Source organism: Amblyomma maculatum, chromosome 11 (genome assembly GCF_055883805.1).
Source record: "Amblyomma maculatum isolate TAMU_Amacu chromosome 11, ASM5588380v1, whole genome shotgun sequence".
Lineage (NCBI taxonomy): Eukaryota > Metazoa > Arthropoda > Arachnida > Ixodida > Ixodidae > Amblyomma > Amblyomma maculatum.
Genome location: NC_139354.1, coordinates 52,921,608 through 53,065,786, shown reverse-complemented (window position 1 = coordinate 53,065,786; position 144,179 = coordinate 52,921,608). Strand labels below are relative to the sequence as shown.

The 144,179-nt window shown below is 44.3% G+C and overlaps 3 protein-coding genes and 1 pseudogene across 4 annotated transcripts; all 4 read right to left on the bottom strand.

Annotated features, from left to right (window-relative positions):
• Positions 1 to 45,319: 45,319 nt before the first annotated feature.
• LOC146173814 (uncharacterized) lies at positions 45,320 to 49,296 on the bottom strand (annotated as a pseudogene).
• An 8,533-nt stretch (positions 49,297 to 57,829) lies between these two features.
• Positions 57,830 to 79,715, bottom strand: LOC146173813 (uncharacterized). Of its 2 annotated transcripts, none has more exons than XM_084583435.1 (8): positions 79,573 to 79,715; positions 71,271 to 71,283; positions 69,699 to 70,010; positions 68,225 to 68,575; positions 64,492 to 64,517; positions 62,770 to 62,893; positions 61,300 to 61,420; positions 57,830 to 57,929 (listed from the first exon to the last, which is right to left on the bottom strand). In XM_084583435.1, the coding sequence occupies exons 1-8, from the start codon at positions 79,633 to 79,635 to the stop codon at positions 57,896 to 57,898; spliced, it is 1,044 nt and encodes a 347-aa protein (XP_084439561.1). In that variant the 5' UTR covers positions 79,636 to 79,715; the 3' UTR covers positions 57,830 to 57,895. The 2 variants fall into 2 exon arrangements, with proteins under 2 accessions (XP_084439561.1, XP_084439560.1); XM_084583434.1 differs by having other exon boundaries at positions 62,770 to 62,912; positions 64,493 to 64,517.
• A 2,650-nt stretch (positions 79,716 to 82,365) lies between these two features.
• Positions 82,366 to 103,091, bottom strand: LOC146173812 (uncharacterized). Its single transcript, XM_084585277.1, has 13 exons — positions 103,072 to 103,091; positions 99,798 to 99,901; positions 98,859 to 99,140; positions 98,025 to 98,309; positions 96,578 to 96,871; positions 95,542 to 95,826; positions 94,345 to 94,647; positions 92,323 to 92,583; positions 89,777 to 90,061; positions 89,518 to 89,653; positions 85,223 to 85,442; positions 83,460 to 83,821; positions 82,366 to 82,858 (listed from the first exon to the last, which is right to left on the bottom strand). Exons 1-13 carry the CDS (start codon positions 103,089 to 103,091, stop codon positions 82,366 to 82,368), a joined length of 3,330 nt encoding a protein of 1,109 aa, XP_084441403.1.
• A 7,175-nt stretch (positions 103,092 to 110,266) lies between these two features.
• Positions 110,267 to 138,772, bottom strand: LOC146173811 (uncharacterized). Its single transcript, XM_084585276.1, has 12 exons — positions 138,686 to 138,772; positions 133,757 to 133,817; positions 132,850 to 133,137; positions 131,008 to 131,289; positions 127,525 to 127,809; positions 125,411 to 125,710; positions 124,303 to 124,572; positions 123,611 to 123,913; positions 118,942 to 119,205; positions 114,120 to 114,404; positions 113,143 to 113,260; positions 110,267 to 110,668 (listed from the first exon to the last, which is right to left on the bottom strand). The coding sequence occupies exons 1-12, from the start codon at positions 138,770 to 138,772 to the stop codon at positions 110,542 to 110,544; spliced, it is 2,670 nt and encodes an 889-aa protein (XP_084441402.1). The 3' UTR covers positions 110,267 to 110,541.
• Between the last annotated feature and the right edge of the window lie 5,407 nt (positions 138,773 to 144,179).

Sequence of the window (144,179 nt, the reverse complement as noted above, 5' to 3'; positions counted from 1 at the left end):
ACGTGTCGGGAAACGAAAAGCTCCCGATTTTTGTGACTGGGAAATCAAAGAGCCCGAGATGCTTCAAGGGGATAAAAACATTGCCCGTGTGGTATGAAAACAACTCGAAAGCTTGGATTACGCAGCATCTTTTCGCTGCCATGTACGCAAGCTGGACCGGAAATTCAAGGCCCAAAATCGCAAGGTGTTACTCTTTGTGGACAATTGCGGTGCACATGGCCACATTGATGACCTGGAATCCATTAAGTTGGAATTCCTGCCACCAAACACAACAAGCGTCCTTCAACCCATGGACCAGGGTGGGATTAAAAATTTGAAGGTGCTATACAGAGCACGCTTGCCGAGCCGCATGGTTCTGTGCATTGACGCCAGCAAGCAGTATGCTGTAACTCTGCTGTCGGCAATCAGCATGCTTGCCGACGCCTGGAAGGCAGTGACTGCAGCCACACTCCGAAACTGCTTTTGGCATGCTGGATTTGTTGGAGTTGGTGAAGCGGATGCCGTGGCCCGGGATCTCCCGTCCGACTTGCTTCCCACAAATGGCGAACATGTGCTGCAAGACTTGCGCAGTGGCGGCAGGGTGATCCCAGATGCAGTCAGTCACCTTTGAGAACTTTTCAAATGCCAACTGTGCAGCACTCACATGCGCGGAGCTGGACGATGACGAGATAATTCGTCAGGGGTTTGCTGTCCTGCCTGACGACGAATCTTAGTCGGAGGACGACACACCGCCTGTTTCGCTGCCATCGCACGCGGACCTTGTGAATGCGGTGAAGATGCTTGCAGCTGCCTACAGTGACAGCACGACCTTTCCGAGATTCAAGCCAATCTGTTTGCTCGCAAACGGAGCAGCGTCCAGCAGCGTATTCACGATTTTTTTCCAGCTGATTGTGGGGCCTGAATAAGTGCATAGGACAAGCCAGTGCATAGAAATAAAGTTTTTTTTTTCTGATTTTGTTTTTTCGGACTCCTGTTTATTCGGATTTTTCGGCGGTCCCTGTGAGGTTCGAATAATCGGTCGGCGATTGTAGTTCAATGGTGTGAAATGCTCGTTAGCTCAGAGGCATTTAGCCGCGCACCAGTTAACTCGGTCAACTCCCGATGGCTATCACAACTTCCAGCTTTGAGCCTCACGATACTCTGTGGTTCGGAGGCACACACTCCTTGCCGTAACCGACGGCGTGGCCGGAGACTGCAGGAGAGTTGGAGAAACCGAAACCGAACAATAGCTGCATCAGGAGCTTGAGAATGACAATGATGATAGTGAATGAGCAAGAAGTGGCTAGGTGGCGCTAGCCACCACTCGATGCATGAGTTTGGGCTGCTGGACAATCCAGCATCTACTGAAAGCTGCAAGGACGACGGGATGGTTTGTTCTGCCGCTGCAACACCACGTGCATGTAGCTGTGCTACGCCTACGCTACAGTGACCCTACGCTGCTTCATTCTTTGTGTTGTGGGCGCACGTTGCGTTCGTCAACTGTGCTTGTGTGTTGGGCCGTCGCCGTCCTTCTTCATAGTGATGGCGACCACCACCCTAGCGAAACGACCACAGCAGTCAGCAAGAAAGGAAGGAAGGAAGGTAAAGATATTGAAGGAGCTGAACGGCTGAACGAAGGCGATTCTCGGCAAGAAGTAATGAAAAAGAATGGCGTCAAAAAGAGCATGTTAAGCGACTACGTGAAAAAGAAAGAAAATATTTTCGAAGCGTTTGACAGCGGCAAATTCACCGGGAAGAGAAAAAGGCTAAGGACGGCTTCGCACCCAAAACTGGAAGCACTGCTACGGTGGATTACAGATATGCATAATGGACAGCTTCCTTTGAGTGGCCCGCTGATCTGTCAGCAAGCTGACAGGTACGCACAGAAAAGGAACATTGAATCTTTCAGTGCGTCTGAAGGATGGCTCGCCCGCTTCAAAGAAAGGCACAGATTGGTCTTTAGAAACGTGTGTGGGGAGAAGACAGCGGTGGATGAACGCCGCATTGCTGACTGGAAGACAGCCGAGCTTCTCCATACCTGGCTCGTTATGAACCTGCCGATGTCTTCAATGCGAACGAATCGGCACTGTTTTTAAAAGCCTGGCCGGACAAAACAATCACCTTTAAGGGTGACCCGTGCATTGGAGGGAAGAGGAGCAAGGAAAGGGTCACTGTGCTTCTCGCTTCAAATATGTTGGGCACGGAGCGCTTGCCACTACTTGTCATCGGGAAGGCAAAAAACCCAAGGTGTTTTAAGAACATTCCCCGTTTGCCCGTGGAGTATCGAGCCAATAGAAAAGCCTGGAGGACCTCGGATGTTTTCCAAGCTAGTCTGCGGCAGCTCGATCGCCGCTTCTCTGCTAACAAGCGCAAGGCTTTACTTGTAGTGGACAACTGCAGCTCGCACATCGAGCTCGTATTCCTGCCTCCGAACACGACGGCTGCTCTGCAACCGCTGAATCAGGGCATAATTCAGCATGTAAGATGCAGATACAGGAAGCATGTGCTAGAACGGATGCTGCTGTGCAAGGAAACAGGGCGAGAATACGACCTAAACCTCCTCAGTGCAATTCACATTTTAGTGCATGTTTGGAACGACATGCGTCGGCCGAGGTCATAGCAAACTCCTTCAGGCACAGCGGGTTTGTCCGCTGTGATGACTATGACGTTCCTCTAGAGGTGACTGCAGAGGATACCGCAGAGCCCACTGAACATATGGACCACGAAGAAGTGGATGACAGGCGCTTTGAATTTCTCCTATCTAGTGGTGTCCAGCTTGCCGACTATGTTGCAATAGACGATAATGCTGCTGTTGCTGGCCTGCTGACTGACGACGACATATTATCGGAAGTACTCTACGGGGACGAAAATCATTCCGATGAAGACTATCGCGACCCGCCGTCACACCGTGTAGGAGGCCGCGGAGGCCCTCGCTGTACTAGAAGAATTTTGTGTGAAGTCTCGCGACAGTGAGCTTGTGCACCACCACCTGATGGGGTTGAAGAAAATCGTTCTCGTGCAAATTCCGGTGACTAGGCAAACAAAAATAACGCACTTTTATGCCCCGTACATTTTTCTTGTTGTTTTCATGGTCCATTCGATAATCCGGAATTCGGTTAACTCGGACATTTTTTCCGGTCTCTTGAGATCCGGATTAACGAGCTTTTACTGTATAACAACTTCACAATATTCATTCTTCCTCCGCACAATAGTCGACTGGAACCTGCTGAAAAACAACACCTTTTTCTGCATCAATATTACCAACGTTTCTTTCTAGCTTAGAAAAAGGCAATTTTGGTATTATTTTCTACTTCGCTTCTTCACTGTAACCTTGTGCCTGGTAATTTTAGCTTTTTGGGGTTTAGAAGTCTTAGCACATATTTATTTGTTGTTCAGATGAGCCCAGCTGTGCCTCACATATTATTCTACTTTTACTGTACAACCACTGCTCAGTGTATTTGTTTCTACACGCACTTTTGTTTTGCTATAAGCCACGCTTGTACCACCCTGCTAAAATCGCCGCTTGGTGACTGCAGTATTTGTAAGCATAAAAAAAAAATAAATTATCGTGCTGATTACTTCGACTACAGTATAGATCAGTGCAGACCTCCTTGTCTACATTGACCATTGTATCCATATGTGCGGTGAACAGTGGCGGCGCGAGGAGGGTGCAGAGGGAGGGGGGGGGGCGAAATTAAGGATTGTGTAAAGACGCGAAAAGACTCGCATTGGTGCCACTGAGACACTGACTGGCAAGTGTGATCTCAGAACGAACTGTTCTTTTGTGAGGATTGCTCGAATAGTTTACTCCAGAGACTCCACGCCATTTTAATGTTGGACCGGGCCTGTGTGCATGCGTGTACACTGCCTGGAAACACCAGCATTAATTCGACTCCCATCGGAATCTCTGCGTTGGAGTGCGTTCAGCCATCGGCGGTCGTGCTGCCCCATCCCCTCTTTTTGTGTACGTGCAGTTCACTCTCCTTTCCTTAGCGCGGACCGCTGGCAGTATCGCTCCGCCAGACTTTTGTCTCGTTCATTTATCTCCTGTGCTTTCTCCCTCCTCGATCCAGTCACACGTACCGTCTTTGCCAAAAGTAATTAGGCTGCATGGTTTGCTTCTCGCTAGTATTCTAAAGCCAACACAGATACCCAGAGGATCACAGTTTGTCAAGAAGTGAGGACAGGAAATCACTTTTACTTTGTTCAGATTTACAGCTTGACAAGTGTATGAATTTTCTGCTACCCGAATGCGAAGCGGGACACGCAGCCTGGTTACTTTTGGCAAAGACCGTATGTCTGCCTCACACTTTCCAACCCTGAAAAGCACGAAATGCCTGTTGCTCAGTGGAATGGCAAGTCTGATAACTACGCGCTGACCGGAAAAAAAAATGAGAAGGGAAGTAGGACACCATTAGTAAGGCCAGGTGCTTTAAAAGGGGAATTGAGAGTGAATGTACCCAAGGGTGCTCATGTAGTGCATTATGAGGTTCTTACCTATTTTCTCTGAAAAGGGCAAAGTAACTGTTACAATGACAAACGGGACGGAAAGCGTTAAAAAAATGAGCTTTTCTCTGTGAACTCCCATTATGCGATCTCGCTTACAACCACCGTCCTCTCGGTACTAACAATGCAGCCGAACATGCCAAGTCCGTTAGCTGCAGAAGAATTCCTGTTGCAACATTTCAGAGGCGCCTTCATTGCGTAGTTGGTGAGGCCCCTTTGTTCTTATGATCTCATACTGGGCAATCACCTGTCCTAAGCCGCTTACTCAGTGAAATTCCTTGCAACTTACACATGCTAGCGTTTCTGCCTTTTTTGGAAATATGGGCTGTTTTTATGTGATATTTTGCTGAATTATCAGTCTTGGTGCACGATCGCTGTGTCCTAGTGTTAAAAAAAATTGACATTGGCTTAGCTCTGCTATGTCTGGATATACATAGCGTAAAGCATGCGCAGTAGCCCACGGCACAATTGTCGTAAACACGGCTCCGGCTAAAGCATCTGAGAGGAGCGCACGCCGGCGGCGGGGAAGAGCGCGCACCGGCTGTGGCAAGGAGGCGACGCACCTGCGCCTCTCGTGACGTCATGCGGCTCTCGCGCATGCCCATAGCTGGCGGCGCACACTCACGCTAAACTCGGCTTTGACCCGCATAGTGTAGTTCTACGGTACAAAAATGCCACTGCATGGTTGGGTGCAGAGCGAACTTCACTTAAAGCAGACCATGAGGACAGAGGATGGTAGAAAGGAAGTTGCGATTCTAACATTTTCCTGTCCGCGGGAAAAGTAGGGGTTTTTGAGTGGTATCAAAAATTATTTTTTTTTACAAGACTTTATTTAGAGGAGGAAATTCTGTTCACAATGGTATTTGTCACAATTAACATCTTTATTGCATACTAGATGATGAAAAAAATTTACAGTAAAAAATTGCAGTTAAAATAAAAAATTTCATAAAGACAGCAAAAATTTTTCGCACACACACACACACAAAAAATGAGATATACGTTTTTTTAGAACAGGGACCGAGGTAACATTGCTGCAAATTGCAGTTTTGTAAGTACAGTTTAAATCAAGTTAGGAAAAAGAACATTACACCATATGACTATCATGCCACTGCGCAAAACAGTTCCTTGTTGCTGTGAAACAGAGGCTTGCTGCACATGTCTCACAGAAAACATTTGTTTTTTGTTTTGCCTTTCTTTCTTCATAGCACAATTTGCAGTTCTTGTACTTCACTTTTTTTGGAGCTTGTGCTGCAGCCCCTGAGGCTCCGTAAACCCCGCTGCGCGCCCCTCCTCCGCAGTGGGCCCAAACCCAGTTTCGAACATCGCAGCCTGCAAAGGTGGTTCTGTTTGTCTTGCAAAGGTACTTCCTTTGAGCCTCACCTGAAGTGCTCCCTTAGAGCCTCAGCTGCAGCAGTCCTAAAAAAAATTGTTTTTTTTTTTTTTTTGGTTGTTCGAAACTAAGCTCCCGAAGGAGCACAGCAGGGTTAGCAGAGCCTCTTCCAAACGCACACCCCTGAAAGAGCCGGGCGCCGGGCCAGGGGACGCTTGTACCCATTTTTACCGGTGGGTGTCCGGCGGCGGGTTTCGAACTGACCACCTCCCGCAGCCGAGACGGGCGCCCAAACCACTCGGCGGAAACAGAGGGCGAACATTGGGGTCTCCAGGTTGTGGCTCACCAAATCCAAGCAGTTGCTCGGCCAATTTTAAAATTTTTTTTTCATCTCTTCTGGTGCGACAGCTCGCTAAATTCCGTCTTTTTCACTGTTGGAAGGTTTTTCGAAGATATGCATCCACGCATATTTGTTCGTGTTCAGGCATATGTCCTTGATCATCTCCGTGGTGAAGAATAGCAAAAAGCAATGACTCTGGAGTAGCGCCGTGCGGGGCTGCGGCGCGCAATGCCGAAGTCGACCCCTGGCAGCCCCCTAGGGAAAACAGAACTCTCTGCGCAAGCGGGCAGTGCCGCTTACGACACTTGGAAATTATAAGCACGGCCGCAACACGGCGATAAAATGAAACCGAAAGCGAAATTGAAGAAAGGGTTGTTTTATTACCCACTGGATGCCGCCACTTGTCAAGGAGCGCTTTGAAAGTGGGAAAATTGAATCTTGAAACCATCGATAAGGGGTATCGATTGGAATAGGCGTGGACAGGAAAGTGTTAAAACGCGGGAATAGAAGGGGGGGGGGGGGTGCGCTGCGCTGCACCTCTGCCCTAGCGACGCCACTGGCCGTGAGATTGCTTGCCTTGTCTCTAAGCGTCCACATCTGTTTTCCGCCTGCGCTTGACAGTGGACTATAAGTTCAGGAAGCGCCTTCGGCTTAGAGCTGTAGACTACAGCAATTTTCTTTCGCTCCATTTAGCCCTGTTTTATCTCCCAACATTTCAAAGAGAGTAGCATTTATGCAAAAGAAAACACAGACCATTCCCGAGACTGAATCTCAAGCTCCAGCATATGGGACGAGTATTCAATGTGCATTGCCACTGCTGTACAAAACTCATCCTGAGCTTGTCTTGCCACTCGCAGGTTGATGCAGAGGAGCCGCTGCGTGCCAACAAGAGGCTTCCCGAAGGCCTGTTCATCCGCCAATCCTGCATCAAGGGGGCCCAGTATGGCGTGTTCACTTTTAAACCACTCCCCAAGAGGATCTACTCCAGCCCCTATGAGGGCCTCAAGGTGTAAGACAACGGAGCGGGAAATGGTTGCATCTGGCAGGTGCGTCTACGCAACCCGGCAGACAAAATGACGCGAAAGGCTTTTTGCCACAGCAGACTTTGTTGGTCTTTGGACTGATAATGATGAGGACATTTCGTGTAAAAAAAAAATTTGTGCAGTTATTTGGGACAAGTGCTGCAGACAGACTCCTGAGAACCAGGCAACGTATTATGGAACTCGAGAAATTTCTTTCATTACAGAAGCATTATTGGTATGTTTGGCCCTTTTATAAGACTTCACACGCACACACACACGCAGACACGCGCGCGCACACACACACACACACACACACACACACACACACACACACACACACACACACACACACACACACACACACACACACACACACACACACACAGACACACACACACACACACACACACACAATAGCAATTTTATGACTGCGTTTCTGGACACCTACGCGTTTGCCTGCAAACAGCCAGACTTCAGGTCACCGAACTTGTAGTTAGATGTTTCTTTGGTGGTGGCCATTAGGGGAGACATGCAATGGAATTTTCCTTTTAGTGACGTCACTCCCCTTCATACAATTAGAAGCTTTATTACCTACGACACATTTTTCGACTTAGAACGATATATATATATATATATATATATATATATATATATATATATATGTGTGTATGTATATATATACACACACACAAACACACTCGAACCCGGATATATCGAACCCGGTTATTTCGAATTTTGGTCATATCGAACTCACGGAATATTCCTTTGAAAATCCTATGTAAATGTATAGGAGAGCTGCGTCGTATATCGAACTCAGTTTCACCGGTCATTCGATATATTGAACTCCGCTCCACGCATTGGACGGTGCACCTCCCCCAAAGACGATCGCATCACCTTGGCCGCTTGCCGCGTGACGTTTTCAAGCCACGCACAAAAGGAATGAGAGGATACAGCTCGGCGATGGCTGGTCTAGGGCAGCGCCGCGCCCTTCTCCCAAAGGCGCACGCGTCTGCGGTGATCACTGCTGTGCTAGCAGGTGACGTTTGCAAGTCGTGTGTGAAGGAACGAGAGGGAACCAATGCAGCTGTAGTGTTCGGGAGAGGGAAAAAATGCGGTAGAGCGAAGTGCAAGGGCGTGCCCACTCTGCTGAGCTTTATCTCTCCCCTTCCTCTCTCTTTCCTGGTCTCGTTCGCAGCAGCATGCACTACGCATGCGCGTAGCAGACGCTTCTTCAGTATGATTTGTGTACTAAAGCCCCTTGATGTTTTGAAAGTAGCGACACTCTCCTCCTTCGCGGCGCATTCCTCCTCGTTTCTCCTCGCCCGCCAGCCGCCCGCGCTGCACACGGCACTCTTTTTCACCCAAGCGCCCGCCGGCCAGCCGCGCCTTTGAACGCTGGCGTGCTTTTTAAGCACCGTTTACAGCTTCGGTAGTGAAAGTAATTCTCATAAACGGTTACCCAAGCGATTAGAATGCTGAGAAAAAATTCAGTGGATTTTTTTCTTTTTTTAAGGCACTTAATTTCTAAATATTTCCCAGAAGAAAACATTCTTCTGCGGGTGTCATTTACGAAAACCGTCTCTGAAAGGAGATGTGATGTTTTGCGGCGTGTAATCAACTAAGTAGTGCTCCGGGCATAAGTTAATGCGTATTAAGCTTATCAGTGCAAGACATCTAACGGTTTGCTAGTGTTTATGGCGGCGTACAATAAATTAGTTGTAAGTGCTGCGCAAGACGATGTGTTTAGTTTCCTGATGTGAAAGCAGGTGCATGCAGTGAGATGTGCGGCGCAGAAGTGATGGACTTAAAAAAACTTACAAAACTGACAGTTCAAAACACAACACAAAAAGCAAGCACAATTGTACAAAAGCAATATCACGCTATGAATGAATCGGTTTTAGTGCGGCTGAAAAATGACCAACACGGTACCAAGCATGAACTGCTTACGATTTCCAGACATGTAATGAAGCCGATGCTACGTGGTGCAAGGGCCAGCACATTATTTGGAGCCGAAACTCTCCAGGAAAAGGAAATTCAACGCACGGAACGCAGTTTTCTTTAACGTTTAGTGTCTCACTTTCACCCTTTGTCGACGTTCTGAAGTTTTTTTTTCTTGGTGCACTTTACCATTGAGCCCCTTCAGTTTTATGTTACAGTAAATTGAAAGCGGATTGAAATAAAAAAAAAGTCTTTTTTGTTGTGAACAAAATTTATTTAGACATGAAAAGCGAAATCCTCACGTTAGATATTAACTACACAGTGGTTGTAAAATTTTAAAATTTATCCCAGGCAGTGGCTTGCTGCTTATGAAAGATATTTGTTTTAAAAGTATCACATAAAGGTCCTTTGCTTCGCAAGCAATGAAGCGTCTACACATCATTTAATGCTTGAAACAGCAACGCGCATGCCAATGCTTTTACTGGCACATTTGGAACTCTCAATAGAAGATATTTTAGCCGCTTCACATTTCACTAAAATTTCCATGCGCAGTTTGCCGAATATTTTAACAATGTCTTCAAGTAAGTTATGGCAAGAAGGAAAGCATGTCTGCGAAGTTAGGCTTTGGGTAATGGCTTTTTGCACCTCCGACTCATGTACAGAATTTCGGATTAGCTTTTCCTTATTAGTGCGGAAGTAGTTCTCTGCTATTTTTATCACTTCAATCACCCCTTGCGATGGAGTGGTCAAAGACTGCTGGTGCTTTTAAAAGTTTTTGAGCTCTATCAGCGTCGTAGAGCTGTCTCATTCAATCAGAGAATTATAGCAATTCTCACACTGTACTCGCTTCACAAGTTTTGAAGCAACGTAGCCTGCTAGGTACGTTAATGACTGCTCTATTTCAGGGCTCAGCTCAAGAATATCATCGGGCGCTTGAATAGCATCTGTGTCGCTTCTTGCTTCACTTGTGTCGCGTAAATGTAATAGTAAATAACCTTCCTCCTCGGAGTAGCTTCCTGATTTGCTCCGAGGAGGAAGGTTATTTAAGCTTCCTGATTTGCTACCCCGCCGGGGTGGCGCAGTGGTTACGGCGCTCGACTACTGTTCCCAAGGATGCGGGATCGAATCCCGACCTCGGCGGCCGCTTTTCGATGGAGGCGAAAAGCAAAAGCGCCCGTGTGCTGTGCGATGTCAGTGCACGTTAAAGAACCCCAGGTGGTCGAAATTTCCGGAGTCCTCCACTACGGCGTCTCTCATAGCCTGAGTTGCTTTGGGACGTTAAACCCCACAAACCAACCAACCAACCATCCTGATTTGCTAGGCTTCAAAAATTGACCTAGTGTTGCGTTCCTTAAGCTACATTTAAACACATATAGTCTCGGGATGGGGTTTTTGGCGCGTAATGTAGAGAAAGAAAGACAAGACGTAAAGAAAGACAACGGGCCGATGGCGGGATGGCGCCATCGGCCCGTTGTTTTTTTTTCCGCTTTACTTTTTTTTCTTTCTCATTCAAATCATTACAAGACTGATTCAGCTCAATGTAAACTACTATAAAATTACAAACAAAACATCCCCATGCGTCCACCTTGGAATCGTAGACTGCTCCCTCCTTTCGTTGTACCTAATTAAGGTGATTATACAATACCCGAACGTAGTTCACTGTCTACTTCAGCTCATATCTCGTGATTCCAGATTAAGGAACACTCCTTCCGTAAATTTACTAAAAGAATATTTCTGCATGGATTACACCTCGTCTAGTAAACCTGGGAAAAGCGGGAAAGTGAGAGAGGTGCCTTACCTCGCACACAACGCTGCTTCTTGTCGGCACGAAGTTTTTTCTCCCGAAATAATGAAGCCATTGCTTCGTCTTCAAGCGATCCCGCTTTCCTTGAGGTACCATGAAAACTGCATAGCCATCCTCAGGCCGGTTTGAACAGTTATATGCGCAACACTGTGGCATTTGGCGAGCGCGCCGCAAAGGAAAAACAACGTGCGCAAGGTCTCCTTTGCTTGAGTGGGTGAAAAATGGCGCGCGAAGAACGAAAAGCTTCACAAAGAATGCAAAAAGCGCGCGTGTAACCATGGCGACCCCGGGGACAGCCAGAGTGACCAATTAGCGTGAAGCGGAACGCGCCGCGCGTCTGCGCGCGGCGTCGCACAGAGGTGCCCGTCGCGCGGAGATCTGAATCCGAGTAGGTGGCGAGGAGGTGAGGAGAGGAGGTGATGCGGCGGCGGCAAAGTACAAAGCGTGGCGGTACTTTCTCTTTATCGAGGGACTTTATTGTGTACGCTCTGAGCGCGCCGGCTGGCGTGCGATGAGCGTCTCGTGTCGTCGTGCTGAATGCGCGTAAGCTACGGTGGCCGCGGACGCTAAAAAGCGACAGATTCTTTCTTTTTTCTTTCTATGAAACATCGAAAGCACGCGGTCGGCTGCGGTCATGCCACCGGCTTTTAGCATTGTTCGCTCCAAATGGCATTTGCAGTTATCACGCTTGCCAATGATTTTGTAGCAGTGGGCTACGCCTGCTCCACCCCAAGCGCGACACAATAAATCGAACCAGGCTTGTGGAATGAAGTCATCACGCGGGCACTCTGCCAAGTTCGCTCCCTGCCACCGCAGGATCTATGAAAACTGTAGTTAAAAGATAAACACGTGCTGGCATTATCGCTGCGCAGCATCTTAGCGCGCTGCCAATAAATGAGCTTGGATGCGACGGTCGAAACGAAGGAACGCGCCACCGCACGTTTTTTTTTTTTTTTTTCAAATTCTCGGAGGGAAAAATGGGGAGTGGGTTCATTATGCCAGTGGGTTGACTACGCGACAAATACTAACATTTTTCACGATCGCAAGTGGCATCTCAAGCCGATTTCTGTATATCGAATTATTGATATATCAAACTTTTTCACGATCCTCTTCGAGTTCAGTATATCAGGGTTTGACTGTATATTCAGACCCCGTTAATCATTGCCTTCAGATGAGACGCAAAGGATCCTTTTAGTGACTCTTCATTCTCTTCTCCCTGTACAGACCAGTATCACGTGATGTACGGTAATTGCAGCATCAATATATATTTCCATTCAGTGGATCGACTAACTGTGTGTCAGATCACTGGGTCAAAGGCTTTGCCGTAACGAAATATTTGTCTTGAAAATCGCAGCCCATGATTCTACACAATGGCGTATTATGAGGCACGTTTTAGATCAGCTTCACAGCGTGCTGCTAAAGGCACTGCACTTTTACGCCGTATAGAGTTACACGCTTATTGTGTATAGAGTTACGAATACAATACGGATTGAACCGCATTTGTCAAACATTATTTGTGTCATATTCCTTTCCTTTTCAGCATTCTTATTGCATTTCTTGGCCTAGAGCATGTCTCGTAATTTTGCTGTTTAAAATATGAAATATATAAAATGTTATATATACAATATGTACCAGGTTTCTTCCGGGGCTGTCTGCAGGTTCGGAAGGACGACAAAGTGTTCTTGGTGGACAGCCGCACGGTGGACAAGTCGCACTGCGTAAACTTCACGGCCATTCCGCAGGAACAGAACCTGGTGGCCTACAGGCGCCACGGCAATATCTACTACCGGACCTGCAAGGCTGTGGGTGCCGGTGAGGAGCTCCTCTCGTGTTACGGCACTGCATTCGCCCGAGAGTGGGGGCTGCTCGGAAAGCCACGAGATTCAGTGCCGCGTACGGAAGGTAAGAGAACCATTAGTCTAAAAGTGTTTTGTGTGACCCGATTTTCTACGAAGGTGACAATTTCGGTTTTAATGAGAATCAGTGTTATGCTTTAATATTGAGTGCTATGGAACGAGGTATTCCACTGTCCTTAAAGGGTGGCAAGAGGAATCTTTTCGAGGAACTTCTCCTCCAATACGCAATACGCCAGGTGGGGGGAAAGGTTGTCTCCGGAAACTGGTGTATACACGGACGCATTTTATGGGAATTGAATTACACATAGGCGGGTGCTCAAACTAGAGTGACTTTAGCTCAAACAACTGAGCCACCTCTACGATTATGATATACAGTCAAACGCGGATATATCGAACTCGAAGGGGATCGCGGAATAGTTTGATATATCGATAATTCGATATACAGAAATCGGCTTGGGACGGCACTTACGGTGCAAAAAAACGATACTGTATTTGTCGCGTATTCAACTCACTCGCATAATGAACCCACCCTCCACTTTTGCACTCGTGAATTTGCAAAAAAAAAAGCGTTAAGGCCAGCTCGCTAACATGCAAGCGATTAAGTGATCTAAGTGACGAGCGGCAGCGACAGAGCAAAAAATTTCCAACTTGTTGGAACTGCGACCCCCCTCTGCCTACCAGCCATCGCGGCAGAAATCGCCAGTTATCGCTTGCATGTCGCACTTCGTTTCGGTCGTCTCATCCACAGCTCATTTCTTGGCAGCGTGCCAAGATGCTGCGCAGCGATAACGTCAGGGCGCGTTTATCTTTTTACAGCTTCTCCAGTGGCGGGAGCGAACTTGGCAGAGTGCCCGTGATGGCTTGATTGCACAAGTCTGGTTCGATTTATCACGCCGCGCTTGGGGCGGGCGTAATCTACTGCTACAAAATCATCGCTGTTTGAAGCGAACAATGCTAAAAGCCGGTGTCATGATCACAGCTGCCCGCGTGCTTTCGTTGATTCATACATGCAAGGATAAACGACTCCCGCAAAAAAAAAAAGCTTCATAACGCCATATCTGTCGCTACGCTGCGCGTACAGCACAACGATAAGAACAAACGATCGCAGCTCATGATCGCAGCTGACCGCGTGCTTTCGTTGATTCATACATGCAAGGATAAACGACTCCCGCAAAAAAAAGAAAAAAAAAAAGAACGCTTCATAACGCCATATCATACGCTACGCTGCACGTACAGCACAACGATAAGAACAAACGATCGCAGCTCATGATCGCAGCTGACCGCTTGCTTTCGTTGATTCATACATGCAAGGATAAACGACTCCCGCAAAAAAAAAAAAAAAACGCTTCATAACGCCATATCATACGCTACGCTGCGCGTACAGCACAACGATAAGAACAAACGATCGCAGCTCATGATCGCAGCTGACCGCGTGCTTTCGTTGATTCATACATGCAAGGATAAACGACTCCCGCAAAAAAAAAGCTTCATAACGTCATATCTTACGCTACGCCGCGCGTACAGCACAACAATAAGAACAAACGACTCTGGCAAAAAAAAAAAAAAAAGGTCCGCCGCTTGTTAACTTCCGCAGGCGCTATAGCCACGTTAGCCGCCTCCGCGCGCAGAGGGTTCGCAACGCACGCTGGAGAAAGCGTCCGACGTTCTGTCTGAAAACGGGCTGAGCTGGCTTGGCGCATGCGTAGCGCGTGCGTAGCCCGTGCTATTGCCAACGAAGGCCGGGAAAGAAGATGGAGAGAAATAGCTCGGCAAAAGAATTGGCACACCCTTGCGCTTCGCTCTATCGCGTTTTCCCCCTCTTGTTCCCACTGGTTCTCCCTGGTTCATTCACGCACATAACTTGCAAACGTCACATGCTGGCGCGCGGGAAACGATAACTGCAGATGCGCGCGCCTTTGGAAAATGGGTGCGGCGCTGCCCTAGCCGAACTGTCTTCTCTCAATCCTTCCGCGCGTGGCTTGAAAACGTAACGCGGCAAACGGCAGAGGGTGATGCGATCGTCTTTGGGGAAGGCATACTTTCCAGTGCGTGGTGCGGTGTTCGATATATCGAACGACCGGTGAAATAGAGTTCGATATATGACGCGGCTTTCCTATACTTTTACATGGGATTTTCAAGGGGATATTTCGTGAGTTCAATATAACCAAAATTCGATATATCCGGGTTCGACTGTAGGTGTTGCGAAGGAAGGCTTATGTTCTGACCGTGGGGGCAGCGCCTTGCATTCCGGAGGCTGCTGAGGTGTGCTTCTATATGTACGTGAACATCGTGCCATGTACTGACAACTGCCGAATTGGGGTTCACATGCGTTACAACGTACATGTCCCTTCATTCCGACTAGCGAATACATTGGGATCTCATATTTCGGTTTTGTTGCTTAGAAACGCTGCTACTCTTAACTCAATCCAAAAACAGTGAAACCAGGAGTTTCAATATAAATCATTGCCAGCAAAAAAAAAATGGCGCTCATTTTCCGTTGAAATCAGTGGTGTACTTTAAGCCATTTTTATAAAGAACACTGCAATAGCTAGGTTTACAGGAAACTAAGAATATAGCTTTTTTATTACCAGTATTGTGTTGCGCAATTGCTATAAATGCTCTCGCACTCTGTGCTCATGCAATCCTTTTTCAAAATTTACACAAAATATGCGCGCATAAAACGCAAGCGAACAAAAAGAAAAGATAATAGATGACAAGAAATAATACACATACTGCTGCAGCTGAGGAACGCTAACTAAGGAAATTAGACACCCCGAGCAAAGCAACAGGTAGCAAAGGGAAAATTGTGGGGAGTCGAGAGAGTCGTCTTTCAAGTAGGGACATGACGGCTAGTGCGACCACATTTATGACCTTTTTCTGCTGCGGGTCCTCGTTCGTGTACATGCACTTTGGTACTCACTTCATCACCACTCTCATTTGGGCTTCTCATACTATATCCCTCACACATGCTTATTAACAATAATTTGTAAGGTACAACACACACATTATGTTGAAGACCACCTGATATGGATGACTATAAAGCCCCGCTTAATTCAAGCTACATGAATGTGCCTACTTGCCCCAGGGGCAGCTTGCCTTACTCGTGATCCAAGGGTTCTGGTAGGTTTGATTCCTATCTTACCCTCCCACCTTCAAAAAACCAGGGGCCGAATCTATGAAACAGTTCGCTTTGGAACGCGTTCGCTTTCTCTCGCCGCCTCGCTCCATTGGCTGTGTGTCGCCACCGCTGGCGGTGACGTCATTTCACGAAGGCGGGACCACGGATTTCGTTGACACACGAGACATGTCAGTCAAATGAAATCGAACGAGTTCGGTCGCTGTGTGTGGAACTCGGTAAGTGGCGTTTGCTTCAGCGTGAGAATCATGCCGTACGTGCCCTCCGTCGCCCCGCTGTTGTTCGCAGTCGTCAGTGAATGTGATCGGCGGCATCGGCGGTCGCGTGCACATGACCATCCTTTCGACATACCTGACTATGCCTTCCGAAGGCACTTCAGACTGTCGAAGGGGCTTGTACGCTGGCTATTCGAAGAGCTAAAACCCCACCTTGGCCCTACAAGGAAAAGCGCGCTCACAACAGAGCGGAAAGTACTCTGCTCGCTGCAGTTCTTCGCTACCGGAGGCTTCCAGGCGGCAGTAGGCAGCGAGGCAACTATACAGCTCCCGCGGTCGTCGGTGAGCCGGTTGATTTTGGCCGTCGCTTAAGCAATTGTGTGTGTCGGCACGGAGAAAAACTGGGTGTCGTTTCCTTCGACTCCCGAGAAGGCCTGCACCAAGGGAGAGTTTTTGGAACGTAGTCGCATCCCCGGCATCATCGGATTCGTCGATGGAATGATGATCGCCATCAGTGCGCCCAAGAATCTGAGCCCCGGCAAGACGCAGGCGTTTATGACAATTCTATATCTATTTTTATAAGCTCTGAGTAATAAATTCGCAGTATTGTAGCCAAATACATTAATTTAGAGCTTAAAAACATACCGAAGTTAGCATATGGCCCCGTAAAAATACAAGCAACTGAGATGGGACAGCCCAGCAAAGCCGACTGGCTGTTTTCTGCTCCCTCGTCATCCCCCGGCGTTCATCCCACCCATCTCCCCCTGATGTCTACGTCAAATTGATGTCATGGCAAAGTGAACTCTTTCGTGGGATTCGGCCCCAGAGTTCAGCAGCTCCTGTTAAATTGACCATGCCATGTGCTCTTGTGACGTCACACAGTCTTCTATCGGTAAGTGCACGCCATCTGATCTGAAAAAGCCTTTGTGAAATGTGGATTTAATAGTTGATTCGAACATCTAGCGCTGGCAGTAATTCGGGCACAGCGGGATCGGAATACCAGCCGCAGGGCACAGCTTCAGCGCGAGAGAGATGGGCGCCGGAGACCAGTGATGGTGATGGCGATGCCGCAGCGTTGTTTCTTCTTCGTCTTCTTTACATTTCCCCCGCGTGAAGAAGTCGGCATCCTGGCGACTCACGGAGAAGAGACAACCAGAGGGCTGTAATACGGCTTGAGGCGGCTAACGTGGACAACCTCATGGCCGCGGCGGCGGTGGTCGGAAGAAAGGGTGACTGGCTCGATGATGTAGTTAAGGGGATGTGCGTTCCAAGACGCGATAAGGTCCGTGGTATTTAGTTTTTAGTTTGCTGGTAACAGGAACGCATAGCCAAACGAAGCTGTCGGCCAGGAACGTCGGAGCAGGGGTATCGCTATCATGCTGATCTTTGCGATAGCCTTGAGTGTTAGAGGTAAACGTGCGAGCTAGCTGACGGCATTCCTCGGCCTTCTGTACAATATCGGACAAAGCACTGTACTCAGAGGCATCTGGATGGTATGGCAAAATTGTGTCCAGGGTACAAGATGGTTCACGGCCGTATAAGAGAAAGAAGGGCGAAAAACCAGTTGTTGCTTGGGTGGCAGTGTTGTACGTGAAGGTTACGAATGGCAGTACCTGGTCCCAGTTGGAGCTCCCAGATTCAGATGTAACACATTGCGAGCATGTCCCCAAGTGTACGGTTGAAACGCTCCGTGAGGCCGTTGATCAGTGGGTGGTATGCAGTTGTAGCCCGATGTATCGATTTGCAAGACGACAGGAGCTCTTAGACTACTTCGGAAAGAAAGACACGACCTCTATCAATGAGCAGCTCGCGAGGGGCGCCGTGTTGAAGTATGAAGTGGTGCAGAAGAAAATGGGCTACCTTTCGGGCTGTCGCCGTGGGAAGTGCAGCAGTCTCCGCATAACGGGTCAGGTGGTTGACGGCGGCGATGACCCATCGATTACCGGCGGCGCTGCATGGTAGCGGACCATAAAGGTCTATTCCCACGCGATCAAACGGGCGAGCTGAACACGTTAAAGGCTGGAGAGGGCCAGCGGGGTGATGGCGATGCCGCAGCGTTGTTTCTTATTCGTCTTCTTTACATTGCCTGTATCACCTATGTATAGCAGCCAAAGGTGTTTATTGCGTGAATGCTTAACGTGATGCGTGCTGGCTAACAATAGATTGTGCTGACATGCATCTGTATGTGAGTCATGCGACAAGTGTGACGTCATCGTTCCTCCTACAGATTTGGCTGCAATAAACCGACAGGTCTCTCGCTCTGGACTTGCCCACGGACCAGGCTGCACGTCGATGCGTCCCTGATGGCGTTTGCGCTCTGTTCGGATGCCACTACGACATTAACCTTCAGTTGATATCTTTCTAGCATTCTTGATGTTTGGACCTTTTTTCTTGTTTAACACGTGATTCTTGATGACTAATAATATAATAACTTGGCCCTGGCCATACACATCAAGCAATGTCTGCAAGCGAATGGTCCATGTCATTTACCATCTACCAACTTACAGAGCTATGCACGCGAATTTTCGCGTCTTAAAAGAGACATGCGATATGTACTGCGCTCGATCAGGTGGCGACACCGGCTGAGCAGAATTAGCATCGCGGCAGGAGTCATGTGCAGGAGTAACATAAGCCGCAGCATGTATTGTAGCAGCACCATTGGCATCTGCTGGTGGCTGGACGCATATGGTGACCTTCGCTGAACGAACTACTTTTCACTCCTGGCAGTGCTGTCCATGTTTGTCTTGAAACTATAAGCCCATTTTGAGGACCTACGTGTGCTTAAGCATTCATGTTGATACACCACAGTGACATAAAAAGAAATAGTGATTCTACTGAAACTTTGTCGATTTGATGACTGGTTATTACATCGCATTTTTTGACCATTCTTTTCCAGCCTGTTTATACAAATTATCTGCTCTTTCTGCCCTCAGAGGATGGAAACTGGGAGTCGAGCCCGCAGCCAGTTATCTTTCCTTGCGACACATGCGGCGACCTCTTCTCCACGCTAGATTTCTTGGAGAAGCACAGGCGGCACAAGCATCACCAGAGGATGCACAGAAGGCACCACATCGCCCACTGCCCCTACTCCAGCGACAGAAAGTAATACAAAAATCTACGCTCCACTTCGTTTAAATATTTGTATGTAGGTAACACAGCTTGACTCCGCAGCAAATAAGTGCTGATGCATACGGTAGAGGTCTTCTGATTATTATCTCTGCAGGAACAAAGGCAAAGTGTGCAATGAATGCAGGAAGGAGTCGCAGCACAAAAAAAATGTCGATATTCTTTTCCGCCTTCCTCCCGTATGAATAAGTGACAGTGACAGCTGAATCCGCTGACGCATGCATTTAAAATTTCTTATGTCTGCTGCTAATGCAAGCCAGCATGCTCACAGTGTACCCACTCTTCCTTTCATCCCACTGCCACACAGAGGCGATATAACCAGGCACGAGCGGACCCACACGAGAGAGCTGCCCTTTGTGTGCCACGTCTGTGGGAAGAACTTCAGAGAGCGGTCGCATGTCACTAGACACCTGGTGGTCCACTGGCAGGGTTCCTTCACACGTGTGTCCTCATTGTGCAAAGGGGTTCTCCCATAGGGGCAACCTCAACAAGCACATGGTGACGCACACAAGGGAAAGACCCCACGTCTGCTCGCTGTGCGGGAAGAGCTTCATGCTACGCAGCCATACCCTGAATCACCGAGAGGGACGTGCACGGTGGCCAGTACACGCTGCACTGCCCACGCTGCAGGAAGGGCTTGTGGAGCATGGTGCACCTGAGAAAGCACGCACGCTCATGCCGCGGACCTGCTGGAAAAGATCAACTGCGGTGCAGGAAGGAGTGAAGTAAGCGCAGCTGCAGTATAGACCAACACAGATCTGTGACGGAAGCACGATGCGATGGCGCTTCTGTCGCCAGGCTGGACTGACTGGGAGTGAAAACTAGGGTTAGCACCGATAGGAGTACATGGAAGCGAGAGATTTCATTGCAGTTTTCTCATTTCACAGAGGGCCTATATGTCGTTATTCGGCACAGAGGAACCATGAACGTCCCAGAGCAGATGGTGAAAGTATGTAATATCATTACCAAGATGAAGTATTTTTCAAAACACCGGGAAACGTATGGGGGTGCGAGTTGGGAAGGCGGCTCACAAAAACATTGTGAACATAACTTACAGCAACATTTCACAGAGCACCAGACGTGGTGGCCAGTCGTTAAACGTTGGCCAGCTGTTTGAGAAGTGTGTGACACAGTAGGCTGCGTCAAAGCGAAGGCAATCTACTTTTAAAACCCCTCGTATAGAATATGAGCTCGAAATGCATTGAGGTAGCGCGGCCCATACAAAATATATGTAAAGCACGTTTCGCAAAGAAGCTGACTTTCCGCCTTTGAAAGCAGTCGTTTGTTAAGAGCTGGTGCATTATTTTAAGACCATGAATATATTTATGCAACAACATTTCGTGCCCGACGTTTTTGTAAAGCATAATTATCAATAAATACGTGCGGCATGTTTCTGCAGACGAACTCCCACGTCTAGGAGACGAGTTGCCCAAGCGACTTTTTTTTTTCTTTTGATAAATGTCTTGTACCACGCTCCAACATCATGCTGCATGGTGGAAGTAAAAAAAAAGAACATTCCAAGTGCTGGCAACGCGCATGAGCCGTGTAAGGCAGTATAATAATGCCGTCGAGACACTGTTCATTTTGTAAATTGAAAGTAATAAAACTTAAAATAACAGGCACGACGTCATTCCGTGCTGAAAACCGACCGTGGCTAAGTACAGGCAGTAATTAATAAAATGAATATATATGTAGTTGCGTCGTGATACAGGCATCTGGTGAGCAAGTCGTAAGGAAACATTTGAGAGGCTTTATATTCGACGTCCGTGCACGCGCTGCATGGTATGCACCGTGCAGAAAGGAAAAGAAGATGAAACCGCACAGAAAGCGCAGAATGATATAAGAGAATCATAGCGATACCACGGGTAAAAAGAAAATAAACAAAAAATAATTAACTAGCATATATACCCATTGATGACCTTGCACGCACCCACCTGATTCAATATAATTGTATGCCTCCAGGGACTTGTATACCTGGGCGGTCTGCAGTGAGCGAGAAAAAAATCACACTACAATCTTGCCCACTGGTGGCAGGGCGCCGGCATCAGTCTAGATGACTTCCCAATACGTTTCAGGCATAGCAAATGGGTCCGGGTGCTCAATGCCATCAGTGTAGAGCTTTTCATTGTAGCGCTGTTCATCTGGTTCCGAGTTTTTCACATAGTCTGACATTGCTGCAGTGCACACTACATCCCCTTGCAAGTACTGCAAGTCTGACGAATTAGGGTACTGTTCACAGCACGATAAACTGACCGCACACAGTTGCAGACGACCATGCACCACCGGCGTCGTCGCTAGCAGACGCTCCGGAGCTGGAGGTGGCTGCGGTGAGTATCGCCAGTTGTGCTGTCGTCTGCTGCAATGCTCGACTCGTTCGGTGACCATATTGTTGTATGGCATTTGACAACTGTTTTTTAAATGTTAATTCCGTGTAGGATGTATCACTTGAGTGACAGTATTATCAAACCCAATGCGGCAGCATATCAGACTGTAAACAAAACTTCGCGATTCGTTACATGAGCCTTTTTGGCGTGTCTGGATTCACAACATAGACTATTTGGGGAGTCTTAAAAGTACACTGGTTCCCGCAACGACACAGCACACTTTGTCACACATTTCTTCAAAGCGCTGCCTAACGTTTAACAACCTGTCACCACTTCTGGTGCTCTGCGAAACGAGAAAAATGTTGCTGTAAATTGTGTTCACATGTGTTTCTAAGGGTCGCCCTCCCAACTCGCACCCCCATACGTTTCGCGGGGCTTTACAAATACTTCGCCTCGGTGATGAGATTTCATACTTTTGAGATCTGTTCTAGGATGTTCACGGTTACTCTATGCTGAATAACGACATCATAGGTGCCCAGTGAAATGAGAAAACTGCTTTGAAATATTTGGTTCCATGTATTCCTATGGACGCTAACCCTATTTTTCACCTCCAGTCGGCTGCGCCGCCGCGAGCGGCCCTTTTGTTTTAAACACGGTGTTGGTCTATAGGCACCCATGCATGAGGGAGGGAGGCAGTCAACTCATGTGAAAGAAATGGAAGGAAATAATGAATGCCAAAGCGACGACAACTTTTGTTTAGCAATAGGACAGAATATTGAATCAAAATACATAGAGAATGCTGATGGTTTAATAATACACCCATGTGGCCTTTAAATACCTCTAAAGGGCCCACATAGGCTCAAGTGTCGTTATTTTTCAAGAAACATCTTAATAGGATTATATTCGGATAAGCTGGACAAGAGAATGCGATGAATTTTATACACAGAAAGTGTATATAAACTTAAATATATAGAAAGAAACAGATATAAAGAGTTACTGCACCAGAAAAAAGAAACAGCCATCGCCTGAGGTGCATTGACCTACATTGGGCTAAGTTGCATTTTAAAAAGATTGCAATGAAAAATGCTTACAAATCGTTATCCAGTGTCAAAGCTCAGACGACTCTTGACAGGTAAAAATCTTCCTCCCGATGTGGTTGAATTTAGGACCTTGAAAATGCCTTGGCTTCCGGCGGTGGTCCCACTTATTGTTGCTATCTTTAATTAACAGCAAGCTTATAATTGTCTATTCTCTCTGTCGTAGCTTGCAATGGCTTGAAATGCGGGTTCTGTTGGCATTGTTTGCTTAAACGCTCGTCTCTACAAGTGCCAAAAAGTTGGGCAATTTAGGGGCATTATTATTTTGTCAACCATTTTATTCACTTTTTTTTATTCCATGCTTGATTACAACGCATCTCTCCTATAGTGTTGTTGTATTTGCATTGGTTCTCCTGCCCTCTCTGACATGATTGCAGAAAATGCTGCTGTTTGCACTAGGCATGTAACTGATTAGATCTTCACCATGTGCTTTCGGTTGTGGTATTTCACAACTTAGCTGACTAGCGACAAGTTTGGAGTTTCACTGATATTGTTATTTTTAATGTTGTTAGTAACGTTACAATATATGGTTTGTCTGGATCTGATTCGTGGGCGAGTTGTGAACAATTTCTAACGTGTACTTATATGCATTTATTTCGCGTTTTCAACCCGCTCTGTATTTTTCCTGGAACTAAAAGTATCAATAAATACCATGCTTTTTGACCGACGTAGCATGGTTCTGCTGGTTGTGGGCACAGCGCGCGCGCTTAGAAACACGACTCTACAGATGGCTGGCTGAGAACGAAAATTGTTCATAAATGAGACATTGGGGCACGCATGAGTTTGCCCTTTGGCATGTGCCGGGGGGGGGGAGGAGGGGGTTGCTATAGGTTCTGTCAGCTGCACGAGCTATAGAGCTTTCTGATTTCTTTCTTACTAAAGCCTATCGCAACAGTAATAACAAGCACTACGATATGAACTGCGAAAAAGAAAATGTAAGTTTCAGGTTTTCTGCAGTCTATGTAGCTTCTGCGTCATCGTTAGATGGTCTGCTCTAGTAGACTTGACAAGGCAAATGATGAGAGCTTTCTTTCTGTGCTGATTATCGAGCAGAATTGTGCTATCGGGCATTGTGCACCTTGTGGTCTCTGTTGTATCACAACCACTGCGTACCACCCAAAAGTCTGCAACGGCTGTCGCGCCCATGTTGTGGCGGTTCGGGATCGAAGCTACGAGGAGCAATGCTTTCCGTGCGCTGCCAGAGTCCTCGAGGAAGAGACTCAGTAGACGACCTTCGTCGACTGCCGGAGCAAAAGTAACATAACTCTGTAGTCTGAATAAGAATGAAGGGCGCTTAGCCCGTTTAGAGAGAGGAAAAAAGACAATAAAGGTAAATGTACAAAAGCTCAAAAGCACTGCTGCCGTAGCCTCTTCCTCAACGTTCGTCGAGGCTTAGCTGGCTCGAGTGAATGTGATGACGTCCCCCTGCTTGAGGCTAGTTTCTTGCTCCTTCAAGAGCATTTCTTCAGACCTGTTTGAAAGCAAGTAAGGATCGTCCCTTGGCAGGCTGTCCGAAACGGCTGCTTCTGTGACATACGACCCGAATGGATCCTCGATAAGGACGCGAGACAGACGCTGTCTTGCATAAACTGGCAGATTCAAGCATATTCGCTTGTATAAATCTAGTGATGACATACATATGATGCACAATATCCACTGTTATGGTGTTTTCCCCAGGAACCTTACAACTCTTTCAGTTAACTCTCAGTTCAGTTCCATCATGTAAGGTTTCGGAAGTGCAAAGTTTTTATAAAAAAAAGACGTGCGGGCCCCTGCAACTCGACGCAACAGGTTATGACTGCTGGCGCTTGTAACAAATGATCAAGTTTTGAGCTTCAAAAGCTCTCTTATTTTTTTTCATTCGTTTCATCAGCAGTTTTCTCAAGCTCCCTTAAATGCCATTCCATGACTCATCCCATTTTGCAGCCCTATCTCCTCGCAAGAACGGCTCAGCTCAGGCCTTCTGCTGCTCTGACCCAGAAGACTCGTCTCTTCGCTCGCATTATGTGCGATACTCGGGTGGTTCTCATCTTTGGCAGTGCGCACGAAGCGTATTCGTCTGCGAGTTCGGTGACCATTTGCACTGTCTTTACTTTCGACAGATCCAAAATCCAGACCCCGCAGGGGCACCTGTTAAAGCAGGTGTTTGTGTGTACTCTGCGACACCACGGACCCCAGCACCCATGCTTAGCCGTGCGTGGCATGTCTGGGGAAAAGGGGATCCTGGTGGTTGAGCCGATGCCAAGTGCTTGGACCTTTAAGGCCCCTCGGCGGAGGTAACACACCACTTCGACCCGCGCTTCCCATAGACTGCACCTCCGGCTTGACCCGACCGGGGGAAACCGGCAGTCGCCTTTTCGAGTTCTCGGACACCTTGCACTTGTTCGGAAGGTAGTGCTGAGATTAGTGCAGCATGGCTGGCATAGTGTGCGTTCCATCCAGCGCAGAGCAGACGACGCTCTACGGTCATGTTAACGGCATGAGAAAAAGATGTCCGCCTGCTTTTTGGACCCGACAGGTCAGCCATGACCGATGAAAATGGGTACATTTACGAAGCAATAGGTAAGTAATGCTGCATGATGGCATTAAGCATGTGGCTGGCGAATTTATTGATTGGAAAGGCAGAGAGGTTGGCCTGCTACTCTGCACTAGGGAAGGGGAACATTCATTAGAAGATAATCATGATAGGGGACGATATGGGGAGAAGACATACAAATAGACACATATGAATGACAACTTGCATGACAAGTGCGAGTCTAGCCCCGTCTTTTGTTAGCCGCGGCCACAAGTAGCCGTGGGTGCTTTAGAACCGAGTTTTTCTTCTTTGGCATCGTGCAATGCTGTGCAAATAATTTAAGTAACCGTCTTTGCCTCTGCAGACGGTCAGCGTGTGTCGGTGCGGTTCGAGGCCCCTCGGCAAGCCTTGCCCCCTCCTACCCCTCCGGTATCATCACTGCCGCTGGTTCCCGCTAACGTCGATGATGCAGCTGGCGATACAGGCAGTGCAGACGATGCAGACTTTTATGCCATCCCTGATCTGAAAGAGGCACCCGCTTCTGTAGACAAAGCAGCAGAGCTCTGGGGTGCCCGGAAGACAAAATTTTTTATTTCAAAATATTCTGAAATAAAAGATTTATGGGGCAAAACAAGCACTCCGGTACGTTGTCTTTGTCTCTGAAGTGTTGTGCGTCATATCATGACATATTTTATGTATATAAAGGGTTTTTTTTTACTGCAGCACACTAATACGAACAGGTATTATTTACTTGAACATACATTCACACCTTGGCTGCCATGCATTTGAAGCAAACTGAATGGGCTTAAATGTGATGTAATATTCAGTATGCGTGCACACTGCGAGGGATTCATTGGAACATTACTGTAACTGTAAACCACAGAGACAATATATTTATATATACATATATAGAATCCCTGGCAGTGTGCACTTATACTGAATATTACATCAGATTTAAGCCCATACACTTTGTTTCAAATGCATGGCAGCTAAGGTGTGAATGCATGCTCTAGTAAATAATACCTGTGTGTATTACAGTGTACTATATACATATAAATATATTGTCTGTGGTTTATAGTTCCACTAATGTTTCAAAGAATCCCTTGCAGTGTGCACTTGTACTGAATATTACAGATTTAAGCCCAGACACTTTGCTTCAAATGTGTGGCAGCGAAAGTGTGAATGCATGTTTAGTAAATAATACCTATTTGTATTAGTGTGCTGTAAGAAAAAAAAACTGCAACGGCTGCATGCAAGGTATTTCAGGTGCTCTTACGGAAAAAAATGTATATGACACAGTAATGTTGCTATTGTCTATTTTGTTAAGCACAAGAAAGCTGCAGTGGCAGAAGCTGGCAGAACTCAAATACTGAGTTCTAATGCTCACTAGCGCCATTTCAAGTCGAGAACAAATGGAAGTCTGTTGACTGACTGTATAAAAAGACAGAAAAACAACGGCTCTTCCGAGTGCCATCGGGCAACCTGCGAGCATGAAGGGTAAGTTGCTGTTTCTGGAGCTGTGCAGTGGTACTGATCAATTGTGTATCACACGGAGAACTCTCTGCAGTCCCAGATAAGGAACGTAGCGTCAACCCGAGGTTGCTCCTCAAACCCGGGAGAGTAATTCTGCCCAGTGGAAGTGCAGAGTAAGTTAAAATTACACATTTGCTACAAAACAACTGATGTGGCCCCTTTATGTGCATGTTTTATAGGACAAGCACTACAGAAGCAGCTATCGAAAAAGAAAACATGCCAGTGCCAGTAGAGAATGATGCCACACCAAAGCGAAAACGGCGCAGCAAGTCACAACTCGCACCCCTTTTGGATGCTCTACAACAACTTCAGTAAAAAAAGGACAATCGAGAAGAATCAAGAAAGGAAGAATTGAAAGCGAGGGAGAAGTGGGAACAAGCCAAACAGGAGAGGCACATTGATTGGATGGAGCAGTTTGACCGCCTCATGAATATCCTTGAAAAACAGGGAAACAAATAAAACTTTTATAAGCACAGCAGGTTGCATTTATTTTCGGTGAAACCACGGCTTCTGTGTGGAGCACTACAGTGTGCATTCACAGGGCCAAGGTATGCTTCTAACACTGCTCTTTGGCGATGAATTCTCGCAGGCTCTGGCTGTAACCTGGAGCACTGCTGTCAAAATTACCTTCACTGTCGTCACCCATATCTTCCTCTTGTGGCAAAGATGTCAAGTTGTGCAGAAAGTCCCGTTCATCATTACACAGGTCGTGCAGCACGCACATACCCATAACTATGTAGCAGCACTGCGGAACACTGCATCAACAAGGTACAGCTGCCTGATGCGCTGTTTGAGCAGTTCAAAAGTGTTTTCAATCGCCACTCTTTGCTGACTGTGTCGCTTGTTAAAGTTCTTTTTCCAAGCAGGAAAAGTGCTTTCGTTATCCCTGAACGGGGTCATGAACCATGGTATTAAGGGGTACGCACTGCCCCCAAGCATGTAATTGTCCTCGCAATCCAAAGCTCCACGTGTGAAGAATGGGCTCTCATCACGCAAGCGTCGTGCACCGATCAGGGAAATCTGATGGATAAGTTTAGGAACTTCCTCTTGTCATCGCATATTCTTTGCAGAATGATTGACGGCCACTTCTTTCTGTTGAAGTAGGACTGTGCCGATTCATTTGGGGTCAGTATCTGTACAGGCAACCCGTCTATGCATCCGATAGCATTCCTTGTGCCCTTGCCACTGCCCTTTGCGAGGAAACCAGCCTTGATACAAGTCATTTCTGCGTTACTAGGCCAGCATATGACTCCTCCGCAAATCGCATGCAGAAAGTAGATTGCTCGAGTCACGCAAGCTTGCATCGATGATTCAGTGACATCGAACTTGTCTCCAATAGCGTACAGAGATCTGCGAGCAGATATACACTAGTGCAATTAAGCACTTCTTTTCAGCAGATATCTGACAACGCCCTTGAACCATTTTTGGATGGAAGGCTGAAGCTTTGAATCTGCTACTCAGCCAGTCAAATGTCTCCCTAGACAGTCTGAACAATCTCTTAAATTCGTACTCGTGGTACCTCCTTACCACATTCTCATATCCAGGAATACGATTGGCATTTTCATGCATCAACGCACAGGTGATCCCCTGGCAAAAATTCCAATATGGATTTCTGAGTCCAATAGAGAACATTTCTATGGGTTCTATGGGATTTCTATTTGGATTTATTTGGTCTTATTTGACTTTGTATAGTGCTATTATGAATATGAATTGGTCTAATTGACAATAGGTATTGGTCTGATACATGATATATTTGTCATATTGGTTAACTACACCAATGGTTGCTGGTCGTATTTGTGTAACACAAATATACAAATTGTACGTGGGTAAGCAGTACAGCCATGCATATTGATTTGGCATGTACAAATGTATTGCTATACGAAATGGATCGTACATCATGTTTTTGTTTTTTCGTGGCTGCTTTGTGCACGAGATTGCCACTTTTATCAGCGTTCGAAAGGTCCAGCTCCGCTTACCGCAAGCTGATCTAGTTACAACACCAGTTGGCTGCCGCTATGAGACATTGCAAGCAACACGGATGCGAGAAATCTTATGTTTTGCAGTGATAATTTTATCCCACGGGCATATGTACGAGACTCAGCTGCTGTTTGCTAGCGCAGCAAACGATGCACGTTTCGATGTTCGGCTACACCACTCGTAGCAAAGTGGTGCGAAAACAAGTATTTGTAAATAATGATAATAGCAGCAATTTTAAATATATCACCTATTACTGGCCATATAATTATTGCATGTTTTGCGCTGTATAGCTCTATGCATGGCTCTATGTTTTCCGCACAGTGAGCGCCATCGTTGTCGTGCCTACGGCTTTAGCCTCCAGAAGCCAAAAATAGCCGTTCCGAAGTCTAGACTAGATGGCTAGCGAGTGACAACATGGCGGTGACAGCGGCAAGTTCGGTTCGTGCAAACACGTGTTTGCAAATGCTCTGTGCGGCTAGAATCCTGCGCCAATTTGTTACCATAATTTAAACGTAGCCGTCATTGTGAATGGTGTTTCGGCATTTCATCTGATGGGACTCAATGGTGTCACAACTGGCAAGACTCAAGAATGTGAAGCGACTTCTACCAGGCCTACGACATGCTACTCAACTTGCCATGCAACTCTTCGTTAAGTATAAAACGTTTCTCTTCTATTGTGGTCATCCTGCCCTTTGTGAGTGTTCTACGGTTGCGTTGGAGTTCAACTAATTTTTGAGAGCTTATTTAAGGCACTGGCAAAGACCAACAATGACGGAAACGGGCCCGATGGCTGCCAGCACAGTCTGGCAGCGATGGCCGCTGCTGATCTCATTCAAGCGAACCGTTCAAGTGAGGTGATAACTTTTGCTCACCGTAGACTGTCAAAATACGTTTGGATTTACTTGCGGCCCGCAAAAAACCAACTTCATTATCAGATTGTTCTATCTCGGAACCGCCGCTGTATATGCCGGTGATGCGACTCCACTGTGATGACATGAAGCGCTAGTAGTTAGGTTTAAAACTAGGCTGCGAGTCCAAAAATGTGTGAACAGGCAAAGACCGGTGGCTGAGTATTTCGGTCCATACCTCGGGACTAGGTTTATCCATGATGTGATTATGTGAGATGCTGCCCCCCGCTGAAGTCAGACACAGTGCTTTTTGTTTTTAAACTTGCGTTAAGCTTGTCTTTACAAAGGGTGGCTGTAGTTCGAGACTACTTAGCAGTGTAGTCATTCACGAAAAAATATCACCGTGCTAAGAGGAAGGTTACTTTCACCAGCAGTTTTGCTAGAGGTAGACTGTGCAGTACTCGTGATACTGTACCATTAATGCAGTACATTTTTTGATCACTTGGCTTGGCTTGATGCTGCATGGCAGAATCATTTTTACGAATACTGCTGTGTTAGAACACTGCAGCACATTTGAAAAGAATCCAGAAGTTCTTGCACATTTTTTCATGCTTTGCATTTAATGTGCAGTCAGGGCAACTTGCGATGATGAGAGCTTTGTTGCTTTTGTTATGTCATCTTTAACTATGTGCACTCTAGCTTTGGGAAAGCTCTTATATCAGTCATTAATTTGATAAATGGGTGTTATGGAAGATTTGGGGACAAATCATGGCAGCAGCCGTTCAAGGTATCAGAATGTGTTTTTAATTCGCTTATCGCTGCCGGCTTTGATCTGCTTTGTGTAATCTATGCCTTGGACTCCATCATGGCTCCTATGACAACTCGTAAAATCCTCGCATTAAGAGGTCACTATCAACTTGCTTGTGGACTACTGGTGACAGCGTGCACTCATGCTAGTCTTCCAGTAATCTGCATCACAATTTTGAGGGCATGCACTGTGCAGATGTGGAATTTTGGTGCTTCATTCCATGCACTTCAATCCATGTGGGACTTTTCTCAGAAACAGCATATGTAATCGTTGTGACTGCTGCGGTATCATCAAGCTGCCTACTTTACTGCATGGTTACTGACTGCACTACCTTTGCACTGTCAACCCTACCATGAGTAGGCTGGCTTTCAGGGCGCATTCATTTTTGGGGGTCTTGTTACTATAACTACTGCAGGTTGGTGTGTCTCAAGCAGCATCCCAGGTAATATGAAAGGGCGTGTCGCAAAGCAGCCAGGCCTCGCTCGCACATTTTACGTTCAACCTCACTGGTTACACCAGTAGTTATGAGGTGTTTCTCTAAGACCATGCACTCACACTGCTCCTAGGACCGGCTTTTTAATTTTTGAATGAATGAAACATAGGGGGTGTATGTGGTCTTTCATGCAATGTGCATGTGCTCTCTCAGTATGTAAGGGCCTACAACCTTTCACTCTTTCCATTTGGAAGCACCATTCAGGGAAAATGTTTGTTAGAGACCACATGCTTGTACAACACTTGACCTGTCCCTGTGTGGATTCCTGCCATATGTGTTGTTCTTGATTGGCTGCTTTCAAAACTGTTCATCATTAAAGTACAGCAGTGTAATGTTGCATGTCTTCCTGAACAAGGCTTTTTTTTTCCATGCAGCTAACTTCATGAATCATCTGATCTGGAGCTGAAGCACACCTGCAGCAGTACCCAGTGCTCAAGACTAAAGCACAGCCATGCAATTTGCAGAATGTATGTAAGCATGGAAAATAAAGTATGGTTTATGGTTTGTTTGAAATCTGCCCTCATTTTTGTTTTGTTGTGTGGTCCAAGGCAGCCGCTGCAATGTAATTCCCATAGAACCAATGCACTTGTAGACCAATAGCCTAATGGTATCAATATCCCAACAGCACCAATACCTCAATAGAACCCATTGGACAAATATGCATATTGTATGGGACAAATAGGCCTATTGGTGGGAATAACCCAATAAGTTACTGGTTTTTCTATTGAAATTTTTGCTAGGGTCAAGATGCACACGACGTCCAGTTCTTCCTCTGAGTCACTGAAACCAAAGTCATCGTCACTTTCAGGGTCCAACAGCTTCATTGCAGCTTCGTTGGGTGCCATTGCGCGGTCATGTAGCGGCAGAACACTTAATGGGCGCGCCGACTCGCCGAGCTAGGCGGCTGCTAGGCCTGCACTTGCGTCCTCGTTTTTCCTGTCGCCGGTGCGCGCTAGTGTCCGGGCTGTATCTGCACGAGCTGAACTGGTCCTACATGCCACATGACCGCTTGGCACGGCTGCAGCACTTTTCAGAACTAGTGCAGCCAGTGCAAGCCAAATCGAAGAGAGCTTTCGATAACTATGCAAATTCGGAATACAGGCCCAGGCCTCATAACTGCCCTTAATTCTAATCTCCGGTTGTAAATATGGCGCTCAGTTCCTTTCGCGCACCCCCAGTTCCAAGCCCCATCTTCGTCCATGTAGTTCCGCTGGTTCCGCTTTGTTTCGCTAGCAGATGCATGCGCGAATCTGTAACAAGCTCTGTGCTGTAAGGCGAGACGCCTCTGTAGTTACTGATCCTGGAAGTTCCTAGCTGCGGCACAATCAGCACTGTTTCCAACTTTGCCTTTTCCTATGCAGTGGCCTTCGGTGATTTCTATGCTTGCGTAACAGTGGTTGCCACTTTTCCAGAGTTATCGATGAATGAGACTTTTTACTCAGCAACCGTGCACACTGAACAGCAGAGTTACAGGACACACTTCTTAAATTTGACAACACCGGTAACAAGTTTTTCGTTTTCTCCGCGGCCTCTTTCGAAGTGTCTTCTTTCTCTACAGCGTCCGGCGCTTCTGTTATGCACAGTGTCACGGCTTCCTGCTATTGGAGTTTCATATCAAAGGCATCACGGCAAAACTATTTGAGGTTGTCTAAGTACTCCATATTGTCACTTCCCATTTCTGCTTTCTCTGAGCAGATCAAAACCTTCTCGGCACCTTTCATTTCTGGATTCTTCTGTGAGGTCGTTCTTGCTGTTATTATCAAGCAGTTCCTCTTTGGCAGTCTCGCAGTGATTCACCAGGCCGAGAGTCTTCATTTGGATGGTTGCGCGAACCTCCTCCTGAATCAGTCCCTAACTGATATATCCCTTTGCCGAACAGTACGCCAACCGCTCCTCGGTGACATGCTGGCATCTCTGGGTCTAATAACGGGACGTCAGGCACTGATGGGAACGCTGGGACAAGATCGACTTGCTTCCGCTGCAGTGTGTGCGAAACATCAGAATTAACACAACTTGTGAGAAGCAAGCAGCCCGTTTAGGTTGAGGAGAAAACGCTTCCGATGCACGGGTAGGGCCTTGTACAGTTCAGCGAAGCTTCGTATCGATAGCTTGTAGATAGATGCGAGGCCGTGGACCAGACTTCGTTACAAAGGAAATTCGAAAGTTGGTCTGCTCCGATAAGCAGCGATATCACTGCCGCCATTCAAGCTTGGGAAAGACTGGGCATCAGAAATAAACTTCTTTTCGTCTTTTAATTGCTTAATCAACACGTGCACACTGTGAACTTCACCTAGTGCGCCACAAATAAACGGAACTTTGATGGCCGGGATTGTATGCTTGATATTGTCGAAAGAACCTTTAAATTTATGCACACCAAATTGAACTTCCATGTCAGTAAGACCATAGTTCTGAAACATTTCATAGTGAAATCTACTGTATTTACGGGTCGCAGCCCTAGTTTCTTTTACGTCTGTTCTGTTCTGTTCTAATGAAGGTTCTTTAGCTGCCGTTATCAATGACACCAGTAATGTACAAAGACTGGCTGCCTGTTAGCAACCATGTCCGAAATGTTAGCAGTACTTGCGTATCCTTGTGACTATAATCATTGCATTGTTTCTCACTGTGCACACCCTGACACCGTTCGCAGGGATGGGCTTTAGGCACGCGTGGTTGGCAGGGTTGCAGATGGATGTCAATGCCTGCATTCGCACTTCAAACAGCGCACACTGTTTAGCAGCGCACACTCCTCTTTATGTATTTTATCCTTCAGGATACAGAGCATATTACAGAAGGGAACGGCAATTCACAGCAATCATCGTCGTCATCAGCCGGACTATACCCGCTGTATTGCGAAGGCCTCTCCCATATTCCTCCAATTAACCCAGTCCTGTGCTAGCTGCATCTACTTGACCCCTGCTAACTTCTTAACCTCATCCGCCTACCCGACTTTCAGCCGCCCCTTGCTATGCTTTGCTTCTCTTGGTATCCAGTTCGTTACCCTTTTCAACTATCGGTTCACAGCAATAAAGCACATAAAAAACATGAGAGAACCAAGTACTGATCCTTCAGGAACTTGAGAAAAGTGGAATGGAAGAATTAGCATCTATAATGCTCACATATTCAACACGAGAAGAAAAGCTATAATTCTATTAAAAAAAAACCCTTCAAACTCAATGTTCCGCGCACTTAGTTTTTGTAACAGCAGGGAGTTATTAACTTTATTGTATGCTTTAGCAAATTCAAAAAATGTGCGGTCCGATGAAAAAGGCAAATAAAAATAGAAGTGTATGCCATACGTGAAGGAAAGTAGTTGAATGTCACGAGAGAAAAACTTCCAGAAGCCATGCTCTTAGCCGAAGAGTGTGCTGAAGTTTCATTTCTGTGCTATCCTTACACCCTATCGCCCGTTAATAATACTAATTAACAATGCGCCGCTAGTTAGTGCGCACACTCTAGGATATCCTTAGAGTGACGGACAGTTTCATTCTGCGTTACATTCACTGGTCCAATTGAATGGTGCATCTTTATGCAGCAGACACGTGAGTGGGTATGCGATATCTGCAAAACTTTGTATAAAGCATCGAAAGTACAAGCATAGCCCCCAAAACCTCTGCAGCTTTTTTACTGATCGGGGCACAGTAAAACTTTTGAGAGCTTCAATTTTCTTGGGATCTGGTCAACACCTTCTTTATCAACTAAGTGTCCGAGGAATATTGTTTCAAGATCCCTAAAATGACATTTCTTTTAATTGAGTGCAAGACCAGCTCATTCAATGCAATCAAGATCCAGACAGCTGTTATGCTCACTAAATGTTTTGCCCAACATAACGTCGTCCAAATACTATAAACAAATTTGCTATTATAGTCGATGCAGGATTGTACTCTTTCTTTATGACTGTATTTAAGCGACGGTAGTCAACACAAAACCTCCATGTGCAATCTTCTTTCTAGCAAGGATAACGGGAGCTGCCCAAGGACTAGAAGATTCTCGAATAATGCCGCGCTTTAACATCTCTTGCACTTGCTCATATATTACCTTACATTCAGTTACTGAGACTTGATAGGGTTTCCGACGCATCGGAGGTGCGGATCCAATGTGGATCGTGTGATGAATACGACTGGTAGGCGCTGATGTTGAGTCGTTCTTGGCAAAGTCGAGCACTGTCACGTGCTTCAGTAGTAGTTGTGAAAATAGACTTATCAATTATAGCATTAACTTGTGTCTCCATACCTGGTTGCACGTGCTGCTCAATGATATAGCTGTTTATTGCCGCGACGGAGCTTGACACGCCTTCCTCGAAACGGGCGAATTTTAGGCCCCGAGGCAACACAGCTGGCTCTTCAGCGTGGTTGACTGTCCATAGCTCGGTGCGGCTTCTGGTCACGGGAACGACGCAACGAGGCATGGGAATACTCTTCTTAGAGCAGGTAAGTGCCCTACACTGTAAAAACAAAAACGCCTTTTTGGGCATTTGTCTGATTCAAAACACCTTTACACCCTGAGTCTAGGGTGTTCGTGCCATTGGAAATCACCTCTTGCATGCCAAAGGGGTGCTTTGATTGGAGAATATGCCTTAGGGTGTTACGGGCAAGCAATATCACCTAACATGCTGGTGGTATATGGCTGCGTAACTTCGTAGCCTTTTATACACAAGCGGCGCTGCTAATATAACCCAACACCTAAATAAAGCACCAAAAGTAACGCTAAAATTAAAATTACACACGAGTGCTTTCTAAAAATGAAACAGAAACTGAAACAAAATTTCACCGCCAGGAGGCCGCCGGTAGCTACGAACGCTCTTTTCAAATTTCACAATATGGCCGTTAGCATTGTGGGGTGCGTTTCGACCACGTTTCGGCGAATGCTGAATGTGCTTCTTCGATTGTGTACCCTCGTGAAATGTGTTGCATTTCCCATGCATATGTGTTACAGAAGTGTGTACGCTTGTGAAGTGCCTTCTACATGTGGTGTTTAACGCAAACGGGCATTTATCGTGTCGGCAAGTGTCCGGGCTTCTTTTTGCTTTGCTCAGGCCGAAGGACTGCTGCACCGCTTTATGTTTAAGATGTTTGAAAGAAGAAGGCATGGACGATTTTTTTTTTCTGCGTGACTAAGAGGTATATGCGCCTACTACATTGCACTCGCGCTGAAATCGTACTGGTTGGTTCGGTGCCGGTGATACGAAGGCGGACAGCGTACTTTGCGGCTGACGCAATCGTCTGTAAAGGTAAGCCTATTCTCACGCATATTGCGCTTTGTGGGAACAGTGTCCTACCGGATTGCTGCATTCTGTGTCTTTTTGTGCCGGAACGCTCCAGAATGTGCTGAAATGAAAACGTGAGACATGTGCTTGTTTTCACCTGGCTGCCAAAATGACATCGCACATGTGGTAGATGTCGCGGCGAGTTACGCAGATTTCGCGCAAGAACATCAGTCTCAACTTTCTTGAACAGAAATAATGTATGTGCTACGTTTCCTTGCATTTTGTACGCGCAGGAGGTTTACGAAACGATTTTCGTTTCTTGACAGTTTGATACTTGCGCTCAGTTCGCAACGACTCGGTTTTGTTCTACCGTTTTCGTTCGTGCGGCAAGGTCATGTTGGCGTACTACCTTAATCTCCTAGCACTCTCGACTCCCCCCTCCTCCCTTATCTCTTACACTTCGCGCTCGCTCTCCTGAAACCTCTTTCATGCTTCGTCGTCTTTCACTCGGAGCGCTGCGGCCCCCCCCCCCCCCCCTTTTTTTTTTTTTATTTACTGGAAGCATAGGCGCGCACCGTCCTGCTGCTCGGGGAGCGTCCTCCCGCAGCCCTTCTGTTTACACTTTTTGTTCTAGGAAGCTATGTTCGTTCTCGGCGGCCGTTCAGCGCGGCACGCCTCTGCGCTCGTGCTCTCGGCATCGAAGTGCGCTGGTCGGCCGGCCTGGTTGCATAATAGTTTATTCCAAACTGCGTAAACTATATGCCGCTATCATCAGCCTATGTTAACTTCCCCGCGTCTGGATTTGCCTTTATTAATCACAACGGGAGCATTTTTCATTTTACGGCGACTATATTTTGCGGTTGCATGGAGTGTGAATTTGCATTTTTATTATGCTGCTTTTGTTATGGCGTTTACTTTCGCTCTCGAAGAATCATTTAGGTACGTATTTTATTTTCAGCAAGACTTCAATTAAGGCACTTGTAGACGTGCTAAGTGAGCTGATGTGGTTCAAACCATCCAGTTTTCATTATGTTTGTGGTCACATTTCAACATAACTGTTTGACCGCATTACTTGATTTTTGTAGTGTCTTTAGACTAGAATAAATGGATATTCGATACTGATGCCTCAGCATTCAAGTAGAGGTCGACAGCTTGAATTCCGTGGCCAAATATTGTACCGGATGTTGCTATTACAGAGTTGTATTCTGACCAGATGTTTACTTTTTATTGTCTTTTGCTTAAATGTACATATGAAGCGGTTATCATAGCCTTAGTCGCATATGTTTACCTTCTTTGCTCATCACAGTGCGCATATTGCAGGCAAATTTGTGACTCATTGTTATTAAAAAATTTGCAATGTATGTGTTGAAAGCAGTTTACTGATTTAAAGGGCCCAGAAAGCAATTTGACTTTCATATGCTAACGATGCATGTCTGTAGATTGTCTCTAAGAATTGAAGCCTACTTTTTAAAGCTGAGCGGGGACCATTAGTTTAGAGATATATTACATATTTTATTGCCATTCAGCCGTGTGCCATGTTGAGGGAAGGAGGATCATAATTTTTGCTTAGTTATTTTTTATATTAGACTTTCCTTAATATTGCTTGCAGTTTGGCGATGAGTGGCAAAATACTGATGGTTTTTGAGTTTTCTAACCTTAGTAAATTTTTGTATTTGCTTTTTGCTAATGCCAGTTTTTTTTTTCAGATATATGTACAAAGGCATCAATTGCCTTAGCTTTTGTACAATGATTTTTAATATTCAGTTACTTGAAACATTGAGTAAAATGAATTCTTTATGGCTACCATTCACATAAACTTGCAGTTCTTGCATGACTTCAACATGCTGATCAAGAAGGACGGCAAAGAGGCAGTTGAAATCGGCCTTAACAAGACACCTGTCTTGGTTTTGAAGGACACCATTCGTGCAAGAAAAAAGGACATTGCCCGGGTGCTCGAAGTATGTTCTGAGGGAATGCGTGAAAGGAAAAAGAAGCGTAAGTATTCAGCTGTTTCCTTCTGTTTGCTGCATGTGCTATCTAATTGGCAGTTTTTCGCTAAATGCCTACATTTTTGCCATTTTGCATTGCCTTATAGATATACTAAAAACATGGCTGAGCATCAGAAAGAATAATAAAACAATAACTAGCCTGTGCATTTCTTCATATGTAACAATTTTCGCATTAGCTAAATTTAAATTACCTATTGTTCTTCTCCATTGTAATGGTGCAGTCCTTTCGAATCTGTTCAACTAGTAGCAGAGAATTAGGTGATACCTGATTCAAATCTTCACAAGCTTTGCTAATTTTTGCTGTCAGATGTTTGACTTTCAGTTTGCGTGCCTCTACATGTTTTCAATTTTGTTTATTCGCCTCCCTAAATTAGACAATAAATTATCGCCTCAAAACTCGGCTGTCTCTTTTTACCTGCAAGGAGGTACACCATTGTTGTGTTGCTTATTTCTATTGTAGATGTACAGACAGTATGCATTCTGCAACTCTAGGCAAACATTGGGAACCAGCCGGGAGCTCTGGATCTTGTTTGTATCATTTGTAAGTTTTCTCTTTGTCATTTGAATATTCAGGAAGCCTACTTGAAACTGACATTATTAGCGAATTTTCTTTGTTTCTAAAATGATTTACAGTCTAACTTGTAATATGTATTAGTGATTCATAATCCAAATAGAAATACTACACAAGTTTTCATCACAACTGTGAATTCTTTGCTGTGAAAGGATTATTTGCACTGTAAGTACAATCAAAAGCACTTTTAAGAGACGTCGTATTGCATACAAGAGTCACCTGATGAAGCACTGGTAATGTCAAGATTGGTGCAGTGTGCCATTTGACTAAGCACTCTGCTGGAGTGCACCAGCAGTGCTTCATCAGATGGCTCTTGCAGGCAGCTTGGTGGGGTTTAGCATTTGCTGGAAAGGGGTCTCTCAACCTGCTCATGCATGCTAGTACCTAACATGTTTCTAATGTCTGGAATATATAATCTGAGACTGCTTCAAAAGAAATATTTGCCACATTGTCTTATCCTACAGGCTTCTGAAGGTGGGTAATGCAGTTTAATAGTTGTTTTAAAAAAAAATGCTGTAATTTGCTAGCCAAGTTTGAAATGATGTAATAATTTTAATTCTTCTGATATTAGGTTTACCACATTGGTTGGGAGAAAATACTGCTGTGTTTCAAGGTTCATGCTGTATAAATATAATGCCTTCTACTACAGATGCTAACATTTCATGCATTAACCATGTGGCACTGTCATAGACATTCTCATTTATAGTAAACATTCTCAATAAATCCAAATTGTTATTTTTGCATTTCAAGTTAGTCAACATATTTTTAGTATTCGAACCTTTAGTATTTCAAAGTGCTCAGACTGCCTGCCGCTATAACGATTACAACTTCTTGAACACTTGAGCTTCCTGCCGCCTCTTGAGGCTCACCACTGATGTTCTGGATGTCTATGCATACAATGTGCTATGCGTGGAAAATGTTTTAACATGCCATGCTTCAGTGTTGACATTTTTTAGAGCTTCTGCTGTTTGGTTGTTTGGTAATGCTCTGCTGTTGCACATGTAATTGTCGCTTAACTCAAAGCTCCAGTGTACACTTTCAATGAATAATGTGTGATGAAGTTTCAGAACTGCCACATAGAGCAGCGAGAACACTTTATCCTTGTTAATAAACCTTAAATGTAAACACTTCAGGAAGCATTGCGATGACCTAGGGCTTGGCTGGTTCATACTTAGCACAAGAAGACGAAGACGTGCAAAAGTTCAGAAATGCATTATGTGTTATGTGTAATGTATTAAATGCACTTTTTTTTTTTTTTTTAGTGCCTCATTACTAAGTATGCTCTTTCCATGTTTTTTTTGTTTGGTTCTGCAGTATCTACTTGGCCAGTGCAGGGTATGCTGTAGGCCTTGTGTGAAGCCTTCAATTGAGCCAGCTGTTAATATTTTAGTAGTAAACACCGTGCTCCAGTGCTGTTTATTGTTTATTTACATTTTTAACTATCATAATAAGCATTCCAGTTCATGTGAAATGAAAAGTTCGTGGGGCAGCATTGAAGTTCTCTAACCCAGGTGCTTTTGATGAGTGTAGCCATTTTTGTTTGATAAAATAACTTGCATAATCTAAAATTACCATGCAACAGCATGCTGCATGAATAAAGATGGGTTGGCCTTATGTGCTCTCATTTATGACTTGATCAGTCTGCTGGCTTTGTGCCTCCTGAACCAACCATAACAGTATACTCTGCATTGTTAATTGTGAGATAACCACCAGTGGTTTCCGATAGGGCCCTTTTCCAGCACACTGCTGTACACTAAAGGAGCATTGGCGTATTCTAAATATAGAGTAGATAATATGTATAATTTGCTTTTTGCCAGGTGCAGTGCATATTTATACAGCTGCTCTGTTATGCACTTCTTTCACAATTTTATCAAGGAACAGGAAGAAAAGCCTGCCACGCCGTGCGTCGGATATACTGGGAGCAGCATCAAAGAAGCTGAAGAGCATTTCCCCTTCATTCAGCAGCGAAAGCTTCTTCGAGTCATCGACTCTACCTAGGGTATTGTTCCAATAATGGGTCGATTTTGGCTGTTCAATCTGACATATGACAAGGGGTCCGACAATTTGTGCTGCTTTATAGAGCTCCTCTTTTTGGGCGTCTGCATGTCGAAGCCAAGATGCGCTGCACGACGCTTTATTTCATCGCTTAAGGCCGAATTTTATGCAAGCGCACGCGTTGACACTGACAAAGCATAGGATTAATATTGTGTACTGCGATTATTGTTGCATACGACTAAACGTTTTGTTGTTTTTTCAGAAATGTCACCATGCTGTTGTGTTCATTGTTCGGTTCTGTTTTTTAAAAAAAAATTGTATACTTTGTTGTCTGCATTTGTTGGAACTGTTTTGCTTCTTTCATTTTTTTAGGTATTTACATACATACCATGTATGTTTTTGCCCGTCTGCTAGGCTCTCGGTGGAGAGTGGCAGTATTGTTAAATAAATGAGGTTCCATAGCACGCATCAATGAAGAAACAGAACACAAGTGCCCCCCTGCCCCCCCTCCCTCCACCAGCACCCGAGCACCCGCTAGCCCGAACCCTGACCCTTCTATGCCGAATAAAAGACTTCCAGTTTCCTTCTGTGTGGCATTTTTTTGTAACATGCTCTGTGAATTTGAAAAAAAAAACAATCATACTGGCATGGGCCATTCGAGATGTCAAAATAATGGCATGCAGCATCTCTTTACATGCTCATTTGGTATTACAGGTGGTTAAAAGGAATACCAATAAGCTTGATTGCAAATGTGCACATAGGAAAAGCATTAAGGAACGTGTAGTGCCAAAAGTAATTCCTAATTAGGGAATGCATATATGGACGTTATCCGCACTGATTTTTATAAAGGGGTGTAAGGGTGCAATGCCACTGCTTCCACCCTGCAATAGGGTGTAAAGGTGATGAAAACACCCCAGTGCATTGGCCCCATAGAAGGGTGTTATGACCAACCGAAGCACCATCTTAGAGGGTGTACTGGCACTCTGAAGCCACTTTTTTTCAAGGGTGCATGGGTGTTAGTTATAGACATGCGAAAACACCTAATAAGGTGTTTTTGTTTTTACAGTGTAGGTTCTACTACAGCTTCAAACGTTTCACACTTACTGCGAATAGAGAAAATCCGTGGAAATGCTGAAGGTAAAGATGGCGCAATTTTGTCTTCCACCACAAATGCTTCAAAATCAGATGTCCAGTCATCCACTAGAACCAAAAGGAGGGAAGAACTCAGAGTAATATCTCCCGTTCGGCAGTCGTTGCTCCACATTCGTGCAGAAAATCAATGCCAAGAATCATATGCGTTGACAGAGGCAGCACTGAAATTCCGTTCTAAATTTTAAGCCACCAAAAACGTCTGAAGCACACACCAAGTGGAATCAAAGGTTCGCGTCACTGACACCACGGAACAACACTGCACAATATCCACCAAACATTACTTTCCTGCCTAGACGGTTCTTAAACCTCACATGAATAACAGATACCATAGATCCTGTGTCTACAAAAACCATTGTTCTCACATTATTAAAATTTGCCGACAATTATGTTACTTCCTAACGTTAAATTTGAGTGCAGCTCATCAGCTGTTTTACCTTTTCGATAGACTGAGGCAAAAATTTCGAGCAAGACACGTAAGTACAATTACAGATAACTTTTTTTTTTAATTTTCACGTATTCCTTAAAGAACGGTCCACTAACGGCTTGGCTGTCATGAAAGAAGCTTTGTGATAGGAGAAATGAAGAGAGCAATTAAGTTATTTGTAAGTTGCGGGAGGCAGCGCGCGGGCCCATATGAACGTTGCGCGACGAACAGATAGCGACTGACTGATGCCGCTGCTGACGCCGCTAGCGAATAAAGAGAACATGACTGCGTTTCGGCTTGAGATGCAAGCACCGTGTTTCGCTGATAGCGAGCCGGCACTTCGGCAACCGGAGAACACCCTCCGCCACGCAGGATGAGGGGGGGGGGGTATACTCGGCGGCGAACTGGGGTGCGGGAGCGGGCGCAGCAATCAGATTACACGCGCGGTCGCCGCCAAGGAGGAAGAGAATGGCTCGGGTGGCTGAAAGGGGGGCGGAGCTGGTTAGGACGCGAAAGGCTGGAACGGGCGCCTAAGATCTGCGCTCTAAAAATTGGCAGTAGCTTAGCTCTGCTATGCCTGGCTATATGTAGCGTAAGGCTGCGTAATACGCTTGGCTCAGCTCTTGGTTTTGCTTGCTAAGCTTAGCTTTTCTGGCTATACTTTTGAGTTATATTTCGCTTGTCTGATGCCATATCTGTGTTTGTCCCCGTAATTTAGAGATACAGTATTGGAATGATACTTTATAAAACTTCTTTATTCTTGGTCTCATTGCCTCGTTGTTCCTCTACAGCCATTAATACAGTTCGATGATATGAGTAGCCACACGCGGCTGTCTCTATGGCTGTTACAAGAAGTTTAGAATTTACAGTTAGTCTGATATACAAGGTCTATGGTAGTTCCCCATGGGGTTGTCTGTACAGTTGGAGAATTTGCTAAATCCAGGTTAAACAAGTCCTTGAGGGGTACATCAAGAGAATCATAGGTGCAGTCACCCGCGACTATGCAAGTTCACTGTCCACATGGCTTGGTATGGCAGCAGCAACTATACATGCACAGTGTCAAACCGTATTGCGCAGTAGCACGTAAACACGGCTCCGGCCATAGACGAGCGTCATGTTTGTAAACAAAGGTGGCGCTGCGATCGGCAGCGACATGTGTAGGCAAAAACGCAGTGTGCCGTGCGAATATTCTAAAGCGTAATTGGTTCGCTTGTGCGTAGAAATGGTTTGGTTTATACTTGGACAGTAGTTCAGCACTTTTGGAGTCGATTACTGCTGGATTTATCCGGTGAAGAGCTGCATTAAGTAGCTTCCTTCGCCGTCGCCTCAACAGCGCGCGGCTACAATGGGAGGCTATAGCGACTGATTAAATGAAAATGAGAGAGCGTAATGTATAACAAAAACTAAGTCAACACTATTCAACTCCCGGGTCTATTGGTAGCGCATGAAAGGAGGACAACAATATGAATGACTGGAAGTGTGTTTTTCATATGACTGCTCTTTTGACGGGCTTTCCGGTGCTCCAAGCAACCTTCACTCTATAGAACAATATTACCGGCAACTATAAAGAACAAGAAATCATATTTCTAGCTCACTGTACCTGGAACTTAAGTGACGAATTTCATGGAATAAAAGAATAACTTTTCATCCTGGTCGATTAAAAAAAGACGTTTACGTCTGTTCCATCATATAGACGCGTCAGTCATTCACAGGTTACTATATATAGAAGGCTTTTAAGAAAGCTCTCAATTTGTTCTCTTGCTTATAGAAGAGGTGCATGAGCGCAAATGCAACATTCTCCACGATCGCTGAGAATTTAGTGATCTGCTGCTCTTATTTTAATATATTTGGAGCATTTTTATTCAAATGTGCGTCATGCTGCTTATTTTGTGCCCCTCATAGCCGAACCCACTTTGGAACATTAAACTCCATATACCGTATATACAATAAATATCCTGCTCGATATAGGAGCTAGATTGTGCGTGGAATTCGTTCGTCAGGTTGTGACCTTTAAAAGAAAATTTAATAATCTGAGCAATAACGCTGCGTGACTTGCTTTATACGACCGGGGATAAGAGTCACTCGTTGAAACTCACGAAAGTAAAAACAGAGAAAAGCAACTTCACAATTCCGGACCTGCTTAGGCAATATCGCGCTGGAGTGACCACTCAAGGTAACTGCAGTTACCTTTGCAAGGCAGCTTTGTATTCTTTTCTGTACGACGTACAGCAGGTAGAGGGGATGTCGCAGTGCAGCATTGCTGCCTTCGATTAAGATCATATCTCACATGGCATATCGAGTCAAAACTTTTATGATTTGATAGTATATAAAAGAAAACGTGCACGAGCTGCAGGCATTTGATATTGCACTCTTCATCGTGCGGCGGAAAAGCAACCACAAAAAGTAAGAGTTGCAAACTATCTGATCAAGTTTTAGTGCAGAAGTGCAGCGCACATTAGCAGCGAAAGCACAATCCTTCGCCGAAGGGTCTTTTTGTCGCGCTGAACGCCGCTGCCCTCCGCTATCATCTTTATCCGACCGCAAGAAACATGTTAAAACAAGCACCATTTCCTTTTTTGTGCCCCATGGCGCAACCAACCGCACCACAGCTTGCAGGAATATCAGGAATTATTGTGGAAAACACAGTCCAATGCAGATGGCTCGGGCTTTTGCTTACACTCCGAAAGACACTGCTGTCGCCAGCGCCGCCGCATCTCCACTGAAGTCACGGCCTCTGTACATATCGGCGGCGGCGGTGGCGAGGAAGCGACGCACCTGCGCCTCGTGACGTCACGCGGCTCTCGCGTATGCGCATAATGGACTTCGCACACACACGCGAAACTCGGCTGTGACCCGTGTAGTGTAGCTTTACGCTACAATCAACACTTTCAATTTGTTCTTTAACATAAACATGAGTAGAGGTATGGACGTCGTCGACTAGCCGGCGGCCTCACCTCCATCTGCCACGGCTCCTAGTTTCCCGGAGGGGGAGGGGAAGAATGACGTCGAGGGGAAGGTGATCGCCGCTGGCGCTGGCGTGACGGTGCCACACTGCGATCAGATGCAGGTGATCAACTCCGCAAATACGTCGAAGGGTACGTGTCCCAAGAGGACATAGTCAGGGATCGCTGCTGTTCGATGTGCGGTCGTCCGTGAATTGCCGCTGGAGGTCCGTAGTCTTGAGCAGTCGAGAAACGGCGACGGCAATATCTAGCAATATGCCCTGCAATGCCACACCTATAACACAAAGGCGGAGTGCGCCAGCGATCGACATGAGGGTCCTGGGTGACAAAGTCGCGACGTTGGTTGTAGCCAGGCTCTCGCTGACGAACCAAGTTTCGAGGGTAGGCGGGTCTCCTTCCCCTCGGCTCCGATTGTATGAAGTGCCGCTAGGTTGGGCCCACAGAGTCGACAGAGCGGTGACATATGCTTGCGGTGCACGACTGTGCCACTGATGTTCTTCACGGCAGGCGGTATCCTTGGATCTGGACAATTCCTCGCGCACAATCTCTCGTATCATATCAGCCAAAGAAAGTGGAGAACAGGCTTCAACACTGGCTACAGAAGTGACATTGGCCAGTCTTCCGAATATAGGGGTGATTCGACGCAGCTTGAGAGCTTCAGTTGTTCTGCAATGTTTTATAACTTCGGCGGCGGTGCTCAGGCTCTCTTTGCTAATCAGAAAGTTATAAACATCTTCCGCAATTCCTTTTAGGAGATGGCCGACTTTGTCTTCCTGATGCATACTGCCTAGTAAAAAAATCAGTGGGCCTAATTGGGACGACCAGTCAGATCCATTGGTTCTGCCAATTCCAAATGATTTGTCCAATGGGTACTGTCCAACCCAACTGGTTTCTTCACTCCCATTTGGGAAGCCCAATGGGTTTCTTCAATCTCAATTGGGATGCCCAGTTGGTTTCTTCACTCCCAGTTGGGACGCCCAGTTGGTTTCGTGACTCCAAACTGGGAATGAAGAAACCAATTGGGTGTCCCAAATGGAAGTGAAAAAACCAACGGGGCATCCCAAATGAGATTGAATAAACCCATTGGGTTAATTGGGAAGCCCAATGGGTTTCTTTAATCCAACTTGGGATGCCCTCACTCCCAACTGGAATGCCCAATTGAAACCAATTGGGCTTTCAACTGGGCTTTCCATTGGTTCTAAGAAAACATTCCCAACTGGAAAAGTCAAGTCAGTGATATCCTTGACTGAGATGTGCACATATATACATACCTCTATTAAGAGACAAGGTCTTGTAAAAAGTATATGCCGCGTAATTTTATTAATTGATTTTATCGTTTCCATTGCAAATGCAGGCTTAAATAAAAGGGTAACTCTGAATAATAGAGATGTGTCACTTGTCCCAGCAGCACTGTTTAACGAATGAAGTACATAAGAAGTATTCTGTGGATATATATATTGAATCTGTGTTAGTTCCGTGCGTGTGATGCATGCTTGTCTCATGATTTCTGTAAAAACTTGTAATTTCATTCCACATCTATAAAAGTCAGCTCCATATGTAACTTCTCGACAGAAAACATTGAATGCATCTCCATTTTTTTTCAGCTATGTGAGTTCAAATCATTTGGGCCCAATGGGTATGCCATTTGAGTTCAATTGGTGAACCATTTGGTCTTTATGGGTGACCCATTATTTGCAATTGGAAGCACCAATTCATTGAAATGGTCAGGCCCAATGAGGGGCGAAAACACAATTGGCTTTTGGCCCATTCTTTTCAGTTGGGAAATTTCCAATTGGACTCATTGAATATTTTTGACTGGGTGGGATTTACTAGCTTGCATAGCTTTAAGATAGGTTCGATGTATGCAGTGCAAGTTTCTCCTGGTATGATTGCGCCCGGCGAAGCAATGTCTGCTCAGCACGCTTCTTCTTTGCAGCTTTATCCCCCAAATTTTTCTTGATCTCGCTTGTAAAGGTAGCCCATGTACTTAGTGAATCCTCGTGATTCTCGAATAGTTGAAAGCAGTGGCGGCAAGGAGGAATACCACGTTTGCCAGTTTAGTAGCAGCGTTCCAGAGATTATATTTGCGTACTCTTTCGTAGTGCATCAGCCACTCGTCACCATCCTCCTCAGGTTTTCTAAAGAATGTCCGGGGCTCTCTATAATGTGTCCAGTTGTTCGCCGTGGATGGTCACGGTTTCTCGGTATTGCTGTCTTCGGTCATGTGCCATGGCACTGGTGGCAAACTAGCGAGTCTACGGCTCCTTCGATAGATGGAAAACTGTTTTCGACATCCAGCACCTCTACCACAACTGTTACGAACTTAGTACGCACGAGAGCTTATTTACAGAAATCGAAATAAGTAGGACCGCGGAGAAGCGTACAAAATGTGGGCACCCGCCCCTAGTGGACTCATAGGGAACGAGATCGCCAACGAGGTCGTCCGAGGTCTCGCCTACCGGGCCCCAGCGCGGGCGGACTATTCCCTGTCCAAAAAGCGAGACTTAATCACATACAGAGAAATTCTATGACACTACAGAATGGCCAGGAGAACCCTCCCTCCCCTCCCATAGATCTCTCACAAAGAAGGAAGGAGTAATCTGGCAAAAACTTCAGACGGGCACCTTCCCAAAGCCGTATATCCTACACAAATGGCATCGTGAGGTCCACTCTTCCAAATGCAAAAACTGTGAAGGCATAGCGACCTTAAATCACATGCTCTGGGCTTGCCCAGCGCTAAACGGGATCCAAGGGAATAAATAGTGATGGGAATCCTCCCTTCACAGCCAGGAAGAAAAAAACCCAAAACAAGTCATCCGTTAAGCCCATGTCTCCGCCGGCCCTTACAAAAATCACATCACATCACGTCACTTTATTTACCATATGTAACACCCTTTTTCGGGGTGTTACATAAGGGGTGGGGTTTACAAAATGCAGGAATCAACAGTGCTTGAAAATGATGATGGACATGTCGTGGCAGCGATATTGTGGGGAAGGCCGTTCCAGTCAGCTGCTGCACGAAAAAAAAATGAGTTGGCAAAAACAGTGGTACGGGTACGTGGACGCAAAACTTGAAGAGAATGACTGATGCAATGGGACCTGCGCTGTGGAAGTGCGCAGATGTATGGTTCTTGTTTTACTAGTCAATAAAAGAACTTGTGAAATAGGACAAGACTGGCTATACGACGGCGAGTAGAAAGATCAGGCAGACCTGACTGCGAGGGATGACTTATGAGGAGTGAATGAATGCATGTTGGTGTCTAGAAATTAGGACCAGATGTGTCAACATACGCTGTTTAAACTCTATCGATAATCATCGATATCTTTGAAGGTGCAGTGTTGACCACATGTTGAGCACTCGTCGAATAGTGGCCCATGTGTTTCTTAAGAGCGTTTGCCAAATCCGCACCACTGAAACTTTGTTGATTTCAGGCTCAAGTGCTTCAGAAACACTGCAGGTGACGCGTTTTGATTTTCTGCTACCTTTGTACTCCTGAACAACTGAAAATAGTACACGACCATCGGTTTGACCTGATCTGTTTGAGTTGGCAGCTCCTATCAAATTTGTCATGCCTTGTGCTCTAGTTACGCCACACAACTCGACAACCTGTGTGTACACGGCCATGTCACCTGACTGCTACATCCTGGCATAGTCATGGACGTGTGTTTTCGCTCATTGAAGAGACATGCATTTCAGTCATATGTAGGCTGAGCAGACTCCACACCATGGCATGAGTCATGAGCAGCAGTAACAGGACCTACAACATATTGGTAGCTGCGTTACTGCCGTCGGCATTTGCTGGTGGCTGCATGAATACAGTGACTTGCCTAACGATTCAGTTTTCGTTCCTTGCCGCGCATTCCGTGTTCACCTGACAACTTTTCTGAGTAATAAAAGCCCATGTTGTGGAATCCTATGTTCCCATGTAAGCAAATTAGGCTTCGTTAAGGCTGTCAGCCGATAGGATTAATGGAGAACACAACGTTGAAATCTCTGCTAGATCATTCTTTTATTCCCTCAGAGAATGGAAACAGGCAGTTCAGCCCACAATCGGCCATGTTCCCTGGCGACACGTGCGGTGACCTCTTCTCTGCGCGTTATCGCTTTGAGAAGCACAGGCGGCACAAGCATCCTTAGGGGATGCAGGGAAGGAACCCCTGCCCCCACTGCCCGTACTCTAGCGATCGCAAGTAAGACACAATTCTACACTCCATCTGGTTTAAATATTGTTATATAGGTACAGCTCGATTTGCATCAAATACGCAAAAATGCTGGCATAGTGGAGGCATCAGTATTATAATAACTCGACTGAAGAACTGCGCAAGGTACTACGAGGGCTATAGGTTGGTGTTGGGAGAGGAAAGTGCGCAGGTATTACAGGATCAAGGGACATGATAAATGTTTAATATTTTTCTTCCACCCTCCTGCTGAGCGGAGAAGTGAGAGGAAGAGAGCTGGATCAGCGGCCGTGGATGCATGCATGTCATGTCATGTTACCGCCGAGAGTAGCACAATGTAGGCTACACGGTTTCCTCGCACGTCTGTCCCCGCTGTGGAAAGGGATTCGCAAGGAAGAGCAGCCTCAACAAGCACATGAAGATAAGCACGGGGGAGATGTCTCCGCCTGCTCTCAGTGCGGGAAGACCTTCACGGAAAGCAGCTTCTGCCCTGAAGCGCGAGAGGGAGGTGCATGGTGGTGCACTGCCCAAAGTTAGGGAAGGGCTTGTGGCAGATGAAGCACCTTATAAACTCCGCTCGAGCTCATGCCATGGTCCTGCTGGAGAGGATGAACCGTAGTGCAGCAGTAAGTGAATTAGAGCAGCTGAACGCACCGGAACATGAGGGAGTGTTCAGTGGTCATGAAGGAAATGTTCGCAAACAAGGAATAACGAGCGAACGTAACTTATACTGATCAATACGAGGGAATAAGAAATCGGAAGACCTCAGAGAACGCCACACCCAGTGGCCTCTAGATACCTCGACAGGGCTCACACAACCGCGAAGGCCAAGAAATGTTTTCTGTCGAGAAAAATGTTATGCCTTCTTCGAGGCGAAAAGGAGCACATGAATATTTAATATGCAGAAAGTATAGATTAGAGGCTATTACGAACCAGAACTAACGTATAGACAGACAACCAGTAAAAAGGGCATTTGCTAGAGCTGCATTGCCCTGCCATGGGCCAACATGGTTTAAAGGGAATGTTAAAATAAAAAAAATGTGTATGGAGTTTTAGTGTCAGCTCTAAGACAAATGCTGTCGGGTAAATTTCTTCTGATCCGGTTGATTTCTGTGCTCTATGCACATCATGAGCCCGCTGGAGGAGCCTTGTGTTTGGCCGCTGTAGGAGGTTATTGCTACTGTCTTTGACTGTTTGTAAACTTCCATTTGTTCTCGCTATGGTAGTTGTAACGATTGGAAAATGGTGCTGATGGTATTGACTTATGTATTTGAAAGCCTCGGTTGTTTGTTTTTAGCGTCAAAAGGACGGGAAGGAGGGGGCATAATTCACTCAGCACCCATTTCGAGTTTCACTGTTTTATTATTGCGCACTTGATAGCAAAGTGACTGTTTTACATGTCGTTATTGATTGCTTTAATTGAGTTTCTGCTTGCGTTCTCTGTGACATGAGTACAGAAGGCGCTGTCGTCTGCAGACGTTATGCGTTTAATTGTTTCGTCCGTTAATAGGCGCTCTAGCCAGCTGTATTTGAGAGCACAACTGATTTTCGACAAGCTTGCCGATTCAGTTATTTCAGTTATTCATTGTAGTTTGAGTGCAGTTTGTGGCTCACGCTATGAACACTTCGTGTGATGCACATGTGTGCATTGATTTCGCGTTTCCCCGTTTAGAACTCACCTGTATCTTGCACGCTAGTGGCAGTATCAATAAAGAAAAGTGGGGAGGGGGATCAAAGCTTTGCTCGAATCTAGTTATAGAAGCAAAGCTCTGTTAAGCATGTTTTTGCGTTGTTCAACAAGAGTGTACATGGTTTTACGGTTTGATTTAGGTGGGCGCTCAGGCTTCACCTTTAGATTAGATGCAACAGGTACTCCAACATGCCTTTTCATGCGCGATTTGTATATTCCTTGTCGAAATTGCTATTTTGTTTTGAGAAAAGAAAGCATAACATGTCGCTTTTCGGCAGAGACTTACTCTTAATTAGGTTAAGATCATTCGTACCCAACCTTTTGAACCTATAACTCTGGATTCGGACCCAGCGTCTCGTAATTCGAAGTTTCAGCCAAAGTATATATATAGCAGACCTTACGCTCCAAAAACGTGCTTTTTAGCTTGAAAAACGTGGTTCTGAATACCTAACTTAATGTGAAAACTATATGAAGTATTCCTATAGTTTTCTGCTCATTTTGTTCAGTAAAGTTTATTGCAACAGTATCAACAGTAAATAATAAAAAGAAATGACCGCCGTTTGATCCCGACCACCATCGTCATGACACAAGAGGGCCACTCCGCTATTCCGGCTGCTACCAACTCGACTCCAGCTCCCCTTGCCACTTGGACTGTCAGTAGCCGTCAGCGCGACCCTCAGATGTTCGCCGGTCTCCGCGGCGACGACGCTGATGACTGGCTCGACAGCTACGACCGGGTCAGTGCTTTCAACCGATGGGACGATTCTCTTAAATTAATTAATGTGTCCTTTTATTTGACCGATGTGGCCAAAACGTGGTTTCTAAATCATGAGTCGACGATTCCGGATTGGGCTACCTTTAAACAAAAGTTACGCCAGATTTTCTGCGCTCCTACTGTTCGCACGGAGTCCGCCAAGAAGAAGCTAGAAGCCCGACTTCAGCGGTCCAATGAGACCTATACCTCTTATATCGAAGACGTTCTCGCACTTTGTCGGCGCATAAATGCCACCATGCCAGAGGCCGAGCGGGTTCGGCACGTCCTTAAAGGTATTGGTCCACTCGCCTATAACGCCCTGGCCGTGCAGAACCCAACCACAATTGACGCCATCATATCGACTTGTCAACGCCTTGACGAACTACAGTCAATACGCCTGCAGCCTGATCCCACTTCATTTGGTTTCACTGCCGAAGCTGACCTCCGTGTGCTTATTCGCGAATTAATTCGTGAAGAGCTCTCGGCTCAAAGTTATTTGTGCCGCCCTGCATCTGAGCCACATAATTCAAGTGCCGGCCTGCGTAGCATTGTTAAAGAAGAGCTGGCCTCAATGACCCATTCCCCGCCAACATCGGTCGCTCCTACCATCTGTCAGGTGCCAACGTACGCCCAGATCACGTCCTTGCCGCCCGCAGTTGGAGCACCTACGCCACCGGCGCCTACCACTGCTCATGTCGCTGCATTGGCACCACCTGCCGCCGCGCCGACATACTACCCCAACTGGCGCCCAGCCCGCCCTGTGTGTTATTACTGCGGGTACCGAGGCCATATTTCCCGCTTCTGTCGTCGCAGGCTCCAGAATGAACGCCGCGGCTACGAATCATTTGAAGCAGACTACCCTCCTCGCTTTTCCGGCTCTAACCACCGTTCATTCCCTGATTATCCCCGACGTTCATCACCCCCGCCAGAAAGCCCCGCTCCGCCTGCTGGTTACAGGCCTTCAAGACGCCGTTCTCTTTCGCCTTTTCGCCGCTCCACCTCGCCTCTCCGTCAAGCTTCTCTGACGACTCCCCGCCTGTCGGAAAACTGACCACTGCAGTTTTAGGAGGGAAAACTGCACTCTTCGGCCATCCCAAAAATCCTCCGGAACGTCCCTGGAATATTATTTTAGTGCGGGTTGAAGGATTATCTGTTGAGGCTTTGGTTGACACGGGCGCCGCTGTTTCTGTGATACACACTGACTTGTGCTCCCGCTTGCGAAAAGTGAAAACGCCTTATGATGGACCTGAACTCCGCGGAGCTAATGGTGCAATAATTCGGCCTTCTGCAAAGTGTACTGTGCGAGTTTTTGTTGATGGTGTCCGCCACCATGTACAATTTGCCGTGATGTCACCGTGCGCTCACCCAATTATTTTAGGCTGGGATTTTCTGTCTGCCGCATCAGCCAGCATTTCGTGTCGCGACAGGGTCATTTACATGAACGAGAGCGATCCGTCTTCTGAACCTCCCGAGCCCCGTTATCGCCTGCTTGCCGCTACTAACTCAGTGTTGCCCCCTGGATGCGAACAACTTGTCGCGCTTACTTCTACTGACATTGATAACGGAGATGTGCTAATCGTGCCTTCTGATCGCCATCTGACCCGCGGAATCGCGCTACCACCAAGTCTTGTTCGGTTTGAGCATGGCACAGCGCTTGTCGCTGCTTCGAACACTTCCCCAGAGCCCATTGTGCTGACTAAAGGGACATGTTTTCCTTGTGTCCTGGACATTCACCCGGTGTCCCTCACCACCCTTACCGCCCCCTCTTCCTCACCAGCAGCTTCTTCCGATGCTTCTCTCTGTGTTCTCTTTAGCACCATCAATCCTGACCTTCCTGCGACTCACCGCCAAGCTTTGCAGGAATTACTTCGAAAACACCAAGCCTCCTTTGATGTCACTTCTCCGACCTTGGGCCGAACGTCTTCTGCACAGCACCGCATTATTACAGAAGGTACTTCTATTGTTAGCCGCCGCCCTTACCGTGTTTCCTTATCAGAACGTAAAATCATAGAAGATAATGTGAATGATATGCTCCGGCGAGACATTATTCGGCCATCAGCTAGCCCCTGGTCATCTCCGGTCGTCTTGGTCAAAAAAAAGGATGGGTCCGTGCGTTTTTGCGTTGATTACCGCGCACTTAACAAAGTCACTCGAAAAGATGTTTACCCTATGCCACGAATTGACGACTCCCTCGACTGTCTTCAGGGCGCCGAATATTTCTCCACTTTGGATTTGCGTTCCGGTTACTGGCAGATACCGATGCACGAAGCCGACAAAGAAAAAACAGCATTCGCTACTCCCGATGGGCTTTACGAATTCAATGTCATGCCTTTTGGACTTTGTAATGCCCCCGCTACGTTTGAGCGCATGATTGACACTGTTCTTAGAGGACTTAAGTGGAAAACATGCTTGTGCTACCTAGACGACATAGTTATTTTCTCTGCGACTTTTTCTGATCATTTATGCCGCCTTGATCAAGTATTAACGTGCCTGGCATCCGCCGGTCTCCAGCTGAACACAAAAAAGTGTAATTTCGCCAAGAAAGAAATCAAGATCCTGGGCCACCTCGTCAGCCGCGATGGCATTCGACCCGACCCTGACAAGCTTGCTGCAGTTTTGAACTTTGCACGCCCTCAGCGCACTAAGGAACTACGCAGTTTCCTTGGCCTGTCTTCGTACTTTCGCCGTTTCATTCCAAATTTCGCTACCATTGCTGCACCGCTCCACCGCCTCCTTACAGACCGTACTACTTTCAATTGGTCCGAAGAATGCGAAAAAGCTTTCCAAACCCTAAAGAATGCCCTCACTTCGGACCCTGTTCTCGCTCACTTCGACGACACTGCTGCCACCATTCTTCACACCGATGCCAGCAGCCTCGGTATCGGCGCCGTACTTCTGCAACGTGATACAGCTTCTCGGGAAAAGGTAATTGCGTTTGCCAGTCGAACTCTAACAATAGCGGAACGCAACTACACCATCACTGAGCAAGAGTGCCTAGCCGTCGTTTGGGCAGTTCAGAAATTCCGCCCCTACCTTTACGGCCGCCATTTCACAATCGTTACCGATCACCACGCTCTGTGCTGGTTATCAACCCTCAAAAATTTGACTGGACGCCTGGGCCGTTGGATTCTGCGTTTGCAGGAGTACCACTTTGATGTCGTATTCAAATCGGGACGCAAACATCGAGATGCCGATGCTCTTTCCCGCTGCCCGCTCTCAGATTCACCACCTAGTGCTTCCTCGAGCCTTCCTGTGTGCACCCTCGACGTCCCAATGTCGTCCAGAGCCCCAACCTTAACCTGTGCTACTCTTGCCGCTGCTCCAGATCGCTACGCCATTATTTCAAACCAGCGAGCAGATCCCTACTGTATTTCCCTAATCGACCTTCTCACCGGTGCTTCTCACCCTCCTACCGCTAGGATGCGCAGGCAACTCCAAAAGTTCAAACTTGACAACGGCGTGCTCTCCCGTTATATTTATTGCTCCGAAGGCACCCGTTGGGTCCCCGTTATTCCGAAAACGCTTCGCATCCGTATCCTGGCGGCTTTCCACGATGATGCTACAGCCGGTCACTTAGGCTTTCATAAAACTTACCACCGCGTGAAAGCCCGTTTCTTCTGGCCAGGCCTCGCCTCAAGTGTGGCAAAATACGTCGCCTCTTGTCTGCCATGTCAGCGCCGCAAACGGCCCACTTCTCCTCCTGCTGGCCTACTACAGCCGCTACCTTGCCCTGCTACTCCCTTTACCGTTGTTGGCATAGACTTATACGGGCCACTTCCATTGTCCGCACGAGGTAATCGCTGGATCGTCACCGCCGTCGACCACCTAACACGCTACGCTGAGACCGCTTCCCTGCCTAATGGCTCAGCACATGAGGTCGCGACCTTCTTTTTGGAATCGCTCGTACTGCGCCATGGGGCCCCTCAAGTGCTTCTCAGCGATCGTGGTCGGACATTTCTGTCGAAGATTGTAGCCGAAGTTATTGAGGCCTCAACCACACATCACAAATTGACCTCCAGCTATCACCCGCAGACCAATGGGTTGACTGAGCGGTTCCACCGCACGCTTTCTGACATGTTGTCTATGTATGTCGACCAGGACCACCGAAACTGGGACGTAATACTTCCTTTTGTTACGTTCGCCTACAATACGGCTGTACAGCGGACCACAGGTTACACCCCGTTTTTCCTCGTCTACGGCCGTTCTCCCGCTACCTTTCTTGACGCCTCTTTTCTTTCTACACATGCCAGTTCCTCATCCTCTCTTCCTGACCAGTTCCTTTCCCGAGTGGCCAAATCACGCCGGCTTGCTCGCGTCAACACGGAAGCTAGCCAGGAAGACCGCAAGTACCGCTATGATGCAACCCATCGCCAAGTTTCGTTCCGTCCCGGCGACGAGGTGTTACTTTGGACCCCATTACGCACTCCTGGCCTTTGTGACAAGTTACAGCACCGTTACATTGGTCCTTACACAGTTGTTGCAAAAACCTCCCCGGTCAACTATCGCGTCTCCCCTGTTTACCCTCCTCCGGACTGTCGTTACCGTGGCACTGAAGTTGTCCACGTTTCACGTATGAAACCTTTTATTCGGCGCAATCCTGCGGACTAATTGCGGCCAGGTTGGCCGCTTGAACTGCGCGGGCGAAATAGTGTGAGCACTGTGTGGCGCTTCATCTTCCACACTGCTGAACGTGCTGCTTCATCTTCATCCTGCTCCCTCTTGTAGATACCCATCGTCATCGCGGAGTGTGTTTGGCTGCAGTGTGCGACCAAGGCTTCAGGTCTGTAATAAAGCCTGATTCCCCAAGTCCGACCTTCGCGTTGCCTTACAATATTCATTAGAATAGCGAAAAACAAATGGTCAGTTTTAGTTTTTTTGCAGTCTGGTTTGCCTCCCTTCTGCTATAATTTACAGACCTCCTGATATACAGACTTTCCAAAGCAAGTGGCGAAAGTGTTCTTCCTGCGATGATGATCATTGCAAGCAAAGTTTTTCGCTTCAGCAGCGTGTCTCTTGTGTGGATTGTGTTTTGGCAGGAGTCCCAACCAGTGTCTCAATATGCGCCTTTACTGGCTTTCCAATGAGTGGCTTAGGCCAAAGCATAGCTGGAGATGTGCACGGGCCGAAATTTTGAGCCCGAGCCTGGCCCAGACCTGACGTTCCCGGGAACGGCCCGCTTCTGAAAGGGCCTCAGCCCGGCCCGGCCCGCGGCCCAGCGCTCAAATTTAAGGCCCGGTCCGGCCCGTCATGCTATAATTGCAGTTGAAGCTAAGAAATAATTTCAGGACGACACGTTTTTCCAAGATTTTGAAATGTTGATTTCTCACGTTTAAAATGACAAGTTTGCTTAATATATAGAGGCACAGCACATACGTAGAGTTATCTTATTGAGCAAAAACAAGTTATGCATTGAATTAAAGCATTTGCGGTGCTCCTTCAGTTTCATGTGTTCGTAGTCGGGGAGTTTTGCCCGGCCCGGCCTGCCCGAGACAAATATATCTTGGCCCGGCCCGGCTCGAGCCCAAAGCAGAGGGCTTTCGAGCGGCCCGAGCCCAGCCCGCGGGCTGGGCCGAGTACGGGCTTTCGTGCCGGTCCGAGCCCGTGCACATTTAACTAGATGACATTGAATTCTTCGGATATTTCATAAAGAGATGGCGACTTGTAGATTACTTAATATCCAACAACAGCCTCTCGCAAGCGAACAGGACACCGACAGTGCCTCGTACTGTCGCAGGTCGAGTTTCTTGAATGAGCGTATAGTCAGAAGGATAGAGCCCAAGGCGTTTGACTCTAAACTTTATAGCGGGGCTCCCTATCTAATGTTGCAGGCCATAGATTAAAGTGAGGAGGAGAGAGTGAAGAGATGTGGCCCGTCCGATTCAAGATGCTCTGGTCGCCGACGATGCAAAATGAGGCCCCTAGAAAAAAATCTGATACAATAAACTGATGAACATTGCGCCGCAGAACGCAGAAGCACGCGCAATTAGCTACGTACGTTTTAGAGAGGTCTACTACTTTGCCGAAAGTTGGTGGAACATAAAATTTTGCACAGAATATTTATTAAAAAAGAAGCAAGTCTCTGCGCCTGCGAAGAGCTTGCGATGTGCTTCATGGACTGCCCGAAGTGCTGAGAAGGCCCTCTCTGCAAAACATAAAGGAGAAACTTCGTGTCACTGTCAAATGGGGGAAATAGATGTTTATATCGAGTGACGAGGAAGATGATATGCACTTATTCAGACATGCTCACATGCATCCATTTGCTTTTTTTGGTGTCCGAATAGGGATCTTTCCTTAAGTAAGAACGTGGGGACAATATGTGCTGCGTCCTAGTATATCCTCAGATAACAAGTTAATTATTTTAAGATAAATTACGTGACAGGTTCACAATTGTTCTGATTTGCACGTGTAAAGGAGGAAGATGCTGCCTTCTGATATGATGCTCAACTGATGGGATCCTATTGTCCCAATAGCCTTATTGGACCAGTGTAACATTCTAATACCTCACGAGAGCGAACCACACACTTCAATCTTTTTTCGGGGATATGTGCCTCGTAGCTACCCTAGTTAAGTATAGATTCCTATGTTCACTACTAAGCCCATGTCTACCAACCAGTCATACATCAATGTTATGCTGCGCAGTGATGGCGTTTGAACCTTTCTAAGAACAGCCAATTTTAATGGGGAGTGAATGAAATGAGGCAGCATATCAAACGATTAAAGCCGGGATTCAAACGAACATGTACCAGGCGTTGGTCACTCTGAAGATTCAGCGCTGCTATACATGACCTCGGTAGTGATGGCAAGGTGGCCAGTAGCGAGGTTTCTTATAAGCGGGATCAAATTTCTATAAACATTCTGGCCATTACAGGGTCGTCAATGTTGCGTAGTTTAAATCAATGGTTTTCGAGCATGGATGTGCTGTGAAATCCGTGTGGACCAGTGGAAGTGTTGGGGACCCCGTAGAAGCAGGGGGGGCGGGGATCTTTAGCGGACTGCTACTGTTGCCACTGAAGCACGTTGCGTAATTGGGGTTGATTCAAGGCTAGACTGGCCTCTTAAAACGCGCTCTTGATAAGCCAGCCTGCCGCGGCAAGCAGATCTACTGAAAAACCAAAAGTTCTACGGGGCAATAACCTCACAAAATCTCATCAAATCGCATAGACTCTCATACGGTGGACATCATTATCATAAAATATTTCCCATAATTTATTATAATGTACAAGAAGCTATGAGATCTTATGCAATTATATGTGACTTGTATGTGATTTCTCATGCGAATTGAGTGACATTGTGAGTGAGAGAAAATGTGAGGTACAATTTTACAATTTTCATACAATTTTTTCAGTAGCGATGCGAGGACACGAGGAAGAGACGATGCATCGGCGCCGGTATGATATGAACCGCTAGAATGGATTAGACTTCTTCAAAAGCCACGCCACTCACTCGTTGGACATCCGAGACGCTTTACATTGGAGAGCCGTTCAGAAGTGCAGCCAGAGGTCGGGTTTCAGTAATGCGGGCATCAGCACACGCCCTCCCTCTCCCCTGTGCTCTCAGTTTCCGCACTCTTCTCGCGTTTATTTGGACCTGAGAAGCTAAAGTTGGCCTTAAACATGCGTGCTTTTAACATGCATGAAAAAATGTGTCTAGTCAGGCTAGAACTATCGCGTGACCCCTCTTTTCTGGTTGTGGCGTGGGTTTTGTAGACCCCGAAATTCGCTTCGCGGAACCCCTGGAGTCCACCCATTTGATAATCACTTGTCTAAACGAAATAAACTTCTGTTATGTTGCTCAGAATGCCAATAACCTGGAAGAATAATAGCGGTGACGACATTATGGAGCGCGTCGTGATTCGCAGACCTTCAGCGAACACCGCGTGAATCGCAGTGTCCTGTGACGTATGCTATCTTTTCGGGTTGCGTAAAATAAAAGTGCCCCCAAACTCTTTGAAAAAAGTTAACGCAGCCGAACTACGTCGGCTGCGTTTACTTTTTTACAATTATTCAGTACCAGATTGTCACTTCACTTGAAGCTATGTATGAGCGTGAAGAGGGACGTGCATAGTAACCACCACCACCATCGGCCAAGCTAATGTGAACCCCGTTCGACGAGGAGCCTGTATGCACTTTGTCCGTTAGAACTTCTGATGTGATCTGTCGGTCTGACTGTGGGTTATCCTTGCTAGTTTTCCCTTTCGCATTGCATGCCCTAGCTGCCTAGGAACACTTCTTGATTTAACCGACAACTAATTTAATCGCCTTTGCAATCTGCCCCTGTGCTGTCTTCATGTATCGTGACGGTGTCGGGTGCGTATTTTTGTTTTGAAAATTTGCTGCGTGTCTGCTCGCTTGAATGAAAAGTTAGTTGATTAATCTCTTTACGTTTCTGCGCCGTAGGTGAGTACTGGTAAGTTAGGGCTATTTCCTAAGGTGGAAAACTCATAGCCCCATGTTCAGCTCAGCATAAGAGCTCAAAGGAACGACATTCATAGCGATGAGGAGAAAAGTATTAGTTGGACTGGCAGAATGAGGAAGGGTTTTCGCGGCAGTGTGTCCTATCTCGTGAGGTGGCCACGTTAGCTATGCAAAAGTTAACTTTAGATTTACCTCCTTCCTGTGCTGCGGTGTTGCACCGAAAGGCCTGGAACAGCCATCACTGCCACCTCATTGTTCGAACGAGGCAAGAATTTACTCGAAGCGTGTAGAGCCCACTTTGCCGAAATGGCATCGCTGCCACCTGATTAAATAGAGAGATTTAGCTTGCCGTGACCCTCTACCGCACGTGGGCGGGGCGCACAAGCTGATTGGTCCCGACGCGGCAGGTGTATGTGCCGACATCCAGTACGTGACTCCATCTATCGGCGTCAAGGGGATCTGGGCATGCGCAGTAGAACGCGCGGCGGCGGATCACGGTAGCGGATCGCGGATGACGGTAAACTAAAACTCTCTAATCTCGAAAATTAGCCATCCGCCACCTGGGACTTGACCTGCATTCACCAGCCACCCACTTCAACCTTCAAGAAGATCGCCACCCACTTCCCACGCAGCACCCTATTTCAACCACCGTCATCTCACAGAAGTCATAACCTATCGCCTATGAGCCTAGCTCCATCTTTAGCTTAATTCCCTTCCCATAAACTACCCACTTGCACTTACCAGAACGACGTATGCACCGAACAAAATTCACAAATAAGGGCAGCGTTTTCTCTTAGTCTCCAAAACAGGAGGCAAGAATATTGCTTGCTTTGCGCTGCATCTTGAAAAACTGTGCTATTTGACTATGCAAGCGGAGATTAAAATGGATGCCTTGAGGGTGCTTCTGATTCACGGTTTAAGCTTGGGAGCAAGTGTAGCAAGATTTCAGAAGCATGCGAAGTGAAACGTACCACACGAGTCTCTCCGGGTAAAAAAAAACACAAACACACAAATACCGCAGCACATTGCCTAATGATCCACATCTCAAAGTGGCTGCACAGGATGTTAGAATGCGCTCCTAAATGGAAGAAACCTCACCCTCCCTGCTTGTACTTCTTGTAACTGAAGAAGAGGAGAACAGCCAGCAGGATGACAGCCAGAGGAATCAGTACGATGCAGAGGATGCTAGACGTGGAAAGGCCGGAGGCAGCGGGCTCAACTGGTTAAGGAAATAAAAATAGTGTTTTTTCCCTACTGAAAAAATTGTATGAGGCAATAACCTCACATTTTCTCACACAATCTCACTCAATTCACCTAACAAATCACATACAAGTCGCATATAATTGCATAAGCTCTCATAGATTCTTGTACATTATCATAAATTATGTACGATATTTCATGATAATGATGCGCACCATATGAGAGTCTATGCGATTCGAGATTTTAAGAGGTTATTGCCCCTTAGAACTTTTTGTTTTTCAGTAGGGTTGGTAAAGGCGCTTTCGTTGTACCCAGAAGTGCGGCGCAACGAACACGAAAACGTGAATAGACTATTCACGTTTTTGTGTTCGTTGCGCTTTATTTCCGGGTACTATGCAGCACCAACTCTCCCTCAAGATTTTATTCTGAGATACACTTTCATTTTTTCCCCTAATATCATAAATGTTCGAGACAAGTGGCCAAGCTACGACATTAGATTGAAAATATTAAGAAATATTGTTTAAGAACACAGTTCTCAAAAGCAAATAAGGTAACCCTACAGGAAAAGTTTTTATAAAGAGAACAGCATGTAAACAATATTTAGTGGCGATCTTTAGTAGCCGCATACTTTATTTTTGCATCAAGCTTGTAAAATACTATTTGCAGTAGTGAAGGTGTAAGCAAAACTCCTGGGCATGAGCATTTTTCAGCGGTTAGTGCTTTTGAACGCAATTTTTCGTGCATCTTAAGACTGAAGTCATAAGAAATATTTAATACTCTCAGTTCCCACTTAAGAAGTCTGTTAGTTTTCTGTTTATAATTGTCAAAAATGCACCGAATTTATTTGCTGTGGCTGGCTCAACTACCTGACAGGAGAGAAGGAAACACTATAAAAGCAAGATCCCGTCGGTAGACTAGGCTGTTCAAATCAGGATCTTAATGAGAAAATCCTACAGTATTCCTCAATTGCGTTGCTGTTAAAAGTGGTGTCCAAGAAAGCTAGATTTGATTTATGTTGCCTGGGCAGATTTTGATGCATTTTGTACTACACTAAAGAGATTCCTCGGGATTCTGATGGTGCAGTATGCTCCGAATAATTCTCATTCATCCTGAATGAGTACTTGAAGTCGTCCGCTATTGTGCTTTCAACTGCCGTTTTCCAGTAATATCCGGTAGCTACGGAATACATACTACACATATTTTCAATCTATTGAGTATCACATTTACTCTACCTAATGAACATCACCAATCATTCCTAAATAAGCAACAACGATCATTTATTTGAATAACTCGCATTCTGACCTGCGGCTGTCAAGGTGAATTGTAAGGGGCCATCTTTCTTAAAAAAAATACGGCGGGTGAACATACCATCGTGAAAGTGAGTGGTGGATTCGTGGGGTAGCAGAGTTGTTGAGTCCTGCTTCGTAGTTGTAGACGAAACACTCTGGCTAGCCGTAGTGTAGCCTTCAGTCACAGTGGTAGCCCTTGTCGTCTGGCGAGAAGTGGAGGTCCAGAATGATATAAAATTTCGGTTTAGGTCGAGGTGAGACAGTGTGTATCATTTTCTCGTGTTGGCTTTGACTTGCTCAACAACTAGCTACAGGCCCTCGTTTTTGCTGCCATTGCCACTTTAACAAAGCATTCCCAAGATCTAACACCCGAGTGTACGAAATTGTTCATAATTATAGGCGTCTTTCCTGACACTCATGGTTACCTTCTTATGATACAGATTCTTTCGTGGTAAAACTGAAATTCGAGCTCAGAAAACGTTGTCATTAGAAAGAACATGTTACATCATAATGTCGTAAGTGCTCAGGGAAGTACTTCAGAAACGCCATACAATTAAGGGTAAGTCAGCAGCTGCAGCAACCTCGTTGTTATCCCAGATATATAAACGCGAAGCGCTAGCTCTAACATTATTATAATCAAAAACCGGAATAAATAGCGTTCACGAAGACAGGACAAGAAACAAACGCATTTTTTTTCTCTCTCTTGTCCCGCTTTCTTTAGAGCTGTTTTCTTTTCTTCAACATGTACCAGCCATGCTCGTACTAACCCTAATCTGAATTCAACACTCTGCAGTGCAAATGCCTTTACCATATCCCTGCTACTAGCCTGGGCCTGTGTCATTTGCACCCACATAATTTGAGCAGACTTTCTAATCTCAGTTCAACACTCTATTGACTGTACTCTTAGCTAGTAACTAATGACGTTCTCGTCGATATTGGGTTGAATTGTGTATTTAACGGGAATGCAAGATAACTGCAGATGTTCGGTAAGGTTAAAAGACTGAACTTCAAGGTAAGGCAAGCACAAAAGGGGGCGCTAGAATGACGTGTGGGTGAGATTAGGAAGTTTGCGGATAATGTAGATGTAGCAGACATATTACTGGGTTAACTGAAGGAGTATGCGAGCTTATTTATCCCTGCGGTGGAGTGTACTGCAGGTCGCTGCTGATTGTGTGACTGTATTTTTCAGTACTGAAAAAATTCAGCAGATCACAATAGCAAGTCTCAGGGAAGAATTTACACTTTGGATAAAAGGGCAAGAAAACGCTTCGACGCCCCTTCCCCTCCCTGCTGCTTAGTTTTGTGAAGGCCGTTGTTTTACTAATAAAAACCAACTGCATTGTACTCATTCTTTTACGAAGAAATAATGGGAGCAGTGCGCATATCTTCTATAGAGTAAAAAAGACATAGAATCAAATTTTAAGTCCGTAAATATTTAGCGGTGTCATCTCTTGAAGGGTTAAACTTGTAACTAGCTTAGACTTCAAAAATTCCGCGCAGTGGGTTAGAGGTCAGATGATGAATTGAATAATCCCTTAAAGCACAAGTTCTACAGGACTACAGTGAAAACTTTGATCTCTGTTTTACTTCTCAAGGAGAAGTTGAAAGCTCAAACTATGATTCCCTACGGCCAATGATATATGGGGTCAGACAACAGCAGCCGTAAGGAGAGGGCAACATCGATACACGATTAAATATAGCGCAGCGGAATGATTATTCAATAACAAAAAAGAAACTACGTTTTAGAGAAAATAACAAGCCAGCATGTAAAAAAAAAAACAAAAAACAAAACGAAACTTACCGTTTGTGGAGCGGGGACAATGTAGGCTGAAAAACAAATACATTTTTCGTTACAGCCTTTTCGAGTCAGCTTGTGATGCCGAAACGTGCTCAGTAGAGTTCACACAGTATGCAGAAAGTTTTCATGATTTGCGAGAGCATGTGAGAGATAAGTTTGTTTTGTTCGCAGCTAACATTGATTGATGCAGTCTTTTCTCGGAAGTAGATAGCAAACCATCTTGACTTGTTACGGGTTTTATTACGGCCCAAAGATATATGCTTCGTTGTTGTTCTAAATATAATATATATCTTCTCAGATAACGCATTTTTTTGAAAACACGAAATATAAAACTCTTAGGTAGGCTTATATTAGATATAATTCATAGAAAACGAAGGCAACCCATAGACACTTGAATAATGGCATGCAGGGGGAATATTTCAAAACTCCACCACAAAACACAACTGGAGAGATATGGGAGTAGCCTTTTGCCCTGGAGTGGAATGTAGGCAGTGTGATGGTGATGAGAATGATAAAATGAAAAATTAATTCTTGTTGGTCGAGAGACAAAAGGCCTTCGCCTTGCAGTGGGTGTATTTGGTATGATCATGGTTACATAAAAATGTGGTCAAACTGAAAAATACTTCCCAAGCGGCACAAACCTTGGGCCAGTGTTGACACTACGTTGGCAAATTACAGTCTTACATTGGTCATATTCAGGAAGACACAGGAATGCAAAAAGGTAGACGACTACACGAACAGCTCATTTTGAGGCGAAATCTTTCTTGGCCCTTGGCAAAACAAACTAACAATGGTTTAACACGGCTAAACCCAAGTAGACAAAGCGAAAACGCGCGACACCTCTATTAATGTCTACGAATCTCAAGGACACCACAGCCGGGTGTACACGGCACGAGGTTGTCGAGGGCACTTTGAAGAGAACGTTTATGCGTAGTTAATAATTGTGCAGTGACGTCGTCCTGAACTGGCCCTCCAGGTGGCAACGGCGAATACTTATAGCCGTTGCAAACGCCACATAGCTTGATTTAAGCCTTCACTGTAAGCTGTCTTGAGGATTCTAGACGGCACGAAGGTGTCGAGGGCATTTGATTAAAGATTTGGCAAAAAATCTGTGATCCGCTAGCCTTCAACAACACGCTGCTGATACTTTGTTTTACGGGCGTTTTCAGTGTGTAATAAAATGCTACCTTGGAATGTGCATGAGCGCACGCACGGGTAGCGCACATGATGGTACTCGTTTTGTCACCATAGACGTGGTTTTGTCATTGCCCTTTCGCGTTATATTATTTCCCGATTCACTTGTCTTCGGCATCAGGTAAACGAGACCTTACTGACAACGCCTGCCTTTGCAAAATTGCATGTCAAAACTCGCTTGTCTGGGAGATAATATTGACATCAGTGTTCGGGCTAGCTCTTAGTGCATACGTCGGCTCCAAAGTTGAGCAAAACGAACGAAACCGTCTTCCCTGCACTCAAAATTTTCAGAATAGCATAAACCCCATCGAATACAACGTAGAAACGCTATTGGTTAGACGACTATTCTTATTCTGGTTTGGTCTTTAAAGGTTAACGTCCCAAAGCGACTCAGGCTATGGAGACGCCTTAGGGGAGGACTTCGGAAAGCTGGACCACCTGGAGATCTTTAATAGCGCTGTCCCACGGGCATTTAGAAGGCCCTCGAACCGACTGTCTATCGACTCGAAGACCTTCGAAAGCTGCCACACGGGCGTTTTCAATGGCCATTGAGTCGATAGTCAATCTAGTCAACGGAACAGCTCAGAACTCTATCGAGATCTCGAAGGCCTTCGAACGTTGCGCAAGGTTGCTAGCGCTGACCCGAGCAGCGTCGTCACGCACACACGTGCACAGCGCGTTTACGATACAAAAACTTTAACAAGCGTTTTTATTTTATATATTTAATTTACGTGGTAAAATATTAATATCCGTAATAATTGATCGGTCGTTTTTAAGGCACATTATTTATGTACTCTCTACCACTGCAACATGCACCGCCGAGAAAAGCAAACACAATGAAAAGCACAGCCGTATGAACTTCAAAGCGTTAAAAAAAAGTTGTCCTTGAATAACAACTAAGCACCTGCAGTTACTAAAAAAAGGTAACAGTTATATTTTATTCTGTACTTATAGAGAGATTTTACTTTTTAAGCGAACCCGAAAGCAACAATAGTGGCGCCACAGAAGTTTGGCGCCAAACACCATAAATATTTCAATAGGCTTCGAGTTTTGCCGTGTAGCAGAGGCACAACTCCTTCGAGTTCGATCGCAATTGAAAATCTGGAAGGCTATCGATTCAATCGCCTTTGAAAATGACCGTGTGACTGGGGTATAACTTGCACTGACATGGCACACTACACGGGCGCCTTAATTCTCTCCTTCATCAAAAAGTGGCCGCCTTGGCCGAGATCCGGTCCCGCCTACTTGAGTTCAGTAGTCAAGAGCCCTAGCCACTAAACCATCGCGGTGGGATCAACAACTATTTTTACACAGAATGGTTAGAACAGCTTTCATGAAGGAATCCAATGCCGCCTTATCACCACTATAGTATCCTAAGAAAAAGAGGAAGAGAAATGAGTTTGAGAACTTGGCTTGACCTTATCGAAACACTCATGTGGGAAGGAATTAGAGTTACATTTACAACACTGGAAGTGAATTGCGAGAGCAAGGCATAAATATTATGATTTGAGGGAAATTATCACCGGAGACATGATGGAAAAAGTAGGCACAGCTAGATTTTAATTAGGCTTATACATCTTAGTCCCCAGAAAAAAAAAAACAAGAAACTCTAAGCTCTTCCATTAAGTAACCTGTCCGACAGTGTTATCCGTTTCCGGTTTCTGTCCTCTTGCCCACACAAAAACAAACATCGTTTACCTCTATGATTTCCTTTACCGCTCCCTCACTGTCCCTTTATTTCCGCCGTCCCAGTTCAGGTGCTTCAGATATCAGATAGCAGATACCGGAGCTGTAAACATACTTTCCTTCCCTTTTGATATCTAACAATAAATAGCCACATACCACTAAAACTTTCTTTTTTTTTTTGTTACAGTTGGCCAATGCTTGGCACGTGCCTCACTTGGACGCAATCACTACGCATCTCTCTCAGTGTTCGTCGTAATTGCATACAATCATACACATGCTCACCCCTCACCAACATGCACTTCGCACTGGCCTGATTAGTACACTCTTAATTAGTACGTCAGTAATCGCACACAAATTCTTCAGCATATGAAGACGTAGACTGCCCATCTTAGTGAAAATATTCACGGCGGACGCATAAAACCCGCTTTTATCAAGTCACATTCACGTGCCTGCGGAGGCCTACAGGCAGGGCGTCCCGCTCTCAAGCCAAGGGCGAAGGATCCAATACCTGGCTAATTACACAATGATATTTTCATCACGATTCATTGCCTTTATTTACTGACATGTCATAATGACGTTTGAGATATCTTGATAAGCCCGTTTGCTAATGTTCTAATTACTTGTTATTGTACAGCTTCTCGGCTAGTCTGGAGTTTCTCCTCACCCCGCCGGCGCCGGCTACTTCTCCGTTTAACAGGACCCTTAACTCTGGTGTGTTGTAGTTCGAACTTAGCACAGCGTTATGTTATAGATCCTTTAATTCATAGCGGACCATTTGAAAGAACCCTTATGTTTTTATAGTGTTTCATCATGTTTTTCCGGTGATGTGATGCGTCTCTTAAACCAAATGGCTCACCCTTTGTTTTGTCGGAGAAAACAGCGAAGGCAGCTGGGAGGCTGATTTCTGCCACCGTTTCGTCGAGGAGAGGGAAACTGGCGAGAGCCCGGGCGTTTACACTGAAGAACGTGGGGCCTTCGCAACTGGCGGCGTCGTACACGAAGCTGTTGTCGTATTTGCTGAGGTGAAATACCCTGCGGAAGCGTTTCTCGTGAGTGACGGTGACCGTGTAACCGGTGAGGTTGAAGGGGCCAGTCTGAGCCGGTTTCCAGGACAGTCTTATGGAAGTAGTATCGTAATCTTTGGAATCGGACTTGCATTTTTTGCCAACATCGACTGCACTAAGTGCTTGTGGGAGGACCTTGGAATCTGCATGGGGATGGAAACAACAGCAAACATTTGTGAGACGAAAAACAAAGTCTGATGAGAAACAGTTGTGTGCTTGCATTTAGTTTTGTAAATAGGCATCATCACTGATATTGATGCTGGAATGCAGTACCCATCAAAGACAGCCCCGATAACAATTGGGTGTCTAATGTAAGTCATGCGTCATTGTCTTATCTGTAGGTTTGCAAAGCCCGATGACTCCATTAAATGCTATCTCACTTCGAATATAATTAGGAAAAAGTTTGACTGAAATTTGTAAATGAAACTTCTTAAAGAATGTAGCAATTTGAAACGAAGGCCTGGCCAGAGGAAGATAACCACCTAAAAATGAAAAGAAAGAATATTGGTCCGGCTTTAAATATTTTGCCAAGTGTTAAGGAATGAAAGTTAGAGCATTTTCTTAGCAGACTTAAAAAAGGGTAAATAAAATCTTGTCCTAAACGGTTCTTTTCATGCGCTTGGTTTATGGGCCTCAAGACAGTTGTTTTAAAAATGTAACTAGACACATAAAAAAGGAAACAGGACGCCATCACAGGATTATGAGATAAAACTAAGCTTCTCAGTTTACCTGCTGAAACTTGCCCCGCATAATGCGAGCCTTTCTTTCAGTTACAAGCTTTTGAATAGATCTTAAAATTGTGCCCTCAGATATCTGGGAGAGGATTGAGCGAAATGCATTCTAATAATTCTTATTAAGAGCTTTCTAAAGATCCGGTGTAATGGGTGCTGAGTCTTGTTTGGTTAATTCGTTGAGTGACCGTATTTGCGAGCGACACCGTTTCAAGATGGATGATCACGTCACGCAAAATTTGAATGCATCTTCTGCATACAGTTGTATCATAAAGTGTGTTTGGTCCATTGCTGATATTATTCTAATCTAACACACCGAGAATAGGAATATATAGAGCAAAGTAGGCTCCATAATAGTTTGGGTATCCAAATTCTTAAATTAGTTTCCTCATTAACGTTGTTCTGAATGAAAACCTTCGGGCTTTTTTTGTAAATTCTGAAATAATCGACGGTGCATAAAAACCAGATGCGCTAAGTACGTGTCATGCAAGTATCAGTCGTATAGAGTAGTTTTGAAAGAAAAATGGTTACTCACTTGGATCTTCAGTGACAAAAAAGAGGGAGTCGGAAAAGGCCGACTCTCCAGACTCGTAGAGGGCTTCTACACGCAACACGTAGGCGCTATTGCACTCCAAGTACAACTCCTGTCGCGTCACACTGCCGTCAACACGAGTCTTGGTGTCGTAGGCCCCGGGAGTAGAGACGTGGATGACGTATTTGCGAATAGGGTGGCTAATTCGCGGTGACTGCCAGGAAATGCTAGCCGTGAAGGCGTCTTGGCTCAATTCGTGCATGCAAGCTTGGTCTTGGAAGACAACATGGACATCATGAGGGGCCATGTTCTTCGCTGGAAGGTGAAAAAAATAGGGCCAATGAAATTAATTGTCACAAATGATGGTAAAATTTGGAGGACTCTTAAGCTCCGCCAGTCGCTATTGGGATGACGATAAAGCGTTAACAACTTCTGTCTTATTGCGTTAAGCAAGCCATGAGCACATATCTGCATGGCCTCTAGGGGCCGTGCGCCTAAGACTGAATCTAAAGCTCCTGGAAGGTTGGATTTCGATCTCGGCCCTTGAACACTTTGACGAAGCTCGAGTTGGCAGCGTCTGCCAGCTAGGTAATGTCGTAAGGTCTTGTGACGTCAGACAACCCGACGACCATGCCACCTACCAAGTGCCAGAGTAACGCCAAGTGATTCGTTTACGACGCATACGCAGACAATGCTAACGCCAGATTGTCTGAGAATGGGCCGTTTAAAGGAATCACTTTTGAAAGGAGAAATTCACAACAGTATGTTTTGAAAGGCGACTCGAAAACACGCATCTATGGTTGCAAAACGATCACTTGTCGGTTAAGTCAGCTCTTCGAGTAGGTGTTTAAAGGGCTGAAAAGCTTGACTGCACCAAGCAGAGAGCGATGAGCACATACGGTGTCACACTATATTTTTTCATACATCTGTGTTAACTCTTATTTGTCCTTCCATGTTCTGTAAACGGTCACACTTTGACGGCAGTTTTTTTTTTTTTGCAAGAAGGCTTCATCCATGGCAGTAGGAGCCGTGCACCAAGCTTTTCTGCGAAAGTTTTACTTTTTCGTGCCGGCTTAGATCAGCTTCGTGGTACTGAACTCATTGACTAAAGTTGCGTAGTACGGACAAGCGCGCATTAAACTTGCTGTTGGTCTGGTGGGGCATATGCGGTCACAAAAAGAGCGAAACTCATGCATTTAAATATTTTGAAATTTAAGGTGCGATCGAGTATGTGGCGTCAGTCAGCATAATGTCTCGATATGAAGCTTTGGCATGCGGGTACAATCTGAGCCCACCGCATGGAATTGGAAGTCATCAACAGAAAAGTTAGTTGTTGGTTCTGAGAAATGTTGGTACCATCTGAGCCCCCAATGTAAGCTTTCCAAAATAAAATTCAAATTTAAGAGAGGTTACAAACTGTTTACTCGGTGAGAGAAGGAAGACACAATTATGCTGAGTTTATCTTCGTTTTATTATATGAAATTTGCAAGTAGATTTATTCGGTTTGCTTTCCTAGGGTGTAACCTTTCTCAAGTGTTTAAAATTGTATTCGTAAGTGTGGCTGAGAGTACTTACCGATGGGTTCAACCTACGAAGCAGGGCGTTGTGCAGAAGGGAATTCGCATGAAAAAAAAAAGTAAATAATAAGTGTAAATTTGGTAGCAATAATTGTATTTTACATGGCTTCATAGGTGGCGCCTCAGCCACAAAAATTGTAATTTAAACATGCGGTATTAAGTAGACAATCCATAGTAGTGCTTCACACATTCTTAGATCATGAAGTGAGGAGTAAAATAGGAAGCTTATGGAGAAAGTCATCAGCATCAAGGATAGTATTTTCAAATTTTAACGGGCTCTAAATTCCCGCTTGCCCTACACAACATTACAGTCAGCCTTCACCTACTCCGCCTTGAAGATGTTATGAACAGCATATGCTCAAAGTGCCCGCAATTATGGCTGGCTGACGGGCTACCCCAAATTATTCTCATTCCGAGCGCGGCGAAGGTGACGAACATTTATTCGGCGATTTTTTTGTTTATCTGAAATCAGAAATGAGTTGTAATTTATTATTTGACATTAAGCGTTGTGCTGGAAAGAAACCATTGATGGGAAATCTGCAGGCAGGGGAATCTTTGATGGACTCGCTGAGGAAAACACTTTGGGCCATAATGTGTCATTGCCTCCTGAGCTCTACTTCCAGGTTGTCATGTTCACTTTCCACTTATAAAAAAAAGTGCTTTGGTAGTAAAAACAATGCTTGAAAAGCGTAAAAGCGAATTACAAATATGAGAAGACTAGAAAAAGGAAACCTTGAGCACAGCATTATATCATTAAAAAAAACAAAAAAAAACACCAGCGCTAAAAAACAAGAGCAACCAAGAAAAACGAATTAACGCAACACTGCCTTCCAACTGAAATTTTAATGACGGAAAGGAGGAGGCGGAGAGAGAGGAGGAATATCTTTATTTGGTATCCGACAGGATTTAACGTGACCGGACCTAGGTCTCCCTTGGAGAGAGGAATATTTGTACCATCCAGACATGTGCATGCGGGAAGGAACGGATAAGATAGCACAAAAAACCTCACTCATCATTATTAATGCTAATTAAGACAGGAAGCTTTCGCTCAAACAGCTGTAAGTTGATGACACGTTCCTTTTGATTTGGTTTGGTTTATGTGGTTCAACGTCCCAAAGTGACTCAGGCTATGAGGGACGCCGTAGTGGAGGGCTTCGGAAATATCGACCACCTGGGGTTGTTCAACGAGCACTGACATCGCACAGCACACGGGCGCCTTGCTATTCGTCTTCATATAAAAAGGACTCAGCGGATAGGGTTCGATCCCACATTCTTGGGCACAGCAGTCGAATACGCTAACCAGTGCATCCCCGCGGTAAGACTGATCTTCTTTTTCTTTCCTCTATGCGGTATAAGTGTACTTCTTTCCGCCATTAAACATTTGAACTGCGAGACAGCGCCGTTGTGTCCGTTTTCCTCAGTCGTCATTGTTTTTTGTGCTGTCCTTTTGTTTTCTTGAAGTGAACCCATTCCAACTATTCCAGTTCGTCATGCTCATTAACAGCAGTAGTACTGTGTACCTTATGTAGCCATACGCTAAATAATAAAGATTATATGAATATGGTAATAGGATACGTTCAACAAAAGAACTTAAACAAGTGAAAGATTCGCGGCTGGCTCTTTTAAGCTGAGAAACATGGAGGTTTGGCCTTGCCTCCTCCTCCTCCTCCTCCTCCTCCTCCTCCTCCTCCTCCTCCTCCTCCTCCTCCTCCTCCTCCTCCTCCTCCTCCTCCTCCTCCTCCTCCTCCTCCTCCTCATCATCATCATCATCATCATCATCATCAGCCTGATTATACCCACTGCAGGGCGAAGGCCTCTCCCATATTTCTCCACTTAACCCGGTTCTGTGCTAGCTGCATCCACTTGACTCCTGCGAACTTCTTAATCTCATCCGCCCACCTAACTTTCTGCCGCCCCCTGCTACGCTTTCCTTCCCTTGGAATCCAGTTTGTTACCCTCAGCGACCATCGGTTATCCTCTCTTCGCACTACATGTCCTGCCCATGTCCATTTCTTCTTCTTAATTTCCACTAAAATGTCGGTAACTTGAGTTATTTCTCTGACCCACTCTGCACGCTTTCTATCTCTTAATGTTACCCCTACCATTTTTCGTTCCATAGCCCTCTGGGTTGTCCTCAATTTAAGTAGAACTCTCTTGGTTAGCCTCCACGTTTCAGCCCCATAGGTGAGTACAGGCAAGATGCAACTGTTGTATACTTTCCTCTTGAGCGATACCGGTAAGCTGCTAGTCATAATCTGCGAGTGCTTGCCAAATGCGCTCCATCCCAATCTTATTCTTCTTGTTATTTCCTTTTCATGGTCCGGATCTGCGGTTACTACCTGTCCTAAGTAGACATATTCGCCTACTACTTCCAGTATTTCGCTACCTAATGTAAACTGCTGCTCCTTCCCGAGGCTGTTGAACATTACCTTAGTCTTCTGCACATTGATTTTCAAGCCTACCTTTCTACTTTTTCTGTCTAGGTCATCAATCATTATTTGTATAGTTCATCCTCCGAGTTGCTTTGCAAGGCAATGTCATCAGCAAATCGCAGATTACTGAGGTATTCTCCATCTACCCTTATCCCTAACTGCTCCCATTCCAAGTCTCTGAATACTTCCTCTAAACAAGCTGTGAATAGTACTGGGGAGATTGTGTCTCCTTGCCTAACACCTTTCTTTATGGGAATTTTGTTACTTTCTTTATGCAGAGCTATGGTTGCTGTGCAGCCACTATATATATCTTCCAGCATTTTCACGTACGGCTCGTCTACCCCCTGATTTCGCAATGCCTGCATCACCGCCGAGGTTTCAACTGAGTCAAATGCTTTTTCGTAATCAATGAATGCTATGTATAAGGGCTGCTTATATTCCGAGCATTTTTCTATCACCTGATTGATGGTATGGATATGATCGATAGTAGAGTACCGTTTCCCAAACCCTGCTTGATCCTTTGCTTGATTGCAGTCTAAGGTTGTCCTGATTTTATTAGTGATTACCTTAGTAAATACCTTATACGTAACAGACAGTAAGCTGATTGGTCTTTAATTTTTAAGGTCCTTAGAGTCCCCTTTCTTGTGAATGAGGATAATGTTTCCGTTCTTGCATGGTTCCGGTACCGTCGATGACACCAGGCACTGCGTATACAGGGTGGCCAGTTTTTCTAGCACGATATCCCCCTCGTCCTTCAGCTAATCTGTAGTTATCTGATCCTCTCCAGCTGATTTCCCCCTTTTCATAGTTTCTAGTGCTTTCTTGACCTCGTCCTTTGTCACTGGTGGAACGTCTGACTGTTTTTTCCTACCGCCAGTCTCATTACGGTCCTGACTACTTTGGCTACTGTAGAGATATGTATAAAACTCCTCGGCTACTTTGACTATCTTGTCCATATTAGTGATGACGTTGCCCGCCTTGTCCCTTATCGCTTACATCTGGTTTTTGCCTATGCCCAATTTCTTCTTTACCACTTAAGGCTTCCCCCGTTTTTTACAGCATGCTCAATTTTGTCCATGTTTTACTTCCTTATATCGGCCACCTTGCGCTTATTGATTAGCTTTGATATCTCGGCCAATTCGATCTGGTCTGTTGGATTGGAAGCTTTCATACTCTGGCGTTTCTTAATCAAATCTTTCGTCTCCTTAGACAGCTTACCGGTATCCTCTCTAACTATCCTACCGCCTACCTCTACCGCGCACTAAGTAATGATATTTCTGAAATTATTATTCCTTGCCTCTAGGGTAATGTCGCCATCCTCAGTTAGAGCTGAATACCTATTCTGTAGCGAGATCTTGAACTCTTCTGCCCTCCCTCTCACCGCTAATTCGTTGATGGGTTTCTTTCTTACTAATCTATTGCGTTCCTTCTTCATATTTAGGCTAATTCGGGACCTCACCATCCTGTGGTCACTGCATTGCACTTTCCCGATTACCTCTACATCCTGCACAATGGCGGGGGTTGAACACATTATGAGGTCGATTTCATTTTTAGTCTCTCCGTTAGGACTTTTCCAGGTCCATTTCCGGTTCCTCCGTTTGCTGAAGAAGGTATTCATGATTCGTAAGTTATTGCGCTCTGCAAACTCAACTAGTAACTCCCCCCTGCTATTCCTAGAACCAATGCCATAGCCACCTGCTGCCTTGTCTCCTCCCTGTTTTTTCCCTTCCTTGGCATTGAAGTCGCCCATTAGTACAGTATACTGCGTTTTTACTTTTCGCATTGCCGATTCTAAATATTCATAGAAGATTTCAACAGCCTGGTCATCATAACTACATGTAGGTGCATAGGACTGTACAACCTTCAGTTTATACCGCTTATTAAGCCTAATTACGATGCCTGCAACCCTCTCATTAATGCTATAGAATTCATCTATATTACCCCTATATACTTATTGACAAGGAAATCTACTCCTAGTTGTCGCCTCTCCGGTAAACCTCGAGAACACAGTACATGCCCATCCTTCAGTACAGTATATGCCTCATTCGGCCTCCTAACTTCACTAAGCCCTATGACATCCAATTTCATGCCCTCTAGTTCCTCTAACAGCACTGCTAAACTAGCTTCACTAGCTAGGGTTCTAGCATTAAACGTTGCCAGGGTCAGTTTCCAATGGCGGCCTGTACAGCGGAGCCAGGCTTTCTTAGCACCCCCTGCTGCGTCACAGGTCTGACCGCCGCCGTGGTCAGTTGTTCCGCAGCCGCTGGTGACTGAGGGCCGGGGTTTTATGGAACTTATCATAGGAGGTTGTGGCCAATTACTGCACCAGGGTGGCCAACTCTTGTTCTGGTGAGAGAGTGTGTTGCCGGAGGTGTTCACCGGCATCAGGTCGCACCCCAAACCTGTGTATGCAATTCCATCGACACGCGGATTTTTTTTTTTTTGCCGGTGGAGAATTGCGCAGCACCGGGATTTGACCCCCGGTCCTCTTGCATGCGAGGCGGATGTTCTACCGCTACGCCACCGCTGCAAATAGGCTTTAGGTGCATGTAGGTCTTGCCTACATGCACCTAAATTATGAAATAAAGCCCGTATTCATGAACAAAAGTTGAAAAGGTGAACTCATCTGTCAGAACTGAAATATTACACTTCCTCAACCCCCGAACAATATGCGGGCGACGTCTTCCGCTTGCTCATAATTTCTTCCTTTTTGGCATGAGATATAAAGAGTCCAGCGTCATTCTTTTATCGTAAAGGGAGAAATAAATAGTGCACAAAAGGCTATGTATGAAGAGTGCCGGTGGTAATCTTTCGCGGGATGCGGCTCTGTCGGTCAAGTCGAGAAGCGTAAAAAAATGTCAAATTTGAATATTGACCTAAACGGATGAACGCCGAGCAGATATGAACAGAATCATTCGTAAAATAACCTAGTTTCGAAAAACATTTTTCATACGTCACTTGCTAGACCTCCGCCGTGATGACTTGATCATTGATAAGTGCTTCTTGTTGTATCATAAGACAAAGTGCTGTCTCCTCATTATATTTTTGCAGCGTTATCTGTAAACACCATTCGATGAAGTGCTTCCCAGTGAGCAGCAGCTGCCTTGCACAAAGGCAGCTAACGACAGGCGAATGTCTAACAATAGCCGCAGAGAGGGCGTCTACTGTTAGAACAGTGAGATCGCATTGTTCTATTGAGGGATGAGATGATATCTCATGCTGCGAGGCACAGTACGCTTCTCAAGCGATTCTTACTGAGACACAAGCTGAATACATTTGTGATAATAAGGAAAAGATATCAGCGATGAGAAACAATAACGGAATGTGAATCGAGAGCTACCTTGTCTTGTTTTTTCTCCGCTGGGAAAATAACCTGCCCACTTCAGAGCTCAGGTGGTTAGAATAATCTCTGAAGCGAAGTTGAAGACCTCTAACGCTTGGTGTTTCCTGATCTATGCTGCGGAGACGTACCCACTAAGAATATGTTGTGCGCTCTAAGAGAAAGAATGTGCTGGCTCTCACGAGTTGCTTCGTGGAAACATTTCATCACAGGCACCTAAACTTATATACTTTGAATTACCAGAGCAAGCTTGATGTCTGCTAGGGAGGACTGTGAGAATCAGGAATGAGGAAACGAGATGAATTGCTCTTTACTAATAGGGCCAATTCTAATGGGGCCAAGAATGAGTGCTTAACAATGGTAAGGTGGGCATCTTTCTGATTAAGTTTGTCAGAGCGTTATGTTCTGCTGGTAATGGTTAATATCAAAAAGAAAGAGCTTTACAGGATCAACAAAGCTCGAAATCTATCTGTTCTCCACCTCATATGCTCTAACTCTTCCTTACTAAAATAAACGTGTTTATTACTGTTGCTTGCAGGACGCAATGATTCACATGATTAGTGGATTCAATATATTATTCGTCGCTGTGATATGCTGAGAAAACGTGTTTTGCTTTATTTTAATGTACCAGTACCAATTTCTAGCTTTTTCGTTTTTCCGTCTAATCACTTGGAATCAGGCCACGTTCGAACACTGCGAATGAACAGCCTGAAGTGTTTCCATGCCGCCAACTTTTGCAGGTATACAATCATTTCACTCCGAAAATAAAATATATTTAGGAATAAATGAACAATGATGGATGGAGAGGCTTAAACTCCGCGTTAGAATTATGACACCAGTGCGAACTGTGGTCCTCCTTGGTTACAAAAATACTCATTACATATTACTTTACGTCAAATACCACATGATATATATGTGGCTCCCAAGATGTACTATAGGCTGCTTTCGTGGCTTAGTCGCTAGCGTGTTTCGACTACAAATCAATTTTCATGGGCTGAAATCCCACCTGAGGCCTAAGTCTTAAAACAAAATGAATTTCATTAAAAAAGTCAGTCGTCTGACACTTCCAGGCACCTATAGTTCGCCATACATACTATGTTTTAATCACTTCCATTCCACGCCCGACGCCCCGTTTAACGCGATCATTGCGGTATACTTCTAATTTCCATGCGTGATCACGTGTCTTGACATCTTAATTCGGTCGACCAAGTAGGATATATCGCCCGCTGCGAACAACACCGATGAAGACGATGTCAACGTTTCTTCGACGTGGGAGCCTTAGGCCATTGAGTAATAATGCACAGGCAAATTAATTTCGTGGCTTCTCTGTGCTTTCATTTGGTGAACTTCTTATTACTTTTATTTAAAGCTTTTACCTCCTTATTTTCGTGCGGCCGTTTAAAACTACTTTATTGCTGTAAAATATTGTTTTGCTGCTTCGACTGCCCCTTTTTTACCTTCAGAATGAGATAGACGTCCATGTGGAGGGCTGAGTAAGTGCTCGCACCAGAATCGTACCTGTTGCTATCACAAAACGTGAATGCTTGCAATCGTTGAATAAAATTTTGTTTGTTTGGTCAGAATGCAATTGCTAACTTCCAAGCAATATTTTAAAGTGCCTTCCTAAGTACCGTCTATGTGCGGCTCAGGAACGCTTTCCATGGTGGCGCTGGAAGAACTCTGCGAACGTTATTAAGGTAGCAGGTTCGACATGAATATTTTACACTAAGAAAAGTGGGAAATATTTAAATCATACATTGCACATGCATCATACATCATACATAATGCGCCTTTCAAGCGATTATTTTAGGCTATTTAGAAAACTAAGGCATTTATGTTGGAGAATCCTCCATTAATTTTACTTCCTTCGGGAACCACGTTCTCTTATTAATAGCCTCCTGTCCCCACCTGTGAATCGGGTTCCGCTGGCAACTTGTGGAAGATAATTTTGTTGTAGCATGCTACAAATCTGTCAGACTAGGAAAGATTTCTAAATTTGGCTTGATTTATGGGGCTTAACGTCCTAGAGCATGCCATAGTGAAGGACTCCAGAAATTTCGACCACCTGGTGTAACATCCATAAACATTGCATAGCACATGGGCACCTTGTTTACCGGTGACCTCGAAAAGTGTCTGCCGTGACCGGAATTCGATCCCGCATCCTTGGGCCCAGTCGTCAAGCATCCTCACCACTACCCCACCGCCTCGAGATGGAAGACGTCTAGGAAAATATTGGAGGATAACATGATTGCGGAATGTTATAAATATTTACGACGAGAAAAATATTGAAATATAATTTATCTGAAGACTGCTACCAATTTGTGAACCTTGGGTAGATCTTTAGTCGACTATTTGCACAGAAATTGATTGAAGAATGATGAATGCCTGTAAGACAGGAAGATACTTAGGTAACTATTGGAATATAATATGTTTGCAGCATGGTGCAAATCTGTACGACTCGAGAAGATATTTAGGTTGCAATACATTGCCTCGTGGTGCAATTAGTTGTTTGTCGCCAAAGTACTAACCTGAGAGGTGACTTGATGAACCACGCAGGCCATAAGAAGGGACGCAATAATGCCGACATGCATGGTGATGGTTTTAAGGTGAGTGGTAGTGACAGAAGGTCAACGCAGCCACACTCGAGGTCGAAGCCTTAGTAGCGTCAATAGCTGCCTCCACAGCCTTTTATACAGTGCTAATCGACACGGGATTCCTGCTGTCGCTCGATAAAGTGGCGGAGTACGCTCAGACACGGAGGGCGTAGCAGACAGCGATAAAACATCTCCTTTTGTTCTAAGAGGTAGAGTCACCGCCCTTGGAGTGAAACAATGAGGGTGGGCTCAATGGAATTTTCGGTACTACAGAATCTACTGCTAAAGATCCGGCAATGAAGAATCAGCCTGACCAGAGAGCTGCCAGTGCACGCAACCGCCAAAGTTATGCATGACCTTTGAAGTCTTATTCGAGTATGTTATCCTTCTTTATTACAGTATTGTTATATGTGCTGAGGTACTGGGGGTCAAGGAGAAACGCAAAGAAACTCGCCTGCCCAAGACAACGCTAAGTAATTTTACTTTAGTGGAAGAATATATGCCGGCGTTTCACGTATTTTACTGTTATAAGTGACCTTTTTGTTTATCGGTGAGAATAGCGCACGAAACACCTTACACATGGAACATAATACATTTGTTTATTAGGTATGTTACATCTGAGCTTCTTACAGTAATTATACGCCATGAAATGTTTTCCTACTCTAGAGCTAACAGACTCAAGCTTATGAATTATTCTATTTCACAGCAACTGCTAGAGTGTCCTTTATTGTTTTTCTATGAGAAGTGCTACTGTGAAAAAAAGTTTGTTTTCTGTGCTGTATGCATGAATTCGCCCGTCCGTCCATCCGTCCGTCCGTCCGTTTAAGAATGTTAATCAGGGACTTATTTTGTGCATTTACATTGCATTCGACAAAGCACACCTAATGTTTTGTTAGTTATGCTTGTCGTTTGATGTTCAGTTTTCATAAACTGTGCTAATTTCCTTCCAAGAATGCATGGGTAATAGCCACCACTAGGTTTATTCCGCAGAGAAAAGCGGGACAGGTTGTTTCATGGAACAAACAAAAAATTGGTTGAACACTTAAGCCCCGCCTGTAGGGGTATGACTCAGGAGCCTTAGTGAGTACCGTCCGCGGTGATTCTTGCTGATTTTCTTTCCCTTACATAAACTTTGGTGGTCGCTTAATAGCTATTTTTTTAATCTGTGACTTTATTATCTGAAACATACTCATTATTATACAGCCGTAAGGCACTTTATTATGTGCAAGACCACGTGGCATATATATAAAACCACTGCTTTAGCAAATCGGAATGACACGTGTCTAACTCAGAATCGAATAATAAATGCAGCGTCTGTCAATAAAGCTATCTCACGTTGCTTTAAGACGTCACCCGACGATCAACCAGTGTTTGGCATTGTTAGCTACCAACTACCACTGCCAACTACCTATGATGTCTATGATTTTTAATCTACGACGTGGATGCCGACACCACCGACTCCGGATTAGCTGATGAAAGAGGCTTTTAACATTATGCATTAAAGAAAGATGCCAATTTATAGCAGCGTTTTGTTTTTGGGGTAGAGGCCTCAGCGTGAAGGACGGAATATAGTCTGGCGCAACGCATGTGACAGCAAAGAAACCTAACCAATAGGAGATAGATTAAGGAGGAGAAGGGAACGCAGAAAAGGTAACTAGAAAGACCTCCGATTTACTACCCTACAACCAGGAGGAGCACTTTAAGAAAGAGTATATATGCTTAAAGATAACCCCAGCGCTTTCAAAAGTGTTTGATTTAGGGATATGTTGTACATATTCAGTGCGTATTAATTATACAGGGCAGCAGCTGTTACTGGCTAATTGGAAGTTTTGAGGAGTCTCAGTGGCGGGAAACAACCATACGCGTGACGACCCTTTTGAGCTTTGTCGTCGCGCGCTCCCTCTTGACCACGTGGCCATATGTAGGTTTTCCCGAAGGTTTCCCACGTGAACATAGGTGGTGCCTGCGTGGAAATGTCATTTTCATGGCGCGATGATATGAAGCGTTAACAAACGCTTAAAAGTGACTCAGAAAGGAGATCTGTACTCATCTACGTAATTGCGGCAAGCTGTTTGGAGGAACTTCGTTGGTGTATCCGTGCAGCAAGTGGGAAACAAGAAGGAAGAAATTTAAGCGGAAGGAAAGGGACGCAGTGCCTTTACACGCAGATTTATTATGGCGACATATTTAAAAATCACAAAACGATTACAATAATCGGTCAGCGTAATCATAAACACTCCTCCTGGAGAGTAGCGCGGCACGTTTCAACTGAAGTCGGCACATTTCAACCGGGAAAACGGATGGATAATTGAGGCACGGATGCCAACACAATCTCTCTCAGATAGCTGATTCGATCCGGATCATGTAGCTGCTTCAGTACTTCAGTCTACGTGCAGATGCATAAAGAACAAAACTTCAAAAGACAGAGTCTAGAACAGCTACGCTATATTAAAGCAATGTCGAATACCGTGAACGCTGTATCGACGTCATGGTACACCGAATGCCAGGGGGAAAAGAGCACAGCTTTATTTGAGCAACGCGTATTTATACAGATGGCTTGGACAGCAGCGTATCGGCTGTTGCGTATCAGTTGTACATTTTGAGGCCGCACTGCGCATGCTGTCCCTGACGCATACGATACATCTTCCTTCTTTTGGAAAGAAAACTAAAAACAACAACAAAGCAAAGTTGCAAGCACGACATGGGCTCAGTGCACAAAAGAATAACTTAAGACATTTGCTGAAAGTCTCTGCCGTATTCCAAGCGTCGCGGGGGTGCACGTTGTCTCTGCGATCGTCTTAACCCCGGAGCGCTTGACACTGCATCACCATCAGATGTCACTGGTCGCGGCTGATGCTGCGGCGTGCTGTCCTCAATGGTGTCATCGCTGTCGTCGTCAAGTTCACTCAGAAAGTTTTCTTTCGTAGACATGAGATGTTTTCGATTGCGACGCAGAAGTCTGCCGTCTTCTGTTAGAACATTGTAGGACCTTGGTCCAGCACAGCGCTGCACGACCTTTGCTTTTTTGTCCCAGACAACTTTCTTCACGCGCACAACGTCACCTTGTCTCAGGGGTGGTAGGAGTTGCCGGTCTCTCTTACTCTGGCGATGCTTGGCAATATGCAAACTGGGACCTTCTTCAGTGTCTGGTAGCGTTGTTCGTAGCTTTCTGGCCTGAAGAATCTCTGCGGGTGCCGCAGCACCTTCCAGTGGGGTTGTCCTGTAAGCGAGCAAACCAAGCCAGAAATCTTGATTGGCTTCAGCAGTTTTCTTTAATATTCGCTTCACCACCTGTACCCCCTTTTCTGCCAGGCCATTCGACTGTGGGTATCTAGGGCTAGAAGTAATGTGCTGGAAATCATATTCTCTTGCAAATGCAGCGAACTGGTAGCTTGAAAAAGGGGGTCCGTTGTCTGAGCATACCTCCATTGGTATGCCATATCTAGCGAAAATAGCGCTTGTTGCTTGAATGACAGTCCTGGCCGATGTATCCTGAAGTAATTCCACCTCCGGAAAGCTTGAGAGCGCATCGTAAACACAAAGATAAGGTCTACCCCCATAGTAAAAAATGTCGATTCCAACTCGGTACCACGCTTGCGTGGGCACTGAGCGCATCTGCAGCGGCTCACGCGGCTGGCTGCACTACCGGCACGGCGTCATCGCGGAGTACCATATGGTATCGACGCTCAACGCAACCCGTGCCGCTGAACAGATGACGGAATTCGTCTACCACTGTTTGTGTTGAATCTTGAGACACGGCGTGCACCTGCCGCGAAAGGAGTCTAAGGCGTTCGCAGGCTTGAAGGCCTAGTATCGCTTGCCCTTTGCGCACAATGAAAAACTGTAGAACGGCGTTGTGACCATTAAGCTTCACTTCCGTAGTGATCGTGCCAAAGTGTTGAATTTCGCTTCCGCCGAAGGACCGCAATGTCGCGCAACTGGACTTCAGCGGTGGTTTTGGCAGCATCTTGTTTAGGACACTGAGGGGAAGAATATTGGCTTGTGAACCGGTGTCAACTTTCATGCACACCGACAAGTTGCCAACTTGTGCTTGAGCAAGCCAATCGCGCTCACGGACAGTGTTTCTGACAGCCACGTTGAGTACATCGAACTCTTCCTCGGAACCAGTGAGCTCACTTATTTGCTGCTTTTCTTTACAGCAGACCGCAAAGTGGTTTTTCCGCTGGCACTTATAACAAGTACGACCAAAAGCAGGGCAGCTCCGCGGTGCGTGCGTTCGTGCGCAGCTTTGGCAGATATAGGCCTGCTGCCTTTTACGATGGGTAGAGCTCGTTTTGTGGACTGGGTCGACCTGATGATGGTCTTGTTCCCATATTTCCTTATGCGCCGCGGCTGCTTCGGCAGCCTTGCAGATCTGTTCTGCTTTCTGGAGGGTGAGCTTGTTATCTCTCAATAACTTCTCGCGTATCTTGTCGTCAGTTATACCAAAAACAATTTGGTCTCTGATCACTGAATCGAGTAACCCAGCAAAGTTACAAAGTCGTGCTTGAGTCTTCAATCTCTCAAAAAGTGCTCGAATGGCTCGCCAGGTTCCTGCACTCGCCTCCTGAATAAGTAGCGCTCATATACTTCATTGCTCTGGGCTGCGCAATACTCGTCAAACTTTTTGATTACCGTCGCGTAGTCACTGCTGCTTTCATCTTCCGAAAAAGTAAAGGTGTTAAATACCTCAATTGCTTCTTCACCTGCGGTAGTCAGCAGTAGCGCTGTTTTCGTTGGCTCTGGTCGAGGCTTTGCTGTTTCTGTCGCCGTCAGGAAAAGCTGGAACTTCTGCTTGAACAGCTGCCAATTCTTTGCGATGTCCCCTTTCAGGTGAAGTGCGTCCGGTGGCCTTAAGAAATCCATTTCGTGGCTTATTTCTTCGGTCTGCTCGTCGGCGTTAGCCACTTCTGACACCATGTATCGACGTCATGGTACACCGAATGCCAGGGGGAAAAGAGCACAGCTTTATTTGAGCAACGCGTATTTATACAGATGGCTTGGACAGCAGCGTATCGGCTGTTGCGTATCAGTTGTACATTTTGAGGCCGCACTGCGCATGCTGTCCCTGACGCATACGATACAAACGCGATGTGAATTCGCTTTTCACGATAAATGGGACAATACGACAAAATAGAAGACCAGCGCTCATCCCGTCATCGGGTTCTGAAAGTTCTGTGTTTCGCACTGAACATAATCTTCATAAATCACTATGCCCGAGAAGAGCGCATTTAATTTCTCTTATGAGTAACTTACTATTTGGAGCAAAAGCCTTTACTTGAAGTAGCAATTGATAGCGAGTCTGTGCAGAGCACCATCTTTAAAATTATCCGTCAAGCCGAAAAAGCCTGTTAGAAGAAAATTGCAGTGACTCAGCTTAGCTAGGCCACGATATACGTAGCGACAGCTAGGACTTGGCTGGGTTGGGTTTGGTTATTTGATATGTTAGAGTTCTCCGGTTAAGCAGTTGAGACACTGTCGCGGTTTCGATGTGTATAACACGTCTTTATTCAATATGTAAGGCTTGATAGACCCGAAAACCAATCGGTGATCTGTAATTTGTCACTGTCTCAATTTTGGATACACTGCATCTAGACGTGATGGTCTCTCTTTGGTACACACGATCAATGGCGGTTCCCCACTGGGTTGCCCGAACGTGGCGATCCGATGCCAAATTAAAGTCAAACTTCACCTTGATGCACTCGCTGAGCTTCGACTTCTTGCCGTACCGTTGGACGGTGTTCTTCACCACGTACTTCGGCAGCGACTCGGCGTCTTTACTGATCTTGTACTTGGCGCCGCCACTAAGTGAGACGTTCTTCCCGCTCTTCAGGCGTCTCCATTAGCCTTCCTTGCTTCATTTTCACGTGTTAGGGCGACTTCGCACCATGCCATGATTTCTGAATCCGTCGACGTTTCTTCACGTAGCCTCAGCTGATGATATTGTTGTTGTTGTTGTGCCCTCAGATAATGGTACATACTCACGAGGAGGATTGGACGCATGTGAAACCAGTATTAAGGGAGTTATGCTGTTAGATATGAGAATAAAAAAAGACTTAATTATAAATATGCAATACGACTGAAAATGGCCGTACTGATCAGTACACCTAGCAAGGAATCCGACCAGAGACATCAACAAATTTGTGTACCGCTGAGCGTACTGTCCCGATCCTGAAACCAGCTGAGTAGCGCCAAACGAAAGTAAACAAAGTAAGCTGATGACGTTCATATTACATGCGCACGCCGTCCGCCTCTTCTTCGACTGCGCGTCTATCTAGCGAACGCACTTGCCACGGATCATATTCTGAGCTGCGCGGTAGGCAGCGTAATAACCACCATCACGATGCTTACGCGTGATGATCAGCATGAAGACCATGATCAATATAGCGGAGTGTGACGTCATGCGCGGGCGCCACAAGGAGAGCGGCGCAGCTCGGCGCGACTGGTTGTGTTTACAGCGCATGCGCAGATGTGGCCCTCAGTTTGGCACCGCGAGATGCGCTTCTGCTAGCCTAGTGCAGCTTTCACTACAGGATTTATCTCTACGAAGCGGAAGGATTGATAAAATTTTGTAGGATCCCGTATTTGTTTTGGTTTGGTTTGTGGGGTTTAACATACCAAAGTGACTCAGGCATAGAGAGAAGCCGTAGTGGAGGACTCGGGAAATTTCTACCACCTGGGATTCTTTAAGGTGCACTGACATCGCATAGCACACGGGCGCCTGGCTTTTCGCCGCCATAGAAAAACGGCCGCCGAGGCCGGGATTCGACCTCGCAACCCTGGGAACAGTAATCAAGCGCCGTAACCACTGCGCCACCCTGGCGGGGCCCGTAGTTGATATTTTTGAGATAGTTTGAAATGATATCATTTTGACACGCTAAAAATGTGAGGTTGAAGACATTTGATGCTATCGATATTTAGTGACACGTGATGCAATTGCTTGTCTTTATATTTAAAAGCTTACTAAAGGGAAAGGTCACATGGGAATTGGCTTCAAAATTCATGGGACCGCTTTGTTGTGTAGAAGAATTCGGCGGAAAAAGTTGGCGAAGACAAGAAGATACGCATATATGTGTCTCTGCTTGTCCTCATCGAATTTACACGCCATCTTAGTCTACATTTTACAGACCGAACTGGCCCGACAACACTTGATTTTTATGTATTGCTCTATATTAAGTCATCTAGTCATTGTTATAACAGAATCGTCAAAACAGTCTTCTTTACCCGGCTGACACAAGCTCGTAGCGCTGCGTTATACTTTTTATCTTACATCCATAACAACGCCCTGAATATAGTATTGAGCAAGTGACGATATTCCGGCTGCTTTTAGTCTTTTTATTATTTCCTGTGCACCTGTTATCTTCCTCGTCAATGCCCTTTGCAGATACCATAAACACATTCACACGTCCCAATATCTCTTCAACACCGGCTTTGGACAGCGCAAATCCTTTCCCTCCTACAGAGAGGGCAATAGCTCTCTTGATGGTGGTCATAAATGTTGTTAGGTGAAGACTCAATTTATTTATTCATTCATTCATGTGAATTTAAGAAGTATTAAAAATGCTTGACAAATGGAGTATTTCTTCAAAGTATGTGCCATTTGTGGCTGTCAGCCAAACACTGCGGGGATTCCAACTCATTATGGGAAAGAGAATTCACCAGCAATCCGGAACAGTGTTGTGTTTCCAGAGTTAACACCTTGTACAGAGAAGGAGAGCGATAATAAATATTTATTTACAAAGCACAACACTATGTAATATTTCAGACACGATAGTTGCGCGAAAACGACACACACAAGACAGGGTACGGGACCGGCGCTCGTCTTGTGTGTGCCTTTTTCGCGCAACTGCCATGTCTGAATTATTGCACCAAATAAGCCCGACAACACATCCTAATATGTTGTCCTTTAGTCTAAGGTCCTTGTCGAATGGTAGGAACACATGCCGTCAAGTCTCTACAGCCCATTCATTCCTCAGACGCTCGAAGATAAGCAGTTTAATATGTTCTTTCTATGAGAAGGTTGTGTTGCTTCAGTGACAAGTGGCTGGCAGTCACTGAAAAAATAAAGAAAGAAGAGGTATAAGTTTCGTTTAAATATTGAAAAACCTCATTCGTATTTCAAAAATAATTGCATACATTTCACGCGCTTAATCTTGACTCTAACATGTGATGCAAGCCACAGTGGACGGTATGACGAAAATTCCAACCACCTATGTCCTTTAGCTTGGATTTTTATGGATTTAGATAGATTTAGATGGATTTTCATCAACCATCATCATCATCAACCATCAACCAGTAGTATGTACGCCTTATGTGTTTGGCCTTCTTGGATATTCTAACAGGATGGTTCGAATTTTGTCGCGTGTCTTTAAGCATAACAGCCATGGGCCATAGTCCCTTAATTGACTACAATAAAAGGTTACGTCACTTAGTGTAAGGGCAGTCATACAACCAGATGAATATTCAGGGGTAACACTCGGTACTACGACGTTGCAGCGAAATGTTTTCACCTTCCACTTAACGCGAATTTCGCTCACGAAGAGAAAATTACGATCTCAGTGCGGGTCACGAGTTGCACAGGAGTAGAATATGCAGATTAGGGCGAAAGCCTTCCTAGGCTCATATCAAAAATTTCGCTTCCGCGAGGTCGCGCAAGACGTGCCCTCCAGACGTCGCAATAGGTTCTGACGTCGGCATAGTATACTCTTTGGCTGCTTAGGTCTGGTCCCGATAAGAAGCCCCGTAGGGGCGTGTGTAAGTTTAGTCTCGCATACCAAGGAGGGGAGAGCAAGTGCAAAAACACACAAGATGGAGGTAGAAGAGAAGAGGTAGAAGTAAAGAAGGAGGAAAGACTTTCCGCATTGAACTTTAGGCGAAGCTCACGTCCTAAATTGCGGCTGCCGGAGAAGCATTTCACGCGCTAGTCAAGTACAATCGTTTGCAATAGTTTCGGTACGTGCTTTCCATTGTCAGAAAGCTATGCGCTTGCTATGGAGGAAGCCGCAGTGGAGGAACCATAGCATAGAGTTCCTTACACTAATTAGAGGGAAAGCTGAGGGCGCTGCACTTCAGCCACCATGGGCGCGCTAAGAATCATGGGCCGGTGTGCTACTTGTTGCGGGACAGTCGGCTTTTCTCTGGTACGTGGAGTGGCGTTACTGCGATGTTTCTTTTTCGTCATCATCATCATTTGAAGGTGCGTACATAGACCACGAAAGCCATAGTAGCAAAGGGGCAAAAGCAGACGTCGCCAATAAATGGTTTTTGTTTCCCGAAATGCCACTAAAAACTTCCTTAAGTGATTGCGCAACCATAAATATTTTCATAACGTTTTTTAATTTCAAAGTTTGCCTATTAAGTGCGAAATATTGGTATTTGTGCTGCTCAAAACTAAGCCAATGGGAGAAAGAGCCATCGCTTATATTGAATAAATATCACACTGACATGCTGTTTCTCTCTCTTTTTGCAATTTATAGTCACAATATTCAAGCTTAGGGCATTATTTACAGTTGAGCAACGTTTATCTTTCCATTAGTTGTGGCCAAAAGTTGTAGTTCTGCACTCGGTAGCTCTGCGGCCCATGATGCTTTGAGCGCCCATCGTGGCTGAACTGGCCGTCTGGAAACTCCATGTAAACTCCCATAGACGGCAACACAACTTTCCCTCTAGGTAAGAGTAAGAAACTCTATGGACCATAGCCACATGACGTTCTTTAACGGACACTTACGGTTCTAAATCGATGCACACTGCAAGTGCTCCGAGGAGATGTTTGAATATAAACTACTTCTCATTCTGCATAAATGGAATACTACTTTGATGGCTGGCGGCTGCAAATAGCAGAACAGTCTCTAGCGCTATGCGCGCACCCCTGAAACTTACAATTCTTCAACAGCAGCGCACCGCTTTTGCTCTCTTCTCTTGAACACAATAAATGCCACCGTGCCGGTCACCAACAAACACGATACCGTGAGGGCAGCGGCTAATGTCAGCGCTGAAGTATGCTCAGAAGGAAAACCTGCGAGAGAAAGAAAGGAGAAGAAAAAATGCAACGGCTTTGGGTTTCCTCTTTTCAGCGTTCCGTGCGAATGATTTTTGAAGAATGGATTTTAAGCAGGGGATTAGATTTGTGTGCACTTACCGCCTGATTCCGTTGAAGCCTCTAGAACGGATGGCGGGCCACATTTTCTTTCATGGCGACCGTCGTTGAAAGCATAAACGGATATAATGTACTTTGTGTCCGGCTTCAGGTGGGCGCAGGTGAAGGATTCTTCAGAGGCTATAAATACATGGGTTCCTTCTCTATCGCTCCAAGTGACTTTGTAGCCACTTATTGGACCATTTGGTATATCAGGACGATGCCATTTCAAAGAAAGGCTTGTTTCATTCCTTGAGTCCATGGTAATGTGTTCTGGAGAGGAAGGAACTTTGAAAAGAAGGGTGATAACAAGTGAGTAGGAGCTGCAACTGTAAGAATTTCATGTTATTTTGCGAAGTTGTTGATATTAGTTATTTATAAATTGATACAAGCGATCATCTTTTGCGGTACTGTTGTTAATATTCGGCACCAGTGTTGCAATAGAAAAGTCGGGGGTGGATTGTCAAGTTCGTTTTTCATTTCTTGATATTCGAAGGCTTCAAATTTAAAGGAACGCCGCTTGGAGTGTAATAGACTATATTTAGCTAGATTTCTTGGTGGAAAACACTGCTTTATTGAAATATAAATCTACTCCATTTTGCTTGTAACCTTAAAGGAAAATAGTACGTGCCTGAGGTAATAACTGAGGCAATCATGGGCTAACATGTGAATACGAAAAAAAAGCAAAAGTATGTTAAAGAGAATTATTTCAATGCGCATGGCTGTTTATTAAGTGTGTAGTATCATAGAAAGCGTACAAAAAGTAATAAGTAAGAAAGTCTATAGCTTAGGCCACGACATGCAATCTTTGACTCAAAAATTAGGTCACTGTTAGAATTTTGCACCTATTAATACTAACATACTTTGTTTTCTTTTGTCTTGTGATTTTTGCACTCAGTGCTAATAATTATGAAAATCTGAACTGTTATGGCGAGTTCTATTCCATTTAATTAAATATAGGACGTTTCAACCATTAGTTTAGGCTTTGTGAAAAAGCCATCGAGGTCTCAGCATTTTATGACAGCTGTAACAAGCCATAATGATAATTCGAATCCAGTCACGCTTCGCAAAACGACATCATTGACACTTTTGCTTTCCGGTGGGGGTGGATTTCATTTTCTGCCCGTGTACTACCATCTGCACATTTACAGCTGATGAATCAAGAAACAAGAAATCACATTTTTGCGAGTGAATGGGCATGAGAGGTACCGGCCACTATAACAAAAAAAGAACAGGTTGAGCAAATCTGAACAAGCTCTTTTAGTGCGCGCGAAGACCATCCCGTGCTTTATGGCTCTCAGCATGAAACAATCCTATATATTAAAAGTCATTTTCTGCAGTGCATGGAAAGACTATGCCACAGTATTTACAACCTCACGCGCAATTTTCCTGGAAGTTAGTGTTCTCTTTACATTACGAATATAAGTATTCCAGCTATACCCCGCCCGGGTGGGGCAGTGGTTAAGGTGCTCGCCTGCTGTCGGCAACGATGCGGGATGGCATCCCGGGCGTGGTGGCTCCTTTTCGATGGAGACGAAAAACAAGGCGCCCGTGTGCTGTGCGATGTCAGTGAACGTTAACGAACCCCAGGGGGTCCAAATTTCGGGAGCCCTCCACTACTCATAGTCTTAGTCGTTTTGAGACTTTAATTTCCATAACCCACAATAGTATTTCAGTCAAGTTACGCACTACTTGCTAGTCACGGCCAGCAGGTAGCGATGGTTGATGTTAGGAATAGAAACTAGCAAAAAACGACTGGAAGATTGGTGGCTTAAAAGCAGAGAAGTGACATGATGTTAGTAATGCAGGAACAGAATTTAATAAATAGAATGATGGTTTAGTTAACCATTCTAAATCAATAATAAAGATATAGGGAGAAAAATGAGCATGATAGCTACTGCTACCACCCCGTTTCAAAGGGGACGCTCCTATATTCCATCCATCCATCCAATAGTTGGGCTTGACGTGAAAAATAAAATATAGTGAAATCGGCTTAAAGAAAAGCCTCCGCATTCAACTGCAGTGAGGGAAGCAAATAAAACATTACTATTTCTTCAATCGCCCACTTTACCACATCCAGGTATTTTTTTGGATTCAAAGAATAAGGGGTTCAATATAAAGTCTAGCCTGAAATACTGATGTAGGTGGTAACAGACCTTATTTCTTATCTGAAAAAGATTCGTGCAATACAATGCAATCTCATCACAGAAAAATGACATAAAAAAAGAACACACGGAACAGCTGATTTACTATTGGCTTTCCTAACCGCGCATGTGGGATGAGTGTTTTGCTGGACAAATAAGTTGCTCTTCGCACAAGTAAAGAAAGGACCAGTGCCTATATTTCCCGTAATAAGGACAAGATGCACTATATACGTGTAATCATAAAGCTTCAACGATTGTTTGAGAGGAGAGGACATTTTATGGAAGCGCTACACAGAGAGAGGTAGAGAAAAAAAAAGGCATCTTTAAGGTGCAATGTGCAAGGTCTGAGCAGCCAATTCTTTTACGGAGAGAGGTTTTTAGAAAGTATATTCAAAATCCACTTACATCCTGGATCGGTTCTGAAGGTCACGGAGTGTGCTTTACCGCATTCTTTGCTGGTGCACGAGGATACGTTAACAGTGTAATGCTGAAAGGGCTTCAGCTCCTCCACCCAACGATGATTATCCGGAGCGAAGAAAAGAATGGTGTCATTGAGGCTCACGAAGAATCGGCTGATGTCATATCTGGGATCATTCGGAACTTTCCAGAAAATCAAGGCCCGCCGTTCTTGGGTGCATACAACCTCGGGGTACGGAGGGAATGGCCCTGGAAGAAGACAAGTTAGGTGCATATTTATTTCGCTTTTTGTGGCGTTAGTGCAGTGGGAAAAATATCAGCAATATTTTATGGCTTTCCTGTAGATTGCTCTTATGCCGCGAATGCGAAAAGTAAGTTGTTTGTCACACTTCTTCGAACGTCTGCGTATTTTCGATAAAAACACGACTATTGTTAAGGGGAAGCTGGAGTACTCAAGTGCTCTTTCTACGAAATATTAATTTTAAGTCTCTTTCTGGCTGTGTATAAGTTTATCTGGTAGGATGCGCATTTACTGCCAGGAAAGATGAATCTGAAACTCAGCCTATCAATGGACTGAAACTTCCAAACTCAAGATAAGAAGACCTCCGTGGTAAAAGTACAAAATGAGTGGCTTCGAGAAGAAGGGTTAGAAATCTAGGAAAAAAAGATAAACTGTAGTAGTCAATATAATATTCTTGCAAAAATTACCGGCTGATAACAGGTGCATTTAGTCTGCCGCCATTTTAAAGCTTATATAAAACTGGTTTTAGTGAAATTAGACCGCCTTCCATTAGCAGCATATAATCGCCTGATATAGGCCGCCTTCACTTTTAAATACTAGCCCAGCTAGCCCAGCTTCACCAACTAGCCCAGCAACGTGTTTTGCTAAGAGAAATCGATTTTTCCTCCGGTTTCCTTTGAGGACTATATTTATTCACTTTAAAGGCCCTCTAACAGCAATAAAACCACCGCTTCTCAAGTTTAGGTCCTTCGCTAGGCACAAATTTAAAGTGACATGTACGCTTCATGGGAGCTGTTCTTTAGGAACGTGTAATACACATACATAGTAGTCTTTTTAAAGATTCATCATTTTTTACGAGTACATCTTCACATTTTAGACAGCTGAGCAAGACACTCAGTATAATAGTAGGAGCCTACTAATCAGCTACATGACACCTATCGAAGGCGCCGCATATATGCACACACGCCAAGAGGCCAATGAAAAGTTTAATGCTAATAATGGCGAGGAATTGAAAAAAGTTCCAACTAGAAAGCAATGGCAAAAACAATAACATAATTTTTCTGAAAGCGCACTAACACTAAAACTGAAACAGACGAGAAATTTAAACCGCTTAACTGTCAGATTTTTACTTAGAGGAAGACCCTGACTTCAGTGGAATTTACATTAAACGATTCCTTACTAGCATTATTTAGTTTGTTTTAAGCACATAGCAGAAATGTGTTCAGTTTCCATAATATGCTTTTCAGCGACATATGTCACTGTAAAGGCAGTTCTAGAATTTCAATAATCATTTTTAATACCTGTCCTATCAAATGGTTTTGACAATGGGCCAGAGGGCACAGATTGTTCGCAATTTGCATTTTATGTAGGACGCATGAAATGATGTCTGACCATCGTTTCATAAAATAATTTTTTTTGTTATAGTCATTGCAAAGTGTGAGATTTTACAAACATATTTATCAAAACAGTTCACACTTTCTAAGCAATACATTTAAACTCTAATGTCTTCACATATGAAAATACCACTGGCAACGTATGTTGATCACTTAAATGCAACAACAATAGCTTTAGCATTTGTAACATAACTGACAGGTGAATGTGTTGAATGAAAAATTACACGACTAATGAAATTACTCTGAAAGGTGAGAGCGGCAGGGTTGTCATTGTTGTATTGTTGCATAATAACATATTTACTTCAAGGGTGCGTTTGCATATCACAACTCCTCTCTATTAAATGAATACATTTTTGAAAAAGATGCTCGGCTTACCTTCTCCAAGTGTTGTGAACTGGGTGCTTTGTTGAAGGGCGAAAAGCGTTAGGTTCCGGTAGCGATCAATGTTGTATGGCGACACGGATGCTTTGAAATAAGAGAAGTGTTCCTTCAGGCTGAGGCTGAAATTCAGCAAGCCGCCGGGTATATAACGATCTTCTGTTCTGTTGGTTAGCATGTTACAAATCTTTATCAAGTATCCGTCAATAGGTCCATTCGGTTCCTTAGGCCTCATCCACTTTAATGTAACGTTCAGGTATCCTTGCAAGCTGTGAGTGAGATGAAGGACTTGAGAGGGTGCTGGAAGGGTGGAAGACTGAGATTAGTAATATTTAGCATGATCACTAGAATCAGCTATGAGTAGCATTCCACGCACATTTCAGAAATGACAACTCGCTTTATTTGTATACTACGTGTTCGATACAAAATGTTCAGCGGTAAGTCAAAATTGTTAGCAAATGCTGATATGCGCTAATGATAGTTAAATGATGCCTGCAGTATTTAGCGACGAAACAGTCAGAAGTAGGAAATGAGACATATGATTGTCTTAAATGGTCTGATTTCATATTACTGATATCGCAGCTCAAAGTAGGTGCCAATCAATTCTGTGTGGTTCGTACACTAGTAGGCGAGACCTAGCACTCAAAGCCGTCGAGTGGCTTCTTTACAATATTTTTGTATAAATTGTTTGCGGCACATATTATAAAGTTTTGAGTTGGACATTGTTTCGCGCAGTTGTGGTCAATGTCATTTTGTCGAACAAAAAGTAGAGCGGAAAGAATAGAAAATGAGTTCGAGCGACAAGTTCATAGTAACGCGACACTGCCACTGTGAAGGCTGGTGCTTGACATGAATGAAATATATTAATGTTTATTTACCAACCTGTACATTGCTAGCTAGCACAGGAGCTAGCACAGGACCGGGTTAATTGGAGGGAAATGGGAGAGGCCTTCACCCTAGATTGGGTATAGTCCGGCCGCTGCTGATGATGATGCATTGTTCAAATAAATATGAAGTCGCAGTGGTAGGGAACGAAAATAGAGGAAATGTATTGAACGTTGTGACCTGCTTCAATGAATATTATCGCATGAGGACACTCGCTTGGAGTGCTGAGAGATTCCTGAAGCTGTATTGGTCTACTCGCGAGGAACGATGAACGCAACTACGGCGTTGAGGCCTTAGTGAGGGACTCACCAGCAACCTCTGTGGTATCGGTGATTACCGTCGACAAGCCGCAGTAGTTCGCACAGTTTTGGAAGGAAACCTCGTACACCGTGCCGGGAGACAGGCCAAACACAGTGTGCTCCACGAATACCGATCCGCGTTCTTGCATTTGGACCTCGGTGAAGTTATGGAAAGTTTCATATGACGATTGTGCTTTGACACTGATACGGTACTTCCAAGCATCTGGATCAGCAAGCCAAGAGTAGCTGAGGCTGGTCTCAGTCACATTCATCAACGTGACGTTTTGTGGAGCCGCTGCATAAGGAAAGTAAAATGTATGGTTGAGCACCTGTAAACATAACTTAGATAGTGAGTAAACGCTTAAGGTACTGAATCTACGCATGCGCTATTAAGAGCACCACACACTGAAAATTTGACTCCTGTGATTCCTAAATGTGTGTTCGAATCATATAGCATTAAGTGCTTCGCGTCCATCGGAATGTGTTATATTATTAACATGGCGGGGATGGATCTCTAGCCAACTGCCTTTCAAAGATTGCTTGGTGTTCAATAATTTAGGCTACAATTAAGTTTGTAGCAAATATATATATAGTAAAATTGCGGTGATAGGTTAATGAGTTAACAGCGACAAGCTTGAAGTTAATATATTTTTCTGTGCCCTGAGCAGGGCTCGCATGCACCAGGTAGTATTTTAATTTTTCTTTGTGTGGACGTTGCATAAAAAGTGGAGCTAATATAAGGCAAATTTGTAATTTTTCTGCCTGCTGTAATTTATTACAAAGCATTGCTTTAGACTTTTCATGCGTGGTACTAATCATAATCTGAACTGCAGACAAACAGAGCTTTGTTACTTCGAATTTGTTGCAAAAATGGAGTACAACTAAGCTGAATTACAGTTATAATCTATATTTTATTTTCTAAACATGACAGGTACGAATATTAACTTTAAAGTTTTTTTTTTTTGCGGATAAAAAGTTACTTGTCATTCTTGGCCAAGCAAAAAACTCTTAAGGAAGACCGATACGAGGCGACGTCTAAAACGTACCTATGCCTTCGGTCATGATGCCAAATGTAGTTGGTATCCCATCTTGCCTTCCAATCGGTGTTTCAGCGAAAGCATATACGGTGCAAGTGAAGTTCGCAAGCTGCATCTTCAAGTCTAAAGTGGTATCTACTTGCCGAGATTTGAGAAACTCTACAGACGTGTCACTGCCCGTTTTATCCATGCAGGAGATTCTGTAGCCAGTAATGTCACTCGATACCGTTGGCTCCTGCCAATTGACGAAGATAACCGTTACGTTCTTGACGCTGTACTTCAAGTTTCTTACCGGGCCAATATCTGTAAATAAAAAGTGAAAACCATATAGAGTGAAAACGTTTGTTGCTCAATTTTGATCCGGTTCGCAATCTGAAATATGGCGTTTGTATTATTGGCTCTGATTATGAGGTCGTTTCAGTTGTTGGGCTTTGGGCATTATGAATCTCGGATGGGGCAGCAGTCAGACGAAAATATTTGCTGTTTTTAGCATTGGACCAGCACACCACGCTTAGCAATGGCTAAATGAGCAACGTTTAGGTGATTTCATAATTTATATTGGCACCAGAACGTCAGGAAGAAAGAGTTCAATATGCTACCCAATCCGCCGACCAAATACCCTGCAATACTGCCGCCTACCACCAGCTCAAGACATGCGTGTGATTTATCGCGCCCGACGCTAACAACTCCAAACGCCGGATTTCCTGGAGAATGGGCACCTAAATGCTAACGAGTTACAAGAAACTTATGGCATTCAATCACGCACGACATTACCTCAAGAAATTCGATCGAAATGCAGAAAACAGCACACTGGCACTGTATTAGCATTTCGCCTTGCTGTCATTTTGTTGGGTTGCGACGCTAACCGTGACTGAACCAGTAAGAAATCAGAATGCGAAGGATCAGTGGCAGGCATGGTCGCCATAGAAGAGGAACTGTCACTATAGCTACATTACGCTTTATGCTTCCGGGATTCCGCTCATAGCTAGACAAATATCCGCACAGTTATCGGTACGATAAATTCCCGAAAAAATGATGTTTCCTTTCCTATTCTCTGTCATATTTCGACGCCAGCGATTGCCAGCCGGTATAGAATAGGCTTAACGTTGTTTACACAGTTTTGTAATGAAAGGTTTTAGGATGAGATGGCCACTACTGGCACATGGCAGGCTAAACGGAGAGACGTGGGAGACGCCTTTGTGAAACTGTAAGCGTGGTTTGGCTGGTTATGATGGTAATGCGTTTACACCAGGGAGCGTCATCATGAGGTCGTCTCGGCAACGTTGAGCATGGCTTCGTCTCTTATGACTTACATCACCTTAATCAGAAGCCAATTGTCAGGGAAAAAGGAAATATTTCAGAAGCTTAAAATTTTCTTATAGCTGAATGATTCATATGCTCATGGTTCGTTTAGCATATGAAACTCTGAAAGCATTTCAGCTTGAAAAGTACCTACCGAAAGCGAACGTTGATACGTCCTGTTCAAATACAGGACCCGTGCATGTTAAACCGTAGCGAGTGACTTGAGCCGTTGTGTCGACTTCGTATAGTGTGCTTGCGTTGAGGCCAGTGATGGTGTAGACCAGCTGTAAACCGCCAGTAAAATAGTCTCTGCACTGCTTTTTCACCTCTTGCAGTGGGCACACTGAAAACCGCACCGTGTACTTCCATTCGGTACTCCATATTATTCTTATTGAGCTCGCACTGACTCCGCTCACAGTGGCCGATTCTAACAAAGGAACTGAAACAGAGACAATAAAAGTTAGCAATGCCATCAAGAGAAGCATGATTTCTGCAGAAGGTTTTAAACTAAGGCCTTTTACAAATGCCTGCTACTATTTGTACTTAATTATTACTTTAAGCATAATGACCACGAGAACATTTAAAATCCACAAGTTTCCGTAATTATTTTGGTGAGATAAATTTTCAGAAGAGGTAGGAAGTTAAAATGCTGTTGTTGAAGCCTCTTATATTATTTGTTATATATATGATAGTTCATTTGGAAGCGGCTTTTTAGATATTTTTATTGAATGAATGGAACAATAATGAGTTCCTGCCTGAACGTAGTATTCAAGGTGAGCTGATTGTTGAGTCTATGAATTAGAAGCAGGAAAAATGAAAAGTTTTTAAACTTTTTGTGGCGCTTTAGATGGGTGCTGCTTACGCTTTTTAAAGGTGGCCCTTCAAGAGACCACGTTTTCAAGTGCAGCTTTGGTACAGCGGAAAGGAGCATTCGCAATAACAGTATCTTAGAAGAGAATGTTGCTAAAGAGAAGAATGTGGACCGTACTGTTAGGGAATGTTGTGACGTTAACAGCCACTGCTGTGCTGTTGAGTTCTTCATATGGCGTCTTCAGAGATGCCCATATTGAAAACTTGTATGTGTTTTCTGTAGGGTCCACGTGAAAAACAAACGTCCTGGATTGACTGCTGGCCTTTGCATTCTGGCAAGTCGTGATGCCTTCCATGCATAGCTGAAGCCAGAATGAAGCCGAGGAATCATCCGGGTAAGACCATGTGGTGGCCACGCGACTGTCGCATGTCGCCGTGGCTGTGACGTTGGCTGGTGGACCTGGAATTTATGTTAGATTTTTGCTCATTGTTTAAATATCTAAATGACAGCAAAAAAGGAAGAAGAAATCATATATGAACTCAAGGTGGGCACGTGTGTACACATCAGGGAAAATGGGCCGCAATTTTCAAGTGTCTACATTTATACGCGCGTCTTATTCCGCCTTTTGTTACGTTTCTTCTTTGGTTTTTTGCCTTTCTGCATTAAGGTTCTGCCTTCGAGTAACCTATCGTTTAGTGATATTTTTTTGTCATCGGTAGTTTATTTACAACTGGTATGAATAAGGCATCATATTTTGTAGAGTCCAAAACTATTAAAAATAGAACGTTTATGTCCACATCGGCATTGCGCTCTTTTGGAAGTATGCCGATGCTTATTTAAGTACGTGAGAACGAACAAAAAGGGACGTTGCTTCAGGCTTATTTTATACCTCACGCTATGCTGGGAAAGACAGCAGAGACAATATAGGAGTACGAATGCTTTAATTACCTCGCTAAACCACTAACCTCGTTACAATTTTGAATTCTTGATTGTTATTACCTTCGTTATGTACAGATTGTTTAGAGATTATCTTGCAGATAATCTAGGCATACAAAATTGGAGCTCGTCCTTCAAATAGTATATCCGAGGGAAAAGCATCAACAATTTGTAGCGCACTTGGTGAGGTGTCAGATATCACCCTGTAAGGCGGCTTCACACCGTAGCACAGTGGCAGTGAACGGATCTGACGTAGATTGTTTCGTCCATCAATGTGCCTCACACTGTGACATCACACGACTCCCAGAGGGGCGCGCACCAATACTTCTGTTAGTTTTACTTCGTCTTTGGTGTCGCTAATTGGCTCCGACCTAATGCCCATAGTTATGTGTTTGCGATCCGGCTTGAAAGCGACGTGGCAGCGGGTGAAGCTAAATTAATAACGATACCCTTGGGAGCCCGTATTGGCCTCAAATAACGCTACAGTGTGTTGTTGTGGCTGTAGGAAGAAGGAAAAGAAAATGCACGGGCTTGCTACTGGCTCTGTAGCTGAGCCACCTCCGCTGCCTCGTGCAGACAGAAGAGACATTAGAGAAAAAAGAAAAGGAAGAGGGAAAGAAAGACGCGCGCCGCAACAACAGCCATCGTCCACCACCGAAGCGGTGGCGAGTGCAACGACGGCCTACAACAGATAAAAATCCGGTGGCAGTACAGTCCCCGCCGCAAGTGGCGGTGACCTACCTGCCCCAGCCCCATCAGGGGAGTACAAGACTACAGTGTGGCGCAAAGTGGTGGGGCAGAGTGATTTATATCCGACGCGCTCACTGGTCGCTGTGTTCCGGCATGAAGCCGCCTGTAACGGTGACATTCGTGCTCCTCGTTACGTGGACTCATTTTTTCTATGCTATATCATTGAGAGGAGAAGCTCGAATTTTCCAAATACAACATATTCCCTAAATATAATAAACAAATGTTATTAACTACTGTGCTATTTAATTCATTCTTCTTTTAACATGTTGCCCACCGGGCCCCCTACACATTCCAGGGTTGTAAAATGTTTGAAATAATTTAGATTTTTATGAAAAATTTCGAACTTCTGGGAAAACACTCCGTCAGTAGCTGGCTATCCAAGAAGTAATTAGCAAATTGATTCTCTGAAAGGGCATTATGGCAGTCTGTTTCTTCTTGCCCTGAACTTGATGCCTGCATATATTTACAAAATCTCACCTTCATTATTTTGATCTCTGCTTTGAAAACATTTATCATTGATTAGTTGCTTTTGAGCTATCGATATGCTTTGAAGAAACTTGCAAATAAAAATTTAGTACCTAGTTTTTTTTTCAGGCATATTGAAGACGCGACAATAGCTGCGCTACCTCGGCCCGGAAACACTCTGCAATACGGCTTTCTCGGCCCTCTTACGCCGCCTAATGTATACGGAATTGAATGCCAGACAGCTCAAAATTTGCGTGTTGGATTATGTGTTTGTGCTTTGCCTTGTACCTTTGAGTTTTGTTTATTCATAATCCTATCCCCATCTTCAACATACTGCACAGGCTTCAACAACATGTCACCTTCATTTTTATTTGAACTCTTTTTCGAGAACGTTTATCACTGATGAGTTGCTTTTGAGCTACGGATATGATTTGAAGAAACTTGTAAATAAAAATGTCTAGAAATATGTTTTGGTTACTTAGCTTTGATTAACCCATGTTGTTATAACTCCGCAATTTTACAGTAGCAGTTTACTCCAGTTTCATCTGTGCAGTTACAAAAGCTTCATCCTGCGTGACTTAGTTGAAACTGCTGCACTCGTTTAGGGCAAATGAAATAAAACTTGAACTTATCGTCGAACAAATATACTTTGCATTTACACTCAGCACATCCAGGGAGCGGGTCAATTGTACAGATGGCACATGGCAACGTATATAACACACTGTTGAGATACGAGGAGATATGTCATTCTTATTAACCTCATGAAAGAGAAAAATCGAAGAAAAAGAATGTCTAATGTGGAGGTATGAACTTACGAAGACTTGGAGCTGCTTTCTCAGATCGATCACGAGCAACATGGTTATTGAAGAAATGCTGCGCTTGATCTTTTGTTGTCGAGTCTGCAGGGATAACAATTACTTTAATGAAGAGAAAACCGAAAAATAAAACGCTTTTTGCGCTGTGATTGCTCGCATCTAGCGTCTGTGCAATTAGTTGGTTACTAATCTGCAGTAAATAAAAAGAAAAGTACTGACAAGGAAAACTGCCGAAAAGAGGACAGGAGGTGTATTTTAAATTCAGTGAATTCACCTTTGGCCTCGTAAGTATGACACTTTTACTTAGCACGGAGATCATGAGCAGTAGGGGTGAATAGAATGCGCGTAAACATGCACAGTTCTCGTTCCAAAAGAAAAAAAATAAAGGGTTTTCGTGGAAATTTTGTACTTATAGTAAGGCAAAAATATGTGTAGACAATACGCGACTGTTGAAGTGCCGTGCAGTGCGAACGCTGTTGGGGACACTGGCCAACACTATATTTATTCGTTCTTGCCAGGTTGCCAACGAATAAAGATTCTGCTCTTAAGATTTTATTCCTATACAGAACACTTCTTCTTAAAATGAAAGTAATAGAGAAACAACGATTTTTTGCAGGCAACATTTTCTATCAAAAGTAAAATATTTTTCTTTGAGATCTTGTTTCCAAGCTAGGAGCATAGTGTACATGAAGCCGTAATTTATTTGCCTCTTCGGCAGAGTCTTTGCCATCTAAGCGAATCGTCGTATCCTGATGATGAAAGAATATGGCGATTTTGAAAAGTAACCCTTCTCTGGACTGAGTATCAAGATTTTTCACCGAGACCAATATATTTCACGGGTCATAGAGAAAAGTTTACGAAACGAGTGATGTGCTTTCCTTTCCAAAAACGTTTCACATCAGTTTTCAGTTCTTTGTCCCTCTTTCTCCTTCAAGTTAAAGGTGAATCGGAGTTTCGAGGACCATGTAAGAAAAGAATACATTTGATTTCGTTTATCCTAGCGGCTGCTCAGTTTTATGAATTAGAGAGACGTGAAAACGATATACAAATACCTGTTAAATAGTAGCCGCACTAATATGTGTCTCACTTTTGCATGTTCTTGTATGCATTTTGTGTTTCGGCTAACTGGAAAGGTACGTACTGGAGGGCTTGAAAATACCTGTCTTTTTTTTTTTTTTGCGAAAAAATACTCATGTTTTCTACATGCTATAATTTACCTGTCAATGAAATGCCTGAGCGCCTAAACTTCGCCCGCACAAGAAGCCTGTATCCTACGCTATGCTGCACGAAGAACGCGACAGAAATTAATGGCAGTGGGTTTCGTAAATTACAAAGGAAAAACAAATCATCGTTACTTGACAATAAGAATTTTCATATCTTTCTTCTTGGTTAAAATAGACAGCGGCTAATAGAAGGCTACTTACATCTGGCTGCGCAAGGACATGTTCGTTATTTTTCGCGTATGAGTTCAAATCTCATTCCATACGATGCAGAGCAGTTGATAACAGTCGGCTACAACCCAATAAGCTCCATGCTCCGTTAGTTACAAGCCTGGGAAGTTAACCTGCGATTGCTTGGTTTGGTTTTGTGGGGCTTAACGTCCCGAAGCTACTCAGGCTATGAGAGACGCTGTAGTGGACTCTGGAAATTTAAACCTGTGATTGTGATTGCCTGCTTGAAGCATATGGTTTATAAGAAAGTAAGTTCTGAAAGAGAGCGTACCTGAGAAAATGTGGAGAGAGGACTTGTCGTGCTGAAAATAAAGACAAAATAAAGGAGAGAATTAAGCTCAAAATAGAGAGACGACAAAATAAAAAGGGACCGCACAACGGCAAAGTTAACAATTATTCCTTACCGGCGAGGAAGACGCTTGGTAAGGCCTTTGTTGCTGCTCTTCGCAGTACGCATGTACAAAGAAGAGCAGGAATACGTGTTTTCTGAGCATCGTTCATGTGCATCGCTGCCAGGCAGGCTAACTGAAATCGAAAGCGGGAGCTGTTGGCTTTTTATGCATATCCTGCACTAATACACAAATGACTGACCGGCGTGTTTGAGCTCGTTGCCAAAAATATAACCTATATTAGAGCATGCGGATCTTCCTTTTAATGCAAATCGATAGTGGGCGCAAGGTTGTACTGGAATAGGTGCTGCCTAATACCTGTCATGTGGGTAGCGAATTCAACCGCTTTATTCCAGTGACCTACATACACTCCATGAAGGACGTTATCCGATAAACAAAAAGCCGATATACGCGTATTCGTCACCAACCTGGCTATCGTTCATACTGGTTCGCGTCACGTATTTGATCGTCATACCAGCATCACCAAGCTTCAACGATTTGTATTCCTGCAATGATGAGTAATTTCCGCGGAAAATAGGGGCTCCAGGCGTGAAAACAATGCACCCCTGATACATAAAAAGATACGTCCGTTGCTAAAAAGTAGACTGTCTTGCAGCTTCGTGGGCATAAAAGCTGATGATGTAAATGTGTAGATCTTGCTGTTTCGCGGAATGTGTAAGGCATACATAAATGCCTATTATTTACTGTGTGGTCGGTCAAAAACCAACAGAACTGACGGCCATAATTAGTCACATGACTGAAGAAAAAAGCTAGGTCACTTCCATGTTAAATTTCCGATATCGATACAAATGAACATTTGGTTCATATGGGAGTAGGTTGACCGTCAAATGGTAACTGCCACACCAATAAATGAACCGAAAGTTATGACCATTTTGCGCTTTAAAGTGTAGAGCTTTATTAAAGAATTTAAATGTAAATAATGTTACACTCTGTGACAACCTTACATTTAATCACAGAACAACAGTAAGGGGCTCTACTATTAAATATTGGGTAAGTGTACTAAGTGTAAGTTTTTAAAGTCTGAACAGCGGTATAATAAAAACCTCTAGGGCATATCTTAATGTCCTATTTACATTGCTGAATATCTCACTCGACCTTGTTGCGAGAACTCTATCTAGAAAATGACGCCCGATGCGTTGCATTCAGTGGCCACAGGCGCATAGTATTATACTGAAAAGCATATACATGATAGAAAAATGTGCGACCATAATATTACTTTTGCTAAAATAGTAAGAGCAGTTTACTGCTCCATAATTTCTTTTTTTCCTTTTCACAGTACAATGCATTTTTAAAGATCCTGTCTATTGCGAGGCACGCGTCATCTACGATTATCAAGTATGGAACGTTAATTGTAGAGCAAGAGTAAAATAATTTGGTGCAACAGGCATTAATGGCATGGGGTTTCAGTATTTCGTCAATTTTCTCGAAGACCCTGCTGAGTGCAAGAACTTCACATGCACTATATTCCTAAAATTCGAAGTGAAACTTATTTTTGGAGGTATGATGCAAAACATTACAAAGCTCACTTATCACGTTCCTTATATGACGTGGCAAATTGATGGATCCTTGTCTGGATTGCATTGCTAGCCACAAAAAGGCTACAGGCGCTGGGTTTTCTATTATAGTCTAAATCCGTTACAGGGCAAATAATAACCGAAAAGAATCGCTTTAAAACACGCTGGCTTTCCAGCAGTGTCTATTAATTAGGACAATATAGAGTTATTCACTAAAGCTTGTTTGGTGAAAATTGTCATACCATCCGAAGAGGAGCAAATATATTAAAGCAACAGTGGCAGCCCATTAAGCACTTCGCTGAGAGCTTGCACTTGCAATAGGCCCTGACGGAAAATATCACCGGTTCTGTGCCGGGCTTGTGCGTTAGGAAGCAGACGCCGTGACAGCGTGCATTCTGGATATAAGAATTGTCAGTGTACCTTAGCCAACAGAGCAGTTTGCATCTTTTTTTAAAGCGGAATGTTCTACAAGCAAAATAACAGTTGAGAAATTATAACTAATGCTACGCATAACAGGAAAATTACTAATAACTTACTGAAGGAAAAGGGTTCCGTATGTTTGTAGAAACGCAGTGCTTTCACGTAATAACATCCGCCTTGAGGGGAGGCAGGGTAAAAGAACGTAGGAAATGGGGATGCATTGTTTGTTGGAATAGCCTAGTTCAAGCGGCTGGTCTCTTTTTGCAGTTAAGGAAAGTAACAACATTCAGACAATGTAGGGGCCTTAAATGAAAGAGTACACATTTGGATTAGTGGCTGCTTCCGAGAATAATCAGGTGGTTGCACATAAAGCCTGCTGGTTTGAAACGCTCAGTCATATGTTGTCAACAGTTAGCGGAAATGAATGTGCAAAACTTTCACTCACAAAATAGGACGAGTACCCTTTTTACATGTGGACGCACTGGACGCAAACAAACCTAGTTGAGCCAATGCGAAGGTTGGACATGTTTGTTGACAAGGGGATGCTACGTGGACACTGATTACTCGTTAGAGAGAAAACAGCGTTACTCTTATCAGTGTTCTAGCTGCTGCCCACGTCGACTATGCCTTTGCGATCAGCTGCCAGCGCAGTACTCGTAGGGGTAATACCTGATGTTACGCAGTAACCGAAAAAGGTCCCACTGATGATGCCGCGCCGGCAATTCATTTGGTCATCAACACGTACTCCTATGATGATGGATGGTCACAGGAGTCAAAAGTTTGCTCACATGTTTTAAATGAACATGGTGGCATCTGCGAAAAAAAATGTCCACCCTTAAAGCGGAAAGTTCTAGCATCTCTAAAGCATAACTAACGTATATCCATATTTACTATCGGTTTCTTCCAGATAGCGGTCCAACTAGGCAGCTTTATAGCGAAAGCCCTACTACGCGAGCCACAACCCAGAGCTTTTCCTCGCTTTGCGTGCTTGACCTTCAAGCCTGACGAAGGTCAAACCACGCAAGGCCAAACCAAGCGCGTGATTGAACGGCTGCTAATGTTCCGAGGGCAACGTTGTGAGTGTAAAGTTTGCTGAGAGCAATTTAATTGCGAAAGCAATATTACGACAGCCAAAGCGAGACCTCGGATGGCCGCAGCTACGCCGTGAAAAGAGGTCTCGCCATAAAAAAAATCAGCCTGCCATGACATTGGAATTCACGTCACCCCTATGCCACGGGCAGGAGCTATCAACTCGGGTCGCTCCTTTCATATGGGAGGGTGATAGCAGAATCAGCCTGCCAGAACCGTTTGCATTCTCGCTACCCCTCCGACACGCAGGCACGTCCACACGGCTTGGTTGAAGCGTTACTTTATTTGTGGGCTGGTATATCTTACGCTCTCGCGTCATACCCTTAAAGGATGAGCTTAAGTGTCCATAATAATGTAGCACCTTACACTGATAGGGTGTGATAGGGGAATAATGTAGCAGGCAAAAGAAGCTTCCGCCATCGCTTTCGCAATTCAGCTAGGGTTCAATTCAGTTCAGTCGTGCAGTCGTGTCCGACTCTTCGTGACCCTATGGACCATATCACGCCACGCTTTCCAGTCTCTCACTATCTTCCTAACATCACATAACTTCATCTGCAGCGCCTCGAGGATGCCATCTAACCATCGCGTTCGCTGCCTACCCCTTCTCCGGTGACCCTCAACCTTTCCCAACATCAAATCTTTCTCCAGCGACTCCTCTCTTCTCATCAGATGACCAAAGTGGCTGAGCTTTAACTTTAGCTCTTGTTTAGCACTGGTTAACTAGGGTTAACCAGAGCTAAACCACAACTATTTTTAGTCCAGGGCTATTCAGAGCTTTTATTTTTAACCACTCCGAAAAAAAAAACTGAATGAGTTGAATTTAAACTTTAATGCGGTAAATAAATTACTTACAGTGACTTGGACCACACGGAAGCACGGTGACGGCAGCAGAGGCGCTTGTTAAGTATCGTCCGGGCTAGCTGTACTGCTTTGCGAAATCTCTCTTTGCACTGGTGAATGCGCCATGAGCACGGTAATCATGAGGTGACTTTTATGCGCAGAGGACCGAATGGCGCAACCTTTAGTTTGCACCGCTGATCACAGAGGACGCTAGAAAGCCCTATTATGTAAATTTCTTCGGCATACAGTGGCCCTCCACTTTGCTGTTCGGTTCTGCTTCGTTTAACGCCAATGAGATTGCAGCGCAGCGAAACGCACTCTGGCCAGCTGTCCCTGTAAACCACCTTTCACGCACACATTTGTCTATATTAATGCCTCATACGTCCGCGTCCGGCGTCCTGTCCTACTATAACTGTTAACCACACTGACAGCTACGCCAGGCACGTAAGAAACGTATCTTAGCTATCTTATGTACCGTCATGCCAGCGCGGTTGCCATGGAGACCGCTACCGCTAGTTAGTGATCGATAGTGATCAATAACGATAGTTAGTGGTAGCTAGTGATAGCGATAGTCACAATGATGATGATGATAATGGCAGATGACTGAATACGACGTCGTCACCTGGTGATATCATGAGAAGTCCTGACGCCATTACCGGATGTGTCCAATAACCGGAACTGACGTCATGATAACGTCACACCTGTTCATGACGTCACGACTGGTGATGCTGTCATCAGGCGATTCACCCATATTTGAAGCTGACTTCGCCGTCGTCCGATCCAAGCGTCCGTGCGGCGAATCTCATTTGGCGCGTCCTCGAACGCCGCACCACACAGTATACAGATGCAGACGCAGTACAGCAGGAATCGGTGTTGTTTCAAATTGGTTTACATGAAAGAAACGGTGGATTATCTGTCACAATTCTCTGCGGACACTTTACCCTAGCCGTAAGGAAAAGGAGAAAGGTGGGAGTGAAAACAGAGGGAAAGAGTTGTCGCAGTGAAGGGTTTCGGACCACTGCGCAACAGACGCTGTCACCTCATCGCACTTTAGCAGTTCAAAGTTCACCGTATAATTTTTAGTAGGGAACATTGATACAAATGGCTGGCTTTCGGCTTTTCCACTCCAGTTAGTTTATCGGAGCCTGGCTGCGTGGCCAGGATACGTGGGAAATGCCAACAGGTTTATGTTCTTCGATCTCAGCGCTAATCATGGAGCTCGGGAGCATGTGCCAAATTTTGTGTACCGTTTTTTTAGAGCGCAGCTCTTTGGCGCCCGTTTTTGCGCTTCGCGTCGTCGTCGGCGTCGTCGTCCCTCGTAACCAGCTCGCAGGCGGGGCAGCACGGGCTCCGGCCGCTGCGGCCTCCAACTGCAAAATCCGAATTAATTTTTAGGACCTTTTGTTTGCGGCCGTGGTATTCGTGTTCACGGCCACTCGTGACGAGCCCCTGTTGCTGCTTGCGATTCCGCAGTGGCTTCTATGGCAGTCCTAAAATACATTACTCCCCCACCACCTGTTTGCCAGTGGTCATCTTGGTGTGTCACGTAACCATGCAGAAATGGTTCCTCCCCCCCCCCCCCCTCCTTTTTGACCAGGTTTGCACCACACCATACTAAACGATGCATGCTGCCTTATGCTATCAATGTCAGTGCAGGAAAAAGTCACCTGCTTAGCCTGTTTGTCACCTCTCTTACTTTTGTAAAGCTTGCATGTAGTAGAAAAATAAACTAAAGGCGAAAAAAATGGAATAAATACTCAGCATACAAAGGAAGTGTTGAAATTGAAGATATGGTATGAAATATGACACACTCGCCGTCTGCAGTGACAGCAAGAAATTTTCTTGATGATGAAAATTCCATTAAATATTCAAATTTGTTTGAAAGAGCAGAATGACAAAATTTTGGCTGTTTGTTCTTTTTGCGGGATGATTTTGAGTAGATAATAAAACATAGGCGGATGAATTGAGCCCGCAAGGGCTGACGGGTATGCAACTGACCAGGCCGTTTCATTTGTTTCGACAGGCGACAGTCGGCTCCAGGGTAACAGACGCCTAGAGATCACGCTCATATGTGGATTTGATGAGCTTGGAAAAAGAGAAATTGAATTCAAAAGCAGATTGATTGTGTAATTTTTTAATAAACTCACGATGGACCTTGCATCGAATGTATGCTCTTTCACTATCGTTATGCAAAAAATATTAATTTAGAGGGTCTTGTCACCGTGTAAGCATTACTGCTTGCAGAAACAGTGGATAGAAAAATACAGAAATGAAAAATTAACAGCGAGAAAGCTGAAAGACTTTCTTCTCTGAAGTATTAAAAGAGGCTTATGTACCACGCATGAAGGGCTCCTGATGGCTAAGGGTAGAGAAACAAGTGGAGGTAGAAATTTCGCTTCAGCTCCTTGTTCTAGCCAGGCTATGCGCTCTACAAAAACTGCGAACTCGCTGATCTTTGCTCTTCTCTAGAATACGAAACTAAGGAAAACGCTACTGGTTTTACAACTTGCTTACATTTTGTTGTTTTTGTTTGATTTGCTCACTAAGACAGACATGACTCAGATAATTGGTGCAATCTGACAAAAATAAATATCGATCGCCTTAATAGAAACATATGATGATTCCTGACTACCTCGTGCTTGGAAATCTGAATCGTATCATTTAGGAATGTTTTGCCATTGAAAGGCAGAAGTCGAACTTTTACTAAGTATGCTGAGGTGGGCAATACAGGTTGAATAATGATACATGGTCTACAATTGCAAGTAAAGCGGACTATGCTTAATTTACTGTTGTGTTAGAGAGCGCAGTGTTTAATTGACTCCATTTTAGACATCGTGGCAAGAGAAAACCTTTTGAATGGCGAAAATAGGTATGATCAAAGTGTCGAGTCAACAGGATAAAAATTTAGTTTATTACAATAAGTGTCCATCCTAAGAATTAATTCTTCACGCTTTGAACTTAAATGTGATGAAAACCATACAACTAAAAGGCCTGTAAACCAGAAAATGTTTATATAGCCACTATAATTAACGACGTTTAGGTTCACTAACTACTGCTTGGAGTCAAATTCGTCTCCAGAGCAGATATACACACGGTACAACGTATACTTTATTGAAAAAAAAAAGCAGACGATAAATTACCCCATATTTTTATGCTACAGACGATATTTTTCAGGAGGCTGGCTGATCACTGTGTTCTTCGCCAAATTCTCCTTTAGGGCAAAGCATGTGACGAAGTCTGAGGCGAGGTTTCATTGTGAACATTTCCGTTTCTTGTTCCTCACTGGTTAGCGCTGTTCTATGCGAAAATAAAAAGAACAATATTCTAAATTGCAATATTTTCTGTACACGAAGCTTCTCATAAAGCATAACGTTATTTAGCAGAAACGACTTTTAGAAAGAGAAGCAATGCAAAAAACGCTGTGCTCTCGAAGCAGCATTTTAGTTATTTATAGAATTCGGGTTTTAGAAACGTCGCTGACATATTTGTGGAAATTCAGAGCCGCAAAACCAAGCATCATGTTTTCATGCCCAGCGTGCAGAGCGCAAACACTAATGATGATTCACGTGATACTTATACCATACCTGTACATTATACTATTTTCCAGGTTCTGGCTGCGAGCAAAGGTTGCGAATTACACACAAAAAAAACATACTACTTAAAAAAGCGTACTCTGTCCCACATGTATTATGATTGCAATGCCTCTCTATATGCAGGCTGCCCAGTGCGCCTAAGTCAGCGCTGCCGCAATTGCTTCCAGCGTGCATGGTCCAGCCTGCAGATGTGCCCCAATGTTTGCATGCGTACTGCTGGTGGGAGGAAAAAATACCACAAATATTTCGCAATAAAAATGTATGAAATTGGTACGCCGCTGCATCATTTTTAACCTGTTAGCTAAATAGCTCTGGGCATTAATTCGGCTTGAAACGGCAAACACTTTTAAGAAATTCGTACGTCTGCATGGAGATTTCTTTTTTTTTTTTTGATTTTTGATTTTATTTTACCTACCTAATTTACCTACCTAAATTGATTTTACCTACCTAATAAAGAATACGAGCCAAGCGGCAAACATCGTAGGGAACGTAGCACTAATAAGAATGAACTTGAGTTCCTGGCATCCAGCCACTTCAAAAGTGACTGGATGCCAGGAACTCAAGTTCATTCTTATTAGTGCTACGTTCCCTACGATGTTTGCCGCTTGGCTCGTATTCTTTATAAGGTAGGCAAAATCAATTGCCAGCAATGAAACACCTTCGTTTTCAGAAAAATAAGACCTAGCTGGCGCCGCTCAGCTCTGCGGTCTACAACAGCTTGAGGGCAGCAAGGAGCTACATATTTTCACTCGTACTGAGCTGTATGGACGCTTTGACCATATTGATAACAGATTGAAAAGCCTAAAAGGATTCTGTCGTTGAGCATAACAAACGAAATAGCGTCTGCTCCAAAAAGTTGAGAATTTAAACAAAGAGCGTCTATTGAAAGCACAAAATTTAAAACCATTTTTTTGTGAAAATTCATTTTTGAAAATATTGGAGCATGAGTCGCTCTTCCAAATGGAGTTATTAAGTAGACGAGAGACACGATATTTTACACTTTAATACTGTTTTGCCATAATAAAACGGAAAAAAATGTGCAAAGTTCTCAGTTTTAATGGAAGTAACTGTACCTTATGCTTCAGTGTTACAAGCAAATGAGTAGAAACACACTTACACGTCGAAGCTTAACCAAGCGTCATAGCGCTATAACAAAGAGGTAAAGGAGTTCTTAGGTCTCACCAATCGCTACTACCCACCCCCCTTTTGTTCAGAAAGGAAAACCAAGACTATTAGGATTTTGTGATTCGGCGCGAGGTGGCAAAAATACACGTTATTTTCCCCTGTCGTCAAATTGTGGCACCGTATATAATAGGTTTCGTGCCCAGAAACTAAATATTTTGACGACTCTGCCTGGGATGTCAGCGGCTTTATAAATGAAATAGCTCCTCTTTTTGGTCGTCAAGGGCAGCCTGTGGGAGTTAAACGTATTTAGTGGAGTTTGCTTAGGCTTGGCAATGTATACGCTTAAGGTTGCACGAATAAAATTCTGTTCTGTAGGATTAAATGGCAAAGGTCGAAAAACGTGCTATAAGTAAAACATGAACCACTTTATTTAGTGTGTATAAGTGGTGTGAACTTTGGGTCTATATACCTGTAACGTGGTTCCATAATAAATGAGCGAATAAAAATATTTACTCATTGTTGTGTAGAAGATGTACACCTGTGCCTTTCAAATTCTACATCTGCGTGCACCTCGGGAGTTATTCCTATATCGTGTATATGTAACACTCAGTAGCCATTTATTCATGAGTCTCTGAAACGATGCGAAGGCCGCGTCTTGTTCCTGTATTGCTACTATCTCGAACCTTCAGCCAAGCTGCTACTAGAGCTTACAGTCCCGACTCACCCTTTTTAAGAAAGAAAAACAAAATATAGCGTGAATTCGGAACATGCTTATCTCGAGTAGTTTATAAGCAGATGCTGATAATCAAGGTCTGCATTAGCGTCACAATTTATATGTCTGCTGTAAGAGCGTAGATGCTTTTTTTAAGGTAGGCAGCATCGAGAATGGCCGTTAGATTGGAGCAGCTTTGAGAGGTATAAAAAAAAATATGCAGGCTGAGCCATAGAATATATTTTATAGCTCAGTCTGTATAAAATGTTTTCTTGTTGAGATTGGTACTAGAGCAGAGTTCATTTCCTTCGCAAAAAAAGAAATAGATAAAGAGTTATCACCTTTCTCTTGGCTTCAAGTTTTTCCAGAGCAAGAATCCGACCACAATAGCAAGGGTGACAATGAAAACTGCGACGGAAATGATCAGCACGATTATAGAGGTCGAGCCTTTTGTAGGAGCTGAAAAGAAAAAAAAAAAACAAATCGATTATTGCTCAACGTAAGCATTCTAGAGCACGTTGGTATGCTAGTCTGAATATTTAAATAAGTTAGGTTAACTTTGATAGATCAGACTGAGCGACCAGGCCTGCCACACGTTTGCGAGGAAGCTCCGGCTGAAGCTTCTTACGTAACGGATCCGCAGCAGCGTACGGTGTCCTAAATTATTCCGCTACTTCTAGTGCTTGTACCATAAAAACAGTTATGTTGCTATATACTTTTTTAATCAGTGCTGGTGTCGAAAACAAGTGACATTAATATTTGGAGAGCTCTCTACACTTCCGTGGTTGCTTCGTCTTCATTGGCGCTAAAAATAGTGAATTTTCGCGCTAAGGACCCTAGACTGTTTCATCTATTACAGTCGGCGCCATTACAATGGTAACTGAAAGCTTCTAGTGCTAGTTTAGGTCATCGTATTTTGAAGCCTCTTAACAGAGCCATATCTAACAGAATCTTTTAAGAAAAGTGTCTCTACTGCAATTTTACATTACTACTTTGTACTAATAAAAGTGTGAAAGAATGTTTGTGGAGTCTCTATGACAAGAAAGAGTGTTAGTCCACTCTACAATCATGGTAAATGCATCAGCGCACGGCACGTAAGCACCATGACAAAAAAATGCACCGGACAAGGCGCATCTAGCCGTATTTGTAGCTTTGCCTACGCTTATGTAGTAACACATATAATCATTTGTTAGTTAGAACCGTAGCTGCTGCTTATTGCGAAGGTCATACATATTTATGCCTGGAACGCCACTGTTGTGCCGATGGACGCCGCGGCCACCGAGTCTAAGACATGCGTATGTACACGTACATTACTTACCATAACTGGTTGTTGAGGCTGTGAGCATTGCTGGGGGTCCACATTTTTCTCCGTAGTACCCATAGTTGAATGCGTAAACGAGCACTTTGTACGTCACACCTGGACTTAGTTGGGTGGCGTTATATGAGAGCTCTGTGGTTGTGGCAGTGAATGAAATGTTTTTGCCCTCGAAGCTAACGTTATAACCGCTAATGGGACCGTTGGCTGTTTCAGGGCGTCCCCATTCGATGAACATCCACTCCGTGCTGATTTGCCCAGCCGTTAGTGTCGTTGGCTTCGACGGTGCTGAGCATGGGAGAGAGAATTCAGTTGATTCAAGTTATTCTCATGCTATGGTAGAAACGAAATTCAAAGCGCCATCAGATGCTTGACGCTGTAGTAACATACCATCGTTCACTTAAGCAAAGTACTTTGTAGACAATCGTGAAGTGCTTTGGCAACATATTGTCGCCTTGTGCTGGCAATGCTGATTCAACAAATGAGCATCCCATCGTGGCACTAGAGGCGGCTTTTTTTTTGTTTACTAGCGTCCACAAGGAACTAAGCAACTTGGCGGTGACGATGACAGCCCACCTCCGCAGCCGTTGATGAAAAGTTAAATGTCCGTAACCCTCGCAAAGCTTAATTTAAAGTTGGCAAGGAAACTGACTAAAAACTCAAAAGGCAACTAGAACGATCTGGCATAAAGTAAAAAGGGTCGCACATGGCTGTGATCGCAAGTGCTAAAGCAGTACCTGAAGGTTTTGAGCGCGAACTAACAAAGAGAACAGAACTTCGTGTCAAGATGTTTACACGTATGCCCTTAGGTTTGTAATTTATTATAAAGACATGTAAAAAAATGCATCTGAATGGATGTACACGAAAATGAAGCAAGTGTGGTCCAATAAGCGAAGCTGCTACCAAGATTAAATGGCGAGCATGGCACGTGCACATAGACATGGGTATTTTATAATACTTAATATCTTAAATTTATTGAATTATCTCCTATCAATGATAGAAAAGTTAAAAATACAAACATAAGCATCAAGATCGAAACCTGGGATTATTAGACTTTAAAGATAAGCGAAACAGCCGGTACGAAAACGCATACTGATATCCGACAGTGCGTTTGTTTTAAAGACGACCCAACCGATGACGCATACGTCCGAACAATGTATTTCTAGTTAATTCGTAGTTAAATCTGAGCGATTGTTCCTGTGCTCCTGTCTTATTGTGCGTGCTTTCGCCCACGCTGTTTCTTAATAATTAAAACCGAATAATCGGTTACTGTACAGCAGAGCTAAAAAGGCTGTCCTATATATTATGCAGATATTGCATTTGCAGCTATAAATAAGATTTTTCACTGTTATGAAACGTGAGAGCTTTTCTCCTTCCCGGTATTTTTCACACAAAAGCATTTTACTCGATGATAATTTCGATGACAAAACGGAGCACAAGGGCATTCACTGCTGATGAATTTTCGGAACTTCAAGACTCCACAAGCCAGGAGGATGCAATAGAAAAAGAAATTGCGATACTTTCAGCACAACTTTCCCAGCTACGACACAAAAATAAAAGCGCGTATAGGCTTCGTACAGTGAGCAGGCGGCGCTGCGGAGAAGCGCCGACCCCGAAGGAGAGTTCAGAAAAACTGAAAGATACGTTTGCAGGCAGTACGACAGCAAGGTTAGTGGGTGCTCCGAATTGTAAACTTGCCATTAACACAACAATATTGGAGGCGGTACTGGACACACTTACGCAACTGACACACCTCATTCAGAGCAGCATACATCATGGATAGAAATAGGTGAAACAATTGGCAACAGATTACATAATGGAACTGCCATGGGCTCTCAAATAAAGTTGGTGAAATCAAAACAAAATTATTGTACGGCCGGCTGCATTCATGGGCGTTCTTGATACAGGAACACAATAGGTTATATTCAATAACAGGATATACAGGGTACTAGTGTTCTTGTATCCCTGATAAACGAGCAAGAGCACAGACAGACGAGGTGGCAGTTGGCGGAATTGGAAACAATAAATAGAAATGCGATGCGCACAATCCCGAGCTTACCAAAACTTACACATATCCCTATTTTTCAAGAACCTGCACAGCTGAATACGTTGACAGAATTAATTGAACGTGAGGCATCAAGGAATATGAAGCGAAAGTACATTATATCTTTAGCAGCCTTATATAACGAAGTGACAGTGCAAACACCACCAATGTCTGACCCCCCTCCTTGGGAATTCACGACAATTACGACAAACAAGACTACTCGGCTTCATCGTAAAGAAAAGATGGCATCTCGACCTCTGGTTGATGTACTTCCAGGTGCGTGTATTGTATATACGGAATAAGCAACTATAGAAAATGGCGGTAGAACAGCAGCTACCAGCTCAACACACAGTGAACTAAAGATACATAATGAATATGGTTCAGAATACCCGGACCCGCTTGTGATGGAACTCTATGCAATATGCGATGCTATGGATGCCATAAATAAAATAGATTCTATAACAGAAACCCACATCTATACAGGCTCATTTGCCGCCATAAAACAACTGAAGAAAGTGACAAAGACACAATGTGTAACGCAGGAAGTCCACGCACTCAAAAAAACAACAAAGATACACACCCAGATACATTGGACAAGAGACGATGCTAAGAACGCTGAGCAGAGAAAAGCTGAACACCTCACAAACGAAGTTCCAAACATTAATTCACACACCACCAGGCTCCCTTTTGATGCCCACTCCGCTGTTCCCATCTTAGCATACTCTTTAAGGTAAAGTACACGGGCCCTCATTCCCCCATGTAACTTCCCCCTCCCTCATAACTTAGCGAGATTGGAGGAGGTTTCCCTTAGAAAGATGAGAGCTGGGGCTGCCCTTACCCCTTCGGTAACATGCCGATGGGAATCCCAAGAAGACATCGGACCCACCACATGCCCGAAGTGCTCCACACGAGCTGCAGAAGTGGATGTTCGCCACCTGCTGTGGACTTGTGCAGGGACAAGGGCATCAAGGACACAGATTCTGCGCGAAGTGGGACTAACCACAACAAGGGAAGAAGACTTCTCTAAATGGCTCACCGACAACAACAAGAATGATAGCCTGCCCCGGTCCCTTACCGAAAATAATTTACATGAGTTTCTATAATATGCCTTAAGGCAAGCTTGCGTAAAAAGAAAGTGTTGCTGTTTTTATACAATTCTTTCATAATATATTTGGTGATTAGCGTAAACGCTTTTAAGCTATTTCCCCTGATAGAAGAGACCCTGAGTCACCCTAATAGTCATATTCCTTGCTTTGCAGATAATTATGAATTAAAATATTTGACGGGAATAAGACGCTATCAAAGTTAGCATCGTCTTACCAGCTTCGAGCCCCTGTACTATATAGGCTGATGTGTGAAAAATAAATGTCTTAACGTACTTTTTTATGTGTATGGCTTATGCGTTACAATAATCTGAGGTATGTGCGGATTCAGATGTAAACAGCTCTTCCCTCTTCAATGCCAAAAACGATGAACTTCAACTTGGTTTATCATCGCTGGCAATTGCTTCTAAGCGTGACTTCTGTTTTACGCTCTGGGTTTTGAATGTATCAGAGCATGAAGGGCGGCGGAAGTATTAATTTCTTTCGGAAGGCATATACTAATGCTAAACCATTCCTTGCCTTACGACTGACGTCATTAGAGCGTGCCACAAGAAATTGTCCTCATTAGCTGAAAAAACAAAATCGTGTCCACGCTAAGGAATTGAATCGCCATTGTTCCTCGCCCCGGCTTAGCCCACGAGCCGCTATTGTACGCCGGCTTCCTGCAAACGTGCCCATAATTCTTGTTGTCTAGCTTAAGGAAGATGAAATGCATTGATGAAAAGAAAAACAAGCAAAAACGCTAGGAAGAAAAAAAAATAAAAGAGCCTGAAATTAACAATGTAAGTGAGATGGTTTGGTTTGGTTTGTGGGGTTTAGCGTCCCAAAGTGACTCAGGCTATGAGAGATGCCGTAGTGGAGAACTCTGGAAATTTCGACCACCTGGGGTTCTTTAACGTGCACTGACGTTGCACAGCACATGGGCGCCTGGCTTTTCGCCTGCACCGAAAAGCGGCCGCCGAGGCGGGGATGCGATCCAAATGTAAGTGAGAATCATCATCATCATCATCATCATCATCATCATCATCATCATCATCATCATCATCATCATCATCAGCCTGACTATACCCACTGCAGGAAAAGGCCTCTTCCGTATTTCTCCACTTAACCCGGTTCTGTGCTAGTTGCATCCACTTGACCCCTGCGAACTTCTTAATCCCATCCGCCCACCTAACTTTCTGCCGCCCCCTGCTAAGAATTAAGAATAAAACAAATAAAAATGAAAGGTAAAATAAATATAAAATGATATGCCTTCATTTCCACAGTAACAGCTACAACGCTCAAGCGTTCGCATTTCTTCGATGCTCTAGGATTGTTTTTAAACGCAGCCCCCTCTGGGAAATATCCCTCGTGGAAGGTGAAGAGTGCTTTCCGCCTTGCTAAATGTGTGCTTTTTATTACTGCGGGGAAGCTACTGAGCCTCGCACCCCTGATAAAAGAAATTGCGGTGGCGTAATTTTGGAAAAGAAAAGAAAACATCTTCCTTGAGTTCTCAAACTCGGCTTCCCGATAATCAACTGAAAGTAAAGGCCATTGCAAAATACAAAACAAAGTATTTTGCTGCAAACGTTTCAGTGCTCTTTGCAAGTGCTGCTGTAATGCGTCTGAATGAAAGACCATGTTCACAGACTGCTTTTGAAAGGCTGAACGCTTCGGAAAAGACACTTCGTTGACTCACCTGACACATCAGTGGTGAATGTGACTGACCTCCCTTGTCCGCAGAGAGTCTCGTGGTAACAGGAAGAAACGCTGACGGTGTAGTTGTTCCATGGGTCAAGCTCAGTTAAGTTGAAGTCGGTGTGTGCAGTGATGGAGCTAGCCTCACCATCAATCGAAATGTTGTAGGAGTTTATAACGTATCTAGGGTCCATTGCTTCCTTCCAGGAGACCACTGCTTTGTTTTCCTTTATACCGTGCATAGTTGGGTAGGGTGGAAATGGACCTGCGGAAGAATGTTTCAGGACGACAAATGTTAAGTGGATATTTGGGCACAAAAAGTGGATGAGAAATTTGTCCGATTCACCTCCTTTGACAAGACGGGTTACTAATACCTCTATGAAGGCTTTGCTTCCGATTAGCAATTATCGCCCAATCTCGCTCACTAGTACAGTTTCGAAGTTGCTTGAACATATCATATCTAAACACCTGCTCAACTACCTCGACCAGAATGGTACCCTGTATTATCGCCAGCATGGCTTCCGAAAGGGACTGTCCACAGCTACCCAACTGATAGAAATAGTTCATGACCTCGTAGAAGCAATAAATTCACGTGATCAAACAAACATTATATACCTTGACTTTGCGAAAGCATTTGATAAAGTTTCACACCAAAAATTGTTATATAAGGTTAATGCGGTCTTTAAAAATCAAACACTCACACAGTGGTTTTCCGTGTATATATTCTCTCGTGAACAGTGTGTATTTGTTACAGGTGAATCTAGCATTCTTCCTGTTGCTTCTGGTGTGCCACAGGGTGCCGTTTTAGGCCCACTCCTCTTTCTCATCTTCATTAATGATTTGCAAAGTAGCATTGATGTTCCAATAAGACTGTTTGCTGACGACTGCGGGATGTACAGTAGCGTAAATACGATTGATGAACAGATTAAATTAAATTTAACCCTACAAAGAATAGTCAATTGGTGTAACGACTGGCAGATGGAGTTAAACTTAAAAAAGTCTGTATTCATGTCAGTAACTAGGAAAAAGAATGCTCTTATTTTCAATGATCAAATAAATGGTTACATGCTCGAAAGAGTTGATCAGTATAAATACCTAGGCTTAACTTTTACATCAGACCTACGATGGAATACCCACATGGAAAATGTCATCTCCAAAGCTTTTAAAACACTATGGTACCTGCGGCGCACAATGCACAGTGCTCCCCCTGATTTAAAGTGCCTGGCTTACAAAACCCTAGTCAGACCAATTATCGAATATGCCAAAGTAGTATGGAATCCTCACACAGCAACTAACATTCCCAAGCTAGATAGGGTTCAGCGGCTCGCTGCAAGTTTTATATATAATAAATACCGCCGTAACCATTCTTCAACGGACCTCTGCCAACAAGCCCAACTACCAACGTTAGAAAGCAGAACCAGGTATGAAAGACTAAAAACTCTTTACCTCATTATCAATAATTATCTAAAAATAATAAATCAGACTCCTTTGAGATCAAAACTAATGAGACATCAAGGCATCGTCATAGTAGGTTCATTCCATTGCCGGCTATAAAAAATAATTGCTTCAAGTTTAGTTATTTTCCGCGAGCTTGTAAGGACTGGAACTCTCTTCCAGATTCTGCTGTTCGATCATCATCATTATCTGAATTTGTACGCCATTTAGAAAATTTCATCTATGGCACTACCACAGGGTGATGAGGATCTATTGCTGTTGTGTGGGATGGCTGTTGTTCCGATTTCTGTGTAATTCATTTTTGTTTTGTTTGTGTGTGCATTCCGAGACAATTTTTGATTGACTATTGTTTTTCATCGTGTTCTATATTGCTGATTTTTTCGTTTTGTATTTTCCACTCCTGTTACAGCCCCTTATGGTGGCTGACAGTATTAATAAATGAAAATGAAATGAATTCGTGAGATCTAGGTATTTAAAAACACATGTAATATTACATGAACACAAAGAACGGATGTGCATGAAAAAAATCAACTTAATGAGGCACCCTTGGTCTATTTAAGACGGCTCGCTATCGATGATTGTGATTCCGAATAAATAACCGAGAAATATTTTTCACCTTGTTTATACTTAAGAGAAACCAAGTCGCTACGAGAGCAAGGCTGCAGGATCATCTTTCGAAGAAGGCGTTTTAGTGAGTTTGTCGTTATCTCGACAATACTAGGCCCCCGCCGCAGTCACTTTGTGTATAAACGTTATAACGTAAAGGACTACACAATGCCACGCGATTATTTCGGTCGTGTGTCTATATATTGGTAATCCATTTGTACTTACTGAGTATTTGTAATAGTAAAAAAAAATATTTCGTATCTAAATACTTCTCATTTGTCTCTACAAGAAGGACGCTTGAAAAAAGTGACAAGCATGCATAAAATGCAAGCAATCAATGCTGTTACGAAAAACCAATCTGTATTGCCTCTCACGTACAGTCTTCGGGAACGTGCAACATGCAGCAACCACCGTTCGTGGCGGCGGAATGCAACCTGCGACCGCTCACAGGGTTCAAGTTGTCGTGCAAAATGAGAGAAAGACATAGTGTGAAATGGATAAAAAAAGCTTAGTATGCTATTTCGCGCTCATAGTGAAGAGGAAAAAGTTCATGTAACGAGTGATGAAAGAATGTTCGCCCGATTTGTGGCCCGTTGGCTTCATAAAGGCAGATAAGTAACCACACTACTTATGATTACAGAACGGTCTGATTTTTATGGACACTGAACACCTTGTTTACGCTTTAATAGCGTTTATTAAAACCTCTTGTCGTTTTATGATAATTTATCTTTAGGGTACTAATTATCTCTTGTCGTGTCATGTGAATTCTTTTGTATCGCAGTAAATGATTGTTCTCTGACTACTATTCTAATTTTTGATGATATAAACCTAGTGAATTTATTCAACACTGTCTTAGCCCTGTGCAGAAACGCGAGTGCGTGAACTGTACGACAATATTTTTGATATGCCTTGTTTCACAATAGCTTCAAGTGTGTGTGCCAACAATCAGTGTTCAGTAAGTGGAAGTGCAGCTTGTTAAGTAGTTCACTTTAACAATAAGTTTACCACTTGTGGGACGTAGTGGATGCGAGTCTCAAGAACGCGTTGCGTTAACATGGTAGTGGTGATAGTTATGAACAGTTGGGGTACTGTTACAATGTTTGTCGGCAATTGGTCTTCCTATATATTAATGAATGTGTTGCTATAACTACTTCATAAGGCGGCCAGAGCCCTGTGAAATCTTGCAGCTTTTTTGCTAATATTCTATGCTATGTCCGCGGCCATTCAGGGCAGTCGCTATGAGATGTGTTGTCCGACAGAATTCTCATCATGATACACAGGAGTCTCTCACTCCAGCCAGAAAAACGCGGACACACTAAAATAAAACGACACGAATTAACCACAAGAGCACATTAATTGAACCGAACTGCGGTGGCATGGAAATTCGTGGGCAACCATTTCAACGTAGAAGCGGGGTCGGTTTGCCGGGGCGGCCGAAATTAAGAGAATTGACGGTCAGATAGCTGCTTTGCAGAATGCTCGTCTTTTTTGAAAGCCAACGAACGTTTATCGAGTATGCCGTAAGTTGTATGCATATTTTGTGTCTCAGGAAAAACATTACCATACTATGGGCTGCAGTTTAAACTGAATGTACCATCTGCGAAGAAGAAACAGATTAATTTTTGTTGCAAAATGGGGCAGACGCACAGGGTTGTTTGAGGGGGACGAAAATTGGGGGCATGAGCTTACGCTCTATGGATAATTCACGCCATGAAGGGTAATTTCCAAAGCTGCTGCAGCGAGAACGGAACCCGGGCGTTGTTAATCGGAGTAGTCTATTCACGCCATGTGTAGATGTGTGTTTGGAGGTGCTTGTTTCATATATCGTTGTAGCTATAGGGCAGTCCACTCCACCTTTAGGTGGAAACCGTGCTGAACTTTGAGGTATTGTGCCTGTTACATCTATAGGTCATGGAGTCTGTCTCCTGGCATTTAATACCACGCCCAAGAAGCTGGCGGTGCGTTGGTTTAATGAAGGACAGCCATTTGGCTATGGATTACGTAGCACGCACAGGGGGGATCAAAAGTTTCCAGGCCACAGGGTCTGCTTCTGAGCAGTACAGTCAGGCAGCTACGATGGCCCCAAATCTCAAAATACATGTGGAGGGTAGAAGAAGCATTATTCTAACCTCTGAGATCATTTATAGCTTTAATGGGATCTCACGTGTCAAAATATGCTGACCAGCAGCAAAACCTGCGGCCTGAGAACTTTTGACCCCCCCCCCCCCCCCCCCCCTGTACATGTCCCGTACGAGTATTCTGTATAAAGGCATGCACACTGCGGAAAAGCCTTCGAGGCACGAGATTATTACAGACTGACGTTTGCACCACGGGTACTTTCCAACATCGTTGTGAGTGTGCACCACAGCGTGTGGTGCGCGCTCAAGTTTTTTAATAACTGAACAAGTATTCTCGTACGTTGGCCTAGAATAAACTTCATTTAGTGTTTCGGAAGCTCTGGTTGGAGGTATGTCTGAACTATGCATTTAAATCATTCCTGTTTTGCTAATGGGTCAGAAAGCTCAGCTGGTTTACCGCGTGAACAATTTTGCTGTATATTCTGATAATTGTAATGGAAAGTAGTGATATACAAGATTGCGCGCGCTTACCGTCCCCGAGTGACTCGAAGCTTGCAGAGGTAACAGGTCCGAAAAGCTTCTCTTGCTCTGATTCCTCTACATTGTAAGCTCTGATAACGCTGTTATAGGAGGCGAATTCTTTGTCCACGTCAACTGTGGTCCTTGTCGCGCTTCCATCGGTGAGAATTTGCATCGTAGAGTTGGTGTCTTTGTTCAAGATGTCAATCAGGTATCCGTCTATGGGGCCATTTGGTTCATGTGGCCTTGTCCAAAGGAACGTCACATTTACGAATCCGTTGATAAAAACATCGATTTTTGGCACTTCAGACGGTGCTGAAAAATAATATAAGCTTTAATTAATTTTTTCAGATGGCAGTATCAATGTTTTTAGGTATGGTTATTTGCGGATAATAAAATGAACTAAAATTAAAACCCTATATTTTGAGGAGGTGTACGGTGGTGTGCATTATATGTTACACAAAGCCTATATTACATTGCAGGGCACTACTTCATTAAACGTGCTCAACTTCTCAGTGTGCATTAAAGCTCATCACATCACGTACATTGGCCAGTGCATGTATCCTGGTTGAAGCTGCTTTGAGAATTTCGGAACATGCTTTAGGCTTACCCTTCTCAGAATTAGCTATTTGTGGCCTAATAGATGCAAAAATTACAAACCGATAAAAGACCCAATGTGATGAAATATCAAATGATTCACCAACCGGCTACGTTCGTGTAGTCCTCGAGAGTTTTCTCCACGCCACAATAGTCTGCGCAGTTTTGCAGGGTCACTTCGTAACGCTTGCCCGGCGTCAGTCCGGTTATATTACAGTGCAAAAGGTCTTCGTCGCCAGTGCAGTCGACTTCATGTATTTCGATTTCAGTTTCGCTGCGCACTTCCACGCGGCATTGTGGAGCTTCAGGATTTTTCTGCCAAGAGTACGCCAGGTTCCTAGACATCCTTTCGACAAGCTTGACATTTTCAGGCGGCGCTTGTTGGGGCCAGAAAAGAGAGGGAGAGTGGGAAGTTATCACCAGTTTCGGAAATCACATGAATGGAATTAGAACGCGGGGGAGGGAGAGCAGAGTTGAAAAATATAACATCGCATTTGCTTCAGTCAACGCCTCCTCTATACTTTCTGGTTCAGTTTATTACAAAAAAAAAAAAATGTAGAAGAACGAATCAGTTGCTCTTGCGGTTTGCGGTTTTTCAGACTGCGCATGGTGCATATGTGGAAAATGACTTTTTGCACATATCACTGCTTGGATACCTTTTTATGCTCTCAACTCGCGCACCGCATCAGCTTCTAGTAGGACGAAAAATTAACATGCGGAGACTACCCGATACTGTTCGACCAGTTAACCCTTTTAGCGTAGGGTGATTGTGGTGTTACGAGTCAAGAAAAACATGGACATTAAGAGAATCCCTTCACTACCCCTAAGTTGCTTTCGTGGCAGAATAGTTACAAATTGGCTGGGAATTGGCTGGAACTCAAGCACTTACTCGGACTCTCTACGCGTCCCTTTTCATTAAAAAACGATCTTATTAGTGTATGCTTCTTTATTCTACTTTCAATGATATGAAACCAGGAACTGAAGCAATGAACGCTAGGTGTTGAAATGCTGCATTCATCATGGTGGAAACAGCGATGACAAAAGACGAAGCAAGAATAACCAAAGACGCTGTGTTGTGTTCCTGCTTCATCCTGTGCCAGCTGCTTCCACCGTAGCCAATAAGCCCAACTATGGACGTTTTCAAGCTGCATGCACGCTTAAATAAATACCGCGACGAGAACACAGTCTGAACCAAAGTGAGCCTGTCTTATTTACCTATGCCGTTGGTTTTTATGAGGAAAGATACGGTGGTCCCGTTGTTTCGTTCGCTTCCATTCTTTGCATACGCCCATACTTCGCAATGGAACGTGACCAGTTGCTGATTCAGATCCAGCGTGACGTTAACTTGCTTCTTCGGTTCTGAAACTTCAATGGTTTTCATGAGGTGTGATTGATTTGCTGCGCAAATCAATACATAACCGTCAAAGTTTACGGTTTCGATCGGGGCGTCCCAACTTGCGGCAAGATGTGTCACGTTCTCGATGTCATATTTTAAGTTCCTAACAGGCGCCGGATCTGTGAAAAAAAAATATTGAAGTCAGGAACTCCTTCTGCGGTCACAGACAATGAATTGTGCAGCTTGTGTACGCAGTCCTAAAAAAAATAATGATTTTCTTGTGAATACTTTGGGACTTTAATGGTGAGCACTAGAATATATGTTGCGTTATTTATATTTTTTGTTGTTAGTTACTAGGCTCGAAAACACTTTTTTGAGCTTTTACTCTCGTTCTATGGGCATAAATATATCCCCGTGTCTTCACGCATGTTGGAGATATTACAGGGCTATTAAAAGGAAATCAAAAAGAAACAATAAACTGATACATAGGTTATGCCTTCCTTGAAGAAAGAGGACTTTCGCCTCTAAGGAGAAATTTAGGAGATGCGTCAGAGGATGCTGCTGTGGCAGTTAGCGTGAAAACTTGTACACGTATGTAAGGAAGTGAGAATAGGACTTTTTAGAAATGAATTCAAATACGATAAGTGCGCCTCCGCTACCGAATCGAATCTGCATAGTGTAGCTTCCCTGCTGAATTGAACAGAAATCCATCACTGATCACATCTAATTAAGCATGAATCGAATACTTTTACTGACACTCTATACTTCTGCGGCAGTATTGTTTCAAACCAGCAATAAGGTGAAACACTGAAACTTGAGCAGGCACGTTGCTGCACTGTGTAAACTTTAGAATTTAAAGCTCAAACCTTTAACACGCACCAACACCTCCACTAAGGTTTAAAAAAAAAGCTCTGTTAGTACGTTTTTGTGAGGGTGCAGGTATACGGAATGAAAAAATTATCTTTCCTTATTGATGACGAAAAAGAAAAAACTAGAACCATATCTCATGACATGAGACGGGTGCGTGAGCACATGTAAGCTACTGCTTCTGATATCTTACAGCAGTTCAAGATTGCTAAAATGACTTTATTCGTGTAGCGCCTTTCAGCATTAAAGCGCATTTGTCAGCATTATAAAATATGCTACGCGAGTGGACCGAACAGCTACACTGAACCATGCAACCAGCGCTTACCGATCGCTGGAGGATTGCACGCGGCGTCATCCTGGGACGCGTTTTTCTAACCGTTGTTTGTGAAGAGCAGTGTGCTGGCCGTGTTATCACATTATGCGGACTATTCGAAACAAACTATCCCTTTTTATTAGAACCTTTGCATACGAGGGTATTTGATTTTTGAATGTTTGCACATTCTTACAGGAGTGACTATAGTTTGTGACCCATAAATGCATGGAAAATTCAGGACGACTAAATCTCATAGTTTTTAGGCCATAGTGCTCGCTTTCTTAAAATTTCTTTGATTTTAGCCTTATCTGGAAGTCAAACTATCTCAGGTTATAACAAACACCAACGTATAACAATTCTTGGTAATAGGAGGCATCTAAGGTCAGCAGGGTTCATGTGAATCAACAGAAGAGCCCACAACAAACGCGGCCGCGGAGTTCGTTCTTTTATTTTTTGCGCTGTTTGTTTTTGTTATGGATAAACTGCCTCAAATAAAGACGAATTTAAGTCGGACGGTGAGCAATGAGTTTCTCCCAACTTTAAGGTGCTAACCAAAGGATTAAGGATGCTCTGAAAACTGAGCGGATAAATTCTAAATATGGGGTCTGAATCAACTAAAGAAAGGTAAATTTAGCATTTAAAAATTTCGAGTGTTGTACAGTGTGACAACTCGTGCTATACTGGTCTTCTGACCGGTAAATAACGATATACATACTGGAGATACTGGGAAGGCAAGAATGTCTTGCGGCTCATGCAAGGGTAATGTGCCAAATCAAGATCACGGTACGATTTAATACAGAAGACCAAACTTACGGGCTGAGTAAGTGGAGACGTCTTGGTCAAAGTCTGGGCCTACACAGGTTGTGTTACCGTAGGTAACCTCTCCTCTACTTTTAATGTGATAGATGGTTGCAGGGAGAAGGCCAGTGAAGGTTGCTTCGTGATCAGCGCCTGCCACATAACGATCTTGGCATTCTTGCCGGGAACTGTTAGAATGGCACATGAGGAAATGAATCTCATGAGCCCATTTGCTCTTCCATGTAGCATGCAGTTCGTCAGGACTGACACTCTTTACTGTGACGTCCGTCAGCAAAGGAACTGAAAAAAAAAGGTGCAAATGAAATGAACCTCTACTGCCCCCGCAAGGTATAAAAAGCAAGCTGACGTGAAAATTGGGGAACCTCGACATTCTAGGCTCTTTGTTTTCGACGGAAGTCGTCTGGCGCACAGTCTTCTTGCACTGCGTACGCCTCAGTGACTTCTAGAAAAGTAATCTAATCAGCCATCTCACAAAAACGAAGTCAGCATTTAAATGGGACTCAAAGCATCGATCGAAAGTTAGTAAGCCATAGGTTCTTTTTTTGATTTGGTATAATCCGACACTTACTGCAGCTATGTCACTAACCTAGTCTTCATAAATGTGCAAGCATTTCAAGCTTTTTTTGACTGGGAGGGGGAGGGGAGTTAAAATTTCTTAGTTCATTGCCAACAATGCAGACCATGAGGCTTGCCAACGCTCTAGTAACACTATACATGATTTAATCATTCCAGGTCTTATGGCTCATATACTTTCATATCATTCAAATGAGAAGCCCAGCCGGGGAGGGGGGGGGGAGGGGTAAGGAGGGTGCCGTGGTTACGGCACTCGACTACTGTTCCCAAGGATGCAGGATTGAATCGCGGCCTCGGCGGCCGCTTTTCGATGAAGGTGAAAAGCATGGCGCCTGTGTGCTGTGCGATGTTAGTGCACGTTAAAGAACTCTAGGTGGTCGAAATTTCCGGAGCCCTCCACTGCGGCGTCTCGCATAGCCTGAGTCGCTTTGGGACGTTAACCCCCCCAAATCAAACCACACCATTCAACTGAGAAGATGAAGCAATTTTTTAAACTTCATTAATTTTTCTATCCTTTAATATCTAATATGAAGCTATGCCATGCTAAGTTCAAAGCTTTGACAAGCCGCTAAAAGGGTCTTAGACAGTTTCAAGTCGAATCAGTGATGACGGTGGCAGAAGCTTCCGGGCCAGCACACTGACACTATCTAATGCTGGTGCGACGATTGTGGGCGAATAAGTAAATCACGTGTTCGCCGCTTTCAGTATCGTGCAGTTGTTTAGTGGCTTTTATACACTCTTTGTGCAACAGGTGATTTTTATACCTGTGCGCGGAGCGTCCTCTTAACAACGCATATCGCTGGCGGGATTGCTTTGTAATAGTAGTGAAACCACGCAGAAGCAGTGACAATTAGGAATGAAGAAAATCTCAAGCAAAAGCGATTGCGCTGAGTTCGGTGCCTTTTGAATTGATTAGTCTGAGCGCTACTGCGCTGACTCTCGATCAAACACTCTTTCCAAAAAGCTGCATCCATTACCTGATAATGGCTATGGTTAACAACCTTGTCATCGTTTCTAGACTTAGTTTCAGAGGCTGTGTGGACACCACCATTTTATTCTTTCTGTAGAATTTGACTAGCTGCCAAGAAAAACTACTTTCGACAGTAATAACATGTCTCCGCGGAACGTGGCTTTATACAAACATGCACACGTAAGACACTTAGTCTTTGATAATTCCAATTTTGAAGGAAGGCATGTCCGGAAAGAATACAATGGGCGCCAGAGGATTAGTCTCTAATCTAGCAAAATAAGTTTCACTTTCATACATTTTCAGCCCTGAGCATCCTTAACCTGCTGAATTTGTCTCGCTTTGCCAGAGCATTGCCCAGTAGCAGTCCTAAGAAAAATGGCCACTGATATAAATTGCCTCAAGATGGCGAGATGCGATACATGATACGCTTCGTGGCTCAATATCCGAACCTTTATTGGCGGTTCCCCAACGGAATTGACTGTTTGAGATGGTAGTGTGGAATAATGAAGTATTCTGAAGAGGAACCAGTAATTATTGGCAAGCTGAACTAGTGTCTATGGCAGTGAAACAAAATGCGGTCGTTGATTGTCATTTATGATTTTCTTCGGAAAATCGAAGCCGAATTTCCTCATTTACGCAGTACGTCACACAACCCAAATGCACTAGAGAAGGGGAATCACCAAATTAAATTACATTTTCATTGACACACCACACTTGCACTTCAAGCAATTGTTGAAGTTTTCTAGCTGATTTTACAGTAAGGCATTTTCTCGCCTCTGTTTGTACGCGGGGAAATGTATTGTTTGATCTTTAATAAGGAGCACCAATTGTGATGCCATATGGAAAATTTCCAAAGGCTACAACCCGGTCTATTTGTCCACATTTACTGACACCTTAAGCTAAGCCATGACAACATTAAACGAGCTTCGTTATGCAAGAAAGCCCCTTGCAAAACTCACTCTAATTCCTAAATAATTGTTTACACTGTAATAATATTATGTTGTGTATAAGGTATGCTTATGGATTTCATAACATATAATGTTAATAGTACAGTTCTCAAAATACTGGCATCTTTTCTGGTTTTCAAGGATTGTCCTGGTGAAGGTGCAAGTTGTGCAAACACCTAGTCATCAGGTAAAATGGCTGTTTCTAGAGAATTGATGTAAAAAAATAAGCATAATCAGAAATCGGCAGCAAGCATCACTTAATAACATAAAGCAAAATCGCATCTTCAGTACCGTTATTTTTGTCAGCGTTTTTCAAGAGTCTATTATATTAAGAACTATTATATTTGTATATTTACAAGCTTTTACCAATGAGGACATTTTATGCACTTTTTCCTAAAGTGTGGTTTGTGAAGCTGCGAGCTGCAAATGTTCATTTAGAGTAAGTGAGCTTGACTTTGGCTATTGACATTTGCCTGCTTTTTGACAACTCTAGGGCCCATATTGAGTCCGTCCGAACTACCGTCTCGCTTCGGGATAGGTTAAAGAGGTATTGTGTAGCTCAGCACGCATACAGCCCGGACCTGGCGCGTAGTGGTATTCACTTTGTTTCTTATTCTGAAGAAGTATCTAGATCGGAGGTGGTTCGTAGATATCGACAATTTGACAGAAGGGGTCATCAGGTATTTTAAAAAGAAGACAGGCGACTCCTTTGGCTATTGCACGTACAAAAGCTGATTTTTAAGCTAAACATTTGTGCGGGTAATAATTCGAGATATATGGAAAAAGGCAGAGTAATGTGATTGCTTCTTATGTAAAGTTTTGCCCATTAAAGACATCCCACATCCTTAGGTGCCTGTGTATCGTTAGATTCCAAACACGCTTCGTATATTGTATTGAGCACTGATTCCTACAACGTTTTCATGACCATTGCTATCTATAAGTTAGTACATTTAACGATGCTCCTCCCTGAGAAACAAAAAAGCTTACCTTGCGGGAAAGCAGTGGCGATGACGGTTACGGGTATGCTCTGGACATATATGCCTGAAATCGTTCCTGTTGCGCTAATGTTTAGCAGGTATTGCACATCAAGGATATCCACTTTGAGCGTGTGCTTTCGAACCTTATTGTTTAAAAGCGTTATATTGCATTCTTCCGTTGTAGCCCGGCACAGCGTGAGGTTGAATCCCGCTTCATCTTTGTACTCATAAGACCAATGCGCAACTAGGCTGCCGTCGCAGGTTGCGTTGAGGATGACATCGTCCGGAGGATCTGACGAGAGATGTGCAACAGAGCTGATAAAATCATTGTAACATAAAAAAACAACCTTGCCCTGTCTCGATAAAGGCTACTGAATTGTATTTAAAATTTATGCCACACGGTGTTTTAGAAAAACGGTCGCAAAAACGTATTTTAACAGAGTAAACTGCTGAGCTAGTTGGTTGTCAGACATAATTATAGGATATTCAGCGCAGCGCAACACACACGGGCGCCCGTGGTGTCCTCTTTCTTGTGTGTGTTGTGCTGAGTACCCTGAATTACGGCAGCAAAACTCTCATAATAGTGCTTCTAGTGTTTAAACAATTTTAACACGTCCCAACACAAAGCAATACCACCTATAGAGGTATGCCAGTCGGAAAAAACTGCAGAAAATTTTCTGATGTTACGACAGAATTTCTGTGTGATTTTTTTTACGGGAAACTTGTTGTGACAACATAATATTTTATAGTAACATTAGAAATTTCTGCAGTTACAACAGAAAAGTGGTACAGAACTACATACAACAAATATATACTACAGGAAAATAACAGAACTACCGAAAAGTACTACAGAACTACAGAAAAATCTGATGGTTACAACAAAACTACAGGATATTTTGTCGTATTTTCAACAGTTTTGTAGTTTTTCCGACTGGGATATGCACTTTCGAAACATTTCAAGAGATATTTTTATCTGTATAAACATGAAAAAATTGAGCAGAGCTAAAGTTAACTTGCCGCGTGCCCTAGCAACGATCCTGCCCTCTCTTTCTTTTTGAGCACGCTGCTGGGTAGGAATGATGCAAATGTATTAAAACCGGCCTTCCTGGTAATATTCGAGAATACATATGTTTGCTCCCAACTCAGATCAACGCCAAAATTCACGATTCGGTGAAATCTGCAACAAAGTGGCAGCTTTCATGAGCCGCACTGCTCCCGATTTCATATTTGCCATTGTCGTTGACGGAAGGGAGCGCTGTATGGCGCTTCATTTTTCACACCGGCGGACATGCAGCTTCATCTACTTGTGATACCCATCGTCCAAACTCAGGATTGCTAGCTTCGGAGTGCGACTCGGGATTGCGGTCTGAGTAATTAAACTTGGTCTGCTAAGCCTATCCGTACACAATATTTGAGGTGGCCTCTGAATGTTGGAGGAATTCGTGGCAGAGAAGACGCATTTAGTTGGCGAAATTGGTTCGCGGGAGCCCGGGGGACTGGGCTGATACGCGTATCGCTGTAAAGAGTTTGGGCTGTGAGTGACACTGAGCTGAAAACTTCTAACATGAAAAATGCTTTTTGGGACTGATTTTTTTGGTTTGTGGGCAGTAATAAATAAAACAATGTTCCTAACATAATGTTTTCAAATACAGGCATGATTGTTAGAAGTAAATTCTAAAGGGAATGGAGTTGTAACGATGAATTAGATAAATTGACTCTTTCTGAATATTTTTTTCTTGAAATATGTTCAAGAAGGCTGCTTAAAAATTTAAAAACAAAATGTTCTTGATATACGGTTTAACTACTAGTCAGCGCTTGAAATAAACAAACTATTTTTATGGAGAATACTCACGTAGGCCAGATGTCGTAACGTTAAACACAGTCCGAGTTCCGTTGACTTTTAGTGAAAAAGCCCATACTTCACATTCAAAGAATGCTAACTGATCTTGTAGCTCCAAGTTTGTGTGCACTGACTGGTTCTGAGTGAGAATATATTGTTTCCTTGAAGAGGCACTTTGGAGATCAGTGCATCGTAAGGTATATCCAACTATGTTGCTTGTCGTCACAGGCCGCTTCCAAGAAGCTCGCAGGCTAGTAACGTTGACTGTTTTGGAAGCCAAATTTTGGACTGGACCGATTTCTGAAAGGAAAGAAAGGAAAACAACCGGCAAAAACGCAGTAAAATTACTAAGTTGTCTGCAAAGGTTTATTTTTATATAGTGTACTACTTTCTAAGAAGAAGTTTATGTTCGAGTAATAATTTCATATGTGCAACTGTCGCCTTTCATTTTGCTTTCAGATAAATGAGCAACGCTGCATTTTCCGCGGTGCTTTTTATGATAATGAATGCTCAGAAAGGTTCTATATGGAAACGATATGGTCCGTTGTAAAGATGTTCCTTGTCGCATGAACAAGATCATACCAAGTTCAGTGTGTATGTAACGATCGCTTTTTTTTTCTGGCCTGATCGCACGTGCACAAATTTATGTATTTATGAGGCACTGCTCAGACACTCTCCACATATTACATGTTGGTGCACATGTTCACAGCGACCTATTCGTATACCTGACGCAGCAGTGGCATAGAGAGCTAAGTAAATAAAGCGAAGCAACCAGCCAATTGGAGTGCGTTGTCTTCTTATGTACCTCGGCATTAATGAGTTCATCCGACTTTCGAATCATCAAATGGATACAAAGTAACCTAAAGCAGCTCTTTTATAATAGCTACATATTTAATTCAAAAGCAAGAACACAACTCACCGTCGGGAGTAGCGATCTCTGTAGATGTATGCAAGTCAGCCACATCGTCGTAGGCGTGAGCCTATCAGAAAAGTATGGTTTGAAACGGGCAAAATAACAGTTGAACTTTAGAAACTAAGTATCATGAGTAAGCGCTTCTTTCAGCACTTATCGTCGCTCACCGTTCTGTTCAAGGTGTTGAGAAACACACATATTCCAAGCAACCACACAATTACGGGGAACCTGGGAGCCATAGCTGCAACATTTTTGCCCATGTCAAACGATCTATCTGACTGCCGGAAGTTCAGGTCACCCTATCACCCGCAGACCCTTACATCGCTGTAACAACAGCGATAGGTCTCATTGTTGGGGAGAGACATTGTGAAGATAACTGATAAGCGTCCAGCGGGGCCGAGGTCGGCACTGATCAAAGAGGCCCAAAGAGGGAACGAATGCTTCTGTACTTTTCTGAACTAAAATGAGAGCAGCAACAATGCTTCCTGAAAGCTGGTTATGACAGCTTATTATGGTACATAAAATAAACTAAGGTCATAGCAGATGTTCGCAACGAAATCAGGTTTTATGCACAGAAAAGCAATGCGAAAGTGGCTTACTCCTGTCAGAAAAAAGTTAACACCACGACGAAATGCGGCAGAAGCATCAGTGGGACACAAAGTGACGCATATGAATGGCGCTTTTCTTACTTTTCTGTACCTGAAAAGCCCAAAGAGTAGCTAGAGAGTTGGCTGCAACAAATCTAGTATATGAAGTAGTTTACTCTTTTCCCTTAGTGAGTATTGCATGAACATCCACTATAACATTGTCTATTCCCTGGTTTACGAGTGCGATATGACTGAGGACATTTGTGGTGTTTGAAAGAAGGCATCAGTTTATCCCCAGGAGATGTGCATGGCTCATGACAGTGGTCATTTCGGACCAGTGGGGGAGAAAAGTGGGATACGCAATAAAGTTTACTCACTTGGCTACAGCCATGGACGCTGAAGCTGAGTAGCACAAGGGCGTCTTTGCATTTTGCTTCTATTGATAAGAAAAACTGCACAGCACCTGCACAGACCTGTGTACACTGCTAAGCTCAAGAGCTCAAAGAGCTAAGAACTGCGTGGTATCAGCCTTGGGAAACAGAAGATAGCATCCCTATCATCGCCGTGCTGCAGTGCACCGCGTGACATGCAAGACATTGATAGGCTCTGGAAAGCAGATTCGTTCGCGGCATAGATAACAGTGCAATCAAACTCGATTTGAAAACATTGGGTGGACAACCATGCAGTTTTTTTTTCGGTATGATGTTTTGTAAAATGATAAGGTACTGCATGTAGATGACGTGCCCACAAAGAAACCAGAAGTGCTTCTGGCACATCTGCTGGCAGGAATGCAAACAAGGCAGAATAAGTTATCCAGACTATGTAGCTATGCTGGTTACATGAAGATATGTAGTTTTATATGAATTTTAAACTTGTAATAAATCACATAGTGTTTTCCCAAATAAAGGAGTCACATTTATAGTGGAAGGGCATATTTATTTTAGTGGGGTATAATTTCATACACTAGAGTGCGTTTACTAAAAAATATAATGAAGGCAGAACAGTAGAGTATCTCAAACATCGGAAATGCTAATTAACACGCTTGTGAAAGGGCACATTCTGCTGCTGCGCAGTATTGAAAGAGTAGTGTATATTGTCAACACACGAAGCAGTACAGGGAAAGACAAAATAAAGGCCACGGAAATAAAACGCAAGAATACATTTCTTCGGATGTCAGTGTGCCGTATATTAATGTTTCGCGTATAATGAGAGGTAGTGGATCAAAAAAAAAGAGAGCCTGCGCAATCTGATAACCAAATTAATAAAACCGGACGCTAAAATGCAGTGATGGATAATTCTGCACATCTTTCTGACGTTTTTAAGGCGAAAGCTTTTCATATAGGCCCATCAAATGAAATCCCGTGTGCGAGATTTGTGCGCGACATCTGCGCACGAGATCTGTCATATTACGCGAGATTCCGCGAGATATGTATTTGTCCAGCCTTCCTGCCATCTGCAATTTAACACTAAAACGCGCGCCTAGAAACGCCATGCGACAAGAGCGCTTGTGCACCATTCAAACTCACACTTGCCGGAGAAAGTGTGACAGACACTGCGCCTTTAATTTCCTGTAAATCAATGACTATTATATGTTTCTATGTAGCACTGCAACGAACGCCGACAAGAGGCAAACGTTGAGAGACAAATGAATGGAAAGGAAAGGTAGGCTTTCGCCATTCTCCTCTTAAGAGACACCTAAGAGGCCCTCTAACTTTTTGTTGCTTGCTTTTACGGGGAAGGAATCTATGCATTATAAAAAAAAAAACACAATTGCAGTATTAAGGCGAAAGCCTTTAGTGGCTCATGCTTTGCGGCACTGATTGGCCGAGGCAGGATGACGTCATAGAGGCCGCGACCAATCACAGAGCACCATGAATGTATGTGTGAATGCGTGCCCTATAAGGACTTCAGTCAATCAATAATCAATCACGAATTAAAGACTTATTATTGAATGAATTATTTACTAATTGATGTTTAATTGTAGAATACATTACTGATTAGTGAATAATGTTACAAATATTTAAATAATAAATAATTACATACATAATGACTAATTCTAACTGCTAATTAGTGCCCGTTGAGTAGCGGAATACGGCACTCGGGCTTTCGCCTTTCGCTACTTTAGTCGCTAAAGTCCCTCGTAATTTTTTTCCCTACAATAACGAGATATCGCTAACATTCCTGCAGATAGGCTATATGTGGTTAGCGGACAAAGCAAACATTGAATTTGCGAATTCACGATATTCTGTACCTTCGTACGCCGAAATAACAATATCTGCCACATGGCAGCAAACGCCGATGGCTGTCATGTCATCATATTCGATGTTAAAATAAAGTCTGAGTACTTTCCACAAGCAGACGCGTCTGCCCCTATGCGGGAGCGGAAGAATTTAGAAGAATGAAAACGTGCTTGACGTGACTGGTAATGTTTCTTGGCATTGGTTTTCACAGCTACGATCAAAACAAGCAGCATGACGTCTAGATGGGAAACGACCGTGGTAGAATGAAAGTCATCAGGATCAGCCATAACAAATGCAGCGAGATATAAAAAAGTTTAAAAGACCGCCTTTTATCCTCCTGAGTCAGTGCAAAATTCTAGGAAGCTAATTTAGGCTGACATAGCAAAAGAAATATAGACGGTTTAACTCAGTTAATGACGTCGGCTGTCAGCGCACTACGGCACACTAACAGTTGAACAAACGTGAAAACAGACAGGACGTTTGTTCAACTGTTAGTGTGTCGTAGCGCGCTGAGAACGAACATGCAGAGCCAACTGGCCCTTATCGTAGCACTGCTCGGTTAATGACGGAATGTTGTGCAGCAGCAGTAGGTTTTCATATGGTTATGCTTGTTGTGGTCTTACTGGTTCAACATTGTTTTGCTGATTTATTCTCACGGCTATTTTTCACCTTACATTAAATCAGCGTCACTGGGACTGTTTTTTAGAAATATATTTTTTTTTCATTCCCAGTGACATAGATTAAGCCTTCACTTTGTAAGCTAACTTGGCAAACACAGGCTTATGGTCTCCACAAGAAGACCAACTTGAAGTACAAGATCTGTTGCTACTTTTCATCGGTTGATCGGTTTCTCGTTGACGTTTTTTCTGTACATAATGTCTCTGGGCTTCGAAATGTCTCTCCCCTAGCCGCAATATTGGCCTCCGCTGATTCCCGCTGCCGCTGTCCTATTGATCGTTGTTGTTTTCATCGCCGTTCATGAGGATGGGATACTGCTCATCAAATAAACCGGAAGGCCCCGGCTTTCGCCTGAATGTTCACCCAACATTTGATAAGTACAGTCGCGGCAAAAATTAGTCATACATGTCTAACGGCGAATTCAATACGAGTCGAGTCCCCTTTTTTATCATCGCAGCTGTTCCTGCACAGCAGCCTTCCCGCTTACCTTTTGAATCGGTTGTGCACATGTCGAAATTTTCGCCATCTCCCTCCTCCCGTTTATAGAGGGCTGCCGGGCCTGTACACCTTTCAGCAGTTTTCCCTCTCCTGCACCACAAACACGTGCGGTAAGCATGTTTATGATGGAGCTGTGTTCCTTCTCCTTCTCTCACCCATCCACACTTGCAAAGGTCAAAGGTGAAATGTTTCAGCCATCGGGGTTTTACGAGAATTCGAGTAGTGGTGCTGCAGCATCAGAACAGTCAACAAACGTGCGATGCCAAATAATCGTGGCATTAGTGTAGACATAGGTCAAGAACATATGACCGCAGTGAGCCACTCCTGGTCTTTTCAGACACAGGACGCAGGCGGTGCGGATGGCGAGGAACCCAATGGCCTCTGGAAGAGGGGGGGGGGGCGCAGAGGAAGAGTTTTGAATACGCATGGCACGAGACGGGTGAAACGTGTACGCAAACAATAGCCGCTAATAACTGAGATGTGCGTTTATGTTACCATATTTATTCTGGGTGTAAACAGTGGAAAAAAATGTTCTGCTGCTTTGGTGAAGGCTATTTGTATATATCTGGGAATCTAGAATGGCCTCGCCTCAGAAGACCTCTATATATGATACGTAAAATTTGTTTCTCTACAACGGTGCACACTGCATAGAGGAGTACTCAAGTACACGAAAAGCAATGATATTTCAACAAAACAGATTTGCTGTCAATATAATAGGGACAAAGAAGTTTATCCCACGTTGTCTATTCTGTGAGGTGACTCCGTGGTTTTCCATTGTTCAATACATGAAACATAAACAAGCAAACAAACAATAATTGATTTGATTCAACGCGTGCTGTTTTCTTGAGCAGAGAAAGGTTTTTATTTTTATACTTGTCATTTTTTTGGCGACGAATTTCTGTGTAACGTAAAGAAGATGACACGGCGCTGACACAAACGACGATGATGACTTCTGGGTTCTTCGCAGATATAGCTATCTTGAGCACTTGAAGCTCGAGCTTGCTTGGTCGGACCGACATGTGCTTCGCAACACGATCGCTTTGCACCACCGGTTGCCGACTTCAGTCCTCCGGACATACCAATACACCCCTCTTCAGCAGAGACAAAAACAGTTTCTTAGCAGTCAGCAAAAAAGAATCATATCTAGGGTTCATGCAGATTAATAGCCAAAAATGCTTTCTGTAATGATTTTGATAGGACTCTAAATGTATCATATGATTAAGGAAAAAATGTAAATCACCTTCGCTGGAATTGGAACGTCCGAACAATGAATTATTGAGGAAGTAACTTTGATATTTTAATTTCTCATTAAAAATTGTGTAACACTAAATTATAAGACACCTTGATTTGATGCCTTGTTATTTTAGGTGCATTCCACCACATAAGAACACATCGTTAAAACATTACAGTCTAAGCACCTAGTGTTATTATTAACCAGAAGTAAGCTTCGCATTTAGAGAAACTATCACTGTCCTCAATATGGTCTCAGCTGAGAACTTTTTTCACATAGAGAGAAAGGAATTCCACATTACGTTAGTAGGTGCTACGGTGATTAGAATCTCTTGGATTCACCGCTAACCACACTTATACTAAAGCTGTCGTTAATCAGACGCTTGTCGCTGGTCTGTAATGACGTTTGATATGAAAGCTGATGTGGACGGTTATGCTATCACAGTTTATATAGTTTTCCTCACTTGCACCGTATTCGTTTTTCATTTTGACGATGTGAAAGTACTTTGCGCTCGCTGATCGAGATGTGGGGAAATGAGACCTCCCTGCCTGTAATTGCTAAAAGAGATGCCTCCGTCATCAGTTTGGGTATATTGTAGGATGTGAAATGATAGGGCTTTCAGAGGAAATGAGGATGCAGTGTGCGGATAGATCTTGGGGTCCAAAAAGCTGTGCATAAGTAAGTGCTTCTTAAGCAGAACCAAAGCGGAAGTGTGCAATCAGGAGAGCATACTAGGATGCGGTGAGGACGACTGAGGATGCATTACTTACATGGAGATGTCAAGGAAAGAAAACGATGTGTATTGTTCTAGAAAACGCATCTTTCAGTTATGAAACGGTCTGGGCGACGTTGCACTTGTAATTTCATCATGACCTGCAAAAAAAAAATATATTTTCTGGTAAATAATTGACAAGTAACCATTGCGGAAATAAAATTATTTCTTTATGATAGGCTTAGGGATACTGGTGATTGTGTATAAAGTGCGCCCACTATTTCAGATATGAAACGTCACGCTAAGTGCATTTTTGGGTCGTAATGCTTTTTTGCTCATAGCGGTTAATTTGTGTACAATGTTCGATTGTATTTCATACTTGAATAAAAACAACTTCTCTTACTTTACAAGGATGTACTGATGACGAAAATACCAAGGGCTTCTCTGATACTTAGTAACATGTGGGTTTATGGCACGTAGGCAACTACAGTACCATGCGCCACACACGAGGTTAGATAACTAACTTCCCTGATGCCTAATGAGGAATTTTAGCGTCGTCCAATGCTTAAAACAAAGAAATAGTCGCAATTGTTTAGCTGAGAAGCTCACATGATTGTCAAATAGCTGCAGATAGTTTAGAACGATGTGCTTTCGGAACAGCGCACATTGTACATAATTCTGCTCTAAGTGGATAAGAAAGTGAAAGTGAAGACTAGCAGCAAAAGCAGCAACGCAAAAAAAAAAATATCAGTGATGAATAATTCACTTTAAGATTTTCAGTGCAGTCAGTACAATATCTTTTTTATATTCTTAGGGGAAAGTACACGCAGGTAACTGCAACAGTTTACCGTCCGGGACACACCGCCAGAAGAAACCCAGCCAAGCTTCAACATCGTCTTCACCAAACCACACCAGCACACCTTTGTCATCTAGGCATTGCATACCGTAACAGTACTCCCGCACGAGAGAAGCACTGTCCCGATGCGTACTATGCAGGTGAACGCCAATGATACGGTTTTGCTCTGGAATAGGGGCGCCAACCCTGCGAGACGGAGCCACGCTATCGACGCAAAGAAGATGGAAGAACTCTGTCGGCAATGCCTCTAAAGTAGAGCAATAAAGTTTCTCCTATCCTCTCCTACGGTTTTAGACCGGCGACAGACACGACTTCTGCGTTTTGGTTTGTGGAAGGATACTTGGGGTGCAGAGGTGTGATCTCGTAGGTCCCGTCGGTGAGTGGCCGCAAGACGCGGTGAGGGGCAGAGTAGCGAAATAGGAGTTTCTCGCATATGCCCATAAGTCAGGTCGGGAGCGAAAATAGTACGAGGGAGCAAGGTGGGTGGTTGACGTCGTGATGATGAAGGTCGGAATGGGGCTTTTGAGAGCGCAGATACGCGCCAAGCCAGTCTCGAGCAGTATGGCGAGCAGTATCAGCACGGGCCATGGTATCAGAAGCCTAACTGCAGGAGGAGTCATCAAGCGGTAGCAAGGTGTCGAAGTGCAGCAAAGGGTCGTGGCCGAAAAGTAGTTAGAAGGGAGAATATCTTTTTGTGTTGTTACCTGCTCTGCCGCCTTCTTCCAAGAGAGAAGAATATCCGGCGGTATCACGGCGTGGGGAGTTACAGGCGAATGTTACGAAAGTTAAAGAGACGTCCCAATCATGATGGCGGTTAAAAACACACACTGACAGCATGTTGGTCAGTGTGCGATTAAGGCGCTCAGTAAAACAGTTCGTTTATGGATGGTAGGCCATTGTAAACTGCTGACGAGTATCGCACCAGCAAAGAAGGTCATGAACCACTTGAGAAAGGAAGCAGTGGCCACGATGCATGAGCAGTTGACAGGGAGCGACATGAATCAAGATGACATAATGAAGGGGAAAGTCTGCAAAGGTCGGAGGCGCAGCCTGTAGGGATAGCTCTGGTTACAGCACACCGGGTGGTACAATCAGTAGCCACATCGATCCATTTGGTTCCTGAAGTCGACGTGGGAAAAGGCTCACGCAGGTCGCAAGGCCCACACGAGAAAGCGGCTCAGTTGGCACTGTGACTCACTAGGTTGAAGTGTGGTTGTCTTCTGGCGTTGACACAGCTCCCAAGCGGTGACATAGCGACGGGGAGAGCGGTAAAAGCGAAGCCAAAAAATTATCGTTGCGCACTGTCGTACGCGCTTGACACTCCCAGGTGTCCTGCAATAGGGGCGTCATGACGTTGGGCGCGAACTGTGGAGCGCAGATGAGCCTAATGACGAGCAAAAGGTCCACACCACCTGAGGGTATACAGCGTGTGAACAATACCTCTTTATGCAGCACAAATATGCTGACGGAGGGATCGGAGCTGTCGTTGCGTAGCTAGTCATTAATAGGGTGCAGTACAGGATCACAACATTGTTCGGTGGTAATGTGGATGAAGTCCGAGATGGACAAAACGGAAACGTAGACGGTATGCATGTCAGACAAATTGAGAGGATTTACGGAATGGCAGGTCAAGCGTTCAGCCTATTAGTGTAATTGGCCTGACTTGTAAACCACAGTAAAATTGTACTCTTGTATACTCAAGGCCCTGCGACCTAATCGGCTGGTGGGGTTCTGAAGTGAGGACAGCCAACACAAATAATGGTAGTCTGTTACTACTCAGAATGACCTCCCAAACAAATAAGGGCAGATGTTTTCATCGCCCAGACAAGTGCAAGACATCACATTTGGTAAATGAAAAATTAAAAAGCACTGCAGAATCTGCATTGGAGGAATACGAAAGCATGGATGCTGCTGTTAATTGCTTCTGGTTGCTTAATTCACTTAGTTAACCCATTTTTATCATTCGTACTTTCAAATTGCGCGCCAATACCTTCCTATGCCCTTGTTTGGCTCTAATTCCGGTTGCGTGATATCACATCCTCTACACAACATGCGCTCCTTGTTTACCCATTTTAGTCTTTGTTACTTTCAAATTTCACCCCAATTTATTCCTATGCCCTATTTCGGCTCTACTTCCAGTTGCGTGACGTCACATCCTTGAAGTCTCCACTACGGCATTCTTCCGCCGGGCGGATGGCTTGTAGCTGTGGAGTAGGGACCTCGCTCCGCAGCAGGGGTTCCCAGGCTTCTCTAGAATTTATATTTGGTTTAGCCCCTGGGGAGCTAGTGCATTCCCAGATTATATGGTCGAGGGCCCCTCTGTTCCCACCGTGCTTGCATTTATCGTTTCTCCTATCGTCCATTTGGACATAATATGCCAAGACCTCTTTGCCTGCTTCTGATCGCGGAGGTCTCTGCTGCCGTCCCTTAGGCCTGCGTGCCGGGGGCGGGAATTGGGGGCCTCCTTATCTGGTGGAAAAATAAGGTTGTTATCATCGTCATCATCATCATCATCTCCACTACGGCAGCCCTTTCTCTCTTTCCGCTTTCACTCCAACCTTCCCCCTTTCCCTTACGGCGTGGTTCAGGTGTCCACAAAACAAATGTGGCAGATACTGCGCCTTTCCTTTCATGTGAGTCAGTTATTCTAAATAATTAGCTAATTAACTAATTGGCATGATTATGTTTCGGACACAACAATACGCCACCCTCTATCTATTGACACCAGTCATTAACCTCTTCCACTTCTCGATTACTCACAGCTGCTGCGGACACCATTTCGCGGACACGTTCTGTGGACACGCTCTGCGGACACAGTATGCGGACAAGTTCTGCGGACAGGAATCTGTGAACATAGCGCCGTAATGCTTTCGCATTAATAATTGCACTCAGAGGAAGATAACAGGCGGCTGCCATAGGCAATTACACGGGAGTAGCCATGCTGGTACTGGGCAAGGATGGCGCCAATACCATGGCCACTGTTGTCGGTGTGGAGTTCTGTAAGTGCAGAAGGGTCAAGTGTACCTGGACAATTGGAAAAGTGGGGGCGGAAATAAGCATTGTGAAGGCACGAGCTTCGACAGGTTCCGCGTGAAATGTATTTGTTTCTACAGAGGAGGGTAAGGGGCGAACGATGCCTGCGAAGTTTCGAATGAAGCGGCGGAAGAAGGAGCAAAGTCCGGGAAAACTTCGCACGTCGCTTGTACTGCGCAGGGTAGGAACTCGCGCGCGGTTCGAGAGAGAGAGAGAGAGAACGTTTATTGAAAAGCATGAAATTTAGCCGGCGTTTAGAGTTCGCTGGCAGGCTACTAGGATTGGGGAGGGAAAGATTGGAAAATAATGGTGAGGAAAATAAAAGAAATTAAGTGGAAGATGAAATGCGGCCATTAAATACGTTGTAAGGTGCATCGTGGAGTTATGGTATAAAATGAAATGATGAAATACATAATCCGGCAAATGTGCTTATAGAGTTCACAGCGTGAAATTTGCCTGAGGGTAACATGCAAGGTGAATTTAGACTTTGTCAAGAATTCCAATATCTTTCAAATGCGCAAATAAAAGTTCATCGCGAGTCTCTGTTGACTAGGGCAGGCTAAGGGAGGGAGAGGATGCTCTCCCCTGTGTTAA

Coding starts and splice junctions, on each gene's coding strand:
- LOC146173813 (XM_084583434.1), bottom strand. CDS start 79,635: ATGCATGTCGGCATTATTGCGTCCCTTCTTATGGCCTGCGTGGTTCAT. Junction 62,913..64,492: donor ATTGTCCCCGCTCCACAAAC/GGTAAGTTTCGT, acceptor TATATCATTCTG/GACCTCCACTTCTCGCCAGA. Junction 57,930..61,299: donor AAGAAGTACAAGCAGGGAGG/GTGAGGTTTCTT, acceptor TATGTTTTGCAG/AGAGGGCCTTCTCAGCACTT.
- LOC146173812 (XM_084585277.1), bottom strand. CDS start 103,091: ATGTCCTTGCGCAGCCAGAT. Junction 95,827..96,577: donor CATCATGACCGAAGGCATAG/GTACGTTTTAGA, acceptor TTCCTTATGCAG/CGGCTCCACAAAACGTCACG. Junction 89,654..89,776: donor GGCTTCAACGGAATCAGGCG/GTAAGTGCACAC, acceptor TTTCTCTCGCAG/GTTTTCCTTCTGAGCATACT.
- LOC146173811 (XM_084585276.1), bottom strand. CDS start 138,772: ATGTCGGTCCGACCAAGCAAGCTCGAGCTTCAAGTGCTCAAGATAGCT. Junction 131,290..132,849: donor CGTTACGACATCTGGCCTAC/GTGAGTATTCTC, acceptor ATCTCTCGTCAG/ATCCTCCGGACGATGTCATC. Junction 113,261..114,119: donor AGCCTCAACAACCAGTTATG/GTAAGTAATGTA, acceptor TTTTCTTTTCAG/CTCCTACAAAAGGCTCGACC.